At 41.1% G+C, this 103,442-nt stretch overlaps 4 protein-coding genes across 4 annotated transcripts; 3 read left to right on the top strand and 1 right to left on the bottom strand.

Moving 5' to 3' along the window:
• Positions 1-1,012: 1,012 nt before the first annotated feature.
• On the top strand, positions 1,013-39,338 carry LOC139465793 (EGF-like domain-containing protein 2). The gene is made up of 11 exons (XM_071247709.1): positions 1,013-1,116; positions 25,133-25,221; positions 26,437-26,559; positions 27,307-27,420; positions 27,976-28,214; positions 29,155-29,303; positions 30,672-30,814; positions 31,878-31,959; positions 33,285-33,450; positions 34,859-35,009; positions 35,936-39,338. Exons 2-11 carry the CDS (start codon positions 25,152-25,154, stop codon positions 36,163-36,165), a joined length of 1,467 nt encoding a protein of 488 aa, XP_071103810.1. The 5' UTR covers positions 1,013-1,116; positions 25,133-25,151; the 3' UTR covers positions 36,166-39,338.
• LOC139466050 (uncharacterized) lies at positions 12,098-12,793 on the top strand. Its single transcript, XM_071248065.1, has one exon. The coding sequence runs from the start codon at positions 12,098-12,100 to the stop codon at positions 12,791-12,793; it is 696 nt and encodes a 231-aa protein (XP_071104166.1).
• LOC139465794 (EGF-like domain-containing protein 2) lies at positions 39,283-57,947 on the bottom strand. Its single transcript, XM_071247710.1, has 10 exons — positions 57,687-57,947; positions 54,614-54,748; positions 50,451-50,582; positions 49,455-49,672; positions 46,057-46,202; positions 44,845-44,987; positions 43,763-43,850; positions 43,387-43,558; positions 41,767-41,869; positions 39,283-40,825 (listed from the first exon to the last, which is right to left on the bottom strand). Exons 1-10 carry the CDS (start codon positions 57,745-57,747, stop codon positions 40,623-40,625), a joined length of 1,401 nt encoding a protein of 466 aa, XP_071103811.1. The 5' UTR covers positions 57,748-57,947; the 3' UTR covers positions 39,283-40,622.
• Positions 57,948-83,499: 25,552 nt separating this feature from the next.
• Positions 83,500-94,171, top strand: LOC139466049 (EGF-like domain-containing protein 2). Its single transcript, XM_071248064.1, has 10 exons — positions 83,500-83,545; positions 83,978-84,112; positions 86,187-86,318; positions 86,583-86,803; positions 87,242-87,396; positions 87,933-88,075; positions 88,903-88,987; positions 91,780-91,960; positions 92,816-92,936; positions 93,623-94,171. Exons 1-10 carry the CDS (start codon positions 83,500-83,502, stop codon positions 93,790-93,792), a joined length of 1,389 nt encoding a protein of 462 aa, XP_071104165.1. The 3' UTR covers positions 93,793-94,171.
• The last annotated feature ends 9,271 nt before the right edge of the window (positions 94,172-103,442 follow it).

Here is a 103,442-nt window from a genome sequence, read left to right as displayed (position 1 = left end):
ATTGCTAAAAAGTGACGTAAAACCATACTCACTCATTCACTCACTCACAAACGAAATACTGATCAAAGCAGCTGCTGCAGAAGGCCAATATCGCGGGAGTGATATGTTGTCAATAAAAACTACAAACCGTAAACCTTAACTTAACTTAACTTAACTTAACTTAACTTAACTTAACTTAACTTAACTTAACTTAACTTAACTTAACTTAACTTAACTTAACTTAACTTAACTTAACTTAACTTATACTTTACCCCTTCTTTTCCAATCAGCTGAATTACTTCACGGAGAGTACCCCGCGTGCATCTTGTCCACTTCAATAACTAACGAATAATTCCATTCCAATTCTACACGTTTATTACTTTGAGTGAGTGAGTGAGTATGGTTTTACGCCGCGTTTAACAGTATTAAATCAATAACACGGCAGGGGACACCGAGAATGGGCTTCACACGTTGTACCCATGTTAGGGAATCGAACCAGGGTCTCCGGTGTGACGAGCGACCGCTTTAACCACCAGGCAACCCCACCGCCGTTATTACTTTAAGGTAATATCGAAAATAACCGATTATTAATAATAATAAATTATTATATGATATATGCAGACTCGTTACTGTGTAGGCTACCTGAAACTAATAGGCTATCAGTTATACATTAAGCCTATGGCTGCCCAAAGTAATGTGTGGCTTACGTCGTCTCAGCGCGGAACAGCGACGCCAGCTATTGACTCACGGTAACAGATGGACGCGACAATCTGCTGCGACAACTACGGTTTAGATTTATCAACAATGGTCTATATAAGTCGATAAAACATACTCCGTTATTCAAATGCTCCAACGCCAGACAAAACATATGTAGAGTAACGTCACGTACACTCAACAGTAAATATATGTAACAATATCACGAGGAGACACCCATCGTCAATACTTTCAAGAACAAATCTATAATTTCCTTCATTGTGCATATGAATCAGTCCCCTGTAGCTTATGCGCACAATCGAGATAGATCAATAGCTATTGAGATATATCTTCAATAGCCGCGTGTAACATCAGTTGAGGACGACTCGGTGAATAGTAAACAACGCTCCCCTCGCGTCCACCTCATATCTAGGACTTCACAAGGTAGGGCCAACCCTTTTATATTCTATCTGTGTGCGTTTAATAGCTTTCTTTCAATGTCAACATACATTTTTGTATATAAATGTTCCCAACAGTTAATGTTATATCACATAAGATATGAACATGTTAACGTGTTCTGTTTGAATTATTTTTTAGTTATCAATCATCAGTGTTTTTTATGGTATTGTTTTTTTTTCTGCATGGTATGGTTCACGTCAACAGATTCATATCAGCTTATCGCCTTTAAATGTGTTGGTTGCGTATGGTGGTTCCTTGACTCGGTTCCTTGATCTTTCTTAAGACATGTAGATGAAAATAGTACGAACATACGGTGAAGAGTCATCTGGGGCCATGTTCATGCTCATGGTCTTTTGAAATTTTAAACATTATTTATTTCGAGTCTTTGAAAGGCATTTAGAAGTAATACACATAAGAAAGAGAATTTATGGATGTCAATTTCTTTATTATGAGGAACACAACGTTTCGGCGTATATACTTACTCCTTCATCAGTGAATAAGGAAGAGAATTTATGGATGTCAACTTCTTTATTATGAGGAACACAGCTTTTTGGAGTATATACTTACTCCTTCATCAGTGAATAAGGAAGAGAATTTATGGATGTCAACTTTATCATGAGGAACACAACTTTTTGGAGTAAATACATACTCCTTCATCATTATTATTTTTTCACTTATTTTGTCAAATGTTATGCAGTTTATCAAGAAGACAAATGTCTGGTTGTTACCCATTTTGTTACCCATGACAATTTTCTGTATCTTTCAACTTTCATATGACTAATATATAGTATTACTATGTATGGTATAACTGGCTGATTGTTCTACTCGCCATATGTATTATGTGGTATATTCATCGTTATCAATGTACCGGGAGCGTACTACTCAAAAGAAGTTAGAGCACCCGAATTGCAGCAGTGACTGTAGTTGACTGTAATGTCATGACTAATAATATGAAAGAATGGTGTGTTCTTGAACTCTCTTTGAGTAATATATATATAAGCCAAACTTTAGTTACTCGCAATTTACAGCAAGAATCGGATTATGCCGTTGTTGATTGTTAAATTAGTATTTAGCATTCCCCAACACGCTTCAAATGTACTTGTTACAGGTTGTTTATCTGCCTTTGTTTGCGGGATTTTATTCGATCAACACGGTAAATGCTCAAGTCGCTATATGGTTGACATACTGCCGATTTAACTTTTGAGTCACTCCTTCACAGAGACTTGCACATTTTTTATGTCACTAACATTCATTCAGCTATGTGTTTATATTTCTAGCAGGTACGCTGCATGCGCCCATGCTCTCCCTCAGAGAGAACATGCCTTCTTAATATAGTTGTATCGGACCATTGTGTTAGCCACATTGTAATTGGTCACTAATCTGTTTCACGATCACAGTCTCACGTTGCCTGTTGTGCCTCTAATCCTCGTCAGCTGTGGAAAACACGCATATTGCCCCCGTTGTAACTGTGGTCCAATGGTTCAATATGAGGTAGTGTATGTTCATTGTAAGACCATAATATCAGATCATCCCTTCTTGGTAGACACACAAACTGATCATGAAATAGTGACACACTGTAAGCCTCCGGTTGTAACTCTGTTCCTGCTTAATGAGAACTTATCAAGAACGAGTGTCTGTTCATTGTAAGTCAATGTTGCTACAATATCCTTTAGTGGGAGGCACACTAACTGAAATAGATGATGATGATGATGATGATAATGATTTAAAGAGCGCTTCCGGTGTTGCTGATTTCGCACTCAGGAAATAGTGTATGTTCATTGTAATAAAAGCGACAAAACCCTTCCCATATTCAAAAGAAATGTCAGAGTCGATCGTTCGATTACGATTAAGTCCATCTTGCCACAATATCCTTTTGTGTTGAGTACAATAACTGAAATAGTTCCTGTTCATTGTAAGTCCATATGGCCACAATATCCCTTCATGGTAGGCACACTAACTGAAATACTGTTACATTGTAACAGTGTCACTGCATGACAATTATTATCATTATAGTGTTTTGTAATTGTAAGCCAAGAGTGTTTTTGTGTTTGTGTTCAGCACATGACATGATCTAGTTGGTAAGGATAAAATTAGTGAAGAAGGGTCGGTTGTTTTACGTCAAGAGAAAATCCGACAATGAGCAAGTGCGGGACCGAAGAAGTGTTTTACTCTTATCATACCACGCCCTTTTCATCGGGATAATACATTACTTTTTAAAGATAGTCTATCTTATCTAATCGAAATGTAATATTAGTAAGAGTCCACCCTGTTGTAGCATCAGCGGGCATGCAGTTGTCTTGTTTTGCAATGTGAGAACATTCATCAGTGTACCTGTGTGGTAGCAAGACACACCTGTGGCAACTGTAGTGGTGTCAGCTGTTGAGTGGTGACCTGGCCGATCGAACATTTTGAATAGATTTCGAATTAAACAGTGTTGAAATTTTTAATCCAACAGCTTTACATCTAAAACTATTCCCAAACAATCTGCATTTTGATGTGATGATTAAAACATGTCGCCCTATAATATTTGGCCTGAAGATCCACTATTTGCATTTGTTTTGTTCATGTTCTGATTATTATCCCTGTCTACTTTACACCACTCATGGTACGTGTACATAGTCATACTTCATATTATCACTGTTTATGCTGTCACTGCCCCCGCATATCAGTCACTACCAGGTATCATTAGTCATACTTCGATGGCTCATTTGTCATCACTGTTGCATGCACGAATATGTTGCCCTGCCCCGTTTGTTTAGTCGTTCTCACGTTTTAATTGTTTATGGGGCGTTGCCTCTTTACGTCATGTTCGATTTCTCACATGGGTTCAATGTGTGAATCCCATGTCTGGTGCCCCCGCATTGTTGGAATATTGCTAAAAGCGGCGTAATACCCAACTCACTCACTCACTCAGGAGCACAAAGACATAATAAGTATTACTATTGGTAACTTGCAGTACTTTATAAATCGATATGCAGATGATACGTCACTATTTCTAGACACTATAAAAGAAACTTCAGGGCTTGCATTGAAACAGTTCGTTTGTACAGTAAATTGTCAGGATTAAAATTAAACCACAACAAGAGTAGGGTTGTCTGGATGATGCTTCAAAATTTGGACTGGTCCCTTGGTCCTTAAAGGTTTTGGGAATTACATTCAATACATACTTACCGGAAATGATACGGTGTAATTATGATGATAAAATCAAGTAAATACAATATGTCATCGGAAAGTGGTGCAAAGGAGAATGACTTTTATGCTGAAGGACCTAACTTTAAACATATCAGTTTGGGAATATGGATCCGAGAAAATATGCTCGTTTGCACATAAGATGAAAAATATATTTTGGCAAGATGTGCTCTTAGCATGGGCATGATTAAAATATTCAATTTGTATAAGCTATAATGACCAACTTGATATAGTATGACAATGTGTATGTTTCATAAACATTAATTTTGCATTCTCAAGGAGTAAGAAATACCAATGATATACTGAAAGAACAATCTTTTAAGGACATAAAGAAAAAATATAGAATGAAGCCTAACCTTCAACAATTCAGCGGCATATTGAGATTTTTAAACCAAAATGTTTAATAACAGTGCCGCTTGAAATTTAATTGGTCCACTAAACGTGAACAATTGACTTGCCTTTGCACGTGTTTGTGACGGGTGCCATCTGTGGGGCAGGATACGCTAGCGTTTTCGCGAACACCTGGTATCATCACTTCTTGATAATGATTAATTAACACATGCTCATGATAATGTCGGTATCGTTCATTCGACTCTGCTTTTAGCAGAGATTACTACTGAATATGGAAAGGGTTTTGTCGCTTTTTTACATTGTCATCTATTGAGTAATTTTTGGAATAATTTCTAAGCTACATCTGAAATAAAACGACGTATACAAATAATAATACAACAAAATGTCTTTTACTTCTGTTGGGTACCATTGATATAGACAAAATACTTAATCTGATTAATTATCTACTCATGTAAGATGAAAGGACGCTACCGAAACGTGAACGCCAGCATGAAATTATGATGTTGGAAAACTCAACCGAAAAATGAAATGCTTATACATCTTGTAAGGGTGGTAAATTTGAAAAACGATGGGCAACTTCTATATCTCTGTTCCAGAGTGAATAAAATGAATACTACAAAAGCAAGCCCATATGAAATTATATATATATATTATATACATACACACACACACACACACACACACACACACACACACACACAATATACAATGTATAAATATATACACAATGTGGTGCATGCTAATTTGTTTAAACTGTACTACCACCAGTTGAAATATTCTGTCACACTATTCTTAGTAATAGTCTTTATACATACATACATGTACATATATGTAATGCTTATTATACTGCGATGTTGCTACTATTGTAATGTGTGTGCGTACTTCGATATAAAAGTTTTAAAAAAGAAGAAGAAAAATTTAAAAACTCATTTATTCAAACTGTTTATACATATTTACTGCATATATAGACCATGTTACAAATCTGCTGCACTGTTATATAGTCACGTTTACGCACATGTCCCGTGTATATAACCACTACACCTTTTTGTCACTTAACGTCTCGTCATATAGTCACTGTTTCGTATATAAACTCGTTTATATAGTCATTACTTCACTCAATCAGTGACAGGCTCATTATAGAGTCACTGTTATGTATATAACCTTCCTTATATAGTCATTACTTCACTCGGTCAGTGACAGACACGTTATATAGTCACTGTTATTTTACGTATACAAACTCGTTTTATAGTCATTACTTCACACAATCAGTGACAGTCTCGTTATATAGTCACTGTACATAAACTCGTTTATATAGCCATTAATTCACTGAGTCAGTTCCTGCTTCGTTATAAAGTCGCTGTTACGTATATAAACTCGTTATATAGTAATTACGTCACCCTGTCAGTTACTGCCTAGTTAAATAGTCACTGTTACGTATATAACCTTACTTATATAGTCATATAAATTCGTTTATATAGCCATTGCTTCACTCAATCAGTAACAGTCTCGTTATATAGTCACTGTTACGTATATAACCTTACTTATATAGTCATATAAACTCGTTTATATAGTAATTACTTCACCCTGTCAGTTACTGCCTCGTTATACAGTCACTGTTACGTATATAAACTCGTTTATATAGCCATTGCTTCACTCAGTCAGTTACTGCCTCGTTATACAGTCACTGTTACGTATATGAACTCGTTTATACTGTCATTGATTCACTCAGTCAGTTACTGCCTCGTTATACAGTCACTGTTACGTGTATAAGCTCGTTTATATAGTCATTGCTTCATGATCACTCAGTCAGTTACTGTCTAGTTATACAGTCACTGTTACGTATATACACTCGTTTATATAGTCATTGCTTCACTAAGTCAGTTACTGCCTCGTTATACAGTCACTGTTACGTATATAAACTCGTTTATATAGTCATTGCTTCATGATCACTCAGTCAGTTACTGTCTAGTTATACAGTCACTGTTACGTATATACACTCGTTTATATAGTCATTGCTTCACTCAGTCAGTTACTGCCTCGTTATACAGTCACTGTTACGTATATAAACTCGTTTATATAGTCATTGCTTCATGATCACTCAGTCAGTTACTGTCTAGTTATACAGTCACTGTTACGTATATAAACTCGTTTATATAGTCATTGCTTCACACAGTTACCGCCTCGCTATACAGTCACTGATACGTACTTAATACGTTTATATAGTCATTAATTCACTCAATCAGTTACTGAATAGTTATATAGTCACTGTTACGTATATAAACTCGTTATATAGTAATTACTTTACGCAGTCAGTGACAGTCTCGTTATATAGTCACTCAGTCTGTTATAATTAAGTTTGCCCTCACTCTATACAGTTTTGCCCTCACTCTATAAAGTTAAATACTCACTCAGTGTGAAAGTCAATTCTAACTTGGATACTGGTATTGACACTGTCTACTTCCCCTTTTATTGGATAACTTATGTTGTCTCTGTATCAGTTCAGTACCGGTCATTTCATTCATACACTCGCACTGCCTCGTTTATACAGCCACCGGCTCGTTATACATGCCCTCAGACAATGACAAAAAAGCAGATATAAGGAAGGTTACACGAACTCCCGGCAGTAAAGATATGATTCACTGAGGTTATGCATATAGTGAATAATCTTTAACATCCGTCATCACGTGATGTACGTTATGGAAGTCGCCATATCTCTGTATAACGTATGATACCGGGATAATAACGGTACACGCTTGTCATCCCGATGTCGTTGTCCGTGGAAGACGCCTTAGTTCTAATTCATAGTATAAATCATTTGATCGTGAGACAATGTGTTTTTGTCACGTCTTATTGGGACGAATATCTGCATCTATCCTGTTGACGCCATCGTCACCAGGATCACGCCTGGCGTCAGTTTTCAGCCACACAGGGCGTGTGCAGTTGCCTTGTATATTTTCATGAATCAAACATGCCTTTTAGCACACGTGTTGGTAATTAATTTGATATCTACCAGGGCTGAAATATGTATGTAAAGTGTTGAACCATTGTGATGGCGTATATTTATTTCATTGATATATTCCTTTAAGAATTAAACCTGGTGAGACAGTTTACACACAGCAGGGCTCCAGATAGTGTTTAGGCCATTAAGTATTTACTTACAAGTTATAATGCACATTGAGTATTGATATTTGTTTCACGTGAACAATTGACTTGCCTTTGCATGTGTTTATGAAGGGTGCCATCGTTGGGGCCAGGTTACGCTCACCTCTTCACGAACAACTGGTATCATTACTATAATGATATTGATTCATTAACAAATGCTCATGATAGAGTCATAATTGTACAATTGACTCTGCTTTATGCAGAGATTTCTATTTGATATGGAAATGGTTTCGTCGCTTCATCTATTGCATATTCAATGTTGTGAAACACCGCACTGAGCAATATTCCAGCAATATGATGGCGCTCTGTAAATATTCGTGTCTGGACAGAGAACCTAGTGATTGACATCATGAGCATCAATGTACGCAATTTGGATACGACATCACATGATATTCCAGTTTGTCGCCTTTTACGACAAGCGAATGCCGTTTGAAGTTTGGTGGCTGGTTGCGAACCTCAAATTCATCTTTATTGGCTGTCCATGTTTTGGTGTCCGCTGGCACAGCTTGTGTGTTGATGACCTTCCTCTATGGTAAACATGACGTGCAAGATTTGTCATAAAAAGGCAATAAATGCATATGAAAGCAGTAGTCTTTACTGTTTAGTCAATGCACTAATCATTATTTGGAAACATATGGCAAATTTGGAATGGTGTTTTCGTGATTCTTTCCCCATGCTGACGTTTCAACAGCACAATATGTCTACACAGCTGTGCCCATCAATACGTGTCAACTCATCAATCAGCATAGAGTAAAGGGAATGAAATAAAAACCGACCAAATCAGCTTTCTGCTACATCAGTGTATCGTAATGACTTGAAAATACGTCACTGACGTCCACATATTCACCACATTGTCGTGGAAGGTGAGATGGTGTTTGTAGATGTTGTAATTTGTCATTACCCTTAAAAAATCAGATGTTAATCGCATTAGCTAGTCGTCAAACAAAGTACAAGTCAGCTAACTGTTTTTTTCCAGCATAACAGTAACGTGACAGCTGGATGTTTTGCCACGTCATACTTGACTCTGTTCAGATATTGAGGTACTGTACCGTGTTCGCTTGGAAGCACGAGGTAGAGCGGATATTGCTACACAAACAGTGTCACAGAAAAAAAAGTACTGTATTGTTATGGCAATATTTAGTCACTTGTATCAATACACATACATGCAAGTGAAGATCCGGGTTAGAATAGGTCTTCAGCAACCCATGCTTGCCGTAAAAGGCGACTATGCTTGTCGTAAGAGGCGACTAACGGGATCGGGTGTTCAGGCTCGCTGTCTTGGTTGATGCATGTCATCGATACCAATTGCGTGGATCGATGCTCATGATATTAATCACTGGATTGTCTGGTCCAGACTCGATTATTTACAGACCGCCGTCATTAGCTGGAATATTGCTGAGTGCGGCGTTAAACAACAAACCAACCAACCAACTAACCTTAAATCTCCAATAGTATAATGTCCCCCAATCAGTTTCCTAGCTATGACATGGGAGGTAACTCGGTCATATCATGTGACTCAACCTTCCGCCCGTTGTGCAGTCAGGTGCACGCCGAATTGAAATTACGTTTGAAGGAAGAAGACATGTTTGTTTTTTAAATGCTCTCAAGCACATATTTTTCCGGTGATACAGACACATCACATGAGTAACAGGAGATAAGGTTATTCCTTTTCCTGATGGAGACCTTACATTGAAGCATGCAGACAGGGAGAATGACACCGTTATGGGGTGATGGTTGCCGCCATGTCAGTAGGTTTATTCTGTGAGTGACAGTGATTCTATGAATGAGCGTGTGTGTGCGTGTTTCTGTGAGTGTGTGCGTGATTCAGTGAGTGACTGTGTGCGTGATTCTACAACTATGCGTGATTCTATGAATAAGTGAGTGTACATGTGTGCTTGATTATGATTCTATGAGTAATGGTGATTCTATGAGTGAGTGAACATGAGCGCGATTCTTAGAGTGAGCGTGACTCTATGAGTGAGTGTGATTATGTGGGTGGGTGAGTGAGTGTATGCGTGATTCTGTGGGTGAGCATGATTCACTGATTGCGTGATTGTGTACCTGATTCTAACAGTATGCGTGATTCTATGATAGTGTGTATGTGATGTTGGTTGGTTGGATTATTGTTTAACGCCGCACTCAGCAATATTCCAGCTATATGACCACAGTCTGTAAATAATCGAGTCTGGACCAGACAATCCTGTGATTAATATCATGAGCATCGATCCACGCAATTGGTATCGATGACATGCATCAACCAAGCCAGCTAACCCGACCAACCGATCCCATTAGTCGCCTTTTTCGACAACCATAGTCACCTTTTACGGTAAGCATGGGTTGCCGAAGACCTATTCTACCCCGGAATCTTCAAGGGTCGTGTGTGATGGCAATTGGTTTAACTATACTATAATCTTTTACTTAAAAAAAACAATCTTTGCAGCCTTTGAACTCAATAATGTATGAGCTACGGGTATGACAGATTGCCTTCCCTGACATACTCAAAACCCTCAGGCGAAGAACTGATCTTATTGAATGAACAACCCGTTTAATATTAATCAAAAGCAAACGTGTATTAAGTTAAAAACGTAATACAACATCAACGCCATGCAAGGCCAACGCCCTTCAACATCGACGTCTTGCATGGCGTTGAAGTTGAATGACAATGATGTTGTATGGCGCTGGTTTTGCTTACTTACTTACTTACTTTGGAGATTTAACGTGCGCTTTCCGACTGATGCGTATTTCGCACACGGGCCCGGCCAGGCCATTTAATGTGTTTCCGAAAGGGGCGAGGGTGGTCTGTGCAACCCAAGAGGGGGCTTTAGGGGTTGCTTATATAGAATTTGGGAATTTTGAGATTTGGAATAGATGCCGATGGGGTTGGGGAGGAGAACTAAGGGAGCTGGGTATGGTGGATGATTGTTTGTTTATGTGATTTTGATTTGGTAGGTTATTATGGTTTTAGATGCGTTTTATTAGTTCCGTTTTGATTAAGAATACGCCTAAGGCCTTGAAGTTTTCTAGTTTATTTTGTGGGTTTAGTATTGCTTCTAGAGTGAGAGCCTTGTTTAGATTGAGGGTGGTTTGTAATGCGGTTCGATGTGTTAGGTAGTGTGTGCAGTGGATGAGTGCGTGTTCTGGGGTTTCTGGTTGTTTGTAGTGTGGGCAGTTACCTATAGTGTGTTTTTAAATTTTTTTAGGTGGTTATTTAGGTTGGTGTGTCCTGTTTGGAGTTTAGTGAATACTCTGTCGATTTGTTTTGATGGATGGAGAATTTTTGGTTTGGTTAGTGGTTTGCTGAGTACTCTTTTGATTTGGCTATTTGAGTTTAGATATAGGTTATGCCATTTGTGATTTTTTGTTTGTTTACACTTTTAATTTCTGATTTTGAGATGGGTAAGTTTAAGCTTATTTCTGGGATGTTGAGGGATAGTTTGGCTGCTTTATCGGCGTTTTCATTACCGTATATTCCTACGTGGGCTGGTATCCACAGGAAGGTTATTTGTTTGCCTGCCTTAGTTAGGTCGTTGGAGCTTTTAAGTATTTGATTTATTAATTTAGGTCGGTTTTTGGTATATTTTTGTTTTGGAAGGCTGGTTTTGCATTGCGTTGATGATGCATTAGGTTGACGGTGTATGTTGTTTTGGGGTTACATCCCATCAGTAAGACATCCCATTAGTGAGACACCCATTGTAAGACAGTGGAGTAGGTGGGATTAATTAAACGAACACAGCCAGTCTACCCACTTAACAATGGTCACAGCCCATGATTAGCGGATTAATTAATAAGAGTAGGCCAGTAATTCTGTTTGAATATTCTCAGGAAATAACTTAGTTAGGAGCTAGTAGGAGCTTACTCAAAAAGTTGAGATGCATGTTTTGATAAAACTTACTTATTACACATATAAATTCCCCCTTCCGTGTGCGAAATACGCATCAGTCGGAAAGCGCACGTTAAATCTCCAAGGTAAGTAAGTAAGAACATTTCATGCACAATCATGGCAGGTTTGCAGCAGGTTGAGTTCATTACCAGTCAAAGAGGTACTCTCCAGGTCCTCTTTCAGGGATATCTCCACTACAAGAACAAAGTAAGACAAACTGGTACTCATTGGCGATGTACCGTTAAGACCTGCATTGGCAAATGTACAACAGTTGGAAATATTGTTAGAAATTTCACTGTACACAACCACCCACCAGAAGACACCAGCAGAATCAAGTTCCTTGGCAGCTTAAGAAAGAGAACAAGAGAAGAACCAACCACTCCTATGCCAGCCCTCTACAACGACGAGGTCTTGAGACATGATCCAGAGGCTGCAGCTATATTTCCCTCCTTCAGCTCAGTCGGCAGCGCCATGTACAGACACCGCAGTCACACCATCCCGAAAATCCCTAAAACCAGAGCTGAAGTCGACATTGCAGCACCCTGGAGAGAGACCCATGATGGTGAGCGGTTTCTGCTTTTTGCCGACGGTGAAGAAGACAAGATGCTGGTATTTGCAACTGATGATCAGCTTAGAGTCCTCCAGTCAGCTTCCATTGTCTACATGGATGGTACTTTCTCCGCCTGCCCAGATCTTTGGAATGAGCTTTACATACTGCATGCACGGAAAGGAAGCATTACCTATCCCCTAGTCTACGCATTGATGCCTGATCGTCGGACTACAACTTACCAACGCCTCTTTGCTCAGTTGAAGGTCCACATCCAACAACTACTGAACCAACCATTCAACCCAGAGACATTCCAGGTGGACTTTGAAGTTGCTGCCATTAGAGCCCTCCGGACAGAGTTTCAAGGTTCAGACATCAAGGGGTGTTTCTTCCACTTTACCCAGGCGATTTGGCGGAAAACACAGGAGCTTGGTCTTGCTGTTGGATACAGAGATAACCCCCTTGTGGAACAGTGGATCCGACGAGCTGCTGCCTTGCCTCTGCTGCCTCTTCAACAGGTTCAGGATGCATAGATTGACTCCATGAACCAGTCTCCCGATGTACCCAATGCTGAAGAATTCAACGACTACATAGTCACAAACTGGGTGGATTATGAAGCCAGATTCCCTCTTTCTCTGTGGAACCATCACCAGACATTCGGCCGAAGGACCAACAACAACCTGGAGGGTTTCCACAGTCGCCTCAATGCATCACTGAATCATCGTCATCCTAATCTCTACAGGTTCATCGAGATCATCAAGAAGATTGAGAAATCTGAGAAGACCAAGCTATCTGTTAGACCTAGGTGCAGTTCCACCAGCAAGAAAGCGTGTGTACAAGTAGATTGGCAATCGACTTTCCAGACTGAAGGATCAGCTATCCCAGGGTGTCAAGACACCACTCCAGTTCTTGGATGCTGTTGGCAAATTTCTGAAGATGGACTAAGGTTGTGTCGTGTGACAACCTCGATGTGAACTGTGATGTGAACTGTGATATTAATTTTAACTGGATTTTAATGGATTTTAAGGGATGGATGAATTAAAATGTTGAATTAAATAAAGTAAAAGAGGGTATCAAACATCTTGAGTCATTTCTTTTGTCTATAATAAGACAAGTCCATTTTCATGATAGGGGTTAATTACCTGATTAACATGTGCAACCAGGTATGACATTGTTGTTTTAAGGTGTCTCACAACTGGACTGTCTTACTAATGGGAGGAGACCGCGTTTTTGTTACACGTCGGTGGTGTTACATAACGTTGTCATGACATGTTTATGTTGCCTGGCGTTGGGGTAGTGTGACGTTTCCGTTTAATAACGTTGGTGCTGCAAGACGTTTACGTTGCATGACGTTGAGACATGCTTAGTGTCATTTGAAAGAATAATGAAATAAGGCCATGACGCAACGTTAAGATTGAATTTAGTCTTCGAACGAGAATCGCCGTGCTAATTCGTTGTCTCGTCACACCGACGACATGATTGTGACTCAAAATGCACACAATGCATATTTCCCATTCGATTGGAATATTGCTGATAGTAATAAGGTCATACTCGCTTACTCATGTGTTCATACGATATGTATTGTGTATATATATATCAACCTATACATCATGTATATAGACAAATATACAATACATAATGTTTGTGGTACAGCTGACATTCCAAAACTCTAGTGCTTTACAAACATCTGACCCGACGTGAGCCAAAACGGAATCCTCCTGTGTCTACATTCCTTCAACAGAAGAGTCATTAGACAAACACAGGCTAAGGAGAGGCAGAAAAAAGTCAATAGGGCGTTTGGAAAAGACGGTTTACATCATCACTGCTGTCGATTCGCCCATCAGGCCGAGAGAGGTTTTCAGACAAGAAGAAAATCTACATGTAGCCGACATAATATTGTCCAGATCTGTACAAAAATATAAACTTTGTATAAATGGTCAGAGTTTTAATTATGATCCTGAGTAAATGTTTCGTGTCGAGCATCGTTTTTTGTCGCGCAATGTGGGTCAGAACGGTTTACTTATAACTCATCCTATTAAAAAAATAGGTGGGAGTGCTGGGTTTGGACAACATTTCACACTTATGTCATGGCGTGTCAATAAGGGAGGAATGCACGGAGTGATACATGTCATCGATGTTCATGAGGGAGGAATGCATGGAGTGATACATGCCATCATGTTAATGAGGGACGAATGCACGGAGTGACACACGCCATCATGTTAATGAGGGAGGAATGCACGAAGTGGCACATACCATCATGTTTATGAGTAGGAATGCACGGAGTGAAACATGACATCATATTAATGAGGGAGGAATGCACGGAGTGACACACGCCATCATGTTAATGATAGAGGAATGCACGGAGTAAAACATGCCATCGATGTTAATGATTGAGGAATGCACGGAGTGAAACATGCCATCATGTTAATGAGGGAGGAATGCACGGAGTGACACACGCCATCATGTGAATGATAGAGGAATGCACGGAGTGAAACACGACATCATGTTAATGAGGAAGGAATGCACGGAGTGACACATGCCGTCGATGCTCATGAGGGGGAGGAATGCACGGAGCGAAACATGCCATCATGTAAATGAGGGAGGAATGCACGAAGTGAAACATGCCATCATGTAAATGAGGGAGGAATGCACGGAGTGAAACATGCCATCATGTTAATGATTGAGGAATGCACGGAGTGACACATGCCGTTGATGTTAATGAGGGAGGAATGCACGGAGTGACACATGCCGTCGATGTTAATCTCTTGGGAAAACTTGCATGTAAACCGGTCTACTAGTTTCTGGGATGTGCCTCCCCTTCCCCTATTCCCCAAATGAAATTAACGTGATGCTCAACAAGATACCTTAACTATTTGTTTATTGTTTACTAATTTCATATATTCTCTACGGAAAAGGGATTATTTCAGGGAATATATTATTTATTATAAAAACTATCCTAAATTATTGCCGCCTATTCGTTTGAATGCAGTTGAAGTAACTGCTGCCGCCAAACAAACCCTGATGTTACTATCATTGATGCCATATCTCCATTGCAAAGTGACAATATCTGCCATTGGCACAGATGATTGACAATATCTGATATAACTAATTTCAGAGTGACAATATTTGATATCAACAAAGCAGACTGACAATATCTTTCCATTCAGTTATCGTATATCCCAATATCGATTAATAATGTGGTAAACCAGTGATCTACAGACACGTGTGCTTTGGATTCTAAGTTGTGAATTTCGACCTTCAGTAAAGTTGCCCCAAAGTGCTTGGAATTAAACCGAAACAAAATTCAATTTCAATAAATGTCCCCCACAGCGGAACACGGATGAAGATTATTTTGGTGACTTTTAATTAATCCTGTTTAAATAATAGTAACATTGTGTCTAATGTATTTTGTCTTTATTTCACCTTGGTCTACACTGTAGTGTAACACAGTTACACCATCTAAAAGAGCAGTGTGTTATCGGATATTACTTTCCTGGGGTATTAAGATCGTGCGCTGGTAGTGAAATCAAACTTCGTACACTCATTATCAGACAAACCATTATAACCTGTTCTGCAGGCTAACTACAGACACAAAAGTTTGCTAAGAAAGCACCCCAGGTTACATTATAGCCGTATATTCATACTTACTGAATTTTACTATTTTCATAAACTTACTTAGATGTTCGGTTTTGCTGAAGGACAAGTCTATTCGGACAAAACAAATATAGACCCAACCCTCCACGGATTGCACCAGAAATGATTTCAACTGATTTACAATCAGAAACCATCCCTTCATATATAACATGTATACGTCTACCAAAATCAAAGTCCAATTTGACCCCAAAGGTTAGAGAGGTCACCTTACCACTCATGCGATATCATGAAATGTTTTGTTTTGTAAAATATTTATCATGCCGCATTTAAAATTAAAGCTCTCTTCATTAGCTTTAAAAAAATGTCTAATTTGCCAATGCCTCATATATACGTATTTCACATTGACTTTTAATATGTTACAAAGTGATGGTTTCCGAGTGTGAATCAGTTGATTTTTTGTGGTTGCCTTGCTTATGTTATCATGCTGTATATTTACATATAACATACTCGTCAGGATCCCGGTTTACAATTGACCACAGCCGACATGTATGTTGGTCGTAAGAGGATCGGGTGGTCAGGCTCGGTGACATAATTGGTAACGTGTTATCGCCCGGTTATTATTATTAATATTATTATTATTATTATTATTATTATTATTATTATTATTATTATTATCATTGTTATTTTATTTAGGCTTGTTACCATCTGGATCTGCATTGTATATTATATGATATATATATATATATACACACACACACACACACACACACACATATATATATATATATATATATATATATATATATATATATATATATATATATATATATATACACACACACACATATATATATATATATATATATATATATATATATATATATATATATATATATATATATATATATATATATATATATACTCCGCTGGTGGATTTTCAGAGAAATAAAACTGACCTGGTAATTGATCATTGATCATAATATTTATCACTGGTTTGTCTGGCCCAGACTCAGTCATTTACAGGCCGCCGAAATATAACTGTTATAAAATGAACAGACATTCAAATAACATACACGAAGTGCTAAGGACGTTTTCTTCTGTAAGATTCAAGCACAATACCTCCAATATCAGGGATGCATATATTTTTTTCTGATACCCTTACTTAGGCAGTGTACATGATACTCATGTTGTAAATCATTCTCTTCAGTAGTTTAGTGGTGAGTCCAATGCATCTGGCTGTTTCCATTGCATATGTAATTGTACTCTGTGACATTAATGCGCAATTATCAGGGCGGTGGCAAGTGGGGCGGCTGGCAGCTGTGGAAGTATCGACACTTCGTGGCGTGAGTCACACAGACCTTTTGTGAAAGTTATTGATGACTTGTATTACAATATGTATAATTAAACTATACTGCAGACAACTAGATTTCAATCAATCTCTTCGATGATGTGTGGATATGATTGTGGACTGTGTTATGCACTGTTGATCACAGATGTAATAGGCGTGGCCCACATGAGAGTATCCAAGAAGCAAATGTACTTGGGATGAAGTATAGGGCTATTACATCAAAATGTATATCAAATCCACATATTGTTAACATTGTACATATGATTAAGTTAATCAGCCAGACAGGCAGACAAATGTATTCGGTACTTCAAGCCACCGGCCCATTATACAATGGAAATATACAGTATATATATTTGCATGCTGAGTAGATTTAATAATGAGTTGCCGTTCAACACTGTGTTTCCGTTCGATGATTATAAGTTAATCATAGTGACAATGGGACTAGAAACATGCTATGCACATACACCATACCTATCAATTATTCCTCAGAATAGTCTTGTACCGATTCAAATATGACTTTCCACATCATCAACATTGCCAATCATTGTTACGGAGATAATTAAATCCATCTTAAATTCTTTAAAATCCGTGATGATGAATTTTCATCTGAACGGGACCAACCTTTCGTTATATTTACGTCAATCATGTGATGTTTAACCAATGTCAAAGGCAATTGTCCAAACTTGGTGGAACCACGGACATTGTGTTGGGTTGGGCACACCAACTGCCGGGCAAAGGAAAGTATACACCAGGTATGATGCTAACTAAAAGTGAAACAAACAAGAAATGATCATTCGATGGTGATGTATTTGATACGGGCATCATAGTTGTGTTTTGGACCTTACGTTTTGCCGTGTTTCGGCGACGGTTTTCAACCTAGTAACGTGTTGCATTTGTTTGGTCAAATCCATTTTTCAAGTATATACTTTCTTTTGCCCGGCAGTTTATATATTCTTTAGATAAACATCAGTCATCACTGTGTGTTGAATGACCCGCTGGATGCAGATACCATTGGGCAGACGTTGTCTTCAATATGGTAATCACATTATGTTAAGTTGCGTGGGGGAGTGAGTGAGTTGGGTTTAACGCCGCTTTTAGCAGTATTCCAGTTATATCACGGCGTGTCAGCTTAATGTGGGGGGAAAGCCCGAAATGATACAGGTCTCAGACGTTTACCACTTCGGTGAAACCCACAAGCACGGGTATGACAAACCTAGAAACATAATCGGGGTGAACCGGGATTCGAACCCACAATCATAGGTTTCTGGCGTGTGCAAGGGACGCAACTCTGCACAGCGAATCGCGGCGAAACCCGTGCCCCCAGTTGAGTTTGGGAACATTGATGGGGGCGTTGAGAGCAACGCATCTATCTTTTTAAACACACCTATACTTTTCAAATATGACATCATCACATAAAAATAAATGATTTACTTTTCGAGAACAGGTTCATACAATATATTACAAAATAATGCTTCAACGCACACATTGATTTTTGCACCTTGTATACCGACATCTGTGAAGGACAGAAATGTGATCATGTGGATATGATTGATCACACGTCCCTCGTTCACATTTGTTGCGTTTTCATATATGGAAAATTAATGTTTTGCTCAAATTTACACAATTATAGTCGAGATTCATTTTAAGTATCCATATATTTGTCACGAACAACCACCGACACGCCCAGCTCATTCGGTTACTGATACCAAACTTATTATTTAGAGCATCGAAGTTTGGGATGTTATCTATTGATTACAAGGACCAACAAATATTGACGGTAATCTCACAGTAAACCTGGTGTGGACACTACATATATCCGAACATGTCCCACCCTACCTTGAAGTTGCAGCTGTTCACATCGTACCAGCCTAATTAAATTCAGATCTCAGTGATCGCCAACGTGACGCAATCCAATCCAATTACAGTTCATGTCCGAACCACATTTCGCGAACTGTGACCGACCAATGAAATGACTAACAGAAAGGCGACATTAGCCAAGCAGCTTTCTCGATCTTTAAGGCACTGGTATCGAATTGGTGACTTCCATTCCAGACAAGCTTTGAAAAAGATATATTTTGACAAAAAACGATTCAAAATGTGAAAACCGAACAAAAAATAATTCTGGAGTGTCTAATAGATGACCGAGTTTGTATGGCGGTACTACCCATGGGCTATGCAAAGTCTCTTCCGTTGTAAATGTTTATCCCACTGAAGAGAGATTGACATTAATTTTAAAGGTATCAGTTATACAGTCCGAAACTGTCGTTCGGAATGTCTCGCATGTTAATGTTTTCACACATTGGCGGTCTCGCGTAGGAAGTGACTGGTCCTGGGCAGCAAACAGAAAGCCTTCTGTTTCACTTCTCAGGTCAGCCGACTTCATCCAAGCGAAGGACTCTGCGGGGATATTTTTCTTCCCAACACACTGCACATAAACTCGATGCAGTGGTCGTTCATTTAGCCTCTCCTTGAATCTGGGCCGATTTGATATGGCACTTCAATGGTTTGACACTCATTTCTGTACCGTGAAGAAGTACAGAACCATCAACAAAATCAACAGTGACATTGAGAGTAGGTCCAACATCCTTGGCTTGTTTAAGAAAACTGTGGAATGCCTTGTTTTTATCATGAGTCTTGACATTCTTCACAAGAGGATCATCACACAAATAAATGGGTATAAAAGTGCACAATACAAATAACTGGTAAAGTGATTGAGTGAAGAGCGATGGTGGTGGGATCTATTGTGTGACATGATTCTTCGTCAATACCGTGAATTTCGCGTTTCGTCCTGTCAGTAACAACAAAAGAATACAAAAGGACGGGTACAGCATAAGTATTTGTTGCTTTGACTTTATTGCGAGCGTTCAACTCTGAACTCCAGATTTTCTCAGGTCTACATTTGAACTCTACCCGAAGTTTTTCCTTGATATGGACATTCTGGAGTTTGTCCATAACCTGCATTTCTAAGAACGTATAGTCCTGACCTTCCACGCGAAGGCCAATAACTCCTCCTCCAAGTAACCTGACTGATCCTCCCTCTTCAACCGTGCCACGTTTCACGGTGAAGAATGTTGCATTTGTCGAGTCCAAAGAACATGCCAATATCATTAGAACAGGACCCGGCAAGGAGAAGTGGTTTGTTTACAGTGGATTCTCCCCAAAATACTTCTTCTTCTTCTCAGTTTATTGACAATTTAGATCCTGTTGATTCAGAGCCCAATGCATCAACATCTTCGGCGTGCTTCGTTTGCTGTCGGCTCAAAAACATATTTTCTTTTTCATTTATTTCATTTGATATTTTGTGTTGAATCACATATTGAATACATCAGTGCAAATGTATTTGAGTTTCTGTTGCACAATTTAGTTAAAGTTCACTAGAAACACAAGAGTTGTTAATGTTCACATAAACACTAGATTTGTTAATGTGTCAAGTGACTTTAACATGTGAATACCATTTCTGACATGTATCAAAGTAGCGCGAATGATCATCTACGTAAACTGTTTCTGTTTTCTGATAGTATTATAATTATCTTACTCTGTATAAGTTTCATGTCTCGATGCCTGTCCACAATACTATTATCATAACATGATTTGGATTGTATGTATTTCATGAAAGCTATAGTAACTGTAAAGCAAACATCCTTGAATAAATAATGTGATTATGAATCTGGTTAAACCGTTCGCTTGCCATGCTGAAGACTGCGTTCGAATCCGCAAACAAGCATAAGGTTTGAATCCCATTCTTGGTTTTCTCATCCAGTAATACTCAGGCGTACTCACTTAATTGAATTCATTGGCATAATATCACTGAGGGACATACAGCCTGACACTGTCACTCATCATAATATCACTAAGGGTTATATTACCTGACACTGTCACTCATCATAATATCACTGATGGACATATAAGCCTGACACTGCCTCTCAGCATAATATAACAGAGGGACATATAGCCTGACACCGTCACTCAGCATAATATCACCGAGGGACATATATAGCCTTACAGTGCCACTAAGCATAATATCACTGACGGACATATATTACTGACGGACATATAGCCTGACACTGTCACTCAGCATAATATCACTGACGGACATTTAAGCCTGACACTGTCATTGCATTATGAATCAGCGGCACACGGCAGTATGAATCAGCATAATGTCAGTTAGTGACACACAGAACGGCAGTGTCAATCAGCATAATGTCAGTTAGTGACACATAGAACGGCAGTGTCAATCAGCATAATGTCAGTTACTGACACATAGGACGGCAGTGTCAATCAGCATAATGTCAGTCAGTGACACATAGGACGGCAGTGTCAATCAGCACAATGTCAGTCAGTGACACATAGAACGGCAGTGTCAATCAGCATAATGTCAGTTAGTGACACATAGGACGGCAGTGTCAATCAGCATAATGTCAGTTAGTGACACATAGGACGGCAGTGTCAATCAGCATAATGTCAGTTAGTGACACATAGGATGGCAGTGTCAATCAGCATAATGTCAGTCAGGGACACATAGGACGGCAGTGTCAATCAGCATAATGTCAGTTAGTGACACATAGGACGGCAGTGTCAATCAGCATAATGTCAGTCAGGGACACATAGGATGGCAGTGTCAATCAGCATAATGTCAGTTAGTGACACATAGAACGGCAGTGTCAAACAGCATAATGTCAGTCAGTGACACATATGATGGCAGTGTCAATCAGCATAATGTCAGTTAGTGACACATAGAACGGCAGTGTCAAACAGCATAATGTCAGTTAGTGACACATAGGACGGCAGTGTCAATCAGCATAATGTCAGTTAGTGACACATAGAACGGCAGTGTCAATCAGCATAATGTCAGTTAGTGACACATAGGACGGCAGTGTCAATCAGCATAATGTCAGTTAGTGACACATAGGACGGCAGTGTCAATCAGCATAATGTCAGTTAGTGACACATAGGATGGCAGTGTCAATCAGCATAATGTCAGTCAGTGACACATAGGACGGCAGTGTCAATCAGCATAATGTCAGTCAGGGACACATAGGACGGCAGTGTCAATCAGCATAATGTCAGTTAGTGACACATAGAACGGCAGTGTCAATCAGCATAATGTCAGTCAGTGACACATAGGACGGCAGTGTCAATCAGCATAATGTCAGTTAGTGACACATAGGACGGCAGTGTCAATCAGCATAATGTCAGTCAGTGACACATAGAACGGCAGTGTCAATCAGCATAATGTCAGTCAGTGACACATAGAACGGCAGTGTCAATCAGCTTAATGTCAGTTAGTGACACATAGGACGGCAGTGTCAATCAGCATAATGTCAGTTAGTGACACATAGGACGGCAGTGTCAATCAGCATAATGTCAGTTAGTGACACATAGGACGGCAGTGTCAATCAGCATAATGTCAGTTAGTGAGACATAGGACGGCAGTGTCAATCAGCATAATGTCAGTTAGTGACACATAGGACGGCAGTGTTAATCAGCATAATGTCAGTTAATGACACATAGGACGGCAGTGTCAATCAGCATAATGTCAGTCAGTGACACATAGGATGGCAGTGTCAATCAGCATAATGTCAGTCAGTGACACATAGAACGGCAGTGTCAATCAGAATAATGTCAGTCAGTGACACATAGAACGGCAGTGTCAATCTGCACAATGTCAGTCAGTGACACATAGAACAGCAGTGTCAATCAGCATAATGTCAGCTAGTGACACATATGACGGCAGTGTCAATCAGCATAATGTCAGTTAGTGACACATAGGACGGCAGTGTCAATCAGAATAATGTCAGTCAGTGACACATAGGACGGCAGTGTCAATCAGCATAATGTCAGTCAGTGACACATAGGACGGCAGTGTCAATCAGCATAATGTCAGTCAGTGACACATAGAACGGCAGTGTCAATCAGCATAATGTCAGTTAGTGACACATAGGACGGCAGTGTCAATCAGCATAATGTCAGTTAGTGACACATAGGATGGCAGTGTCAATCAGCATAATGTCAGTTAGTGACACATAGGACGGCAGTTTTAATCAGCATAATGTCAGTTAGTGACACATAGGACGGCAGTGTCAATCAGCATAATGTCAGTTAGTGACACATAGGACGGCAGTGTCAATCAGTATAATGTCAGTTAGTGACACATAGGACGGCAGTGTCAATCAGCATAATGTCAGTCAGTGACACATAGGATGGCAGTGTCAATCAGCATAATGTCAGTCAGTGACACATAGAACGGCAGTGTCAATCAGCATAATGTCAGTCAGTGACACATAGAACGGCAGTGTCAATCTGCATAATGTCAGTCAGTGACACATAGAACAGCAGTGTCAATCAGCATAATGTCAGCTAGTGACACATATGACGGCAGTGTCAATCAGCATAATGTCAGTTAGTGACACATAGGACGGCAGTGTCAATCAGAATAATGTCAGTTAGTGACACATAGGACGGCAGGGTCAATCAGCATAATGTCAGTCAGTGACACATAGGACGGTAGTGTCAATCAGCATAATGTCAGTCAGTGACACATAGGACGGTAGTGTCAATCAGCATAATGTCAGTTAGTGACACATAGAACGGCAGTGTCAATCAGCATAATGTCAGTTAGTGACACATAGGATGGCAGTGTCAATCAGCTTAATGTCAGTTAGTGACACATAGGACGGCAGTGTCAATCAGCATAATGTCAGTCAAGGACACATAGGATGGCAGTGTCAATCAGCACAATGTCAGTTAGTGACACATAGAACGGCAGTGTCAAACAGCATAATGTCAGTTAGTGACACATAGGACGGCAGTGTCAATCAGCATAATGTCAGTCAGGGACACATAGGACGGCAGTGTCAATCAGCACAATGTCAGTTAGTGACACATAGGATGGCAGTGTCAATCAGCATAATGTCAGTTAGTGACACATAGGACGGCAGTGTCAGTCAGCATAACGTCAGTCAGTGACACATAGAACGGCAGGGTCAATCAGCACAATGTCAGTTAGTGACACATAGGATGGCAGTGTCAATCAGCATAATGTCAGTTAGTGACACATAGGACGGCAGTGTCAATCAGCATAATGTCAGTCAGTGACACATAGAACAGCAGTGTCAATCAGCATAATGTCAGTCAGGGACACATAGGATGGCAGTGTCAATCAGCATAATGTCAGTCAGTGACACATAGAACAGCAGTGTCAATCAGCATAATGTCAGTCAGGGACACATAGGATGGCAGTGTCAATCAGCACAATGTCAGTTAGTGACACATAGAACGGCAGTGTAAAACAGCATAATGTCAGTTAGTGACACATAGGACGGCAGTGTCAATCAGCATAATGTCAGTTAGTGACACATAGAACGGCAGTGTCAATCAGCATAATGTCAGTCAGTGACACATAGGACGGCAGTGTCAATCAGCATAATGTCAGTCAGGGACACATAGGATGGCAGTGTCAATCAGCACAATGTCAGTTAGTGACACATAGAACGGCAGTGTAAAACAGCATAATGTCAGTTAGTGACACATAGGACGGCAGTGTCAATCAGCATAATGTCAGTCAGTGACACATAGAACGGCAGTGTCAATCAGCACAATGTCAGTTAGTGACACATAGAACGGCAGTGTCAAACAGCATAATGTCAGTTAGTGACACATAGGACGGCAGTGTCAATCAGCATAATGTCAGTCAGTGACACATAGAACGGCAGTGTCAATCAGCACAATGTCAGTTAGTGACACATAGAACGGCAGTGTCAAACAGCATAATGTCAGTTAGTGACACATAGAACGGCAGTGTCAATCAGCATAATGTCAGTCAGGGACACAAATCCTGTTAATATCAATCAGTGACCCATATCAAGTCCGGAAATGTCCGTCATCTGTCATCCTTTGTCAGTCAAATGTATCATTTTGCGTTTTCTTTTAGGACAATAACCCTGCCGACGATGTTGCTGATGTCTTCGCAATACAAGATGCTGCTGACGGTGACAATATTCGTCACTCTGTCTGCAATAGGTAAGTTTATTAATATATATATATATATATATATATATATATGTGTGTGTGTGTGTGTGTGTGTGTGTGTGTGTGTGTGTGTGTGTGTGTGTGTGTGTGTGTGAAGAACACCCAGTAAGTGATATGTCAACACATGTTTAATTAATTGCGTGCGTGCGTTCGTGCGTGCGTCTCATCTTCCCGAAGCAATGGAGTCAACTCCAGTCCGAACTTGGCTGGAATAATGGAGTTATACTTTGGCTGGACCAGAGACATCTTTGGTTTTGGTAGGAAAAAACGCTTCCATGCACAGTCTAACCAAAAACGCGTGACGATATCAACACTGTCGTGCCGATTTCGGTCGGTTGCAGGGTTTTTAACGCATGTGTACCACCAACACAGCGTCATCAGATATTGACCCAATACATTCATGTTTCTAATTAAGGTGCTCACGTGTTTTGATGCACTTCGTGAAGTAAGACCCGCTTTATTACCATATAGATCTTGACCATCGATCTGATCGTCTTGACTGGGTGAGTGGGTGAGTATGGTTTTACGCCGCTTTTAGCCATATTCCATCCATATCAGTGTGTGTGTGCGTGTGTGTGCGTTTGTGGATGTATATTGATCCCCCCCCCCCCCCCCCTCCAGCACATTATACTGACTCCGATGCGAGCAGCCCTTCTTTATCCCTTTGTGCCGAGCGCAGGCAGGGTAACAATAAGTACTGTCTGTTGACATCTTCTTGTATGACGCGGCAAGGGGATGGCACCACCGATATCCGCGATCCGGGCAGACTCCGGTTCAAGAACGGCCTAGTCGTCTAAGATGCAGCAATTCGCTCTGCAGATTTGCGTCCGTTGGGCACTCCAGGAACCTATGATCATGGGTTCGAATCCATTCACGCTTTCCTCCCCCATGATGTTGACAAGTCGGAATATAACTGGAATACTTTTAAAAACGGCGTTAAACCTAACTCACTCACTCAAGAACATATCCTGATTTGTTGATGCTCACGTAGGCTGTGGTGGATCGATCTACTTCTTTCTATTATGATCCACTTCTTCCAGCTACTTGTCAGCACCATACCCGTGCTCGTAGGTTTCGCCGAAGTGGTAAACGTCTGAGGCCTGCATCACTTCGGGCTTTCCTCCCACATTAAGCTGACATGCCGCCATATAACTGGAATACTGTTAAATGCGGCGTTACACCCAACTCACTCACTCACTCTTCCAGCTACGGCATCGTTTGACTGCCGTCGGAAAGGACAGGACTGTCAAAATAACGGTGCCTGCAACAACAACGGAAACTGTAGTTGCGCCAGTGGCTATGATGGTTACAACTGCCGTATCCAGACAGGTAAGTCACATCGACGTGAACTCTAGATTTATCCATCCCTTTGAAACATTGACATTTATTTCGCATTCTTGGAATATACTGCCTTTTACAATACCAGAAACGTTTTTGGTAACTGTTTTGGAGGGGAACTGTCTCACAATTGGCGTTTTGTGTTTTGTTTTGTTTTGTTTTGTTTTGTTTTGTAGTGTTCAAATTGTACACTTTGTACAGTTCGGGGTTTGTTTGTTTGTTGTTACACGCCGCACTTAGAAATAGTCTGGCTGTATGACGAGGCTCTGCTAATAATCGCATCTGGACCAGACAAACCAGTGATTGATATTATGGAGCTTCGATCCACGCAATTGGGCTACGATGACATGCATCAACCAAGTCCAGACCACCCGATCCCTTTAGTCGCCTCTTAGGACAAGCATAGTCGGGGTGGTCGGGTAGTCTAGTGGTTAAAGCGTTCGCTCGTCACGCCTAAGACCCGGGTTATTCCCGACATGGGTACAATGTGTGAAGCCCATTTTTGGTGTCCCCGTCGTGATATTGCTGGAAATTGCTAAAAGCGGCGTAAAACCACACTCACTCACTCACTCACAAGCATAGTCGTCTTTTACGGCAAGTAGGGTTGTTGAAGGCCTATTCTAACACGGATCTTCAGGTGTTAGTAAGTTAGGTATTCGTTTGGTTCCTCTATTAGAGGGACAGGTGTTTTAAATTGCACTACGGCCTGTGTATGATACGAGGCTGCATCTATTACAGCGGGAATAGCAGGTAGCAATTGTACGTCAGAATGTCTCAACGGCGGTGTGTGCGCCAACAACACATGCTTCTGTACCGAGAATTACTATGGAAGTACTTGCAGCAACAACAGAGGTAGGTAGAAAAGTGCGTTAGATGCATCTACTTAGCACGTAAGGTGTAGTAGGCATAGTATGCATTTTGTATTGAGACTAAAGTTAGAGCTGCAAAACCATATCAATTTTAAGTCCAACCATTTATTCTTGGACAATGTATTTTCTCGACAAAATAATTGTACCCCCCCCCCCCCACACACACACACACACACACACACGCTCCCATGGGACAATGTATTTTTTTCCAGAAAAAACCCAGCACCACCACCCCAAACACACAAAACAAGACCACACACACACACACACACACACACACACACACACCACCCTCAATATCAAGTTGTTGTTACCTATGCAACAATACATCCACTTATTCTGGAGAATTTCATACATATTTGTTTTTGTCTGATTCACTGAATAACTCACTTACCTTTTCATTTATAATTATAACCTTTTCGGCAGATTTTAAGTTTTGTATTGGCAACCCCAAAAACAGAATCGATTTTTCAGAAATAAGTTTTCCGATTGAGCAGTTTCTCTGATAAAGACACCATCACATTTGTCTGTTTTACAGAGCAAATACTGTGTTTCGGAGACAAAAAGGCCATCCACATCAACCCGGAAGGCTTTCAAGGCACGATATACATCGCTGGAAAACGCAACATCGACAACTGTACCTTCAAAAAAGTAAATGATGTCATCCCAACTCTTCCACAGAATAATCTTTCGCAGAACGTTACTTGGAATGAAGGTTATGCGATTTTGATTCCTGATAACAGTACGGAGTGTGGGCCAATCATCAACAGGACAAACGTGAGTAAAGTGGAGCAGTTGTCTATATGTTTGTTTGCCGCACTCAGCAATCCAGACTATCTAGTGATTGACATCATGAGCATCGATCCACGCAATTGCGACACGATGACATGCATCTAACAAGTCAGCGAGTCTGACCACCTGATCCCGTTAGTCGCCTCTCACGACAAGCATAAACGCCTCTTACGGCAAGCATAGGTTGCTGAAGACCTATTCTACCTCCCATCTTCACGGGTCTGGATTAGTTATCTTACGTAAATGTAAAAATACTTTTTTTCTGATGGCCACCACATGCCAATAGCTTTTTGATTCTCACAGTTGATGTTTTGTTTTGTTTGTGTCTTTGTGTAACGCCGCACTCACCAATATTCAAGCGAAATGGCTGCGATCTGTAATTACTTAAATCTGGACCAGACAATCCAGTGATGGACATCATGATCATCTATCTGTTTGTTGTTGTTTAACGCCGCACTCAGCACTATTATAGCTATATGACGGCGGTCTGTAAGTAATCGAGTCTAGACCATACAGTCCTGTGATTGACATCATGATTTGTTGGTTGGTTGGTTGGTTGGTTGGTTTGTTGTTTAACGACGCACTCAGCAATATTCCAGCTATATGACGGCGGTTTGTAAATCATCGAGTCTTGACCAGACAATCCAGTGATTGACCTCATGAGCATCAACCCACGCAATTGTGATCGATGACATGCATCAACCAAGTCAGCGAGCCTGACCAACCGATCCCGTTTATTCGCCTTTTACGACAAACATTGGTTGCTGATCCCCAGGTTTAACCTTGACCTTCACGGGGTTCCTGCCGATGTAAACACCTACTCATCGATGTTTTATTTTTTTCAGGAAATATGTTACATCACATAGTTTTTATACATGTTTGTTCTTTTCTAAGGACATGGAGTCACTATTTTTTAATCTTACAGGGCACAGTGTTGATTAACGAGCGTTTTGTCAACATCGAGTATGACACAAATATTGTGACAACGCTGGACGAAAGACTCAGTGCCAAGTGTGCATTCGACAACAACACTGTTCGAACACTTGGGGACGTGGTGACGGCGGAGGTGAATTCGTAAGTTCGGGTTTTGTTTGTTTGTTTGATGTTTAACACCGCACTTAGAATATATGACGGCGCTTTGCATATAATCGAATGTGGACCAGACAAACCAGTGATTGATATCATGAAGCATCGATCTACGCAATTGGGATACGATGAAATGCATCAACCAAGTCCTGACCACCAGATCCCGTTAGTTGCCCCTTCCAACAGGCATAGTCGCCTATGACTGAGTAAGCACGTTTATTGCTATTTACGACACACGAGTTTTCATGTTTAAGTATGGCGATCATAACTATAAAACAAAATCCCGTGAACGTCAAAACCGATGTTTAAAGTGTGACAAGTGTTTAGAATCCTCTATTCAATGGGACACAGCTTGGGTATCTCAAATCTTTGATTGCCGTTCGAAATTGGATTCCCATGTCTGGTCTTGCTCTTTGTGTTCAGAGAAATATTGAGATGCTTTTTCCCTGACCTGCTAGCCACAAACAGTCTTTTTATTGTTTATTTGTTGTATAACGCGCACTCAGCAATATTCCGGCTCATTGACGGCGGTCTGCAAATGATCGAGTCTGGACCAGACAGTCCAGTGATTGACATCATGAACATCGATCCATGCAATTGGGATACGATAACATGTATCAACGAGCCTGACTACCTGATCCTGTTAGTCTCACCTCTTACGACAAGCATAGTCGCCTTTTACGGCAAGCATGGGTTGTTGAAGACCTATTCTAACCCGGATCTTCACGGGTCCACACTCAGTCTAGCTCCATTAAATGTTGATATGGCACGTCTACCTAATGTGCTATCACAGGTTTACTCAAATAAAATAAAAAACGTGCATGTTAATTTATTTCGTGTCACACTGAACAATTTGGCCAATACACGTGCCGCTATATACGAACAATTAAATATGCCCGTCAGATATATCCCATATACTGTAAGAGTATCAATTATTCAAATACCTTTATCGAGCCACTTCGATAACTCACAACTCGAGTATTTTCAGCAGCTCCTTCGCTATATGGATGAAATAATGCCAATGCGACGTAAACTTTTAACTCACTCACTCCAATGCAATGGAAAAGTATAATACTTTGGGTGAGTGAGTTTAATGGATTTAGTTTGGTTTCCACTTTGTAGAGTATTCCCGAGTATTCCACATCACAGTGTGTCAGTGTGGTGTGGGATGAAAGCCCGAAGTAAAACCCAAAAGCACGGGTATGGTGCTGGCAAACCTAATTCTCTTGCGTGCCCAGGGACGCAACTCTTCACAGAGAATCGCGGCGCCTTACCCGACTGCGCCATCCGTGCTCTAAAGTATGTTGAAGCATGACTCTTTCTATATTTACCACATGTAAAAATGGTTTATTTCAGTGCTCAGTACATCAATACATCAATCACCAACATCTATGAGCCTGTGGTGTTCAAGGTAACCGCCAAGAACCAGCCCTTGAGTACTGCCCCCATGCTGATAGGCGAGGAACTCACCTTCTCATTCAACATTCCTGTCGAAACAGGTACACAAACAGGACTGCGCCAAATGTGTTACCTACATTTTTTGTTACATTATGCAATTTCCCTTCAATTTAAGCAATTTTGAATTTTGTGTGGATAGATACCTCGTTTTGCAATAGATTGGTTGGTTGGTTTGTTGTTTAACGCCCCACTCAGCAATATTCAAGCTATGTGACGGCGGTCTGTAAATAATCGAGTCTGATTGATATCATGAGCATCGATCCACGCAAGTGGGATCGATGACATGCATCAACCAAGTCAGCGAGACTGACCACCCTATCCTGGTAGTCGCCTTTTTCGACAAGCATAGTCACCTTTTACGGCAAGCATGGGTTGCTGAAGACCGATTCTACCCCGGAATCTTCACGTGTCCGTTTTGCAATAGAAAAGGTTGTGGTATACAGGAAGAAGTTGAAACGAAAATCTAGTTTTTCACGCCTGGCCATCTGACTATCGGTTTCACTTCACTTGCTGGAGCTAGACATATATGCATGTAAGTTAAATACTAATACATACACCCGTTTCGAGGACTACTGCGTCTTGTAACAAGATGCATGTTGTCTTTTGAACTTGAAATCAATATAATGACTTCCGAAAACAGGGTTTGGGAAAGACTGTGTTTTGAAGCATACAGATTCTCAGGTTGAGGATTGGGGGTGGTGTGTGTGTGGGGGTGGGGGTGGGTGGGGGTGGGTGGGTGGGTGGGGTGGGGGGGGGGGGGGGGGGGGGGGGGGGGGCACTGAGTTAGGGTTAAAGCCGCTTCTAATATTATTCCAGTTTCTTACAACAATGTCATTTCAAAAATTAATCAAGTACAAATATTCAATAAAATAGATCCACCAGCAAATCTCACGATCTGCTTGAAATTGTCGCTTTAGAAATGGGACTCAAAAGAATTGTTATAACTTGTGCACGTGTTATTATCAGCGAATGCTGATAAACGCATCATCTTTACTGCAATCCGAACCAAGTATTTCCTTCACGTTTGTAGTCATGTTTCGTGTGTATCAGGCCAACGGTTTCTCTGTTGCTTCGAGAAAGTGTATGCTCTTCTTTCTGTTTCAGGGTATGCGTCGGTAATTGTGATGAGTCTCACAGCTAATAACACCATAGTTAATGGTACAACGTTTCCCATCATAGTCGACAAGTAAGTACATAAAACATCGCCTTCACCACGGAGGTGATATGCCTATATAGGCCCTTCTTATATCATTTGATCAGTTATTGCCGCCTGTGTTACGTCATGTTTTGTTTGTTTGTTGTTGTTTAAGGTCGCACTCATCAATATTTAGCAATTTTACGGCGGTCTGTAAATAATCGAGTCTAGACCAGACAATCCAGTGATTGACATCATGAGCATCGATCCACGCAATTGGGATCGATACCATGCTTCAACCATGTCAGCGCACCTGACCACCCGATCCCGTTAGTCGCCCCTTACGACAAGCATAGTCGCCTTTTTCGGCAAGCATGGGTTGCTGAAGACCTATTCTACCCCGGATATTCACGGGTACATTAGTCATGTACATTGAGTTACCACAAACAACCTTGTACTGCTCAAATAACATCTTTGTTCTGTTTTATGTAAACAGTCAGCATGGTGCATGCGTGTGTGACCCCGTGTTGTCGTCCCTCAGCAACCCATGTCGTTAGAGGCGAATAACGAGATATGGGGGTCCGGCTCGACGACTTGGTTGATGCATGTCATCGTATCCCAACCGCGTAGATCGATACTCTTGATGTCAGTCTGTGGATCGTCTGGTCCAAACTCGATCAGTTACAGACCACCGTTACGGCTTTAATCAACAAAAACAAACAAACTGAAAACGATGTCCGTAAGGTTTCCCCTGAAACTGATTGGGAGATGTTTAATACCTTTATGAAATTCATTTTGCTATACGAACGTTCAGAATGTTCTAATTGTAAAACATTTCATTGAACATGTAAATGTCGATCTCAGAGAAGGACCAACAAATTAAAAATACTTTCCTCCCACATAAGTCAATGATTATATCGTCCATGTGTATGTGGTAGTCTTCACGGGAGAAGAGGAGAAGAGCTTTCAATGCATACATGCATTATTAATATATATTGTAGCCCCTCTTAGATGTAAATTCTGCACTGGGTAGACTATTCTAACGGGTCGATCCGTAGACCCAAGTCGTTACCTATAGATGAGTTCAAACAACAATAAAGTGAACGGCCACGTGGCCGCAACTGTGATTGACACTACTAACTCTCAGTATCTTCCTTTGATGTTAGGGGCGATCGGGTAGCCTAGTGGTTAAAGCGTTCGCTCGTCACGCCGAACATCCGGGTTCGATTATCGACATGGGTACATTGTGTGAAGCTTATTTCTGATGTCCCCCGCCGTGATATTGCTGGAATATTGCTAAAAGCGGCGTAAAACCATACTCACTCACTCCTTTGATGTTACTTGTGTTTTAACGTACCTGCTATATATTTTTCAAGGTGCCCTGGCCAAAACGCAGCCTCTGTGTTGACGACCCTTGAACGATCAGCTGATAACAGAACAGTTACAGTGAAAGTCAAAGTGTTTAAATTTGTTGGCCAAGACAAGGTCGGCTTCTCATGTACTGCCAGAATATGCAAGGCCGGCGACACACAGTGTGACAAGGTAAGTTGATCTGTATAGTTCACAATAGTAACCCCTGGACGATCCGGTTAGAATTTCTCTTCAGCGATTCATGCCTGCCGTGAGAGGCAACTAACGAGATCGGCTGGTCAGGCTCGCTGACTTGGTTAATCCTTGTTACTGTATCCCAATTGTGTAGATGCTCACGATCTCAATCACTGAATTATTGGATTATTTACAGACTGCCGTCATGGTGTCCTCAAATCCTCAAATAGCACTGTATCCGACTCACTGCCATAAGACTTCAGTTGTCTGAGTTAGAAAACAATGAAGCTTGCAATTAAAGTAAAGGCGCGTTGATTGAAACATTTGAACCGCTTCGAAAATATTTATCTTAGCTTCGCCCTTTGGAATACTATCAGCTCAAATTCGAAAGGCGAATACTGTGCCATAGCAGCGACTTCGGTTTCGAAACATATTTGTATGGACTGTCAATCTGTGCGATAGTCCACCCATTTTCTACCCCAAAAATGTAGGCGTGAAATGGCAAGGGTTGAAACTAGAATTGGTATGGGCTAGTGGACACGCTTGCCTCGAAAAGATGAAACACTGGCAGTAATCGTTTCTCTGAAGCACAATTTACAAATACCTTGCCTAACATCTGTACCAATGTGAATGCTCTATGTTCTTAAAACCAACTATCTTGCCGTCAAAACGTACCCTCAAACATTTGTACATACGATGAGGTTTCACACCGAACCCGAATTCCGTCGTCTATTTGTAAAAGTTTGTGGGGACATTTAGGCTTATGGGAAAATGTTTTTTTTTATTAGGAAATTCATGCATTTCTAATTTTGTCTACTTTTATCGTCTGTGACAATTCAATTGGCGGATGTCACAGCTGGCGCAGTAGTCTAAGAGTTGCATCCGTTGGGCTCGCCAGAAACTTATGATTGTGGGTTCGAATCCCGGTTCGCCCCGATTATGGTTTTAGGCTTGTTAGCACCATACCCGTGCTTGTGGGTTTCACCGAAGTGGTAAATGTCTGCATCACTTCGGGCTTTCCGCCCACATTAAGCTGCCGTGATATGACTGGAATACTATTCAAATCGGCGTTTAACCCCACTCACTCACTCATTCAGCTCTAAGGCGAGATTTACGGACAACAGAAGTTCATCTCTTGTCACTATTCGTCTGAGGGGATGTGATGCCACAATGAGCAGGTTCATGGCACATTATGTAGGTTGATAGATCAAGAAGGCACAACCAGTTGCCGCAGGACCCTGGTCAGGTTGAGGGCGGGCCTAAGAACAGGTACATGTACGAGGCAATTATAGTCCAAGAAGGGGATATTTACTGAATATAAAAGAAGGCATTACATTTTAGGGGATGTATATTATTTTCACTGTGAGGGTCGGTAACAGTTAGCTAGTAAGTGTTTATGTTGTAGTCCATGTGTAATGGACAAACGACGCCAACAGGCATCGGGCGCCGGAAGAGGGAGGCTGCAAACGAGAAGACCATCGAGACGGTTGTCAAGGTCACCGAGGACCCTAAAGAAGCTGCCGCAACCGGAACAGCACCGACAGTTAACCCCTCAGGTTAGTAGCAATGCAATGATGCATATTTATAGAATAAGCTCCAAGTTAGGGTAATAACGGCTTATCTTTTTCTGGTGAATTGATTTTTTAACTTTCAATATTGACACGCGACGAACGGATATTATGATCCGTAATTAAGACTTGGTAGCTCTTTGTATTGCCCGTCGATATATTTTCTGAGGAAATGTTGAAAAACATATGGGTGTCCTGATCGTAGTAGTAGTGGTAGTGGTAGTGGTAGTGGTAGTATATCGCACGGATATCGCCCTGGTACAACTGGTACACTGACGTTCAAACATGTTCAGTGTCAGACCGAAGACCAGATTGATGTTGGGTATGATATGAAATCTTCCTTTGAGTAAACGTTTTTATAACATAACATCAAATTGTCAAATATGTGCAAGTGAATGCATGCATTTTCATCTTGTTTGAAAGACAGACGTACTAAGGGACGCAACTCCAATTTCTTACCAGCCAGGCTGATACATCGATCGCCCAATCAAATTGCATTGACATGTACGGTCTGGTTGTTACCAGCCCTGTGGTATGACCACACCTGCACAATGCCTCGTGTCATTGATAGGTATATGACAAGGGCCAATTAGTCCTGGTTATGTCCAGGCGCTAAAACATTGGGTTTTAGGAGATGTATCCATGTACAGAACCGAATTAAACCGAGCCAAAACGATGCTTTCACTTCATGGCTATGCATTCATAATATCAAATGAACAGTGGATATTGTTTTATACCGCGTAGAACCCTGTGTAGCTGTACGCTACCACAAGCCACACCAAGAATACGGAAATATGAGTTACACACCATTGATACACAAATATGAGTTATACGACGTTTGAAACATCTAGAAAAATGACATTTCTTGGTTATGTTCTCTTGGCTTGGCTTTACACTTTACATTCTGACTTCAGAAGGATGCAAGGGCGACTCAACCCCAGAGACTGGCGACAGCGAGTGCCTGATGAAGAAAGAGATAATTGTTGTCCTCGCCATAATGGCGGCCACCGTAGTGATCCTCATGATCGCCTGTATTGTGCTGACGTGCAAGCTGCTGAAGTCTGGCACCAAGGTTGTGGACGTCTCCCATTCGGAATACCAGCCCTCAGTGTCCCTGCCACGACTCACCCCGGCTAATTTCTAGCTCTGGAGAGCTAGGGAGTGACGATGTCACGTCGTCTTTCAGCTGGTCCTGTATTATTCGCTGTGGTAAAAGGTCAATGATGTACGAACCTTTCTCTTCAAGATGATCTCAACGCCAGTATAGCCTCCCATTGTGGACGTATTTCGTAAAGCTTTCTTAAGTTGTTACACGCCTTTTGTTGCTACCGGTAAGGCAGGACGTGTTCCCCCTTCTCGCAAACACCAGTCATAACTGATTTTCAGTGATCCATTCATGTCATTTTCACCGCTATTTTGCCTTTTAGGCCCAAATGTATCTGCTTCGGCGGAAAGTCCAGACTAATTATTTGGCTTTTAATATGTACATATGCTTGAAGCCATGTTTTAGTTACGTGGTTATAAAATTAAATTCTTGTCTACTTGGAAAACCAATCTTACGGGCAACAGCAGCTCTTGGTGAAGTCTATATATACTCTTCATAAAAAGAAAGTACACATTGACTTTAGAATTTAATACAGAAAATCTTGTCAATTCATCCGTAAACAAGACATTCCCCAATCTCTCATGTGCCCATACCAGATGATGTCTGCAAGATAACGTGGTGTTAGGATGCTACGTCACACAGGTCTGCGAGCAACAATACCTGCCTCACGCGAACGATTACGTAACGTAACGTAACAGGATATTCTTCGTATCCAGGAAGTAGTAGGGTGGGTGACGTTGTTGGCAAGAATTGTTATCGAAGAACTGGATATAGCGATTGGTTGGGAGTTGTTACTCAAGGTCAACATGACCTTAGTCGGTCACGACCATGTCCGTCTTTGCCTTTTAACGTCTTGCTGTGTGACTTCACGTGGTCCCGTTTCATATCACCTTTGTCATAGCTTTCCGACCATTTAAACAGATTCGTCAGCACATTTGGTTGAAGTGAAATCGTACACTTTACTGAAGTAAGACTTAGTCATTACGTCATTATCTGACGTTTTGACATTACAACACATTTATTGTATGCCCATATTCCATGAATAGTTTTATTTACGTCCTTTAAAATAAAATGATGTATTTAGTATGTTTAGTTTCTTTTTTTGAAGAGTATATAACCAAAGGGACACTGATCCGAACAAGGTTTGATATTAGTTTATCCGGAAGATTTTCTGAACCTCCTCTTTAAAGGGGATAACCTGTATCCGTATCATGTCTGTTACTCACGATGCTATTTGTCATATCACTGCTACTGTAATATATTCAAAAATATATATTTAATATATACATGTATATTTTCATGACGAGAGTTTTAAATTTGATTGTATTACCCTGATGCGATGTATATATGTTGAAAATATGTCCTTTCTTTTTTCAATACAAACGATTCGAGAGGAAACTAAACTGCCGGGCAAAAGAAAGTGTACACCTATGTTTGACGCTGGCTAAAAATGAAACAAACAAGAAATGGTTATTCTATGGTGAGGTATTTAATACGGGTAGCGTAGTTGTGCCTTGGACTTTGCGTTTGCAGTTTTTCAGTGACTGTAATGTTTGGGTTAAATCAATTTTTTTAAATGTGTACTTTCTTTTGTCCGGCAGTGTATTTGAACTGGTTAGGTGAAACAACCAATCACTTCCACAGACTCATCGCAGATACCAGATGAATGCGTTTTCGTAGCTGGGTAGTCGTTTTCATTGTATCACTTAGCTTATGGAAGAGGGCGCTTATTGGAACATTTTGTAGAGGTGTACACTAACACAACAATAGCTCGTTCTTGTAACTGTGTGCTTCCCACGTTCAGATTTAAACTCATGCACGTGTGAAATACATATATTGTTACCGCCGTCATATAGCTGTAATATTGCTGAGTGCGGCGTTAAACAACAAACCAACCAACCAAACCAACATATACTGTTAGTTAACAAACGTTGACTGTCAACGATTGCCTTAAACGGAAAGGACGTTCTCTTTCCTAGCTTGGAAATATCACGGAAATGGCACGGAAAAATCGCGGAAATATCACAGAAAGATGACGAATGTACGCTCATTTAATCTTTCCTATGACCGCTAATTAAAAAAATATATAAGATGACTAAAAGCATTTCCTTCCAAGATAATATATTGATCTTGATTAATATGGATCTGTTGTCATGATGGATGTGTCATGGCTGTATTTAGACCTTAAGTTTTCATTGTTTTCAGTGTAGTAACGTTTAGATCATGTTTGTAAGAATTGTTTTGGTAAAATCTAATTGCCAACTACGTTCTTTACCCCGGAAGCTTAGTATGTGTCGGGTCCTGCAAACATATAATTAAAGATTGGAAATATGGATATAACGTTAGTTCGTTTTTAGGTTTGGAATGAATTCTTTGTCCCATGTATGTACATATTCCACAGGTAATGGTAATAGTGTGTATATTGTAGGGAGTGCGTTCTAGTGAATCATCACAATTTATACATTTTCCGGTGAGATATTTAGCTATGTATTATTCACTGCTTATACAGGTGCGCGTTATTGTGGTTAATTGGTGCTTTGCCTAGCGTACATGCATCATCGTTTCTGCATCGACCTACTGTTTATTCGAAATCGGTCACCTCAGGATGGGTAGCACTTTGTCAAAATATCATGGTAATTTTATCTGAAATGTGACCTAACAAGTTTTGGTAGAAAAACACACATATTATTAATGTTAAATGCAGAAAAACAACTTAAACGGTCATTTCAATTTTGAAATAAACAACGTCAGTTTCAAAGCAATATGACCACATCTTGGAGCCGTCATACATATTCCCCAACTGGATACCTACAATATCCCTATCAAACGTTGAGCAGTACAGCTTCATCGCCTTTCAATAACCCCGATTTCAATACAGTAAAATTTCTTAGTGGAAATCAAATATAATGACAGACAATGCATGAGTTTGCTTGTTTTCCAAATATTAAGAGATATAATTTATGTAAGCCTTTTGTATTGTTTGACCTAGGATGATTGCCTTTCGTCATTGTGATCTATACTGTACATACATGCGTATGTTTTACTTTTTGTATAACAAATTCATTATATGTTAATGTTCTAAACATATACATCATGTTCTTTGTACAGATTCAAAAATGTCTGTCGTAAAAAAACCAACACTTGTTACGTCTCGCATAGACTGATACTTGCATTATATTTTTATTTACCATGAAATAAATGAACATATTATGTTTCTTTGGTAGTTGCCTGTTTTCTATACGCGCACATATTCATATCTTTCTTGAAATTATCATACATTGTACACATAGATGAGTGAGTGAGTGAGAATGGTTTTACGCTGCTTTTAGCAATATTCCAGCTGTATCACAGCGGGGGACACCAGAAATGGGCTTCACACATTGTACCCATGTCGGCAATCGAACCCGGGTCTTTGGCGTGACGAACTTCACCCAAGCGAAATGTGGTTGTGAGGCCCAAATTGATGCAGGCCTATGTTTCTCAATTTGGTCAAACAGTCATAGATGATGCTGACAGACAATTGGGTTGATGATGAGTGAGGGAATATGGTTTTGTGCCGCTTTTATCAATATTCCACCAATACCACGGCGGGGGACACCAGAAATGGGTTTTACATATTGTACCTACATGTATGTGGGAATCACACATGGGCATTCGGCGTGACGAGCGAACGCTTTAACCTCTAGGCTATCCCATCGATCCGGGTGAATGATGATGATGATGATGATATAACGAGCGCTTCCGGTGGACTTAAAAATCAACACTGAATACACCCTTTTCAGTGCTACATTAATACAGCAACATATATCAAAAGCCAAACAACTGCAACATCTCAAGTAAAAGCATACCATGTTATAATCTGGGAGGGTCTGGGACAAGCGCTTATGGTCAAAGGGAGATAACTCTAGAAACCGGAAGTGCTAACGAAGGATAACACAGTCATTGTGGAAATTCTAATACTGCTAGGCAACTGGTAAGTAATGGTAAGTGATCGAATGTTTGGTACATGTTGCTAGGATACCTGGTTGGGCAGGGAGGATGTAACGGAGATGGTAGAAACGTGAGTTTGAGTTTGCATCTTGAATAAACAAGTCGTGTCTTAACGAGCTGTGTCACGCCCTTTCAATAGTCTCTTCCTGATATTGAGGGAACAGGTTTTGAAATCATTAACTGCACATGTTGGCTGTTTAGAAAAATGTGTTTTGCGTCCACACTAAATTGTGTGGCTTTCAGAAGAATAACACTTAAAGCCTCGACTGACAACTGATTTTGTCCCAGTGTCCTCCTATGCGCACACGCACACACCAAATATTGGCAAATATTGAATGGTCGGACCACAAGGCCGTCAGGGTAATTGTGTCCGAAAGCTGTACCAGCATCCCGTGGAATGCTCTATTATATGGTCTCTGGTTCTATTAACATCCGTTATCCAAAGACATCTGTGACATCTCTTTAGATTCGGCCATTCCATCCAAGAGATGGTGTACTCCGTTCCGCTAATGTCTGTCACTATGTACGAGAATTCTGCGCTCTGTCTGTGTCTGCTGGTGGATACGGGACTTCCTCCGCCGACAGAAGCACATGATTACTATCCCCAGTACTGCCGAAAACAGAATAAGCGCCGTGGCCTCTGATGTTACAGTGAGGAGGAACACGTCACTTCCGGCGTCCTTTGTCGCTTGTTCCGATTGTCCAGGACCTGGAAAGGCAGTTAGTATGCATGAAGTTATTAATTACGTTCGTGACTGATAGTGAGTTAGTGAGTGAGTTTGGTTTTACGCCGCTTTTAGCAATATTCCAGCAATATCACGGCGGGGGACACCAGAAATGGGCTTCACACATTGTACCCATGTCGGGATTCGAACCCGGGTCTTCGGCGTGACGAGCGAACGCTTTAACCACCAGGCTACCCGACCGCCCCCGTGACTGATAGACATGACAATAATGAATATTGCACGGTCATGGTACTGGAATTAGATAATTTTACATCATCTACAATGCAATTCAGGTTATCACGTGGCATTTGGCAGTCGCGGATTCCTTTTCAGGTTCATTACAAACACAACCTATTGCGTTTGTTAACTTTAATAATCTAGAGGGATTTGGCCATAAAAGATTAAAACTGACGTTTAAATGACAATGTACAAGCTTCACACAATGTACTGATGGCCACGTGTCTGTGCCTTCTCTGACAATGGACTTCAGGTCGGAAAGCACAGATGTACTATGATGATGTGATTAGGATTCGTTCCGAGGACTGTGTCTTTCATGATTTTATTTATCATCATCTGACATGACATGACATAGAAAAAAGATGGGAGGGGGAGGACGCGTAACGTTAACACAATGAAAGGACCCCCCCACCCCACCCCACCCCCACCCCCCCAACGGCTTGAAAAATTACACAGTCCCCTTTTGTCAAAATAAATGGTTATAAATTTGGTCCCCTCCCCTACTTCTCCGTACAAATAAATAAATACAAATAAAAAATAAATAAAAAAATAACCTGCCAGCCACAGCGGAAGGACACATAAATAAAGGAATTCATACATTGTATCCATGCCAGGAATATTATAGTAACTATGCCAGGAATCTCGCTGTTGTCCCACCCCCTGCCGGGTTAATCCAGGGAGGACCTACCGGACTTATTGGGATGCGGGTCCAATATCCTGAGCACCCTGGTCAGCTCGGCCTCGTCCTGGTCAAGGGATCGCCTCCGTCTCCTACTACCTGGACACGCGACCTGGAAACATGTGACATGTGACGCGGAGCAACATGTACATCATCTTCTAACATTCGACATAGTACCAGGGATAGAATATATTTCTTCACATACTGACGAAGTGTTTGAATCAAATTTGATTTGATAAACCAGTCCTCCTCAGGGAACATTTTCTTGTACATAATCAAACAGTACAATTAGTAATGCTTAAAGGACCTGCTTGAGCTGACAGACCAGACACCCACGTTGATCTTTTCAGGGGCAATGTGTATGGTATGGTGGCTGAGAGGGGACATCGCTTCCTGGCCCTCAATTACGGCCGTAATAAAGCGATACCACGAGACGAGAAAGCGATACTATGAGACGAGAAAGCGATACCATGAGACGAGAAAGCGATACTATGAGACGAAAAAGCGATACCACGAGACGAGAAAGCCATACCATGATACGTGAAGGCGATACCACGAAACCAGAAAGCGATACCACGAGACGTTAAAGTGATATCATGATACGAGAAGGCGATAAACAGTTATGCTATTAGTTATATCACACCATGTTTAAACATGGTCATCCTTGTGAATGTTTTTCGCTAATAATATTTTTTTTATTTACCTCATTACTACCCCATTCTTCCTTCAATCTTAAAGACCGCCTTGGTGTTCTAGTGGTACAGCGTCCGCCCGGAGAGCAGAAGGTCCGTGGTTCAATCAACGTTAAAAGACGTTAAAAGATGGTACTTGTTGTTACCCTGTCTGGCGTACCGTTGTATCCTTTCTCGTCTCGTGTTATCGCTTTCTCGGCTCGTGTAATCGCTTTCTCGCGGCCGTAATTGAGGGCGAGAAACTGATGTCCCCTCTCGGCCACCGTCTGTGATGACAGACTTTGTTTGTTTGCTTGTTTTACGCCGCACTCCAGCTTTATGACGACGCCAGTAGATAATCGAGTCTTGACCAGACAATTGTGGGATTGATACTATGTGCAATAATCAATGTTGTCAACCAAGTCACATCTTTCCGAGGCAAGCGAGTTAACTGACTTTAAAAGTCCAGTTTCCACCCTTGCCCAACTAGGAAGAAATTTCGGAGCTATAACTGGACTTACGAGTCTATGTAAAAACTGCGTAAGGAAAAGTACATCCTTTACGCAAACAACATGACGACGAGCTCAAATGTTGCGCTATGATCCTCATGTTAGTCAGGGAGTTTGAAACTTTTCTTGATTGACTTGATCAGATCGTCATGATACTTATAGCAGCTGATATGAGAGGCGCTGTCTGATTGGTTAATAGGAGGGACATACAAGGGGCACAATAGCCAGTTGTTCTGGTACGATCGATATTCCAGGCTAATTCGGCAAGTATGGACTTTTAAAGTCAGTTAACTCCATTGCTTCGTGATAATTCCATTTAATTAGGTTGCCTGTTACGGCCAACATACGGTTTCTAAGACCTTTTCAAACACCTCGATGATAACGACAGGAGGGTTACAAATAGATTGTGGATGTTTTGTCCTTGCAGGATGCAGTATTCGTACACTCACAGTTGCGCAGTCGGCGTCCACAATGCAGACTTTCACGATGAACCGGAGGGCAATGGTGTTGCTTGAGACAAACTTGAAAGTTCTCAGTCGGAGAGTGATAGTTGACTTGACGGCAGGGTCAGGGGGCCCTGGGACGTCCTCCAACACCGACAACACGCTCGTGTCTATACACCTTCACGAGAACAAGAGACAATTCAAAAACATATACTGTAAACAAAACGTAAATGCATATGTTCCTGAAAGCAAACTGTTTGTGGAGGCTGTAAGGGGGATAACCAGGCCCACATTTCACAATACGATGTCTATGCTACTAACTAAATAGACCTATGACATTCCTTATTTTCCGTTCCCATACATCTGTTAAAAGTGTACTTACCCTCCTGTAACCAAGGTAACAGATTCTGTTGCTGTGTCTGGTGGACCGTTGGTAACAACTGCCGTCTCAAGTCTCAACGCCGCAAACTCTGTAATGAAAGGTGATAAGATGTACACTGATGATTAATGGGCCGCTTCAATCACTTTGCAATGCTCCGCTGCAACTAACGTTACCTACTTTTTTAAAAACGTCAGACGTGTGATCAATTGAGAGCAATGTGTTCACTGGAACAACACACAGTTCTTTTCCCTGGGGATGTGAAGATATTAAACGTCTTATCTTGACTCGGAATAAAAGGAAATCAAGCATTTCCTCGATAGTTATCAAAAGGTCATCATGACCTGACGGGAGATGTGTCTGACAGGAACCTATCAATGATCTTTCTCTGGTTATAACATGGACATCTAGACCTTGAACTGGAACTAATGGGTCAGACGGGACCATGATCAGAGGCCCAGTATATTTATCATATAGGGAGCGAGACCAAACAACCGAAAAAATATCATGTGATGTTATTTGTAGACTTTGACCTTACACAAATATTAATCCGTTGAAAATCATCGCGACAGATGTGACTGTCGCATCAGTGAATGATATCAATTTAGTTAATTGATTAGCCAACTGTGAAGCTATGTCTACGAAGCCAATTAGTTCGAATAGTTCAACATGAGGTACATATACCGTGAACCAAAGAATGCACAGAAGATAGCGTTCTTGTAAGATCGTTCGTATTAATAAATCGCCCTCAACAGTAATCGCCCGGAATATGGAGTTTCCGAATTAACGAGAACTGCGCTCACGAGGAAACCCCGTGTATTCGAAAACCCCTTTTTCTAGAACACTTTTGTCACCAATGTTTACATATATTTAAAGACATTATTCCATTTAATCCGGACATCGTTAATTTGGACGATTGGGGATGGTATCTTCCGCATTAACGAAGTTTCATTCTACAGACACTTTTGACACGAATAGGCCTGTGTTCGGATTTAATAACATTATTTTTTATTCACATGTCATGCCTTTATCAATACGTTAGCAAATTCAGGAACTAACCAAAGTGATCATACTGATATATTTACCAGAAGGCGGGACGCTGAATGTAAATACAAGAACCACGCCCACTGAGACAGGTGTGTCAATCACAACAGTCCCATCAACTGTTGTAGTTACCAGAGTAACGGGATTAAATGTGCTGCTCACCACTTGCCGTTTAAGAACAAACCTGGAGGAAAATAAACAAATCGACCACATATACTGTTAAGTGACATATGTTGCCAGTAAACCAGTAACACAGTAGCATGTTTATATTTTGAGTAACATCAAAAACCTATTTTCTCTTACAAGTTGTATGAATCGTTTAAACATTCATTACAGCGACATTACGTTCGTTAGTTGTTTACAATCAACATGTTCCAGCAATATGTCGGCGGTCTGTAAATCATCAAGACTGGACCAGACAATCCAGGGACTGACATCATAAACATCGATCCACGCAATATATGGAACCAAATCAGCGAGTCTGACCACCTGATCCCGTTAGTCGCCTCTTACGACATGTATGGGTTTGCTGAATACCCATCTTAATCCGGAGCTTTACGGAGGCTGACAATACGGTATTGTAATTATAATATTTCATAATACTGGATACTATGACATCTCTGTTTCAAAATATATACTTATATATATAAATCAAAAACAATTGTAATTGTTATCCTGATTTGAAATTACTATTTTGGTTTAACTGATTTTTCGTCAATAGTTGGTTTTGTTTGTTTGTTTGTTGTTTAACGCCGCACTCAACAATATTCCAGCTATATGACGGCGGTCTGTAAATAATCGCGTCTGGACCAGACAATCCAGTGATTGATATCATGAGCATCAATCCACGCAGTTGGGATCGATGACTTGCATCAACCAAGTCAGCGAGTCTGACCACCCGATCCCGTAGTCTCCTCTTAGGACAAGCATAGTCGCCTGTTACGGCAAGTATGGGTTGCTGAAGACCTATTCTACCCCGGATTAGTATTGGCTGACATGTACAGTATAGCCAAACGATAGCATAATCTATTGTGAGTAAATACATATTACAAGATGATATAAAATGGTCACAGTGTTTTGTAGCATTTCTGTTATGGTATTAAGTTCAATAAAGGGAATCTTTGTTTCTACTTAATTTAAAGATAGAAATAGATACACAGTGATATATGTCAAATTGAATTATTAGAAAATCCTTTTAGCAGCCATTGCGGAAGGTGGTTTACTATTTCAGTAGGAAATGACCCTTGACATACTCATCTGCAGCAACAGAAAAGGATGACGCAGTGACCTCGATACCACTAAGGTTAAAGGTGTTAGTTAGCGTCACTTGAAGGTCAAGGCCGGTGATGTAAGCGTCCCTGAACTGGATCGTCACCTGGCGGACGACAGTCGTACTATTCTGAGAAAAAAGCAACCATTTGAATTATATATTTACAAGACTAATCTTCAAGGATTCCGCAAAACTAATGAACATATATATATTATGCTATTAATATAATATTGTTTTGATGTACACGTATGTTTAAGAAATGGGAAACTGTGACGGTGTTTGCAAAGACAGCAATGAATTGACCCCATTTACATGTGTGTGTATGTCAGCACCGGCACAAGCACCCACACCAGCATCCACACCAGCACCAACACCAGCACCGACACCCCACACCCGACACCGCACCCGCACCCCCACCAGCACCTGCACCCGCACCACCACCACCACCACCCGCACCACCACCACCACCCGCACCACCACCACCATCCGCACCACCACCACCATCCGCACCACCACCACCACCCGCACCACCACCACCATCCGCACCACCACCACCACCATCACCAGCACCACCATCACCACCGGCGGCACCACCACCACCACCCGCACCATCACCACCACCCGCACCATCACCACCATCCGCACCATCACCACCACCCGCACCACCATCACCAGCACCACCATCCGCAACATCACCACCACCGCACCATCCGCACCATCACCACCACCCGCATCATCACCACCTCCCGCACCACCACCACCGGCACCACCACCCGCACCATCACCACCACCCGCACCATCACCACCATCCGCACCATCACCACCACCCGCACCACCATCACCAGCACCACCATCCGCAACATCACCACCACCGCACCATCCGCACCATCACCACCACCCGCATCATCACCACCTCCCGCACCACCACCACCGGCACCACCACCCGCACCATCACCACCACCCGCATCATCACCACCTCCCGCACCACCACCACCGGCACCACCACCTGCACCAGCCCCATCACCCGCACCACCACCAGTACACACAACCTCACCCGCACCGGCACCCGCACCAGCACCCGCACCCTCACCAGCACCCGCACCAGCACCCGCACCCACACCAGCACCCGCACCCACACCAGCACCCGCACCCACACCAGCACCTGCACCCACACCAGCACCCGCACCGGCACCAGCACCCACACCAGCACCCGCACCAGCACCCGCACCCACACCAGCACCCGCACCCACACCAGCACCTGCACCCACACCAGCACCCGCACCGGCACCCGCACCCACACCAGCACCCGCACCCACACCAGCACCCGCACCCACACCAGCACCTGCACCCACACCAGCACCCTCACCCACAACAGCACCCGCATCCACACCGGCACCCGCACCGGCACCCGTACCCACACCAGCACCTGCACCCACACCGGCACCCGCACCGGCACCCGCACCCACACCAGCACCCGCACCCACACCAACACCCGCACCGGCACCCGCACCCACACCAGCACCCGCACCCACACCAGCACCCGCACCAGCACCAGCACCCACACCAGCACCCGCACCCGCACCCACACCAGCACCCGCACCGGCACCCGCACCCACACCAGCACCCACACCAGCACCTGCACCCACACCAGCACCCGCACCAGCACCTGCACCCACACCAGCACCCGCACCCGCACCCACACCAGCACCCGCACCGGCACCCGCACCCACACCAGCACCAGCACCCACACCAGCACCTGCACCCACACAAGCACCCGCACCCACACCAGCACCCGCACCCACACCAGCACCTGCACCCACACCCGCACCGGCACCCGCACCCACACCAGCACCCGCACCGGCACCCGCACCAACACCCGCACCCACACCAGCACCCGCACCAGCACCCGCACCCACACCAGCACCGGCACCCGCACCCACACCAGCACCCGCACCGGCACCCACACCAGCACCCGCACCGGCACCCGCACCCACACCAGCACCCACACCAGCACCCGCACCGGCACCCGCACCCACACCAGCACCTGCACCCACACCAGAACCTGCACCCACACCAGCACCCGCACCGGCACCCGCACCCACACCAGCACCGGCACCCGCACCCACACCAGCACCCGCACCGGCACCCGCACCCACACCAGCACCCGCACCCACACCAGCACCCGCACCCGCACCAGCACCCATACCAGCACCCGCACCCGCACCCACACCAGCACCAGCACCAGCACCAGCACCCACACCAGCACCCGCACCCACACCAGCACTACCGGACCCGATCAGTGTTGTGCCCTAGAGACGTCTACGCACTCGTCGCCGGTATGTCGCCGGTTTATCTCCACCGCAACAACAACAACACCCCACCCAAAAGCAGCCTGGAGGCGTTCCAACACTCATCATATCTTATCGCACCTGCATCAACTACACCCGCACCCTAAACACTCCCGGTCAGTGCTGTGCTGTCTCCTTCGAGGCATTCCGCTCTCGTCACCCGTGTGGCTGTTACTGTAACTGCATCATGTGCACAACATGCGCCAACACAACGTACCCCAAACTACGAGGCGTTCCAGTATTCATAGCTGTTATGATTATACGTCCCTCGTTCCCCGGCCCCTGTCCCGGGTAATATTGCACGCTAAGAAGGTATAACTGTAGCTGCCCCTCCCTCACCCCTTTCAAACCAACAACACATTTGTGTTGTACACTAACCCTCGATTCGTCCCCCATACTGATCGCCGTTATTATCGTACCTCCCCATCCTCCATATCCACGACACCTTAATTATTTACCCTCACCTTCGAGGTCTCCCTAAACCCATCGCCCGCATGATCGTACCTCCCCACCCACAACACGTTAGTCATAAACCCTCACATTCGAGGCCTCCCTTTACTCATCGTCGTTATGATCGTACCCCCCCCCCCCCCCCCCCCCCACACACACACACACACCCACCCCTTCCTCCCCGCCCAGAAACACGTCAGCGATTGGAGGCCTCCCCACACTCATCGCCGTTATAGTCGTACCTCCCCACCCGCAACATGTCAGTCATAAACTCTCACCTTCGAGGCCTCCCCACACTCATCGCCGTTATAGTCGTACCTCCCCACCCGCAACATGTCAGTCATAAACCCTCACCTTCGAGGCCTCCCCACACTCATCGCCGTTATAGTCGTACCTCCCGAACCCGCAACATGTCAGTCATAAACCCTCACCTTCGAGGCCTCCCCACACTCATCGCCGTTATAGTCGTACCTCCCCACCCGCAACATGTCAGTCATAAACCCTCACCTTCGAGGCCTCCCCACACTCATCGCCGTTATAGTCGTACCTCCCCACCCGCAACATGTCAGTCATAAACTCTCACCTTCGAGGCCTCCCCACACTCATCGCCGGTATGCTCGAACACTCCATAGTATCCTTCCCAGTGGTCGGGGACGCCATCAGCGGGGTCAGGAGGGTCAGGAACACGTTTCAAGAGACAGCCAGGGATGCTGCGGTAGCCGGAGATGGAGATGAGGCCGGAGAAGTTTTGGAAGGGGTTGATGTTAATGATCATCTTGTTTGCCGTGCTCTGTGCGTCATCTAGAATGTCATCGCAGAGAGAATAAGGAGGCTGGCACAATACTACGTGGTCTATCATATAATTCAACTACGTGTCTCTTAAACATTTCTATATTATGACTTCATTATAGTCTCATATAAGATAGCCACGACATAAATCGCAAAGAAAAAAAAGAAAGAAGCAAGATAAAACACTGTTCTGTCATGACGTCATTTCTGGAGATTCGAACATGCGCTCGCAACTTGATGACGTCGTAAATTGGAGGACGTAATTTTTTAGAGGGAAGTGTCTAGTACGTTGTTCCCCTTCGTCATCATTATCAAAATACGGGTAAAAGTTTTTTAAAGCATTTACAATTTATTGACATCCTTAAAAAGGCTGTATTAAATGTTGATATCTCATATAAGAAATAAACGACCCGTGGTCGTTGTTTATCGGAGAATAAACCACTCGGGGCTTCCCGTTTATTTCGTATTTTAATTTTGTTTATTCGTTGTCCTCTCATGCCGCAGACAGCAATATTCAAGCAACATCACGACGACCTGGGACAGACAAACCAATGGTTGATAATTTAGCAACACCCCTATGCCGCCGATGTAACACCGTCCACCAAATCCCCAAGGATCCCCAACTAATCACATTTAGTCGGCCTTAGGACATGTAATAGATCATGCGGGACCTGTCCAGACCCGGCTCCCGATGGAATATTGTTGACGCCAAACAATAATGCCATATATCTTTGCATATTCTTTAAATTATTTAAAAGGTCTTGATGTATGTATTGAGTCAGTTCCTTACATCGCCTGTACGAACACGTAAGTCCGTAGTAGTCCTCTGTACAATAGCAGGAAGTAGAATTATCCGCCCCTGTGTAGCACGTCCCTCCGTATCCGCAAAGGGTGTCATTACAGGCGCCTTGGTTCACGCGACCTTTAAAGACATACATATTGATACAAGTGAGTAAATTGGGTTTAAAGAATAAGAACAGTGTCAAGTCCTATCACGAATATTGGCAGCTTGTTGAGAGAAGCCCACAGGGGGGCACATCTACTCTTGTCACGTTGATGAAGCTGACAGAACAACGTTCATAATAAGGAAGAATCTGGGATATCGAACCAGTAATCAGCGGATCCTGGCATGGATACGGGGTGCAACTCTGCACAGCGAACTACTGGTCCTTACATTAGACCCCACTGGGAAACCTGCCGGAGAAAGACAATCAAACAAGGCAGATTCCTGAAATAATTTGTCAGTTTTCAATGACAACTTTACTTTTGTACATTGTACAAGAAGACACGACAAGATGTTTATTCGGTATAAGGGGCTTCCTGGTCAGATTACAAATGATACAAAAGATTGTTGCGCTTGCTCAGGCGATATATTAAGTAAGATTAAATTTCATCTACTTAAATAATCCTTAAATGAGGGTTAAAGACATCTATTATATAGCGCCAAGGGTCGTTTTGTATTTTGCATGATGTGTTGATGGCGGTCGATTGTGTATCGTTCTTGATAGGTACATATATAAATAACGTGGAACACGAAGCGTTCTGCTGTACAAGATGGACGTAAGCTGAAAGGAGTTGTATTCATCTTTATCATTATATTTGTTCCAGTTCAGTGCACCAGCTTTAACATTTCCATTGTAACGATGCCCTGGAATAGAGCGTATGACAAGACAACAGAATTTGCGCAACATGCTGACTAGATCTACCAGCCTACTACTCCAGGAGGTATTTTCGTGGTTCAAGTACATTTATGACGAATATACAAGTTTATCATGCCAGTTTTGAATGTGTAAATCTTTGTTTAAAATATTGTATAAAATTAGATGTAGTACCACAATTTTGTTTAATCCAAACATATGATTGAGTGAGTGTGTTTTGATGCCGCTTTTCTAAAATATTCTAGCAATATCACGGCGGGGGACACCAGAAATGGTACATATGGTACCCATGTGGAGAATCGAACCCGGGTCTTCGGCGTGACGAGCGAACGCTTTAACCGCAAGGCTATTCCATCGCCCCTCCAAACATATCAGAATCCTGTTTGTAGTAGCAGGACGTATATGAGATACCCACTTCTTGCCATTTTCATCTAATGACTTCAGCATTTCATAAATGGTCTTTGGAGAACGATCTCTGTCCACGTTTAAGACTCAGCACCAATAGTTCTCTAGATCTAAATATGAAACGTCAACTTCAATGTCTCAGCTATCCACCGAAACAGATTCCGTTGGGAGTAAAAGGCAAAATGGAGGGAAGCATTTTATGAATGGATCATTGAAAATCAGCGAGGACAACAGGTGTTCTCGAAAAGGGTAAATAATTTCGTGCCCAACCGGTATCACCCGCCACTCACACAATTTGCATAAAATTGGAAGTGTTTGTTGAATAACAACGCAAAGCAATCTCCTGCCATTGCATAGCATGACATTACGTGGATCTGGATCTTTTAAAAAATGTCTCTGTACATGAAACTCCAAATGTCCGAAACATGTTACAATATTTTTTCTGTTTTGCTGTCTAAAAAAGGAAGTACTGTTTGAAAGAAATGGATATAATGATTCTCTAAAATGTCAAAAATGTGAAAATAATCCGTTTTAACTTAGGGTGACAAGGCGTAACATTCTTTTGATGAGATTAATCTGGAGAAAAGACATTACTATTGATGATAATCAAGACTTGTCACATTTAATATAATTTGTCATTAAATCAGCATAGTTATACGATCAATAATTTCTGTATCATCATACTTTTAATAATGCATTCCTGGGTGACACGTTCATAGCACAAATTGTTGTAACGTTTTCAAGAATATTTATCACATACACTTCAAGGGTCATTGAAAGTTCATGATTAACTGCTTATCTTATTAACGTTCAGTGTAATACATCTTATGAAAGATGAAACACGTCCATTTCGCCTTGACTTGTAATCACATCATTAAATAATGTTTCATAACTTGGAATAATGTGTCAACAGACACTCGTGAAAAGCGGATCACATGACAAACCCAGGCTTAAGGCAACAAGGGATAGTTCCTCTAGCAGAACTGTTCTCCATACATTCGACATCACTCACCCGTCCGCATTGTGCCCACGCACAACTAACTCTTTATGACTTCATGGATATAAAATAATCTTTTTTTATGATATGATCTATCCTCGTTGGAATTCTTCAGCCAGACTTTATTTCTATGCTATTCTGCAAATCGGGCCACTATATCACCAGGACAACCACACCCTGTTATTCTTATGGAAAGTCACGATATTGTCCTTCACATCTATTAGCACCACCTACTGTCGTCATCATTCCACCCCAATGCCCCCCAGCCCAGCACCCTACCCCCTGTTATCTTGGGGAGGGGAGGGACAGACACCATGTCACCACCCACCATTAATTACGGGCATCATGACAACAACACAACACCCCACCCTACTCTCACACACAGTGTCCTTGTTATGTTGTATTAACAGGGAAATTGTGGAATTAGGCCGGTCATACCCCCTGCTTGTTCCAAACCCAGTACTAGGTGTCCCACAGAGGAAATAGGTCACAAGATTTATTGATGGAGTTATTAATATTCTCATTAGGGTAGAGTGTAGATCGTTGAGGGGGGTGGTGTATTGGGTGGAGAGTAGAGAGCTGAGGGTAAAGAGCAATTAGATACCGACCATTTAATATTGTTCTGTTACTGTTACTAGACATACCAGGCCTACGATAATATTCTTTTTAAAGCTTATTTCATCAGGAACATCCACAAAGCAATTACTTTTTGTGAGTAAAACATGAAACATATGACTTCTGAAACATATGACTTTTTCCAAGGATTTTATATTTTCTGGAACACGTTTCGTATTTTAAATCTGCTTGTGTACCTGCTTATTATCCTCTCGTCAAGTGAGAGTGTTGTTGGTGTCTTCCTAGTCTGCACCCATTACCCAATACAGTAAACTACGGTTATAACGAACACGCGTAAAACGAACTGACGGATATAACGAACTTACTTTTGGTCCCGACTATTTGCTGTAGTTATGCTGTATATATGCTTATAACGAACTACGGTTATAACGAACTAAACTTAGAAGTCCCTTTGAGTTCGTTATAACCGTACTTTACTGTATATATATGATAGCTACGCGGTAAATCGCAAAGAACAATGAAGAAAGAAGCGTTGTTTATTTCACGAAAAAACATTGTTCTATCATGACGTCATTTCTAGAGATGCGAATTTGCACTCGCAACTTGATGATGATGTCATATATTGGACGCCGTTATTTATGAGTGGGAAGTGTCTGGTAAGTCCCAATATATGTAGCTGGGCGACACTGATAGACGCCGTGGCCGAGAGATCGCATCCCAAAGTGGGAGAGATATGACAATCGGTATTGGGAGAAAAGGTTCAGATAATCGACGTGAGGATTGTGAGAATAATCGGGAAATACCAAACTTAACCCTCCTGTTAGTATAATGGTTTTGGCCGACATTTCCGAGGTCGGATTGTGATCAGGCAGTTGCCATAATTAGTATTCGGGTTATATTTTTAAAACTTGTACGTTTATCAAAATTCTTAAAGAGGCTGTACATAATGTTGGTATCTCATATAAGAAATAAACGACTCGTGGTCTTTGTTTATCGAAAAATAGAACACTGTGCAGGGAGAGGGGCGTATTTCCTAATTAAGGTACGGAAAAATGTGAAATTGTGTTCGGTAAAGCTCACTGACCATTACAACAATCGTCCATTGTTTTTATTGTTTGCGAAGAGGCACTTATCAACGTGACGTCATACTAACGCAAATAACTAAAGATGTTCATCCATTGTTCATGACGTCATGATGATTTTATGCAATGACGCTCCAACAATGGAGTAATGAAACTGGCGTCTCCATTCAGTTAAGATCAGTGAAGCCACATTTATCTACATGTCCTCAGATTGAAAAATAACTTCATCTCTCACTTGTTACCAGACCACAGTTGAATCCTCCTCTGGGCGGGGACAGGGTACCGCAGTCTGTGCACGTGGAGCTGCCAGTCGTACACGTCCCGCCATTACAGCTCATCCCGAATCGACGGCAGTCAAAGTCGGCATGGACTGATTGTAAACAAACAAGCGTACCGAGTCATCATACAAGCCAATACACCTTTTGTTCAAAAGCGTATGTTAAAAATAATTACAAAACATATTAACATATCACCATATTAACATATCAAGCGGATTCATGTTCATTATGAACAAGGAACAATGATTAAAAATGTAAGTCAATGTAAGCTTTTCCATTAATACACTGTGAAAAATGTGGTTAGAATCTAAACACATACAACACATGTTTAGATCTAAACATGTTTAGGAATAAGTTTAGATCCTAAACGGACAACACATTTGGTGTGTTCTATCTAAACACGTTTAGGCTCTAATCACATTAAATGAAGCATACAGCTTGAACACAACCAAAACACATCATGTCCATAATCTAAACATGCTTAAAATATTAACATGTATAAATACTAAACATGTTTAGTGTTTGAACATGTTGAGAATTGATATACCTTTAGACATGTTTAGAACTTAAACACGTTTCCACATCCCTTATCCTTATACTCTAAGGGGCGGTCGGGTAGGCTAGTGGTTAAAGCGTTCGCTCGTCACGCCGAAGACCCAGGTTCAATTCCCGTAATGGGCACAATGTGTGAAGCCAATTTCTGGTGTCCCCCGCCGTGATATTGCTGGAATATTGCTAAAAGCGGCGTAAAACCATACTCACTCACTCACTCACTTATACTCTAAACATGTTTAGAATTGAAACGTGTTTGAAAATGAAATGCATGTCATTGGACATTAAGTAAAATATATACAAAGCATGTATAATAGATTGAAATTAACTGTGCAAATAAGATATAAAGGCACTTCATAACCAACATACCACCAACATGTACATCGAACTTAACATAAAAAGGTGCAAAAAGAAGAACTAAGTTAGTGGTAACCAGGGAAATTGACGTCTGTGACGACATTCTCCGTGACGCAGGTGGTAACGTGGAGGACTACAAAAGAAGGGCTGGAAGGTTCGCAACCCGCCAAGAGACTAAAAGTGAGTAAGTGAGTATGGTATTACGCCGCATTTAGCACTATTCCAGCAATCACGGCGGGGTAGATGCTAAAAGAATTGTGTTGACAAATGGGTTGATGCTGTATGGCTAATAGTATTTCTCTCATACAGGCAACGGAAGCGGACAATGAAATTATATATAATTACTATGATAGCTCTTTAACTTTGTTTAGTCCCCCCTCTACTATTGTGTCCCCATTAAATGCTAAAAACGCATAGAAACGCCACTTTTTAAATTACCTGCAATGAATTTCAAGGGGATATACGGGTCTTTCCCCGTGGAGATTCCTGGGTAGAATAGGTCTTCAGCAACCCATGCGTGCCGTAAAAGGTGACTATGCTTGTCGTAAGTGGCGACTAACGGGATCGGGTGGTCAGGCTCGCTGACTTGGTTGATGGATGTTATCGATCCCAATTGTGTGGATCGATGCTCATGATATTAATCACTGGATTGTCAGGTCCAGACTCGATTATTTACACACCGCCGTCATATAGCTGGAATATTACTGAGTGCGGCGTTAAACAACAAACCAACCAACCAACTTTCCCACATTTAGACCCTAAACACGTATATTCTCATGAAGCCCCTCTGTGTGGGCTTGGGAATAATTTGCATTTATGGATATAGATAAATAGCTTTGTTCTCCTTTAATATATGTGAAATCATCCCTGAGAAAAGTGTTGCAAATACAGTGACAGGAGAGATCCTTCATTACAATGCAAGTTCTTTTATCCATGCTCTGTGTTGCTTTAAAGTGTGTCACAAATGTGATGATACCCGTGTTGGTGGCTAATCGCGAATTAACCCAACGGACATTTAGATTTATCAGAATAAAGTCCAGGCAAAGTAATCTAACCATTGACAATGAAAAACTATTTAACTTGTTGATACAATTGTAATACTATCTAAAGGGTAGGAAAAAATTGATGCAAACATAGACTTGGGCCATCCTCGGTTGTCTGGGGTTATATAACTCCTTTCTATACACGAAGAAACCCTGGACCAATTGCCACGACATCTTCGTTTCGGAGTGACGTCATCACCTCTGTCAATCTTATCTCTAACATGGCACAGGGTGTCTTTCACTAGTGAGTGTAGTTTGATTGGACTGCTGTTTGTAGTGTCTTGCTGTTCGAATCAGAGTGTGGTGGAAAATCGGCCAAGAGTAATTATTATAAAAGCATGGACATGCGATACACTGGGTAATCTAGGATGGACTGCTGTAGATCACCCACAACCCTTAACCGAAGTTGAACGGTGTCTAATAAATGTGGCTTAAACACGATCCAAGTGGATCAACTCCAGAAACGTATTAGGACAAACGTCCGGAGCAAACTATACTCTGCCAGTTAATTTAAACTATATTCGAATGTATTAAATATAAATAGAATTATTGTCCATAATAAACATGTTCATAATATATATTTTTATGGGTATGCCAGTGTTGGTGAACACAAAAGTCGTTTTAATCGAAAACTCTCCCTGTGCATATTTGGAATGAGTGTCAAGTTACACTGAGAAAAGACCAACACAGAAAATTTTAATTAATGACACTCGTCAGTTATTGCCTGCGATTTACAAAGAAATGTAAGTAGCTTGTCTCTCAGGGTTTGGTTATACCGGTCTGTTTGTATTTTTTCATCATTTTTGCCAAGGTAAGAAGGGAGTCGAGCTATAGCTGTATGCAACATGGAAACTGTTTTTAGTTTAGATCGGCAATACACAAACAGTCGATCGTTGTGAGAAACACTGTACTCTTGAAAACACAAGTCAAACCACCACATGTGTATCCATGTCTACCTGTCGTTCTCACCCATAAAACACAACAGAGATTCTAAAAAAACAAACTGTAGAATAGCCTAACAACAGGATGCGAGTGAAGAGGGAGGAGCGCCATCCTCATGAAGATAGACGCCACGTACCTTTACATATTAATATGGCGGAAACCAACAACATTTGGCCCATTGTACACGTGACTAACATTCTTCTCTCCAAGCTATATAATTCCTTTGTAGGCCCGCCATTTCATCTTCATTTCGCTATCTCCCTGAATGATCCTGACTCCGTATCCAACACTTGGAGGTAAAGAATGTCTACACACAGACACTGTTTCCCGTGTAACGATGTTATCTAGGTTATCCAAGGATAACATACGAAATCTTTTAAAACCGTGAATTAAGAGACTAAGGTTGGCACCGCTCATCCGTAACCGTAAACACATCGTAGGAGGAAAGCTTCGCGACAAAGCAGTCTCAGGTTACTTGCGAATTCACTGTAGGTCATCCATTAAATCTTACAAATTTAAGCCCCCTGTTGTGAGACGGGCTGGCTTAGATAATTGCGTTGCATGCACAGATGCACGAACCTACATCAAATTCATATAAACCAACAGCATAACATGTAATTATAATGTATTAAAACATTTTTTCAGCTGTTTATATGTGGTTGGAGCTATGCATTTATGGCCATTTAAAGGTGTAGCCTCTGGGACGTATTGTTATTATTTATAAAGATACTCCATGATTGAAGGAAGGTTGTACATGATTTTTTGTCCCCCCGTAAAAGTTGTCATGGCGAGAACAGCAGCTTAAGTCGGCGTTCTGCGCTGCATGAAACGTGATTAACAACGTCTACTATACGATCCAGTCAACCGAGATACCATATGTTATACACAAATATAAAGTGACATTGCCGTTTTCCCCCGAAGCAGTGCAGATAGGCTGGGTATTATAAACCAAGGATACAAGAAATTCGTTCAAAACACAATAGAGGATGACGGTGTGTGAACTGACGAAATGGAAAATTCTGAATACAATAGCGTGAACAGATTGGGGACATCACGTATCGGCTTCAAAAGCTCTACCTGGGCCGAGGCCTCAGTTAGCAGCCCGGGGATATATTGTTGGGGGTGGAAGAAGCCGGATCGTGTGATCAGTGTTGGGGGTGGAAGGATGGGGGATGGGGGATGGGATTGAGGGTTGAAGTTGAGAGCGACGGCTCCACTTGAGCCACAGTCATAGTCGTTGTGCAGAGTTATGTCCCTTAGCTGTCTCCAGCTGTTGCAGGCCACACACAGCTAAATGTTTCCCCATAGACTTCTATAGTAACTTTATATATTATTTTTAACTTAACTAAACATTCAACAGCTATTACCTCTACCTGTGTGCACAGTTTAACCTTAGAGCAGCAATAAAAACAACCAAAATGACCAGCATAGCCAGCTCCTTTTCCGAGTACAGGAAGCTAAACACACCACCCCCAGTTTCGCATCAAATGTCACCTACTTGAAAATATCTGTGGTCATATTCAGCATAAGTCATCATGTTGAAAATGACGGTACTAAATATATAAAAAACATGGTCGGTTTAAATAACTGGATGGATGTACATTTAAAAGACATAAAAATCTGACACAATATCCTCCAATCACAGCCTGCATCTGTCGATCTGCAGTGTCCCAACTGGTTCTTATCTGGTGTAGTAGAACCTGCATTCGTCATCATGAACAACTCGTGTTATTCCGGGACAAGCAGAAAAGTGACTCGTACCCAGATCGTGGCCATGTTTGCGACAGGGTTCCGGCTCACTGCAAACGGGCATCGCTAAACAAATGTCAACCCGTTGTGTAAAAATTCACGAATATTTTCCCCAGATATCGATTATATTCCAGATGCTATTGAAACCCCATCGGGACTTCGAGTATTATGCAGCATGATTGAACATATTTAACTGTATCTTGGGTATTTGTTTAAATGCAAGACATATGCAAAATCAAAAATTATCCCTGGGTGGTTCTTTGACGGAAATACTTAAAGTCATACACATTTTCTGATTGGTTTGTCGTATTTTCGCACATGACAGTCATCGATAAGGGGAAGAGTCTTCTTGCAGGTTACGGAAAGGGGCGAGTGGGGACGAATGTAGCCGTTGGTCGAAGTTTCGAATCAAGGATTTGTCCTGATAATGATTACCCGAGTTACCGCATCCGTTGGTTGGGGCTCAAGGAGCGAAAGGTCGGTGGTTCGATCCCCGTCCGCTTCATCGCAAAAGACGATAAAAGATGGTACTTGTATTTCCCTGTTCAACGTTCGGGAGTGAGTGAGTGAGTATGGTTCTAGGTCGCTTTCAGCAGTATTCAAGCAATATCACGGAAATGGGCTTCAGGCACTGTACCCGTGTCGAAACCGGGTCTTTAGCGTGAAGAGCTCTAGACTACCCAACAGTCCTCTCAACGTTCCCTATTAAAGGGATACATCAAGGACTCGTCCCACTTATCAGTATGTCTGTTGTAACAAGATGACACGAAGTGATACAACTGATATAGTGTTCAAAGCGACGATAAAGCACAGATCACTCATTCGCCTATTGAAGCCCCGTTACGACCCCTTGTTAAATACCGCACCCCGACATGACTCCGGTTATTTTAATCAGGCATTTCCCAAGCAAGTACTATTCATACTCGGGGGCACGGGTGGCCCAGTCGTCTAAGGCGCCGCGATTCGCTGTGCAGAGTTGCGTCCCTTGGGCACGCCAGAAACCTATGATTGTGGGTTCGAATCCCGGTTCGCCCCGATTATGTTTCTAGGTTTGTCAGCACCATACCCGTGCTCGTGGGTTTCACCGATGTGGTAAACGTCTGAGACCTGCATCACTTCGGGCTTTCCTCCCACATTAAGCTGACACGCCGTGATATAACTGGAATACTGTTAAAAGCGGCGTAAAACCCAACTCACTCACACAGCAATAATAGTCAATGGTTCACCCGTTTTGATGATTACTTACAACATATTCCGTCTACGTTGTCCAATATTCCACGGTCCGTTTGCATGACGTGTGTCTTCTGTTGTTTATATAATCAACGACGAACTCAGAAATATTCCAGCCATATGGCGGCCAAGACTCGATTATTTCCAGACCGCCGTCATATAGCTGGAATATTGCTGAGTGCGGCGTAAAAAAACAAACCAGCCAACAAACAAGGTTAACTTTCTAAATGAAAGAGGTTCGGGATAATTGAAATCCATTTTTGTATTTGTAATATGGATGGTGTATAAAAAGATGGTTTGCGGCTTTTGACAATTACTATGTTAACATATAAATTATGATCATTTAAGGATGGATATTTCCGATCAAAATTCAACTTTCAATGCATAGAAAGGCATATTTATTGTAAATACAAATTATGGTCTCTGACCAAGTGCGTGTAAGCTATTTTTTCTTACAAATTATCTTTTTAATGTACAGTTTTGTAAACCACGAATGTTTCCTACATTTCACTTACTTACAATGGCTACACCCAGACCTTGACAATAATTGGATGATTATAAGGACCTAAGTCTTTCCATAAAATGATGATTTTTGAAATTACCACACAAACAAGTCAATAATGTTATTCATCCAAAAGACAACAGTATAGGACAATGTCCTTATAACATTATATATCTTTGCATAATTGTGCATGTAGATCTATGTATTGTAAAACAATCGCACACATACTACTAGTTTTACAGTTTCAGGTAGCAGAAAAAACAAAGAGCCCCATCAATGATCACCTGTGATGACATAGAATACTAAATGAAAATAATAACGATAAATAATGATAATAACAACGACAAACCCCTATCCATATTCATAAGTGTCAATTGTACGATTCCGACTACACCATGACCATGTGTGTATGGGTCATCACATATGGTGATGATACGTGATACGAGATCACTCGTCACAAACACACGCAAATGCAAGTCAAATGTCACCTGCAAGCACGGGGAAAAAAGGGAATTGCATCGTATCAATTTGGACACTAATGTCCCCACATGCGTACATCCACAATAAAACGTTTTGAAAGTTGAATGTCTTAATGTTGTAACCCAGATCAAACAGCTTTTGAGAAAGAGTCTATGGCGCGCTTTGGAATCTTCTTCCAAAGTTGTGAAATGTAAACACCTAAGCCTGGAGCTGCTGGAATATTGCTCGACATAAAGGGGAAGTTGACTATTTGAAAGTTGAAGTCATCCCTCTTTTCATTCAGTCTTGAGGATACTTTTTGTCGCTCTAATTCTCTATACATCATACATGTACATGTATCTATGAAACAGATGATCGTGTAGCGGTTTCACCGGACTTTTTTTGTTTCAATTTGAGGTAAATCTGTAGAAGGAAAATGGCTATATGACCTAAATCAGATCATACCTGAAGCTTAAGTTAAACTTCAAGTCAAACTTCCCTTGTTTGCGGATGCGATAAGATACATGTATTCTAACTCGGAGAGAAACAGAACAGCAAGAATGGGCGCACAATTGATGACCACGGGGGGCGGTCGGGTAGCCCAGTGGTTAAAGCGTTGGCTCGTCACGCCGAAGACCCGGGTTCGATTCCCGACATGGGTACAATGTGTGAAGCCCATTTCTGGTGTCCCCCGCCGTGATATTGCTGGAATATTGCTAAAAGCGGCGTAAAACCATACTCACTCACTCACTGATGACCACGGGATGCCTTGTTCTGTAATATTCCCAAATTTCACATAGCTGGTACCATTAATCTTAATATCACGTTCTATTGAAAAGAACTTTTGAGTGCCCTTTCACAAATTACTTTTATTACAAACATTAATACCTCCACTTTTGTATTTAAGTCATCGGAAAAGAAATTGAACCCAAAGAAGCTGAAAGTGACGACGTTTTCACGAACACACGTACGAGTCACTGTTTTGTGACAAATGAAATCATTGATGAGTGCTGGTCTATCAAAAGGTAAATCAAAAACGTCTTGCATGGTTTGCCAGGTATAATGAAACGACCCAAGCCTACACACTCGAATCGAATTATCAATGTTGAAATGTTTCTTGTCATATGAAATCGTCTTTTGAACATTAGACTGAAGTTTTATAATGTTTTCGTTTACAAACAGACAGGGCGTGCTCTTGGCTAAAATGCAACTCTGATGGCGGTTATGTACGTTACGACTTTAATCAAAATGCACTATTGAAGGCACACAGCATGTGTCCAAACCATTATGAAACGCATCTTTTGTAAATTTCTCCAAACCTAGTCACGGATTGTATTTGATTCTTTGAACGTGGTGCGAAGCATAAAAACTGGTTTAGTACAGTTTTCTTAAATACGACGGTTTGAGTATTTCTAGTGATACGGAATGTATGAGCGCGGGGGTCGCTGAAATTCACAAAGCCAGAAAGCAACTATACCAATCATGCAATATTAAACATCCCATCTTGCAAAGCCGTAAAACAGCAGCCTCGTAACCAAGAAAGATTTAGCCTGTATTGTTGGCTAGACAACTATGTTAATGCATAGAATAAAAGGCTTATAGTCGAATCGTGGCTTAGAAGGACGCGCAGATTCAAACACAAATTAATATCTCACCTGAGTGTACTGAGAAAAAAAGAAATGTCGTTTCGGGTACCGCATAACAAACCCCATAACGAAGACGTGAAAGTGTTGTACATTCTTGACATGTTTGACATATACATACAATGTTAATGTTATTATACATACGAAAATAAAATACATTTTGCCATATGTTCACGAATTATCAATATTTACATTGTGTGTAAGTTTGTTTCTTATAAGACAACACTCTAAATGACTGTTGTCTGTAAATAATCGTGTCTTTACCAGACAAAACAGATATTGGCATCATGAGAATCGATCAGCGCCATTAGGGTACTATGACATGCATGAACCATGTCACAGAACCTGACCACCCGATCCCCTCACTCGCCCCTTATGACAAGCATGGGTTGCTGAAGACCAACACTAACCCGGATATTCACGGGTTTCCAGGTAACTTATATTTATGATGTATTATGTTTTAGATATCTTCTTGCTATCCACCACAATCTTACTCTGGAAACCATTGTGTTATTGTATGAGAGTGGAAAGCAGTTCCAGCATAAAGTTTTATTTTACTCGACTGAGATATCAGCTCTATTTGTTTTCAGATGAATAAAGAATTTCATCACTTAATACATATTAGTAAACATCAGTGCATATATTTATACAGTAAACGTACATGTATAAGGGAAAACCCAAGGTACGTAAAAGGCATCGTTGTGTGTCTTTCATCCGGACTATTATACATGCATTAGTCTGGATTAACAGGGTTTTCACGAACACGATTTTCAGTGATCTATTCACATGATTTCCACCGCTATTTTGCCTTGTACCAAATTGAATTTGGTTTGGCGGTTTCTCGATGCTGATTGTTCTCTGGCGTTGACGTTTTATATTGTTCTGACACAACCTTATTTCCTTGATAAATGTAGCACGTTAAATACGCGTAGGAAAATATTAAAGCCAAACCAATTTTGTTTATTGATCCAGCAATTAGTTTTTTTTCCAAAATATTTACACCTAGTTACAGAAAGTGTCCACGTGTATCTTGCTCTGGGTCGTTTCTTTTCGTGAATTTACCGTTAAATTTGTTGTACGAATTAATTGGATTTCACGTGAAAAGTGTTCATGGTTGTATGTGCCTGATAAAGTAACCTACGTTATAAGACATGGGCCTGGTGATCAAATGTGCACGCTCTACTTGCTACCGATCTTGTTTGCAATCTGTTTCGTATGTTTAAAACAAAAACGTGCTGTGGGTCAAAACAAATTATTTTGGCAACAAACACATGATCGTGACTGATTGAACCTTGGAAAATTACATGGTCCGAACAAAACAATTCAACATTGAGAGTCATTATGAATATGTAATGATGTCCACTATAATAGTTGTATGGTATTGATATTGCTAACGGAGAGCGGAAGGTCCGGGGTTCGATCCCCACCCGCGTCATACCAAAAGACGTTAAAAGATGGTACTTGTTGTTATCCTGTCTGGCGCTCGGCATTAAGGGGCTAAAACAAAGACTGGTCGGCTCTGAGTCAGTATACCGTGTCTGAGTGGGGTATTTATGTTAAACTGCGGCATCTCAGTGAGCTAGCACTATAAATCGGCATCAGTCCGGACTAGTACAAGCAGCCACACAAACACACACACGTGCATGCACGTCGCTATATAAGTGCATTAATCTTGGACGCGACGTTAAACCCCATTTAACCTCACCTCATTGCTAACAATGTACCTGTTTGTGAATCATTTTTTAATATTTCATTTGGAAAAAAACTAACTCTTGTCAATGTCTTAGAAAGGCTTTCAAAACATTATTTTGAAGACAAGTGAATCAAATTCAAATTTTGTCCTTTCACATACACAGTATCATCTTCGATAATCAAGGGTATTGTTGACGTGTTTTATCTTGTGATCATTTGCATGCGTTTGTGATGGGTGCCATCGGTGGGGCAAGATACGCTAACCCTTTCGTGAAGATCCACTGGTATCATCACTAATTCATAGTGTTTGATAAAAATACACGCTTATAGTCGTAATCGTAGATACACTGTCTTTAGTAGAGATTTCTTATATTATTTTGGATTTGTTCTTGGTTTTATTTTGTCTTTGTCTTTGTTTGTTGTTTAACGCCGCTTTTATTTTGAAGAATGCTGTGGCAGTTCATTCAATCTCCAATAATCGTAACTAAAACCGGTTTCACGGTAGGCCCAGTCTTATAAGACTCCTCTGTGTAGTGTGCAGAGTTGCGTCCCTTATTGCCGTCAGGATCTGTTCGCCGTGAGCCTGAATCAAACATTCGTCTTGACTGGCATCATTATGCAATTAATACCACACGGGTTTTACGGAAATAATAAACGTCTACCTGAACATTTTTGGCTTTTTTGACGTGTTTACACGAGGTAGGATTAATTTGGAGATACGCATACTGTGTTTACAATGTAAAGTTAGGTAACTTGTTGATTTAACCGCGCTAAATGTTTATCGCCATTCTACAATTACTTAATAAACTCTTTGGTGTTAGAAAATACTTATATATAGTGAAGTGGCATGGGCTGTGTCCAGTGTTTAGAGTGGGTTGTCGATCAAAATTTACGGAAGCACGGACAACAGCTATTGGCACACCATATGTATGCAGTTTGTGTACACCGAGATACCCCACTCGAACCTATGACAGGCACTCGAAGCATGTAGCACGGCAACTTCGTAAGCTAACATAAGGTGGGCATCCCTAAAGGAAACTAAGCAAGCCTTGAAAAGGTTTCGTTCTTCGACGCGCGTCACTATTGTGACACAAAAGATATGACGCCACAGTCGTATGTAGACAAGTGCAAAAAAGCAAGCTCTCTGTTGATAGGTATTATCTTTATAGATTTCTATCGTGTTTTCTGCACGAAATGTACAATCACAATTTGTACATTATAGTAACCTTAACTTTACAGTTTGTAGCCTATAATTGTACATATAATTATTTAAATATGCCAACTGACGGCGATTGTAAAAGACGTACTGTTCTAAAACTATTAGCTTTTACGGTAATGCGGCCGTGGACGCAGATGGGGGTTTGTTGTAATTTGAAACCTCTGTATTGACCAAACACAATCGAGTATGTTCCAAATTCATATTTGAATGAACGATGCAAGCAATATAATGAGGAACTCCATTGGTTTAACAGGAGTGAAGCCAGTTAAGCACAGTAACAAAATTATTTTTGTTTGTTTGTTTGTTGTTTAACGCCGCACTCAGCAATATTCCAGCAATATGACGGCGGTCTGTAAATAATCGAGTCTGGACCAGACAATCCAGTAATTGACATCATGAGCATCGATCCACGCAATTGGGATACGATTACATGCGTCGAGCGAGTCTGTACACCCGATCCCGTTAGTCGTCTCTATCGACAAGCATAGTCGCCTTTAACGGCAAGCATGGGCTGCTGAAGACCTATTCTACCCCGGATCTTCACGGGTCTATTCACATGTAAATACTATCAATAAAGTAACAAAATGTTATAACAAAGAAGAATGATAACAATATATACTTAATATGGTACGTCAATCCAGATGTCAATCTGCGTTTCATGATAGCGTAGATACAGTAGAGTAAACACTGGATAGGTACATGTAGATATCTTGGTCCCTGCTAATGGCTTTTTGTATTTCGATAGTTTCTTGAAGTTTCCTCTTTATCAAGTGATTGATGTTGGTATGGAAGTTCTTTGTTCCACACGGACATACGGCGATGAAGAGTTCCGAAAGGGCAGATTTCTTGTCAGATAGGGCAACAGGTGCCCTGTTATTCTGGTGGCTACGGGGCTTGACGACTCTCCCTACTGACCTAATGAAGGGCCATTAAGTAGCTCTGAAACGTCGTTACAAACAATGAAGAAGTCGTTATTCATAAAAATGTGTCATGTATTCATATTTGATAGTGATTCATAAACGGACGCTCAGAATCTTACAATAGACTTTTCTTATAGCAGATCTTTTTTTCTGATTATGGAAAGGGTTTTCATGTTAGACTATCACGCACTCATATAACCGAATACTGTTGCAAGCAACTTTTAACCAGACTAACTCACACTTAAATTAAATATTCTATTTTTTTTATATCAAACATCGCCGTATGCTGATAAGTATACCCGCGAACAGACACTTTGGTCACCTGTTGTGTATTGGAAATGCAAACTTTTTTAAAAGAACCATGCACTTTTTGATGACGTGACACTCACTGCAAAGCGCCAGATCTGTCAGTGTCGCCAAATGCACGTTCATTAATGATAATTGTTCAGTATCCTTCTTAGTAATCTAGGGGGGGGGGGCGCACGGGTGGCCCAGTCGTCTAAGGCGCCGCGATTCGCTGTGCAGAGTTGCGTCCCTTGGGCACGCCAGAAACCTATGATTGTGGGTTCGAATCCCGGTTCGCCCCGATTATGTTTCTAGGTTTGTCAGCACCATACCCGTGCTCGTGGGTTTCACGCCTGAGATCTGCATCACTTCGGGCTTTCCTCCCACATTAAGCTGACACGCCGCGATATAACTGGAGTACTGTTAAAAGCGGCATTAAACCCAACTCACTCACTCACACTTAGTAATCTGGCAACTCATATATGCAAAAGAAACGGCATACAAACGAATAAGTTAATAGTTACTTTATAGGGCACTCAACAAATTTGCCAACCAACGTAATCCATCTTGTCAGATACCATGAAGACAAATGACTAACTTGATCAGTTTGGGGGCGAAGTGAAATTGGTTTATAATATCTGCAGAGTATAAGGGTCATTGTGCGATTCCGTCTTCATGTTTATCATTAGAATCTATTAATGAATCACTATCGCGATATTTTTTTAATTGCTTATATCAAATTTAACCTTGGGCCATAGTTTATGGTTTCATATTGTTATAAAGTGGGGTTAAAATGTCGAAGCCTTTGGGTGGTCAAACTTGTGTGCATGTCACGGGAACATCCGGCTATGTTTGGAGGCGACGTGAAATTAGTTTAACGTCGCGTTTAAGATAAAAGCACTTATGTAGCGTCGGGCATGCACGTGTGTGTGTGCGTGTGTGTGTGTGTGTGTGTGTGTGTGTTCCGACCTCTCCACAGGGGACCAATTAATAACCAGTGACAGTTATTAGGTTATATAACCTTACTCCTGTTTGCACATGTCATTAACATAAGCAGACACGCTCACACGCTCGCACACACACATGGACACACATATATAAAATATATATACTGCAAGTACAGCATATATATATACATATATATATATGAGTGTGTGTGTGCTTGTGTGTGTAATATATAAGTATATATAAAAGTACTTGCAATTCGAGTGTACATTCCTATAAAAAACAAGGCACAACACAGAATACTGCCTCCGACTTGTTTCATTCGGATCAGGGACATATACATATATAAGCGACAAAAACATTATTATAACAATAGCAGGTTATAAAATCAGTATATAATCTGCATAGTACAAGAGTATTATAATATCTGCAGAGCATTAGGGTCACTGTGCGATTCTGTCTTCATGTTTATCATTAGAATCTATTAATGAATCAATATCGCGATTTTTTTCCTTTTAGATTTCCATCTTAAAACCCGTAAAGGCAAGGGATCTGATAGTCAACAGCTGCTTCTTGAGTTATTCGCAATTTATCGTGTGTATTACTCATGGTGGGGCTAATGCACTATATATGTAATCGAAAGAGTGTATGACAAGACGATTTAGACACCTTTTTGAACTTAGTGACATCAATCGATTGGCACAGCTGTCGTATATTTCCTCTCATGTCAATTAAACCGAAGTACACTTTTCTTATCAACATTGAAACCAACAAACCATCGCCTCACGGGTGACTTTTAGCTGTGACACATTTCTTTTTATGAGTCCAAATATAAAATTGATTGAAAGTGAAAGTAACAGGAATCTCATTAAACAGATCACCAGCAAGAACTTCAAAGATGATTTATAGACGTTCAAACCTATTAAACTCTTGGAGTCAACTACGGCGGTGACACGGGTTGTAACGCATGTCTGCATAACACATTAAGCAAGACCTTTCCTTCACCATGTCATCAAGATCCAGTTTCGACGTCCACATGGGGACAATGTATTAAATCTATCTCCATGTTACCGCAACTATGTGACTGGAATATAGCAAATTTTACATTATATAACTATAAGTATTTAACTTTCATTATTCCACTGTTTTGCAATAAAAAAAGATAGTATGACTGACAAAACAGTTTGTAAGTCCCCAGAGCCCAGAATATGTTACTCCCCTAAAGTGCCAGTTTGATAATTTGTGACAAAAACTATTAACTAATCAGTGACTGTGAAAAGTAATGATATAAGTTGTAATCACTTAAATACTTCAGCATCACATGGATATGAAAGTGTTGATACTAACCATGTACGAAGGAGCTTGTAGCGAATACAATAAAATAAAGAAACATTCGTCCTCTATTGTCACGTAACATCGTCGACTCTTTCTATTTCAAAAGCTGTTCATTAATTGCTTATCTCAAATTTAACCTTTGGCCATAGTTTATGGTTTTATATTGTTATTAAGTGGGGTTAAAATGTCGAAGCCTTTGGGTGGTCATACTTGTGTGTCTGTCACGGGAACCTCCGGCTATGTTTTAGTGTCCATTCGGGATGCCAGAGTAATCCTGTATGGCGTATGAGCCTATGAAGGTCGCTGTAAGTGGAGCCTGATTGAAATTAATTTTGATCCATAATAATTCTAATACTTAAGTCTATGATTTCTATCTGAAAGTATATTGGCAAAAAACGTTTATATATACCTATATTCAAACTCCCGACAATCATAATATGAACATTGGAATTGAGATAGGCAAGCAGATCAAGCGCTGGCCCTCAACACGAGTACCCGATTTCGATTTCCGATTTGGGTAGTACTACTCTTTGAGCCCATTCTTGTCCAATGACATGGCTGACATAACGCTAAAGGAGAGTAAACCATAACTCTCGTACTCACTTCATTAAAGACCAACAATCGACTTTGCAAAAAGACTCTCATATACAGATTCAGGCTATTGTCATGTTTGGTAGAATTTGGCTGCATCCGCCCTATGCGTTCTGTTATCTCGACAGCACGCCTTATTGCACTGTTAGATGGTCCATTAGCCACGATGGCCCCAAGGTCATCTCCATAAACACCTGTACACTGGTTTACTCCTTGTGATACACCTGGCTAACTGTTCATCAGTATATAGCCACTAAGTTGCGGATGTCACGAGCACCGAGAGGTGCCCGAACGTTATTTGTTATCTCGAGGTCTGCTCTTCACGTGAATCATGACGTCATGGGTGACGGAAGGTCGTTGTCTTGGACTTCGTAATTCTCTCTGAAGTCGCTGAAACCTATTCGAGTATGGTGCTGACAAACCATGGATTATATTCGAGACAAACGGGATCCTGGTGCGACTACGGGACGCAACTTTGAACAGCCAATTGCTTGGATAGTCACAAATAAACCTCTTTTAAAGAAGCAAACTTCCCTTCCAAAGGCTATCAATATTCTTGTGAATATCCAGGTTTGGAAAATAGTAATATCTGCGGTAATGGGATAATGACGACATTTACCATGTGTTGCAAGTTAAGTGACACTAGTATCCCTTGGGATATCCACCTCCAAATTTTTAAATGGTCGGTCTATTAGGCCTTGGGATTTATCACCAGGAAGAGGCAAGCCCTAACCCGTAACTTAGGTCTTATCCTGCCCCACCGGTGGCACCCGTCACAAACACATGCAACAACATGTCAATTGTTCCCCTGAAAAAAAATACGGGAACATATGGTACAAGTCAAAATAGCATTGGACATCATTGTTGTCACTGATGAGTTATAGAGGGAAATTTCCTCAACATGTCAACCATTAAACGTTTTCAAAGCTTCTTCTGAGGCCTTTAATGTTGCAACCTTGATCAAACAACTTCTGAACAAGAGTCGTATGGCGCTCTTTGAAATCTTGGTAGAAAGATCATGCTCTGTTGTACCTCAAAAGTTGTGACACCAAAGGCTAAAACACCGTACTGAAGAGGCAAAAGTCAAAATGACTATAAATTATTCATATAATTTACTTCTCCTCAGATGATTGATTGATTGAGTGAGTATGGTTTTACGCTGCTTTTAGCAATATTCAAGCAAGCACCAGAAATGGGCTTCACATATTGTATCCATGTAGGGAATCGAACCCGGGTCTTCGGCGTGACGAGCGAACGCTTTTACGACTAAAAGTCTAGCTTCTAGGCCTGGTAAATGATATTCAGCCTAGGGACAGAGGAACCAGTGGCCAACAGCTTGAGAAACGGTATACGATGACATACAAGCAGTCACTTACACATTGTAACCACTCTTCATTTTCCACCAAAGCAAGGCTATAAGAAGCTGGACTACCAAAAATAAACAAGCTTAGGTGGGTAGCGAGGAGGTTATGAGAGTATCTGCATAAATGACATCCTTACATCAACTTGATTTTCAGCGTAAGTATATGTGATGTCAGTTGCTGATACAGCATATGTCTAAATTGATAAGAGGACAATATGACAGCAGTGTAACACAATATTCCAGAAATATCACGGCGGAGGACACCATAAATGGGCTTCACACACTGTACCCACGTCGGGACGAGCGATTGCTTTAACCACTGGAATCCCCCCCCCCCCCCCCCCCCCCCCCTATGGATGCAGTATAAGCACAGTGTAGTGCATCCATACATAAATATTTGTTTTTTTTATATACATGCATGGACTAAGGGTGTAACTAATGACCAACCAATCGATGCATGGCAAGGGTTTACTCTTAGGAATCGTTGAAGACTTCATATCGGAATCGGGGCGGTCGGGTAGCTTAGTGGTTAAAGCGTTCGCTCGTCACGCCGAAGACCCGGGTTCAACTCTCGACATGGATACAATGTGTCCCCCGTCGTGATATTGCTGGAATATTACTAAAAGCGCCGTAAAACCATACTCGTTCACTAATAGCGGAATCCTGGTTTGAAGCTGACACGCCGTGATATTACAGGAATAATGCCTTAAAATCAACTCACCCACTCACTTGCTAGTGCTTCTATACCCCACATGGATACACTGCCGGGTGTGTAGGGGGAACTCACTCATATAAATAACTAGCGATGTCCTTGTTACTGGAACTTTGTTCATCTTCACTACATGTACGTGTATTTGATAAAAATTCACAAACACATGCTCATGGCATGGTCAGAATCGTACGATCGACTCTATTTTAGCAATGATTTCTAATGAATGACATGGTTCGCTTGCTTTTATTTTATGTTCGTGTCGGAAGTAATTTAGAATTGGATGTGTGAGTAAACATTATGTCGTGGAGCGCCGTGTCGGTACCACCTGGCCTGTCATGCGGAAGTGACAGTACCCGAGATGACCTGTGATGACCTGCGTTGACCTGAGATTACCACTGATAACCAAACCACGCGACAAATACAGAATGTGATAGTTCACATCGATGCCTATGTTAATAGAGAGACACGCATACGATATAACAGTATCATAAAATTCATTTATCATAACATGTTGACAGATGTTTTTAAATAGTTTGGTGGACTGGCTACGAAACACCTATTGCTTATGTAAAAGTTGACCAGGAAGATCTTTCAGTTATGAAGCAAAGAATAGTAAAATGCAAAAAAAACATGATATCATATAAATATTAAAACATTACAAATAACAGTTTCAATTTAAACATTATTCTTACATTATTGTTTGATGTTTGCATTCGCCAACACCTGTTATTGTCGTAATTTTATAGTGATTCATAAACACCTGCTCATGATATAGTCGAAATCGCCTAATCGACATTGCTTTGAGTAGAGATTTGTTTATGGAAAATGGAAACGTACGCCGCACTCAGTAATATTCCAGCTATATGACGTAAATAATAAATAATCGAGTCTGGACTACACAATCCAGCGATTAACATCATGAGCATCGATCCATAAATATGGGATAGGATAACAGGCATCAACCAAGTCAGCGAGCCTGACCACTCGATCCTGTTAGTCTCCTCTTACGACAAGCATGGTCGCCTTTTTACGGCAAGCATGGGTTGCTGAAGACCTATTCCAACCCGGATCTTCACGGGTCGAATATCATAAAGTTGTGTAGTATACCACCGTGTACAAATATTTGATTTTTATTCTAAATAATGTAATTATTTGTATGCATTGGGATTTGTTTGTAACGTGTGACTGACAAACATTTTGCTAAATTCAACTAATTTGATAATTTGATTCGTGTATGCCTGTCCTTATTTGGGTTATACTCGACATTTAATACCAAATTGACATGCATTGAGTAAAACGAAAGTACAGTAAATCACCCAAAAATATGAGAATAATGGGTTTACATTCTTGAGAGAGATATATCAGGGAAATAGTTTTTAGCCATCATAGAAACTGTACACAAGATGTCAAATTTCTTGATGTCCAATACAAATGTATCTATCGTTTTACCAGTGCAAAGAAGGAACTGTTAAGCACATTGTACATGAATTGTATATGCTGATTCTCTGAAACCTTGATTGGGACTGCAAACAAGTAAAACCATTGCTGGGTTTTCGGAAGAGAAAATTCAGAAAAATACATAAATCTTTTACATTTATATGAGTGAGTGAGTGAGTGAGTTTGGTTTTACGCCGCTTTTAGCAATATTCCAGCAATATCACGGCGGGGGACACCAGAAATGGGCTTCATACATTTATATGATGTATGGTACTTGGGTTCTGTTACATTGCATCATATTATCATGCTAAAAGTATACATGGTTCAAGTAATAAGAACAAAAAAAGAAATTGTCACTTGAATACATAATGAAGATTGTAACGGATATATTTTTCTAATAGCAAAAATTCATTTTCATAAAAACAACACAGTAAGACAGTTTTACTGTAAATCGTAATAATTTTTGTTCATTGACGATAACGTTTTACACATGCATTGGCGTTATACTTGAACTTGTGAAGGCGAATCAAATATCAATAAAAGATTTGTAATAGTTGTACCTTATAGGACAACTAAATGGAAAGATAAATGTGTCTCTAATAGCTACAACGTGTTCATGAATTTCAAAAGAGATATTACACTTCACCTCAGTGTAACCTACCTGACCTAGATCTTGTTTCAAAAGGATTTTATGAACTGACTTTAATAGGAAAATGAACAATATGAAACTAAAAGTGGTATTCTTTCCACCTGATCGAATACAGGTCAGTGTATAACTGTAATATAAACTTTCCCATTGATGGACAGGGCGGATTTGTAGACGCCCAATTGTAGGTTTATGCCTGCTCTCATAAATGAGCTGCACTTGTGTAGACTGAAGCGAAAAGTCTTACCCGTGTTTAAAAACACATGTCATATTGTGAAATAAACATTACTTGGTTTGACATTCTTCACTCAGCAATATTCCAGCTATATGACGGCGGTCTGTAATTAATCAAGTCTGGACCAGACAATCCAGTGATTAATATGCATCGATAATCATGAGCATCGATCCACACAATTGGGACCGATGACATGCATCAACCAAGTCAGCGAGCCTGACCATCCGATCCCGTTTGTCGCCTTTTACGACAAGCCTAGTCGCCTTTTATTGCAAGCATGGGTTGCTGAAGACGTATTCTACCCCGGATCTTCAACTTTTGAAAGTGCAAGTCTTTTAAGTCTGAGTGAAGTCAATGATAAATCGCTCTGGCACATCTGCATTTTGTTCATTCAAAACAAAACCATACATAGATGAATTACTTAACTGTTTAACACTCAATGTTAGATATACCCTGACGATCGGAGAGTAACAACACATTGTAATATTTCTCTTGAAATCTTGACTTTGGCATCTTAAGTAATTTTAGCCAGTCTCTCATATGGCTTATATGAACGTCGGTAACATCGGCCATCCCGCACATTGAACGAAGGCATTTACGAGCGTAAAATAGTTAATTAAATCACATGTCATATTGTGAAATAAACATTACTTGGTTTGACATTCTTCATTCAGCAATAGTCCAGCTATATATCGTCGTAATCGTACAATCGACTCAGCTTTTAGTAGAGAATACTGTTGGATTTGGAAAGGGTTTTGTCGCTTTTATTTCCTGGATTTTCAAATTTATTAACGTACACTTGGAATACTAGGTTTAACACCGAGAGCGTTCTCACATGTATACTAGTATAAACGAATATTTTCAATAGCATCAGCAAATATATACATTATCTGTTGTTATTTGTTCTGATAAATAATGATGAAACGTATTATGTAATGACTGAAGTATTTATTTTACAAGCCGAATAACACGTTTTCTTCATTTAGTAGAAAAGAGTTATCAAGTAATATATAAGGGCTGTGTAGGTACAGTAGATATCCGGGTTTCAAATCCCATTTATTGACGCGTTTCAACCAATCACATTACAAAATATAAGCACTTATTTGTTTTATCACTTCACCATCACTGTATCACTACGCTGATAACCTCTCGCAAAATAAAGATAGAAGATGGGTACTTCAATAATAAGTTTCATATGGAAAAGTAAATATTTTGTTTCCGTTTAACGAGCGTGACTACCCCTTTAACGTGACTACCCCTTTAACAGGACCGAGCGTCAATGATCAATGGACGTTATCACCCGCTCTATCTACTGAACATTTAGCCGTGGGACACATATGTGATTAGGGCGATATATCAGCAAAACACATGTCGTGTATGGAACCGTTATTCGTCGCGAGATGCTATCATTCTGTAAACAAATACTAGACCTACATACAGGTGCGCATGTTTAAGATCGGCTATCATTTTATGAAGATTGGGTGGTATTCGGTCAAGGATTCTTTGTTATAGTTATTGTTTAATGCTGTCGCAAAACTTATAACTACCGAGCTCCTATTTATGTTTTTCTTGTCTCTTTAAAGATGCACTACTAAAGTGCATAACTCAGAATATTTTTATATATTTTGCGTTAAATAGTTTTAAGATGATAAATGAACCTAGCAATAGGTTTAATATGAGGAGAGTGGCGAACCGCTATTATTCAATCCGCGATATTTGTATTATTAAAGGGCATGTTTAGGAATTTATAATACAATTCAGAGCATATTTCTGAACATTTCTCACGGACTGACAACGAGGATACGTGGCGTAAGATTACATTGCAGTAAACTACGGTTATAACGAACACGCTTATAACGAACTGGCGGATATAACGAACTTACTTTTTGGTCCAGACTACTTGCTGTAGTTATGCTGTATATATGCTTATAACGAACTACGGTTATAACGCACTAAAACTAGTAGTCCCTTTGAGTTCGTTATAACCGTAGTTTACTGTACCTAGAAACCCGTGAAGGTCCGGATTAGAATGGGATTTCGGCAACCCAAGCTTGTCGTAAGAAGTGATCAACGGGATCGAGTAGTCAGGCTCGCTGACTTGGTTTGTATGCATGTCATAATATCCAGTGACGTAGATCGATGTTCATAATATCAATCATTGGATTGTCTGTCTAGACCAGGTTGTTATAGACCTCTGTCTTATAGCTGTAATATTCAGGAGTGCAGCGTGAACAAGAAACAAAGACAGATTTTTTAGGAATGTTAGTTGATGTTCACGGCATTTAAGCTTTACATCAACGTAATCACTGTTGATCTGAACAGTGGCCGGCCGGCTCGCTGACTTGGTTGATAGCGTGGCGACGTGCACCGACGTCCAGATTTGATTGTTTACAGACCACCGTCGTGGGGCAGGAGTATTGGTGGCCGTGGCGTTGGGCAACAAACAAACATTAACTTTTTGTAATGAAATGTGGCGGTTGCAATGGGTAGAGTGGGACACTTTTACTATTTTCGAGTAGACTGGTGTCATCACTGATTTTCGGTGATCCATTCATGCAATTGTCGTCACTGTTTTTCTTTTTATCGAATCTGTTTCGGCAGATATTCGAGACTCGAGTCATATTATCAGTATTAGATAGTGATTCATGATATCGTCGTAATCGTACAATCGACTCTGCTTTTAGTAGAGACTACTGTTGGGTTTGGAAAGGGTTTTGTCGATTTTATTTCCTGGATTTCATATGTAACGTACTTAGTCCTTATTCAACCGTAATAGCGGCGATGCTTTTTAAAGATGAATCTAACAGGACGCCTGTTCTTATTACACAAACATCAAAAGTAAAAATACCCGTGAAGATTCCGGGTTAGAATAGGTCTTCAGCAACCCATGCTTGCCGTAAAAGATGACTATGCTTGTCGTAAAAGGCGACTAACGGGATCGGGTGGTCAGGCTCGCTGACTTGGTTGATGCATGTCATCGTGTCCCAATTGCGTGGATCGATGCTCATGATATTAATCACTGATAGTCTGACCCAGACTCGATTATTTACAGACCGCGGTCATATAGCTGGAATACTGCTGAGTAATCGTAAAACAAACAACCAACCAAAAGGTAAAAAGATAAAAGATAAAAACTTAATATTTAATGTAAATTCCCACAGTTGATATGATTCATTTCCACAACGCCATATATCAAACATAAAGTCTACACGTTCATCTTCTATATGAAACTATAATTTTACACCTCTACATAAAAGTATGTCAGTGTCAGTGACGCACAACATTATCAAATATTTCCATAGTTACTTTGTATATAATCCCATAGCAATCATTCTATTTTGTGATAGTATCAGTTAATGATACACAACTATTTCTTTGACAGTGAAAGGCAATTAAATGAAACGTTGTAGATTCCTGAACAATAAATATCATAAGAGAGCGGGATTGGAAAATGTAATGCAATATGGCCGAGATTGTGATGTGCTCAACTGAGAGTAGCGCGATGAATGGATTCACACAGAAGGACGTGATACATTACGACGTGCGGACAGTTGTAGGTTACTCTACTACTCACCAGGTACTGCAAGGGTGGCCAGCAGTCCAAACCCTAGGGCAACATTCATCACTTAGACTGTAGATGATACGCAGAATCACTGATAGAATTTGTGTGTTTTATGAAATTAGTTTAATTGAACAACCATGCTATTTTTAGTTTAAGGACAAATTTAAACGAAATCGCAAACATGCTTATGTTACCTTATATACATGAATTTTTAGTCTTTTTATTAATAATATGTCCTTCGATGCTTTATCTGTTAAGGTTGATGAGAAAAATATACGATGTTTACCAATTCACAGCACAACTATGATTTAAAGGTACTAATATAGCGTAAAAACATATTCAATCTTTGATTTTTACACTACTGCACAATAGCAAACGTAACTTCTTTTGGGTTTTATTCAGTTGGAATATCGGACTCACTGTAGAACAACAATTTTAATGTACGAGGTGAGGAGCGGGGGGGGGGGGGGGGGGGGGATTTTGGTTTCAGATCAGCATTTAATTCAAGTTCAGGAGCTCAATTATTTTTTTCCGACATGAACATGTGCTCAGTTATTTCCTTTTCAAAGAAATAATAACAATGAACTGTATTCGTTGGACACTTAACTACAAAACAACAACACAATCACCTGGTCAGAATGAAGAAAAACATCAACTAGAGCGAAGTTGAGAAATATTGATCAAAATCATTAATAATCAATACTAAAAACGATCATTATTGGCGTTTTTAAATAAGAATGTAATATTTGTAATAATTAAAGGTAGGAATTCATTCTCATGGCTTCGAAGCCCAGTTAGCAAAGGATGTTTATTAACCAGCTGTCAACAGTACAAATACATGTTTTGAACAATAGAAGCTCCTAAGAAATAATTATGATGGCAAAAGTATCATTGCTAATGAGATAATACTTGGTTCGACAGGGACACGTTAAAAACTGCCCTGCTAGATACACAGCACCTGCCCCACACTGTCGTGTGTCCCCCGATACAATCAGATGCATATCAAGTGGCATTTCCAACGATTTGCTTTTATTCCCTTCTTACTTAATGTCCGTCAAGTCACGCCAAGTGGTTTTTTAGATGTTGACAGCAGCGGGTGACGTTTTTAGATGTGTAATCTCTGAATTATGACGGCTGTTTGGAAGCGTGCATTACCCCCGGCTATAAACAACACAACACCCTTAATCAGGCGTATTATCCTTAAAAGTATTCTACAACACACATACACTAAACAGAGATCAATACATACAAAGAAATTTACAAAGTTTCTGATTCACAACCTTAAATACATATTTATATACATATATACATCTACACGGATATATACCTTTTCAAAAGTGTATCAAATACCAGTATTCATACAAAAACAATATAAAATAAATTTATAATATATTCTTCCATTCATCTATCGGTGGGGCACGATACGCACTTTTCGCGAACACCTGGTATCATCACTATTTGATAGTGATTCATAAACACATGCTCATGATAAAGTCGGAATCGTACAATCGACTCTGTTTTAAGTAGATATATCTTATAAATATGGAGAGGGTTGTCTCGCTTTTATTCCATAGATCATTTTTTCTCAGTCTTTAAGTCCACACTATAAAGAGATCATACTTTGTCTTTTACTTTTCGCTAGAGGACACAAATGAGACAATCTTTTACCACAAATTAGATAGAATTATGTTGTGTAGTGTGTTAGTATGTCTACAGATGTTAGATAATCTAACACTATGTCCAAGGGTTTACATGACGCCTGAGGTTATATAGGCTCTATTATAAACCAACCATTCTGAGCCTGGCATACGTGTGGGCGGTCCTCGGCCGACGTCATGTCCCACGTGGTGCGACGTACCCGTTCTTCTATTGGCCACTTTATTAATGGCTCAGTTTCTACGACCTAGATGAATACTCAGACAATAACTAGGTTATCAACATGACAATCGACATTTCGAAACCAGGTGTAAAAAGGTCTTGCAGTCCACACAAAGTACAACAGCATCCAAGAATTTCGACAGCTTCTCAAGTTATTTTACTTCAACATATCGAGAGCCAAAGGTAGGAAATTCCTTATTTTTCGAGAAAGTATTTCAACTTAAACACTTTGTCTGATTACTTCAGTGAACAAAGTATTACTTGTCATCAATGCACATGTTGTGCAAAGCGACCGTCATCAATGTGAAAGCGTTATCGATGTTTCTTGTACGTAATACATCGTCTGAATCTAAAAAAGTCATAATTGTTTAACCGATTGGCTTTTCAAATCATGTTCATTTGTAACAACCCTTATCACTTGCATATGTTTCAAAATTGCATTAAATGTTTATCTGTATCAATAATATACTACTGTGGTAAGTGCTGTTTGGTTCTTGCCCATGTTTGGTAGTGTCCCGAAACTGTACGATTCCGCTGATCCTGGGTTCGAATCCCAGGTTCCATTTGGTTATGGATTTTGTTTTTCTAGCTCCGCATCAATCCTCATTTGTTTGGAAGGATGGAAAGTCTGTGACATAATCAGTTTTGGCTTTCCTACCAATTAAAGTGCTTGAAATTGTTACTGTAACAAATGGCGATACATTGCTCACTTAATATAATACTTACTTGAGAGAAACATTTGTGAAGGCGTTACCACTTATGCCTTGACCAATAATTAATATAAAAACAAGGGCGGTATATTGGTCCATTATAATGTTCATCTTTGATTAAAATGTGCATGATATCCAAGTACGTAAAACCATTCCCATAATCACAAGAAATATCTTCCAAAAGTCCATTTGTAATTCCAACCATATCAGTTTAACAGATTATACATGGAAATATCCTTCTTAATCAGGCTGATCAACGTAAACGTTTCGGTGAGGGGTAGGGGCTGTGTGACACACTTCTTTTCTAACCTCACTTTTGTCGGTTATAAGTTAGGGTGAACCTCGACCTGAATTAATGGCTAAAGGGTCGACCAAGATGTTATTACGGTCAAAGCATCAGCAGCCGTACAGCTTACTATCGTTACTTTGCTTGTCTCGAACTACGGACCAGAAATTATTTCGTGGTCGCTAGGGTCCCGTTTCACAAAGTGATGGTTGCGCTGAGACAATTGTTACTTCTATACTTTAACATATTGTCACGATGGCTGTAGTAACACGGCACCCGGGGACCCCTTCCACAAAGCTATCTTAGCGCTAAGGGAATGTTACTTCCCATTCTTTGACATTGTGTTACGACAGTCTTGGCACTATGATTGCTTTGTGGAATGGGGTCCTGGCCGTTTAGAATTAGATGTGGTGGTAAGACAACGCGAGGGTGACAATTTAAATGGCTTTTAAATGAGTGAGTGAGTATGGGGTTTAACGCCGCTTTTAGCAATATTCCAGAAATACCACGGCGGGGGACACCAGAAATGGGCTTCACACATGGTTCCCATGTCGGGAATCGAACCCGGGTCTTCAGCGTGACGAGCGAACGCTTTAACCACTAAGCTCCCCGACCGCCCCGCTTTTAAATGAGATGTAGGTGATTCACTGACTTCTTCTATAAAAGGTCCATGGTCAGTAAATATAGTAAGACCTCAAAGCAATTGATCCAAAGTCAAACATGATGTGTTTTACCCACTGCGTCAAATTGAACTAAGTCCGCAGCTAACTTTGGATACAACTGAGTGAGTGAGTGAGTGAGTGAGTGAGTGAGTCAGTGAGTCAGTGTGTGGGTGGGCGTGTGGTTGTTTGGACTGAGTGAGAGTGAGTGAGTGGGTGAGTGGTTGTTTGGAGTGAGTGAGAGTGAGTGAGTGATGTTTCACCAACTGCTGCCATTAAGATCAAGTCCGTAGCCAACTTCGGATATAAGAAGTGAGTGAATGAATGGGAGGGTGGAATGTGAGTGAGATTTGAGTGAGTGAGTGGGGGATGTTTCATGCATGACTGTAAGAAACCGCATAATACTTCCACGGGAACGCTAGTGTTAAGAAAGATCTTCGGATATAACATGGGGAATGTGAAACCCATGGAGTGTGTTATACAAGGTGGTCGTCTGTACCAGTATCACTTACTGTACATTGTAGCCTCGGTCTGTACTGTATAGTCTGTTCATTGTAGTCTCGGGCAATCATATCATAGAACAGTTTCCAGATTTGATCAATGGCGATTACGACGCTTGCCATCAGCTGGATCACTGCTCTTCGTGATTCTTGCATCGATAAGTACTATTTGTGTGTTTTGACACTAATACCACAACTGGCTCCTCACAGCATCTCCGATGTGTCAAGTATTGATGAAAGGCATTCTGTGTAATTTAATAGCCATGTTTCCTGCTTTAACTAATATGGCAGCATTGTATGTTAAGCTTTTCAAGTCATTTTGTATTTGGGGCTTATGTTTGTGTTTTGTGTTGGTATGTGGGCAGGGCCTGTAAGTATGTCGGTATTCACTATCGTATGTTTTGGACAAAACATGGTTCATTGCAGGTCACGCAAACAAATAGGTTTAATACGGCCCCCCTTTAGCGATCACCCGTGCTATCAGAAGGTTATCTACCGTGAATTATAATAAAAGATGATTTGATGGCTTTCCGTTATTGCCTACACTTCTAAACAATGAAGGACAAAGAACGTTTGCATGAGTAAGCTACCCTACAAGTCGAACTACGTTAGAGGTCACAATAGTATCTGAAAGGTTGTTTCATATAGAAAGCTAGGACCTTTTATCCATCATTCATCCCATGACGTAAAAACATACATTATGAAAGTGTAGGAGTGCGCCCCTGACTCTCTCTGACTAATACCCTCTCTATTGTCTTTCCTTCTTCTAACTCTTCCTCTTTCTGTCTTCCCTCCTCCTCTCTCTCTCTCTCACACACACACTCTCTCTCTCTCACACACTCTCTCTTTCCCTCACTCTTTCTCTCTCGCCCTCTCTCTCCCTCTCACACACTCTCTCTCTGTCTCTCTCCCTCTCTCTCTCTTACCTAAGGCTTTCATCTCCCTCTCTTTTCTTTCTCCTCTCTCTCACTCTTCTGCCCCTATCTATGTTTCTCTCCAGCAACACTCTCTGAGGTATATCTCTCTGTCTCTCCCTCGTGCATCTGACTATCTCTCACTTGCCTCTCCCACTCTCTCATTTTACTTTCTTTCTTCCTCACTGTTTCTGCCTCTATTCTTCTTTCTCCTTCACACACTGTCTCGGTGTCTCTTTCCGTCCCTCGCGTCTCTGGGTAGTGTGTATGTTGTTGTACTTGTAAGTGATTGACTGTTAGCGTTATCAACGAGAATCTATCAGTTACGTGGATAGACAGGCTAAAGTTATGTATTTCATCAATAATAACCTTTTATGAGATTGAGAATACGCTATGAACCATTGTCTTAATTGGATCGTACATTTACAGAAGATTTAACGCTGTTCCTCCAGGTGTTCATTCCACGAGACCTACACGATGAAGACTTTGACCGTTTGCGTTGTGGCTTTGCTGGCTCATCTAGGTAGGTTATGACATTCCCTTTTCACTTTCTACCTCTATCCGTAATAATGAAGTCATATAATGTTATTGAATTAATAATTAATGTATGAAAATGAAAGTTACTTCTGAACACTACGTTCCAAAAACAGTGCTTTGAATACAGAAGCATTTACGGGAGTGACTGAGTATGGTTTTACGCCGCTTTTCGCAATATTCCAGCGATATCACGGCGGGCGACACCAGAAATGGGCTTCACACATTGTACCCATGTCGGCAATCAAACCTGGGTCTTCGGCGTGACGAGCGAACGCTTTAACCACAAGGCTACCCGACCGCCCGCATTTATGTGAAAACTTTTCATACAGATTTTCATAAAAAGTTGCATTTTCATTGACAAATATATGTCCTATCTTTTGTGTGAGTGTATGTTATTAACCTGAATTCTAATTTCTAGCGGCTGCCTCATTTGATTGTCGCCGGACATCGCAGACATGCACATCACCGACAACCTGTTCCTACGCCGCCTCAGCTTGTGACTGCGCTTCCGCAACAAACCCATCGCAGGGACACGACTGTGGTCTAGTAACAGGTATGTTCTCATCTGTGAACTGTTCTTTTATGTGGTCTGCGCTTACTTCCGTATGTGTAAATGTTGTACAGTGAGTGAGTGAGTTCGGTTAAACGGCGTGTCAGCCTAATCTTGGAGGACAGCCCGAAGCGATGCAGGTCTCAGACGTTTACCATTCCGGCGAAACCCATGAGCATGGGTATGGTGCTGACAAACCTTGAAACAAATTCGGGGCGAACCGGGATTCGAACCGGCAATCATAGGTTTCTAGCGTGCCCCTGGGACGCAACTCTGAACAGCGAATTCCGGCGCCTCAGACCACCCGTGCCCTATCTTTATACAGAGAAATGCCATTGCTCCGAATTGTACTTTTCCCCGGCTGCGTCATACCAAAAGACGTTAAAAGGTGGTACTTGTTGTTACCCTGTCTGGCGCTCGGCATTAAGGGGCTAAAACAAGGACTGGTCGGCTCGGAGTCAGTATACTGTGTCTCAGTGGGGTATTCATGTTAAACTGCGGCATGGTATCTCAGTGGGCTAGCACTATAAATCGGCATAAGTCCGGACTAGTACAAGCCCCCCCCCCCCCCCCCCCCCCCCACCCCCCCCCCCCCCCTCCCCCAACACACACACACACACACACACACACACGCGAGCATGCACAGCGCTATATAAGTGCAATAATCTTGGACGCGACGTTAAACCCCATTTCACCTCAACTCACCTCACTCATATAAAAAAATTACATTTACATCTACGTTACATAATTATGTACAATGTGATAGTGCAGCAGTGATGTCTGAGTTTATCATAACAAATCCATTGACAAATCCCATACCCGGTAACAGGAGACAGATCATCGTCATTCTTTAATCTTAGATTAAATAATATTATATTCTTATTGAACTTTTTGTGAAGCACAGTTACTTTTAATTTTAGTGGCAAGTTGGTTGGTTGTTTTTGGTTGTTTAACGCCGCACTCAGCAATATAAGCTATATGACGGCGGTCTGTAAATAATCGAGTCTGGACCAGACAGTCCAGTGATTAATATAATGAGCATCGATCCACGCAATTGGGAGTCAGCCAAGTCAGCGAGACTGACCACATGACCTCGTTAGTCGCCACTTACGACAAGCATAGTCGCCTTTTACGGCAAGCGTGGGTTGCTGAAGACCTATTCCACTTCGGAATCTTCACGGGACTTTAGTGGCAAGAATAGGTCTCCAGCAACCGTTGCCGGTCGTAATTAGTCAGGTGGTCAGGCTAGGTAACTTGGTTGATTGCATGTCTACCCACCTCATTTGCGTGGACCGCGGTTAACAATATCGATCACTGGCTCGTCTGGTCCAGACTCGATTATCAACAGGCCGACGTCATAAAGCTAAAGTAAGGATTGATGAGGCGTTAAACAACAGACAAACACGTATGCACGCACACACTTATGTGCAAACCCTTAAAATTCGAGGTTTAGCTAACAACAAGGATATTGAAGAATAGTACACAGCTCCACATGTAACAGAGATGCTTATCGACATCCTTGTCAAATAAAAAGTATACTACGTTTATAACGAACACGTTATAACGAACTGGCGGATATAACGAACTTATTTCCCCGCAACCATTTGCTGTACATACACTGTGTATGCTTATAACGAACTACGGTTATAACGAACCAAAATTAGTTGTCCCTTTGAGTTCGCTATACTCGTAGTTTACTTTTAAACTCAAAACTGTAATTTTAGTTCCATGATTGAAACTTAACATCTTTGTTTGGAAGTTGGTTAAATGAGATGAATTGTAGAGAGTCAATCAAACATATCCTTTACAAGTTGTGTTAATCACTGAAAGAGAACTTAACTTGTTTCATGCCAGACGAATTTTATTTCGCAAGAAATACAAATACCAGCGTATTTTCTGCCTGGGTCCCTCTACTGCTACGGGACATATCTCTGGACAAAGAATCGCGTCTCCACTGAACACCCACAGAAACTCTTAAAGTGTCTTTATCATACAACAACTGGTAATCCTAGAGACTCAGCAATAAACCTTTTCAGCTATGATTGTGGATATTAATGTGCAACGTACTTTCTTTTAGCACAGGTAGGAGTCGGCGCTTGTGCATCTGCCGATCCGTGCAGTACAGGGGGTATCTGCTACGACGCTGGGGGAACAGCAACCTGTTACTGTGATGAAGACACGTACGGAGAATTCTGTGGCCTGAATCGATGTAAGTGACGCTTTGAAAGAGTGGACATCGGAAATATATTACATTCAACAAAGACGCTCGTTTTCAAAATCAAGTATATAACAACTGAAAATATTATCTGAATAACATTACATCTGCGCCTTCATTTAGACACATATTATTCATTGCGTGAAAGTACAGACGTTAGGACAAAACTGTATTGGGTCGATGATCGGTTTCGTGGCTTTAATCAGTATCGGCGTTCTAAAGAATAAAGTGTTGTGACGGATGGTATCAATCTTTCAGTGGCGGTGGCGTGTGAAACGGGAAAAATGGTGATAGGAGTGAATCCAGCAGGGACATTCACTGGTCATGCCTACATCGAAGGGAAACGCGATGAGTCCAGCTGTAATCTGGCAATCGTCCCCACCCCTTCTCCTGGAGACAGTATCCCGGACGATTGGCTTGGATACGCACTTGACTTGGCCAACACCGGCACAAGCTGTGGAGACATAGTAGCCGTGAACGTACGTAGTACGGATTATACTACTACTACTACTACTACTACTACTACCATTACTACTACTACTACTACTACTACTACTACTACTTACCCGTAAATAACAGTGTCTTCAGCAGTCCATGCTTGTCGTAAGAGGCGAATAACGGGATCGGGATGTCAGGCTCGCTGACTTAGTTGATGCATGTCATCGTATCCCAGGCGTAGATCGATGCTCATGGTGTCAATCACTGGAATGTCCGGTCCAGGCTCGATTATTTACAGACCGCTGTCACATAGCTGGAATATTACTACTACTACTACTACTACTACTACTACTACTACTACTACTACTACTAATGGTAATAAGAAAAGATGAGTCAGACGCTTTCATGTCTATGTAAGTCATTTATTGACATGTGGGATATAGAGTCACACAGGTTAAACTTAACATTCTGTTATCCAGACTGCAGGTAAAACTGAATACACCCGCACTATCGTTGTCCAATACGAGGCTGATTTTTTGACCAACATCGACGATCTTTTCACCGCAAAGTGCGTGTTCAACGATGCTGGAGCTCTGGTATACAGCGGTATCGTCAAGCTTGACCCAGCATCTTTGTGAGTTTATACACACGTCAAATTTTGATATTTTGATATGCGAACGATAACTCAATCTCAAACAATATCACAAACAGATAAGTGGGTCCTTCATTGTTATTTGACAACCCTCATAGTACGGAACTTTGTCATGACGTTCAAGAACGATGCCAATAGAATACTATATTCCTGCGTATTGAGATTACGTTTTTAAAATTGTTTATTGTTAAAATTGTAATGAAATACAGTATTCAGTCAAGATATATTTCGGATTGCAATAGAATGACACAATATAATCTTTAAAGTTTAAACAGTGTCAGAAACACAATCAGAATAAAACGTAGCATGTATCAACGATGAGCAAATAATCAAATGCATAGGCTGAACTTGACGATTAATTATTAACGTTGTTTTTTGTTGCAATAATAAAGTTACTTTTTGTGGTGGAACACAACCACTAACATCTATTAAAAAGGTTCCTTGCTGCCTATTACAGTCAACGTAAACTTGTACTCGGAACGAACATTTAATGAGATATTGATTGATGTTCTGTACAGGACAGGCAACCTGAACCCCAAATCTACCGAAACAGAGTTCTCGCCTGTGGGCTTGACGGTGATGAGCGCAGGAACACCTGTTGTTTCAACTACGCCTATTGTGGTGGGTTCTGAGATCGTGTTCACCTTCACGATACCCACAGGTAAAACATTTGGTTTCGGGTGGCTGTTTTTCTTATTGTTGCTGTGCATGTGTGCGTATATCCGCATAAGATGTGTAACTCTCTCGAACAGCTTTGAATCCGGGGTAGAAAAAATAGGTCTTCGGCAACCCATACCTGCCGTAAAAGGCGACTATGCTTGTGGTAAGCGGCGACTAACGGGATCGGGTGGTTAGGCTCGTTGACTTGGATAATGCATGTCATCATACTCCAATTGCGTGGATCGATTCTCACGATGTCAATTACTGGATTGTCTGGTTCAGACTCGATTATTAACAGACCGCCGTCATATAACTGGAGTATTGCTGAGTGCGGCGTTAACAACAAACAAACAAACAAAACCTTTCTGAATCCTCCTTCTAAAGTGCATATGTTCTTTTCTGTAACATACATGAATTACTACCTATTGTCCCAATAACTGTTACTTGTGATATCAATACGAATTATCCTCTAAGATCTTTGGTAAGGCTGTCAGGTTACATCTTTGTTTTCTCATAATTACATGTGCGGTGTACAAGCGAGTGAATGGTATGCGACCCGTGAAGATCCGGGTTTGAACAGGTCTTCAGTAACCCATGCTGGCCGTAAAAGGCAACTAACGGGATAGGGTCATCAGACTCGTTGACTTGGTTGATGCATGCCATCCTATCACATTTGCGTGGATCGATACGATGATGTCAATCACTGGATTGTCTGGTCCAGACCCGATTATTTACAGACCGCCGTCATATAACTGGAATGTTGTTGAGTCCGGCGTTAAACAACAAACATACAAATGGTATGCTTACACGTTAATTGTCCACGCACAGAGTACGAGTCGATGAGGATTGTCACGGCCGTCGCTAACAACACAGTTGATGCAAGTTTGAAGACCCTTGATGTTGTCACCGCCAGGTACGAATATGAAAGTAGGGTGATTGTGTACCATGCCCCCTGAGTAGTGTAATGACACACTGCTCATCTGGAGACCGAAAGGTCCGAAGTTCTATCACCGTCCGCCTCGTACCAAAAGACGTTAAAATATGGAACTAAGTGCTACCCTGTCTGGTGCTCGGCATTAGTGGACTAAAACAAGGACTGATCGCCCCAGGACTGAGCTTAGCGCCAGCGCAGCATACCCAGGGAACCAGGCTGTGGACGGCTCGGAGCCGACATACTGTGTCCGTGTGGTATATTTTCTCATTGAGCAACACACACACACACACACACACACACACACACACACACACACACACACGTGCAGGTACGTCGCTACGTCTGTGCAATAATCTTCGACGTGACGTTAAACCCCATTATACATCACCTAACACACACACACACACACACACACACACACACACACGTGCAGGTACGTCGCTACGTCTGTGCAATAATCTTCGACGTGACGTTAAACCCCATTATACATCACCTAACACACACACACACACACACACACACACACACACACACACACACACACACACCTGCATGTACGTCGCTACGTCTGTGCAATAATCTTCGACGTGACGTTAAACCCCATTATACATCATCTAACCCATATATACTGTAGTTAAATTGATCCCGGTCTATTAACTTTGTAAAATACAGCCGAGACTTCTAAAAAGTTGCTTCAATGATGCATGTTCTTCCAGATGGTGGCATGTGCTGGGTCATTTCATGTCACGAAGCGCAGCAGGGGAAGTAATTGTTAGGGTAAACACGTAACTATTGCCATGTAACAGATACAAGACATTTGAATGGATAATCGAGTTTGGTTACTGTAATGTAATGAGTTTGGAACAGTATGTACGAAAAATAAATGTATTTCTTTGCAAAATTTATACTGGATAAAATCTTTAAAAATGCCTCTATTTTATTTTATTACATCCCCTTTCCAGGTCTATCCATGGTGGGTCAGTCCTGCACCACGACTGTGGAATGTATTTAATTTAATCTAGAAACGTATACAAAAGCAAGTCTAGCCACCTCAAGCTAGCTCTTTTATGAAATCAGCATCGGGAAGGGTATTTTGTTATATAAGAATTCATAGACTAAATGTTAGTCTAATGGTGGGTATATAGACTATCTTGAATGCATCGCTGTTATTATAGCTCAATATATATCATGTCGCTGCAACGTGGATATTTCAATCTCGTATATGTCTCTGATATTATTTTATCTAATTCATCTATCACGTAGGTATATTCCACACAGTCCGTGTCTCTGTAATATTGTTTTAATACAACTTGTGGGGCACGTGTGGCCGATTTGCGCAGAGTTGCGTCCCCCAGTCGCCCTGGATACGCTGATCGTTGATTCGTATCCCAGGTTATGAACCTTGGCTTGTCAGCACAATACGCACTCGTAGGTTTCACTAAAGTCTACGTTCCCTTTACGAGTGAGTGAGTTGGGTTTAACGCCGCTTTTAACAGTATTCCAGTTATATCACGGCGTGTCAGCTTAATGTGGGAAAAAGCCCGAAGTGATGCAGGTCTCAGACGTTTACCACTTCGGTAAAACACACGAGCACGGGTATGGTGCTGACAAACCTAGAAACATAATCGGGGCGAACCGAGACTCGGACCCACAATCATAGGTTTCTGGCGTGCTCAAGGGACGCAACTCTGCACAGGGAATCGCGGCGCCATAGACGACTGAGCCACCTGTGCCCCCTTCCCTTTACGACTACATTTTACTGACGCGTCATGATTCAGCTGAACGACAGCTCACTCAGCAAATATTCATTCTGATTCTACCACATTCATCGAGAATATCAGCTTGCATATGAAGTTATCCTATTTCATATCTGTGACATATGAAGTTATATGTAGTTAGAATACCCTAGCCAGGTTCATATAATACATAAATAGTGAGTGAGTGAGTGAGTTAAAATGTAACGTCACATCGCCAATATTTCAGCCATATCGTGACGAAGTACATACATACATTGCAAGTGATTCCATGATAGTTATAGAATAGGTCTTCAAAAACCCATGCTTGTCGTAAAAGGCGACGAACGGGATCGGGTGGTCAGACTCGCTGACTAAGTTGATGCATGTCATCGATCCCAGTTTGCGTGGATCGATGCTCATGATATTAATTACTGGATTGTCTGGTCCAGACTCGATTATTTACAGACCGACGTCATGTATGTTTCCATTCTGAAAAGAGTGTAGTTGTTGTTGTTGTTGTTTAACGCTGCACTCAGCAATACTCCAGCTATATGACGGCTGTGTGTAAATAATCGAGTCTGGACCAGACAATCCAGTGATTGATATTATGAGCATCGATCCACGCAATTGGGATCGACGACATGCATCAAACAAGTCAGCGAGTCTGACCACCCGATCCCGTTAGTCGCCTTTTACGACAAACATAGTCACCTTTTACGTAGGCCACGCCTACTAGTGGAAAACTGTTTCATGATTGACTGATAGTAAGGTGGGCGGGGCTTGTATTGCATTAGTGCGCTGCACGATGTCACTTGTCTCGTATTGATGTCTACGGTTTGTTGTGTTAACGATTGATTAAGCAATCTGTTAAGTTCTTATTGTGGACTTATATATTTATAAGAAACAAACCTCTATATGATTTTGTGTTTAAATGTTGAAGGTTAAAACGTAAAAACCGGTGTGCAAAATGTGTAAATAAATTCTTAGTTATGATACGTATTCCTATATCATTTGATATTCTGTTGTATTCAACAGTTGCATGGACGCAGCTGCCTTCCCTATCGCCGTTGAAGCCCCAACCAGGGGCACAGGGGGGACAGATAAAAGGGAAATAACTCTAAAACTGCGTGCCTTCCACTTTGACGGTAATGACCAAGTCGGGTTCAAGTTCACCGTAAAAGTGTGTCTCACCGCAAATGATGCCGATTGTGACCCTGTGAGTATTGGTTGCTGAGATACAGATCTTTAAAAAGTCACTTGATTTCACAAAACATTACGTGTGATGTCTGTGAAACATGGTTTGTTTTATTTGTTTGTTGTGCAACACCGCACACGACAATATTCCGGCCATATGACGGCGGTCTGTAAATAATCGAGTCTGGACCAGACAATCCAGTGATTAACATCATGAGTATCAATTCACGCAATTAGAATACGATGACAAGTTTACGACAAGCATGGGTTGCAGAAGAACTATTCTGCCCCGGATCTTCGCGAGTCCCCAGAAATATGAATTCATACACCAAGACATTCCTCAACTTGCCATTTTACGATTTCGTCTAATTCCTGTGGTCTAAAATGCTCCCTCGTCGTTTATTCATCCTGCGGTGTTTTATTGTACCGTAAACATTTCCCCACCCGATTATTTCATAAATCACCAGTTTCTTTCATTGGATCATAGTTAATCTGTCTTGTCATATATATTTTGTATTACATATACACCATGTGCGATGGACCAGTGAAGATCCGGGGTAGAATAGGTCTTCAGCAACCCATGCTTGCCGTAAAAGGCGACTAGCTTGACGTAAGGGGCGACTAGTGGGATTGGGTGGTCAGGCTCGCTGACTTGGTTGATGCATGTCATCGATCCCAATTGCGTTGACCAATGCTCATGATGTAAATCACTGGATTGTCTGGTCCAGACTCGATTATTTACAGACCGCCGTCATATAGCTGGAATATTGCTGAGTGCTGCGTTAAACAACACGTAAACAAACAAAGCGATGGATTAACATTTGCTGGACTAATATTTGTGTTATGTCCATACATAAATGTATAACATCTGTTTCAGGAAACGTGTAACGGAGTTGCTGCATCCGGTTTCGGTCGTAAGAAGCGAGAGGCCAGTGATGACGAGAAGGTCATCACTAGATACATCACTGTGCGAGACTCCCTGGCTGGGGGACAAGACGGTAGGTTATATTCAGAAATCATTTAACTTCACCTGAGTTCCTCTGAATTAACATAACCAACATATTTATTGACATTAAAAGGTCAAATGGATTTGTCCAACACACGAACATTCCATAGGAATATATACAGACACTTGGCAGTAGCATAAATATAAAACACTGAAATAAGTATAGTGCATATATAATCAATACTTCCATGAAAATCATTAAAATAAATACAAAGGCATGACATTTTGATGTGACGAATACTGTGCATTGTCTACACAAAATATTTTCTCTAATAACAATATCTCATGATAAGAGTGAGTAGGTGAGGGAGAAATAGTATTGTGAGCTTCATTTGAGTAATACTTTGACAGCAATACATCTCCTGGACAGGGTTTGTACCCATGATGGGAATCGAACCTGCTTCTACCATATGAATCATTGAGCTATGCAAAACAATGTTTGTACAGATTATTCAAATAAACGGAAATATTAATGGTGTATGTTAAAATATAGCTGTTTCAATAGTTTTGCAGGAAAATGTAAACTGAAACTCACCTACACCCAATTTAGGCGAAAACCACCCATTCGGGTCAACAAAGACGTCAGCACCACCCTCTAACGCCCACCCGGGTCAACGCAAACGTCAGCACCGCGCCTCCTCAAACTACAGAACCCATGCATGTCTTCTATCTTTTCAGGTCAAACTGGACTGACAAACAACGACTGCCAGATACCTGGACAGACAACCGTTGCCATGGTTGCTATGGGCATTGTCATCTTCACACTTATCATCCTCTGCCTTGTCCTGATCGTCCGCTCCTTGTCCCGCCGTACCCGATCCGAGTCCAAACAGGAACTCCATGCTTAAAACATGGAGGTGATTTTCGGCCCAAAATATCGATACAGCAACGTTCTAATATAATTTAGAACACTTCGCTATTTCTTACTGATTTCTCAATTTAATATGTACTTCATGACAACATATTTCAGAAATAGTTAGGTTTAATGATATTTGTAAGTGCAACGATTTTGGTAAAGAATGTCCTTCATGTTCAAAATCTAAAGCATACCATATGAAGGTTCACTATAGCAGACCTGTATTTTTACTTTCGCTTACTGAATGTTATGTGAGACTTAAGCTTGTGATACGTACCCCTCTTCCAGATAATCTCTGTATAGAACTGTACATCTTTATGTTATATCCTTTATAGTTTTATATTTTTGTAATAAAACATCTGACGCATTGAGCGATGGTTTTTTCATTCTCAAATTTTACCATCCGTTACTAGGCTGAAAACAGTCGCCGAAACACTGCAAACATATAGTCCCAAGCTATGATATCCAGTCACGTATATCACCATTTCTTGTATATTTCAACTTTAGTCACATGGGAGCATACCTTCTGTTGACCGGCAGTTCAGGACTGGCATTTGTGACTGGTGCAACAATGATGCTTTCTGTGTAAAAGGTCATTAAGTGTCGGTTGCAGTTTTCAGCTACTGGCTCATGGTTGACCAAAGGTATTTTTGCCGGTCAGTCAGTCAGTCAGACAGTCACTCAGTCACTCACTCACTCACTCACTCACCCACCCACTCACTCACCCCATCCATTCACTCACTTCTTATATCCGAAGTTGGCTAAACCAGCCTGATCTTAATGACCGTAGTTGGTGAAACATCACTCACTCACTCATTCACCGCACTAATTCACTCACTCACTCACATTCCATCCTCCTATCCATTCACCAACTTTTTATATCAGATGTTGGCTAAGGACTTGATCTCAAGACTCGGATATAACTAAACATTCTGCCGTTAATGACGATGTACGTTAAGAGCCTTTTTTTGTTTGAGGGAAATATCAAATCACTGGACCATGAAGTATACGTTTTGAAACATTTGCCAACATGGGAAGACATCCAAATGGCTTTCAACTGTTGGCCGCCTCCGTGGTTAAGTGGTAGAGCGGTGTGGGGTTTGATGCCCGGCCACGTCATACCAAAAGACGTTAACCTGTCTGGCGCTCGGTATTAGTGGGCTAAAACAAGGACTGGTGGGCTCGGAGTTAGTAAACTATGTCTGAGTGGTGTATTCATGTGAAACTCCGGCAAGGTTACTCAGTGGGCTAGCACTTTAAATCGACATGAGTCCGGACTAGTACAAGCAGTCAAACACACACGTACATGCACGTCTCTGTATAAGTGAAATAATCTTGGACGCCATTTCGCTTCACCTCACCTTAAACTGGTGCGCTGAGCATTTCGACAGACACTGTCACATGTGGCAATAGTTGGACGATTTCGCACGAACATTAAGGTAAACATTGTGACACGTAGCATTTAGTGACACAACGAATCACGTTGTATTTAGTGACACGAAGCATTTAGTGACACAACGAGTCACGTTGTATTTAGTGACACATTGTTACACGTAACATTTATTGACATAACGAATCACGTTGTATTTAGTGCCACATTGTGACACGTAGCACTTAGTTACACGTTTAGAATTTAGTGACTCATTGTGATACGTAGCATTTAGTCCGACATTGCGACACGCAGCTTGAGTGAAACACTGAAACACGTTTGTTTGTTTGTTGTTAAACGCCGCACTCAGCAACATTTCAGCTATATGACGGCGGTCAGTAAATAGTCGAGTCTGGATCTGACAATCCAGTGATTGACATGAGCATCGATCCACGCAATTGGGATACGATGACATGCATCAACCAAGTCAGCGAGCTTGACCACCCGTTCCCGTTAGTCGCCCCTTCCGACAAGCGTAGTCGCCTTTTACGGCAAGGATTGGTTGCTGAAGATCTATGCTACCCCGAATAGTCCTGAGACTATCACTATTTTAACCGGGTCTTCAAGGGTTACTTTATGTAGTAAATTGTGACATAAAGCATTTCGTTCCACACTGGGACACGTAGCAGTTAGTTACACAATATGACACGTAGTGTTTAAGTGACTGCAGCTTGGCTTCTGAAGTAAGGTGAAATGGGGTTTAACGTCGCGTCCAAGATTATTGCACTTATATAGCGACGTGCATGCACGTGTGTGTGTGTGTGTGTGTGTGTGTGTGGCTGCTTGTAGTAGTCCGGACTGATGCCGATTTATAGTGCTAGCTCACTGAGATACCATGCCGCAGTTTAACATGAATACCCCACTCAGACACAGTATACTGACTCCGAGCCGACCAGTCCTTGTTTTAGCCCCTAAATGCCGAGCGCCAGACAGTACCATCTTTTAACGTCTTTTGGTATAACACTGTCGGAATCGAACCCCGGACCTTCCGCTCTCCGGGCGGACGCTCTACCACTAGACCACGGGACTTGGCTTCTGAGAGTTTCTTGGGCTTCGGTCCTGCCCCACTGAAGCACATGTAACACATGTGGCGTCTCCTTTGGCAATGTGCCACTGTTCACCTTGCAATGAATTGGTACCCGGTAGGAAAAGATGGCAATAGGGTTGTTCTTCTTCAGTGTGGTCCTTTTAGCGCCTAACAGGCAATTTAGGTTGTATACTCCCCAGGGAGCAGAGAATGATTCTTGAGTGCTCACTGATCCAGTGACCGGGGTAATGAAACTGCTTCTGAGTGGTGTGGAAATATGCGCAATATATAAGGCCTATTATGATTATGATTACTATTATTATTATTTATCTACTTTATTAAAAGATTAAAATTAAAAAATGCAGATTATTATTATAATCTATTATAAACAGATTAAAATTTTAAAAATGCAGCAAAGGGGGTTTGGGTGATCCTGGCATTCCGTCATGACGTTTCTACATGTTGATCACAATGTATGCCAAAATATTGCCTCGTGTGGTCTGTAGTAAGGTGTTTCGGATTGAGAACTGTAAGTGAAATAAAATATCTTGTGTTATGATATAGAAAAATCATAGAAAATTAAAGCGAAACACCTTTCCATAACTATTAGGAAGACTCTATTGTACGATTCTGTGTTCGCGAAAAGGTGAGCGTATTCACATATCTACCATAAATGTGTTGCAAAAACATTACTGATTAAGCCCTTAAATGATGTAAACTTCAATAAACAACCTTTGAGCACCAGTCGTATGACGCTATTTGAAATCGTCGTATTAAAAGCATGTTCGATTGTACCTCAAATGGTTGTACAATTTAGGGATAGATACATATTCTATTCGGTATTTAAGGCCACATGGAAGTTGACATTTACAAGTTCATTTGTTTAGTCACATAATACACATGATATATAAAAACTATCTGACGGAGAATATATATGTTTCAAAAATATGGCTAATGAACGTATAACAGCAGAGTTTTTGGATTTTATAAGACTGATCATTTACATGTATGCCTAGTGTTAAACATCGGAATATACTTTTCTCTAAGATGTTCATACTTAACATATACTTAAAAAACATGAAATTCATCTTCAATTTCACATAATTTGCAGTTTTTACAGATACCCATTTCAACGTCCCATTTTTCACATCTACGTCTAAAATTGTGTAATGACTCTCTGAGTTTACAAACTGCCCTAACAAGCGATTTGTTGTTGTTGTTGTTGCATTAAGTGTTTAGGAGGTCGCCTTCTGCCTAGGCAATTTCGGCTGACCTGTCTCTTTTTGGAACTCCTGTGTGTGAGTAGGGTCCACCTATCTATTGTGAGTTTGGTGTTCACATAATTTCTGTTTTTGTATTGATATGATTTCTATTTTCTTATATTGATATAATTTCATTTCTATTCTTGGCTGCTCTGTTTATATACGTTCGAGCAGCTGTCCATCTCTCAGAAATAGAGTGAGTTTGGCCTTCGCTATTGCATCTCTTGGCTTTAGGAGATCTCTGACAGATAGCGGATCTAACTGCACTTCTTGTTTTAACCTAGCCCGGGCTGGGGCATGGTCTTGACATTCTAGTAATACGTGATCAATGGTTTCAGCCTGATTGCAAGATGAACAAACCTTGTCGTAGTGCTTTTTGTGACCGAGTCTGAGGCGTGAGATAGCAATTTCAATTTTCCTTTCATTTGAGTATGAGTTTTTCTTTTGTTGGACCTTGGGTTGAATTTTGTATAGCCATCTGCCGATCTTACTTGCGTCCCATTGGGCTTGCGATCTTTCTGCTATGGAGGCTTTGATTTTGATTTTCATCTCTAGTTTACTAAAGGGAATAGGCTTTATATCCGCTTTGTCTAGGTCTAGCTTCGCCAGTGAGTCTGCTTTTTCATTTCCACTGATGGCCTGAAGTGCACTTAGCGAGTCTGATAGGACGACTGCCTTTGCTTCCGGAAGTTCCGGAATGAGTTTAAGTGCATGATGAATTGCCTCCAATTCAGCCGTGAATACTGACTGACCATCAGGCAAGCGAACTGAATGTGCTTGGGGTTTGGAGCTGTGGATATGGATCCCATAACCAGCACTGTTGTTGATAGGATTCTTGGCTCCATCAGTGTATATATGGGCCCAGCTGTCCCAGGTAGTTTGAATTTTAGTGATAGCTAATGATCGTAGTAGGGTTGGGTTTTCTTTTTTAGTGACTTCTGATGTTAAAGCTGTGTCAACTTTGGGAGTTTTTACAGTCCAGGGAGGGTGTAACCCTTTGTAGTGACTTTCCGGAGGCTGAATGTCATCACAATTGTGACTTCGAATGAGTTCACGCACTAATATCCCAGATGGCTTTAGTGAGGGATTTTTTCGAGCTAGGGCTTCATCTCGAGTGTTTTTGTCTTGCCATATCTTTTTAACCAAAGGGTTTGATGTTCGTCCCCAGAACGATAATATTGCCTGCTCTCTTCTTAGTTTCAATGGGAGTTCTCCCGTTTCTACCTGTAGTGCTTCTAGTGAGGTGCCTGTTGCTACGGCTGTGGCCAGCATTAGGGCTTTGCATTGTATTCTGTCTAGGCGCCTCAAAACAGTATTTGATGCTGAATGAAAAGCCTCAAAAGCATAGTCAATTTTTGATCTGATAAGAGATTTGTAGAGGTCCAGCTGAGTGTCCCTCGATGTGCCCCAAGATGTGCCTGAAATTGCCCGTAATACGTTCAGGTCTTTTTGACATCTGTTTTCCACATATTCTATATGTTTGCGCCAAGTGAGGTGTTGATCAAGGATCACCCCAAGAAATATTGTAGATTTTTCGAATTTGATAGGTTTGCCTTTTATGGAGACACGGGGTATCATAGCATCTTTCCCCCGGTGTTTGAATAGAACTCCAACAGTTTTTTTCACTTGAAAGGGTGAATCCCCATTTATTGCACCATTGATCTACTGCGTCCAGGGCTGACTGGATTTTTTTTCTGATTTGTGAAATATCTCTGTGCGTTACCCATATTGCTCCGTCATCAGCGAATTTAGAAGTTTGGGTAGGAGAGTTGACATGGTCAAAAAGATCGTTGATCATGATATTGAACAGGGTTGGGCTTATAATGCTGCCTTCTGGCGTGCCATTGTCCAGTGCCATAGGATCAGATCGATTGTTCCCTATTTTAACTGATAGCGACCTGTCTTGCAGGAAGCTATCAATGAAGTTTGCCATGTTCCCTTCTACTCCATTTTGTGCTAGTTTTGAGAGGAGTCCGTCATGCCATACCATGTCGAAGGCTTTGCTGAAGTCCAGAAATACTGCGGCGAGGTATTGTCTGTTCAATTGCGCTTTTTTTATTTCATTTTCCAGTCTTAGAATATAATCTAGACACGAGTGTCCCTCCCCTGGTCAGGTTTTATGTGGTTGCCAGTTTCAAGGTGATGCATGAGCCTTTTCGTAACCATGGCTTCCATGGCTTTGCACATGTTTGAGGTTTAAGCGATTTATCATATAACATACTTATATACTTCTCTGGTTATATAGCAGCGTTCGTAGGAGAACAAAGACGTATTAGTGTCTTTAGATATTTTAATCCGCTGCAATCGACAAGAAATACACAAATGGGCTTTCAGATTGAGTTGTGATTGTGTTTTACCCATCATTACTTTGTTTTTCTTCGTGACTGGCATGCGAAATCACAACGACATGCAATCCTCTCCATAACATTTTCACCAACACAAATGAATTGATCTATTATCACCTTGTGGGCTTATCACAGACAGAGATTTAACAGATTTGCTCACTTAAAGGTCTCCAATTTCTTCCAGTGCTTTATTTGCAATGTCCTGCCTTTCCTTAAACCAATCCATTGCCTGCTGACATTCTGTTTCACCTTGCAACACTGACAAATACTGCCTATGGGCATCATACAGAGCTTTTACCGCCGCTTCAATTTTATTGCATGTCACTGATAATGTTCGTTTCGACCGCTTTTCCGAAATTTGAGACCTTGCCGTATTAGTAATTGCCGTCAAACGAGCAGCATAACCACTCCTGGCATACTTCTTGTCTGGCAAGTCTTGTGTTTCTGTGTTAAACTCGTATCTATCGGGATGAATTCCCTTTGTCGATCTACTAGATCGTCTCGGCAAACCAGGCTCAGAACGAGTGCTTGGCAAGTGTTTAGAATCACGTTCAGCATTAAGTGACAGTTTGGGGGGCTCAACTTGCTTACATTCCATCTTTAAAGAATAACTGAAAGTTCAAACACTTCTGTGCTCGACAAGAGGAATGTACTGTGTTTGAATGTTACAAGGAGTTCAGTTTTCGCGCACAAGAAGAAAAACCTTTTGTTCGTGAGAGAACAAAGACGTATTAGTGTCTTTAGATATTTTAATCCGCTGCAAACGACGAGAAATACACAAATGGTCTTTGAGATTGAGTTGTGATTGTGTTTTACCCATCATTACTTTGTTTTTCTTCGTGACTGGCATGCGAAATCACAATTACATGCAATCCTCTCCATAATGTGTTTACCAACACAAAGGAGATAACTAAAAGCTAATTATTACGGACTACCGCACAAAAGAAATAATCACACAAACTGTAAACAAATTAATGCTGGTCATTAACAAGCAGACTTGATATCCTTGTAATGGATAAAGAAACGAAAAGAAGATATACTATCATGCCAGTTTTGACTACACATATCCTGTAACCTTTGTTTAAAATAGTATAAGAACAAATTTGTATTCCCTACATCTTGGGATATCCACACAAAAGGAATAGCCACATGAAAATAATAAATATCTGACAATGGACGCCCGATTCGTTTTGCCTTTATCATCGAGAGCCTTCACTGGTTTATAACATTGGTAAGGATATCTTTGCGGTGGAAAAGAATACATGTATATTTAGCTTAAAAACATTATAGATAGGTATAATTGCTTTTGATACTTGCGATGGTAGCTGTTTGCTGACCATGATAGTTTAGATGATAGCGTCAAGCCTAAATATTTATAGTAACACTTTTTTAGGCGATGTTACTATATCTCCATTTTTCATTTTTTTTGCAAATGATACCTCCATTTTTAAAAAAAACAACTGCATTTGTTTTTGACAAATAAACTTCAAATCCCCATCTACTGCAAAAAAATGTAATACATTAAATTGTTTCTGTAAACCATTAACAGAGTATGAAAACATTATAATATCATCAGCAATTAAACGTAACATTAAATCTCTAATATCTTGTGTGACAAACACACCATGATGACATTCGTTAAATAATTCTGTCATGAGCTCATTAATGAAAAGAATAAACAAAACTGGACTTGATATACATCCCTGGCATACACCACTAAATGTTTGGAAGCTCTGTGTTCTAGATCTACCAGATTGTGTTTTAATACAAGCCTTTACCGATGATTACATATTTTTAAGAACTAGAAACACTTTCCCATGACATCCTTTGGTAAGAAATAAATGTAACATGTTTTCTCTATCCACATAATCCAAAGCTTTATTTTTAAATCTACGAATGCACAATAAAGGCGATCCCTAGGTTTACATAAATATTTGGAACATAAAGCTTGCAATATAAATAGATTATCAACCATTGATTAGTTTGGACGAAAACCAGTCTGAGATAGAAGATTATTCACATCCAACCGAACTCTAAGACGCTTTTCTATAATAAAAGTAAACAGCTTTCCCGTCACATTTAAAACAGAAATACTCCTGTAATGACTGGACTCAGACCATGGTAATATCATACCAACGTTTCACGACTCCGGAAAAACACAAGTATTCATCATTTTATCAAATAATAATTTTAAAAATGGGATCAGAATTTTGCCTGCTGGTATTCCATCTTCCCCGGCAGATTGACCAGCTTTCAGATTTTGTAACACACACTCAATCTCTTTCTCTGATATTTCACCTGATAATAGATCATCTGTAAATGGTACCTCGTTGCAGTCTTCACATGAATGGGAATTATACGAACTGCGTAACATAACAATCAATGGTTTTGACTTCCAAGTTATTAAATGCGGGGTTAAGTAGATCTTTAAAATAAGTGAACCAGATATCTGGTGACAAGGAGTAACCAGATGTATTACCTCGTATCGCCCTTTATAATGAATTCAAAACGTTAACACTCTCCATGTTTAGCTGCCAACTTTATATCATCACACAGTTGAGCATCATATATATTCTTCGTTTAATTTGTTTACAGCATTTCCTGTACTCAGATTTCGCATTGAGATAAAGGTGTAACTATATCACATGTATATGTTCTACACGTGTTCAGCAACCTATATTTTCTACATTTTAGATTAGTACACTCTATATCAAACCAGGGCGGTTGTTGCTTATCGTGCTTTGTAGCTACTGGGACACATGCTCCTTCAAGCATTGAATTAAAATATCACAAACATTACGTTTAAATAACATAGAAAAATTCATTGAATATTTCCTTACTTGCAGTGCTGCATAAATATTTTTGATACGAAGACCTTATCTTCAGGGAGTCTGTATCTAGACATTGTTGAGGACGAGAGAAGTTATATATAATCAACATAATCAACATAATCATTTATTATATAATCTACCTGATTTCCAGTCCTGGCATTGAAATCTCCACATACAATGAATTCGCATAGGTTGTGAAATTTAGACCCAAAAGTATTGAGCTGCAGGAATATTACTCCGCGTATATGGAAACTATCGACTATATGACTAATCTGTGGAATCAACAATTAAATACTGACTGTATCCAAACTGGTATTTACTCTGTTTACGATCACTTTGTTATCGAACATGTCATTTTCTTATAACAGGCCAATCAACACGGACAAGTATCATTTAAGTGATTGATAATTGTGATCGACACAAGTCAGTGGCACATATGTCATAAGCCGAGTCGCGAGAGATCGAGGTGCAAGTGTGAACGTCCGAGGGAGCCATATTTCACGTGCATTACGCAGGGGCTATTCAGTGTACTCACACTTATGTATAGAGTTCGTGAGCATCTATTAAAATCGTGAACATCAATTACAGTTGTAACGCACAATCAAATCAATGGTTTCACCTCGTCCTCAAACCCACGATTCATTGGCAAGCTTTATATGCAGCTGACCCGTACAAGACCCTGTGCATTTGACCTTAAATTAATCAACTAATTGCAGTTATTTGATTGCAATGGTGCCCAGTGAGTATT

Source organism: Haliotis cracherodii, unplaced genomic scaffold (assembly GCF_022045235.1).
Source record: "Haliotis cracherodii isolate W230 unplaced genomic scaffold, xgHalCrac1.p SCAF_18, whole genome shotgun sequence".
In the NCBI taxonomy this organism is placed as follows: domain Eukaryota; kingdom Metazoa; phylum Mollusca; class Gastropoda; order Lepetellida; family Haliotidae; genus Haliotis; species Haliotis cracherodii.
This window is presented reverse-complemented; position numbering and strand designations above follow the sequence as displayed.

What these genes read in the sequence shown, in the direction of transcription:
- LOC139465794 (XM_071247710.1), bottom strand. Translation starts at nt 57,747, where the DNA reads ATGTTAGTCACGTGTACAATGGGCCAAATGTTGTTGGTTTCCGCCATA. An exon ending in TACGTGTTCGTACAGGCGAT is followed by an intron (nt 49,673 to 50,450) that starts GTAAGGAACTGA and finishes ATGACATTCTAG; the next exon opens with ATGACGCACAGAGCACGGCA. An exon ending in TGGACGCCGACTGCGCAACT is followed by an intron (nt 41,870 to 43,386) that starts GTGAGTGTACGA and finishes ACATGTTTCCAG; the next exon opens with GTCGCGTGTCCAGGTAGTAG.
- LOC139466050 (XM_071248065.1), top strand. Translation starts at nt 12,098, where the DNA reads ATGCCAGCCCTCTACAACGACGAGGTCTTGAGACATGATCCAGAGGCT.
- LOC139465793 (XM_071247709.1), top strand. Translation starts at nt 25,152, where the DNA reads ATGTTGCTGATGTCTTCGCAATACAAGATGCTGCTGACGGTGACAATA. An exon ending in CAACATTCCTGTCGAAACAG is followed by an intron (nt 30,815 to 31,877) that starts GTACACAAACAG and finishes TTTCTGTTTCAG; the next exon opens with GGTATGCGTCGGTAATTGTG. An exon ending in ACCGACAGTTAACCCCTCAG is followed by an intron (nt 35,010 to 35,935) that starts GTTAGTAGCAAT and finishes TTCTGACTTCAG; the next exon opens with AAGGATGCAAGGGCGACTCA.
- LOC139466049 (XM_071248064.1), top strand. Translation starts at nt 83,500, where the DNA reads ATGAAGACTTTGACCGTTTGCGTTGTGGCTTTGCTGGCTCATCTAG. An exon ending in CACCTTCACGATACCCACAG is followed by an intron (nt 88,076 to 88,902) that starts GTAAAACATTTG and finishes GTCCACGCACAG; the next exon opens with AGTACGAGTCGATGAGGATT. An exon ending in ATGATGCCGATTGTGACCCT is followed by an intron (nt 91,961 to 92,815) that starts GTGAGTATTGGT and finishes CATCTGTTTCAG; the next exon opens with GAAACGTGTAACGGAGTTGC.